General features: G+C 49.3%; 36 non-coding genes across 36 annotated transcripts; all 36 read right to left on the bottom strand.

Moving 5' to 3' along the window:
• Positions 1-1394: 1394 nt before the first annotated feature.
• Positions 1395-1466, bottom strand: trnam-cau (transfer RNA methionine (anticodon CAU)). Its single transcript has one exon. It is a non-coding gene; the product is annotated as a tRNA-Met (tRNA).
• Positions 1467-4118: 2652 nt separating this feature from the next.
• trnam-cau (transfer RNA methionine (anticodon CAU)) lies at positions 4119-4190 on the bottom strand. Its single transcript has one exon. It is a non-coding gene; the product is annotated as a tRNA-Met (tRNA).
• Positions 4191-6832: 2642 nt separating this feature from the next.
• On the bottom strand, positions 6833-6904 carry trnam-cau (transfer RNA methionine (anticodon CAU)). The gene has a single exon. It is a non-coding gene; the product is annotated as a tRNA-Met (tRNA).
• A 2664-nt stretch (positions 6905-9568) lies between these two features.
• On the bottom strand, positions 9569-9640 carry trnam-cau (transfer RNA methionine (anticodon CAU)). The gene has a single exon. It is a non-coding gene; the product is annotated as a tRNA-Met (tRNA).
• A 2654-nt stretch (positions 9641-12294) lies between these two features.
• Positions 12295-12366, bottom strand: trnam-cau (transfer RNA methionine (anticodon CAU)). Its single transcript has one exon. It is a non-coding gene; the product is annotated as a tRNA-Met (tRNA).
• Positions 12367-15026: 2660 nt separating this feature from the next.
• trnam-cau (transfer RNA methionine (anticodon CAU)) lies at positions 15027-15098 on the bottom strand. The gene has a single exon. It is a non-coding gene; the product is annotated as a tRNA-Met (tRNA).
• A 2654-nt stretch (positions 15099-17752) lies between these two features.
• Positions 17753-17824, bottom strand: trnam-cau (transfer RNA methionine (anticodon CAU)). Its single transcript has one exon. It is a non-coding gene; the product is annotated as a tRNA-Met (tRNA).
• Positions 17825-20476: 2652 nt separating this feature from the next.
• Positions 20477-20548, bottom strand: trnam-cau (transfer RNA methionine (anticodon CAU)). The gene has a single exon. It is a non-coding gene; the product is annotated as a tRNA-Met (tRNA).
• Positions 20549-28651: 8103 nt separating this feature from the next.
• Positions 28652-28723, bottom strand: trnam-cau (transfer RNA methionine (anticodon CAU)). The gene has a single exon. It is a non-coding gene; the product is annotated as a tRNA-Met (tRNA).
• Positions 28724-36820: 8097 nt separating this feature from the next.
• On the bottom strand, positions 36821-36892 carry trnam-cau (transfer RNA methionine (anticodon CAU)). The gene has a single exon. It is a non-coding gene; the product is annotated as a tRNA-Met (tRNA).
• A 2655-nt stretch (positions 36893-39547) lies between these two features.
• On the bottom strand, positions 39548-39619 carry trnam-cau (transfer RNA methionine (anticodon CAU)). Its single transcript has one exon. It is a non-coding gene; the product is annotated as a tRNA-Met (tRNA).
• Positions 39620-42268: 2649 nt separating this feature from the next.
• Positions 42269-42340, bottom strand: trnat-cgu (transfer RNA threonine (anticodon CGU)). The gene has a single exon. It is a non-coding gene; the product is annotated as a tRNA-Thr (tRNA).
• A 5365-nt stretch (positions 42341-47705) lies between these two features.
• On the bottom strand, positions 47706-47777 carry trnam-cau (transfer RNA methionine (anticodon CAU)). The gene has a single exon. It is a non-coding gene; the product is annotated as a tRNA-Met (tRNA).
• A 2636-nt stretch (positions 47778-50413) lies between these two features.
• Positions 50414-50485, bottom strand: trnam-cau (transfer RNA methionine (anticodon CAU)). Its single transcript has one exon. It is a non-coding gene; the product is annotated as a tRNA-Met (tRNA).
• A 2650-nt stretch (positions 50486-53135) lies between these two features.
• trnam-cau (transfer RNA methionine (anticodon CAU)) lies at positions 53136-53207 on the bottom strand. The gene has a single exon. It is a non-coding gene; the product is annotated as a tRNA-Met (tRNA).
• Positions 53208-55856: 2649 nt separating this feature from the next.
• Positions 55857-55928, bottom strand: trnam-cau (transfer RNA methionine (anticodon CAU)). The gene has a single exon. It is a non-coding gene; the product is annotated as a tRNA-Met (tRNA).
• Positions 55929-58578: 2650 nt separating this feature from the next.
• trnam-cau (transfer RNA methionine (anticodon CAU)) lies at positions 58579-58650 on the bottom strand. Its single transcript has one exon. It is a non-coding gene; the product is annotated as a tRNA-Met (tRNA).
• A 2649-nt stretch (positions 58651-61299) lies between these two features.
• trnam-cau (transfer RNA methionine (anticodon CAU)) lies at positions 61300-61371 on the bottom strand. The gene has a single exon. It is a non-coding gene; the product is annotated as a tRNA-Met (tRNA).
• A 2649-nt stretch (positions 61372-64020) lies between these two features.
• Positions 64021-64092, bottom strand: trnam-cau (transfer RNA methionine (anticodon CAU)). Its single transcript has one exon. It is a non-coding gene; the product is annotated as a tRNA-Met (tRNA).
• A 2649-nt stretch (positions 64093-66741) lies between these two features.
• Positions 66742-66813, bottom strand: trnam-cau (transfer RNA methionine (anticodon CAU)). Its single transcript has one exon. It is a non-coding gene; the product is annotated as a tRNA-Met (tRNA).
• Positions 66814-69462: 2649 nt separating this feature from the next.
• trnam-cau (transfer RNA methionine (anticodon CAU)) lies at positions 69463-69534 on the bottom strand. The gene has a single exon. It is a non-coding gene; the product is annotated as a tRNA-Met (tRNA).
• A 2649-nt stretch (positions 69535-72183) lies between these two features.
• On the bottom strand, positions 72184-72255 carry trnam-cau (transfer RNA methionine (anticodon CAU)). Its single transcript has one exon. It is a non-coding gene; the product is annotated as a tRNA-Met (tRNA).
• A 2649-nt stretch (positions 72256-74904) lies between these two features.
• On the bottom strand, positions 74905-74976 carry trnam-cau (transfer RNA methionine (anticodon CAU)). The gene has a single exon. It is a non-coding gene; the product is annotated as a tRNA-Met (tRNA).
• A 5370-nt stretch (positions 74977-80346) lies between these two features.
• Positions 80347-80418, bottom strand: trnam-cau (transfer RNA methionine (anticodon CAU)). The gene has a single exon. It is a non-coding gene; the product is annotated as a tRNA-Met (tRNA).
• A 2649-nt stretch (positions 80419-83067) lies between these two features.
• Positions 83068-83139, bottom strand: trnam-cau (transfer RNA methionine (anticodon CAU)). The gene has a single exon. It is a non-coding gene; the product is annotated as a tRNA-Met (tRNA).
• Positions 83140-85788: 2649 nt separating this feature from the next.
• trnam-cau (transfer RNA methionine (anticodon CAU)) lies at positions 85789-85860 on the bottom strand. The gene has a single exon. It is a non-coding gene; the product is annotated as a tRNA-Met (tRNA).
• Positions 85861-88509: 2649 nt separating this feature from the next.
• trnam-cau (transfer RNA methionine (anticodon CAU)) lies at positions 88510-88581 on the bottom strand. Its single transcript has one exon. It is a non-coding gene; the product is annotated as a tRNA-Met (tRNA).
• Positions 88582-91230: 2649 nt separating this feature from the next.
• On the bottom strand, positions 91231-91302 carry trnam-cau (transfer RNA methionine (anticodon CAU)). Its single transcript has one exon. It is a non-coding gene; the product is annotated as a tRNA-Met (tRNA).
• Positions 91303-93951: 2649 nt separating this feature from the next.
• On the bottom strand, positions 93952-94023 carry trnam-cau (transfer RNA methionine (anticodon CAU)). Its single transcript has one exon. It is a non-coding gene; the product is annotated as a tRNA-Met (tRNA).
• Positions 94024-99393: 5370 nt separating this feature from the next.
• trnam-cau (transfer RNA methionine (anticodon CAU)) lies at positions 99394-99465 on the bottom strand. Its single transcript has one exon. It is a non-coding gene; the product is annotated as a tRNA-Met (tRNA).
• A 5371-nt stretch (positions 99466-104836) lies between these two features.
• On the bottom strand, positions 104837-104908 carry trnam-cau (transfer RNA methionine (anticodon CAU)). The gene has a single exon. It is a non-coding gene; the product is annotated as a tRNA-Met (tRNA).
• A 2633-nt stretch (positions 104909-107541) lies between these two features.
• On the bottom strand, positions 107542-107613 carry trnam-cau (transfer RNA methionine (anticodon CAU)). Its single transcript has one exon. It is a non-coding gene; the product is annotated as a tRNA-Met (tRNA).
• Positions 107614-110246: 2633 nt separating this feature from the next.
• trnam-cau (transfer RNA methionine (anticodon CAU)) lies at positions 110247-110318 on the bottom strand. Its single transcript has one exon. It is a non-coding gene; the product is annotated as a tRNA-Met (tRNA).
• A 2649-nt stretch (positions 110319-112967) lies between these two features.
• On the bottom strand, positions 112968-113039 carry trnam-cau (transfer RNA methionine (anticodon CAU)). The gene has a single exon. It is a non-coding gene; the product is annotated as a tRNA-Met (tRNA).
• A 2648-nt stretch (positions 113040-115687) lies between these two features.
• trnam-cau (transfer RNA methionine (anticodon CAU)) lies at positions 115688-115759 on the bottom strand. Its single transcript has one exon. It is a non-coding gene; the product is annotated as a tRNA-Met (tRNA).
• A 10773-nt stretch (positions 115760-126532) lies between these two features.
• Positions 126533-126604, bottom strand: trnam-cau (transfer RNA methionine (anticodon CAU)). The gene has a single exon. It is a non-coding gene; the product is annotated as a tRNA-Met (tRNA).
• Between the last annotated feature and the right edge of the window lie 3279 nt (positions 126605-129883).

Consider the following 129883-nt stretch of genomic DNA (forward strand, 5'->3'; position numbering starts at 1 on the left):
CCTGTTCCCTGGCCAACATCCCTGTCTCAGGCTTGCAGCAGTGTTCTCGCTCCAGATGAAGGAACAACATCTCATTTTCCACTTGGAGCCCTTCCAGCCCTCCGGTCTTCAATATCGAGTTCTATAACTATAGGGCCTGAACCCCCCCCATGTCCTTGACCCCTACCACACGAAAGACTCCTGTTTATCACCTCGTCTGCTATGACACACGACGTATTGTTAGCCACTAACAGTCTCCATTAACAGTTATTCGCCCTCTCACGAGGATCGTTATTCACTCCTGCGTCCTGCCTATTGTTCTTTCTCTGAGCTGGCGGTAAACACAGCAATGAACATTGGAGACTCTGAGCCAGCTGAAACTTGCTCAGTGTGAAGTAGATTCCACATTGCTGCAAGAATTGCAAGCAGCAAAGCCTTTCCAGAACATCTGCTTGTCATTCTGTCCCCGGGGGGCTGATGTTTGTCTCTTCCCCAGGAACAGGAGTATCTCCACTGGCGGATAATTAAACCATTTTATTTCTACTTGCACGTTGTTCTGGGGGGTGGGGGGGGGGGGGTGGGGGAATGTAGGTTTGGGGGAGTGTAAGAGTCCATTCGCTCTTCTGCTCTCTCTCCCTCTTTCTCTCTCTCTCTCTCTCTCTGAAACTCTTGGGGTGAGAGGTGTCAGTTACATTAATGCGGGGAACATGAACAACTTTGATTGTGAACTTTCTCCAAAGGTCTGTTATCGGAGAGACAGAAAGATGCTGTGCTGGCAGGACAGAGAGAAATGAACACCGAGGACTCTTCGCCCAGGTAAATTCACATTGTTGTGCAGCCTGCTTGGTGTTCAGAAATCGTCTTCACGCAGCAATCTTACGGAAAGTCTATTGCAAAGTGGGCATCGCTTTCTTTGCTGCGACCGCGCAGCAGTTAACATCTGAGCCCCAAGTGTCCCAGATGAAGAGAATCCGCGTGAAACCTTCACTCACTGAGAGTCATCCCCACGGCCCTGAGCTGAGGGACTGCAGGCAGTCCAACACGGAAGGGACGGTTAAAAATGAACCATTTTTGCTCCCTGAGCAACACGTAGCATCATTGTCGCGCAGACAGAAGCCATTCAGCCCATGGATTCCACGGCGACTGTCTGTCACTTGTCTCTCTCTGAGGTTATTCACAATCGGTGGTATCCGTCCTAATAGTGGGGGACGATGTCTGAGTTTCAACTTTACCAGCTCATTAGCATCGAAGAGAACCGGTTTTGCGATTCAGTTCAGAGGAAACCGACCAAGAACAGAATATCACTGAGACCTCTAAAACCAATGCCGTTTGAATGGAGTGGATCGATATGAACATCGGCAAGTAGATGCAAAGGCAGCTTGCTGAAGAAAGCAGATCAAGGTGACAGTGAACGATAGCAGAGGATGGTTTCGATCCATCGACCTCTGGGTTATGGGCCCAGCACGCTCCCGCTGCGCCACTCTGCTGCCGCTTGGAGACGCTCGTTGCGCAGAACACTTCAGGTTTTTGTCTGGCACGCGGCAGGCACCTTCGAGCCTGATGTCAAAGACCTCCACTGCTGTCGTGTGATATGCTGTTTCGCAGACGTATGGAGGCTGTGTAAATATAAACTTTTTTCTAAATTCCCACATTCTGTCGGTCGAACTGTGATTTCACACTGAATCACAACATGTGTCACAGCGCAGACGGAGGCTCTGCGGCCCACCTTCGCTCTGCTGGTTCTACGCTTAAGTAAACGTGTGACTCTAGTCGTTTCATTTCATTCTCTCGCCTTCTCAGCGGAAATCTGCACATCTGAACGTGACCACCGAATTCCCTTTTGGGTCCATTGAATCTTCCTCTTTGTCAATGTCAGACAGGGACTTACTGACCCTCACCACTCCCTGTACGAAAACGTTCTTCCTAATGTCACTTTTACTTCTTTTGCTCGTGACTCTAAAATTCTGCCGAATCGTTATGGATCCTTTCAGGCGTGGGAGCATTTTCACAACATTATTTCCTGTTTCTAGGTCCCTCATGACTTGGAAAAGTTCGGTTCTCCGAGGAGAGCTGTCCCAATTTTCCAATCTACCTTGATTGCTGACATTCCTCAAACACCGCACCACTCACGTCAACCTGTTGAGCACTATGGTAAAAACAATGACTGCAGATGCTGGAAACCAGATTCTGGATTAGTGGTGCTGGAAGAGCACAGCAGTTCAGGCAGCATCCAAGTAGCTTGTTGAACACGATCTCCAATCATTTCATTTCTCTGTTTTCTGCCTCATTCGTACTCCAAGCAGCCCACGCTGGTTTCACGAAGGTGCTTTTTGAGAAAGTCAATCAGGCAGTTTTGCACAAGTCAAGTTAAAAAAAAACACGGGCTCGTCCGGGATTTGAACCCGGGATCTCTCGCAAATCAGCGCAGTAACAGACCCTAAGCGAGAATCATACGCCTAGACCAACGAGCCAGAAAGCACGCACGCAGGTAATGCCCCAGACCTCTTGAGCGACCTGAGACATGCTCAGTATGAAATACATTTGAGCAAGCGGCAAAGACTTTCCCGAACAGCTGCTTCTCATCCAGTCTCCCTGCTGCTATTTCATTCCACCGCATTCTCTGCTCACAGTGTCGTTTCCCCAACGTAGCATGAAGCATAAACTGGGTGACTGCTTCGCAGAACATCCCGCTTCTGCCCGCAGAAACTAAAGGCCCTGACCTTGCGGTTGCCTGCCACTTTAACACATCACCCTGTTCCCTGGCCAACATCCCTGTCTCAGGCTTGCAGCAGTGTTCTCGCTCCAGATGAAGGAACAACATCTCATTTTCCACTTGGAGCCCTTCCAGCCCTCCGGTCTTCAATATCGAGTTCTATAACTATAGGGCCTGAACCCCCCCATGTCCTTGACCCCTACCACACGAAAGACTCCTGTTTATCACCTCGTCTGCTATGACACACGACGTATTGTTAGCCACTAACAGTCTCCATTAACAGTTATTCGCCCTCTCACGAGGATCGTTATTCACTCCTGCGTCCTGCCTATTGTTCTTTCTCTGAGCTGGCGGTAAACACAGCAATGAACATTGGAGACTCTGAGCCAGCTGAAACTTGCTCAGTGTGAAGTAGATTCCACATTGCTGCAAGAATTGCAAGCAGCAAAGCCTTTCCAGAACATCTGCTTGTCATTCTGTCCCCGGGGGGCTGATGTTTGTCTCTTCCCCAGGAACAGGAGTATCTCCACTGGCGGATAATTAAACCATTTTATTTCTACTTGCACGTTGTTCTGGGGGGAGGGGGGGGTGGGGGAATGTAGGTTTGGGGGAGTGTAAGAGTCCATTCGCTCTTCTGCTCTCTCTCCCTCTTTCTCTCTCTCTCTCTCTCTCTGAAACTCTTGGGGTGAGAGGTGTCAGTTACATTAATGCGGGGAACATGAACAACTTTGATTGTGAACTTTCTCCAAAGGTCTGTTATCGGAGAGACAGAAAGATGCTGTGCTGGCAGGACAGAGAGAAATGAACACCGAGGACTCTTCGCCCAGGTAAATTCACATTGTTGTGCAGCCTGCTTGGTGTTCAGAAATCGTCTTCACGCAGCAATCTTACGGAAAGTCTATTGCAAAGTGGGCATCGCTTTCTTTGCTGCGACCGCGCAGCAGTTAACATCTGAGCCCCAAGTGTCCCAGATGAAGAGAATCCGCGTGAAACCTTCACTCACTGAGAGTCATCCCCACGGCCCTGAGCTGAGGGACTGCAGGCAGTCCAACACGGAAGGGACGGTTAAAAATGAACCATTTTTGCTCCCTGAGCAACACGTAGCATCATTGTCGCGCAGACAGAAGCCATTCAGCCCATGGATTCCACGGCGACTGTCTGTCACTTGTCTCTCTCTGAGGTTATTCACAATCGGTGGTATCCGTCCTAATAGTGGGGGACGATGTCTGAGTTTCAACTTTACCAGCTCATTAGCATCGAAGAGAACCGGTTTTGCGATTCAGTTCAGAGGAAACCGACCAAGAACAGAATATCACTGAGACCTCTAAAACCAATGCCGTTTGAATGGAGTGGATCGATATGAACATCGGCAAGTAGATGCAAAGGCAGCTTGCTGAAGAAAGCAGATCAAGGTGACAGTGAACGATAGCAGAGGATGGTTTCGATCCATCGACCTCTGGGTTATGGGCCCAGCACGCTCCCGCTGCGCCACTCTGCTGCCGCTTGGAGACGCTCGTTGCGCAGAACACTTCAGGTTTTTGTCTGGCACGCGGCAGGCACCTTCGAGCCTGATGTCAAAGACCTCCACTGCTGTCGTGTGATATGCTGTTTCGCAGACGTATGGAGGCTGTGTAAATATAAACTTTTTTCTAAATTCCCACATTCTGTCGGTCGAACTGTGATTTCACACTGAATCACAACATGTGTCACAGCGCAGACGGAGGCTCTGCGGCCCACCTTCGCTCTGCTGGTTCTACGCTTAAGTAAACGTGTGACTCTAGTCGTTTCATTTCATTCTCTCGCCTTCTCAGCGGAAATCTGCACATCTGAACGTGACCACCGAATTCCCTTTTGGGTCCATTGAATCTTCCTCTTTGTCAATGTCAGACAGGGACTTACTGACCCTCACCACTCCCTGTACGAAAACGTTCTTCCTAATGTCACTTTTACTTCTTTTGCTCGTGACTCTAAAATTCTGCCGAATCGTTATGGATCCTTTCAGGCGTGGGAGCATTTTCACAACATTATTTCCTGTTTCTAGGTCCCTCATGACTTGGAAAAGTTCGGTTCTCCGAGGAGAGCTGTCCCAATTTTCCAATCTACCTTGATTGCTGACATTCCTCAAACACCGCACCACTCACGTCAACCTGTTGAGCACTATGGTAAAAACAATGACTGCAGATGCTGGAAACCAGATTCTGGATTAGTGGTGCTGGAAGAGCACAGCAGTTCAGGCAGCATCCAAGTAGCTTGTTGAACACGATCTCCAATCATTTCATTTCTCTGTTTTCTGCCTCATTCGTACTCCAAGCAGCCCACGCTGGTTTCACGAAGGTGCTTTTTGAGAAAGTCAATCAGGCAGTTTTGCACAAGTCAAGTTAAAAAAAAACACGGGCTCGTCCGGGATTTGAACCCGGGATCTCTCGCAAATCAGCGCAGTAACAGACCCTAAGCGAGAATCATACGCCTAGACCAACGAGCCAGAAAGCACGCACGCAGGCAATGCCCCAGACCTCTTGAGCGACCTGAGACATGCTCAGTATGAAATACATTTGAGCAAGCGGCAAAGACTTTCCCGAACAGCTGCTTCTCATCCAGTCTCCCTGCTGCTATTTCATTCCACCGCATTCTCTGCTCACAGTGTCGTTTCCCCAACGTAGCATGAAGCATAAACTGGGTGACTGCTTCGCAGAACATCCCGCTTCTGCCCGCAGAAACTAAAGGCCCTGACCTTGCGGTTGCCTGCCACTTTAACACATCACCCTGTTCCCTGGCCAACATCCCTGTCTCAGGCTTGCAGCAGTGTTCTCGCTCCAGATGAAGGAACAACATCTCATTTTCCACTTGGAGCCCTTCCAGCCCTCCGGTCTTCAATATCGAGTTCTATAACTATAGGGCCTGAACCCCCCCATGTCCTTGACCCCTACCACACGAAAGACTCCTGTTTATCACCTCGTCTGCTATGACACACGACGTATTGTTAGCCACTAACAGTCTCCATTAACAGTTATTCGCCCTCTCACGAGGATCGTTATTCACTCCTGCGTCCTGCCTATTGTTCTTTCTCTGAGCTGGCGGTAAACACAGCAATGAACATTGGAGACTCTGAGCCAGCTGAAACTTGCTCAGTGTGAAGTAGATTCCACATTGCTGCAAGAATTGCAAGCAGCAAAGCCTTTCCAGAACATCTGCTTGTCATTCTGTCCCCGGGGGGCTGATGTTTGTCTCTTCCCCAGGAACAGGAGTATCTCCACTGGCGGATAATTAAACCATTTTATTTCTACTTGCACGTTGTTCTGGGGGGAGGGGGGGGTGGGGGAATGTAGGTTTGGGGGAGTGTAAGAGTCCATTCGCTCTTCTGCTCTCTCTCCCTCTTTCTCTCTCTCTCTCTCTCTCTGAAACTCTTGGGGTGAGAGGTGTCAGTTACATTAATGCGGGGAACATGAACAACTTTGATTGTGAACTTTCTCCAAAGGTCTGTTATCGGAGAGACAGAAAGATGCTGTGCTGGCAGGACAGAGAGAAATGAACACCGAGGACTCTTCGCCCAGGTAAATTCACATTGTTGTGCAGCCTGCTTGGTGTTCAGAAATCGTATTCACGCAGCAATCTTACGGAAAGTCTATTGCAAAGTGGGCATCGCTTTCTTTGCTGCGACCGCGCAGCAGTTAACATCTGAGCCCCAAGTGTCCCAGATGAAGAGAATCCGCGTGAAACCTTCACTCACTGAGAGTCATCCCCACGGCCCTGAGCTGAGGGACTGCAGGCAGTCCAACACGGAAGGGACGGTTAAAAATGAACCATTTTTGCTCCCTGAGCAACACGTAGCATCATTGTCGCGCAGACAGAAGCCATTCAGCCCATGGATTCCACGGCGACTGTCTGTCACTTGTCTCTCTCTGAGGTTATTCACAATCGGTGGTATCCGTCCTAATAGTGGGGGACGATGTCTGAGTTTCAACTTTACCAGCTCATTAGCATCGGTTTTGCGATTCAGTTCAGAGGAAACCGACCAAGAACAGAATATCACTGAGACCTCTAAAACCCATGCCGTTTGAATGGAGTGGATCGATATGAACATCGGCAAGTAGATGCAAAGGCAGCTTGCTGAAGAAAGCAGATCAAGGTGACAGTGAACGATAGCAGAGGATGGTTTCGATCCATCGACCTCTGGGTTATGGGCCCAGCACGCTCCCGCTGCGCCACTCTGCTGCCGCTTGGAGACGCTCGTTGCGCAGAACACTTCAGGTTTTTGTCTGGCACGCGGCAGGCACCTTCGAGCCTGATGTCAAAGACCTCCACTGCTGTCGTGTGATATGCTGTTTCGCAGACGTATGGAGGCTGTGTAAATATAAACTTTTTTCTAAATTCCCACATTCTGTCGGTCGAACTGTGATTTCACACTGAATCACAACATGTGTCACAGCGCAGACGGAGGCTCTGCGGCCCACCTTCGCTCTGCTGGTTCTACGCTTAAGTAAACGTGTGACTCTAGTCGTTTCATTTCATTCTCTCGCCTTCTCAGCGGAAATCTGCACATCTGAACGTGACCACCGAATTCCCTTTTGGGTCCATTGAATCTTCCTCTTTGTCAATGTCAGACAGGGACTTACTGACCCTCACCACTCCCTGTACGAAAACGTTCTTCCTAATGTCACTTTTACTTCTTTTGCTCGTGACTCTAAAATTCTGCCGAATCGTTATGGATCCTTTCAGGCGTGGGAGCATTTTCACAACATTATTTCCTGTTTCTAGGTCCCTCATGACTTGGAAAAGTTCGGTTCTCCGAGGAGAGCTGTCCCAATTTTCCAATCTACCTTGATTGCTGACATTCCTCAAACACCGCACCACTCACGTCAACCTGTTGAGCACTATGGTAAAAACAATGACTGCAGATGCTGGAAACCAGATTCTGGATTAGTGGTGCTGGAAGAGCACAGCAGTTCAGGCAGCATCCAAGTAGCTTGTTGAACACGATCTCCAATCATTTCATTTCTCTGTTTTCTGCCTCATTCGTACTCCAAGCAGCCCACGCTGGTTTCACGAAGGTGCTTTTTGAGAAAGTCAATCAGGCAGTTTTGCACAAGTCAAGTTAAAAAAAAACACGGGCTCGTCCGGGATTTGAACCCGGGATCTCTCGCAAATCAGCGCAGTAACAGACCCTAAGCGAGAATCATACGCCTAGACCAACGAGCCAGAAAGCACGCACGCACGCAGGTAATGCCCCAGACCTCTTGAGCGACCTGAGACATGCTCAGTATGAAATACATTTGAGCAAGCGGCAAAGACTTTCCCGAACAGCTGCTTCTCATCCAGTCTCCCTGCTGCTATTTCATTCCACCGCATTCTCTGCTCACAGTGTCGTTTCCCCAACGTAGCATGAAGCATAAACTGGGTGACTGCTTCGCAGAACATCCCGCTTCTGCCCGCAGAAACTAAAGGCCCTGACCTTGCGGTTGCCTGCCACTTTAACACATCACCCTGTTCCCTGGCCATAATCCCTGTCTCAGGCTTGCAGCAGTGTTCTCGCTCCAGATGAAGGAACAACATCTCATTTTCCACTTGGAGCCCTTCCAGCCCTCCGGTCTTCAATATCGAGTTCTATAACTATAGGGCCTGAACCCCCCCCCATGTCCTTGACCCCTACCACACGAAAGACTCCTGTTTATCACCTCGTCTGCTATGACACACGACGTATTGTTAGCCACTAACAGTCTCCATTAACAGTTATTCGCCCTCTCACGAGGATCGTTATTCACTCCTGCGTCCTGCCTATTGTTCTTTCTCTGAGCTGGCGGTAAACACAGCAATGAACATTGGAGACTCTGAGCCAGCTGAAACTTGCTCAGTGTGAAGTAGATTCCACATTGCTGCAAGAATTGCAAGCAGCAAAGCCTTTCCAGAACATCTGCTTGTCATTCTGTCCCCGGGGGGCTGATGTTTGTCTCTTCCCCAGGAACAGGAGTATCTCCACTGGCGGATAATTAAACCATTTTATTTCTACTTGCACGTTGTTCTGGGGGGTGGGGGGGGGGGGGGTGGGGGAATGTAGGTTTGGGGGAGTGTAAGAGTCCATTCGCTCTTCTGCTCTCTCTCCCTCTTTCTCTCTCTCTCTCTCTCTCTGAAACTCTTGGGGTGAGAGGTGTCAGTTACATTAATGCGGGGAACATGAACAACTTTGATTGTGAACTTTCTCCAAAGGTCTGTTATCGGAGAGACAGAAAGATGCTGTGCTGGCAGGACAGAGAGAAATGAACACCGAGGACTCTTCGCCCAGGTAAATTCACATTGTTGTGCAGCCTGCTTGGTGTTCAGAAATCGTCTTCACGCAGCAATCTTACGGAAAGTCTATTGCAAAGTGGGCATCGCTTTCTTTGCTGCGACCGCGCAGCAGTTAACATCTGAGCCCCAAGTGTCCCAGATGAAGAGAATCCGCGTGAAACCTTCACTCACTGAGAGTCATCCCCACGGCCCTGAGCTGAGGGACTGCAGGCAGTCCAACACGGAAGGGACGGTTAAAAATGAACCATTTTTGCTCCCTGAGCAACACGTAGCATCATTGTCGCGCAGACAGAAGCCATTCAGCCCATGGATTCCACGGCGACTGTCTGTCACTTGTCTCTCTCTGAGGTTATTCACAATCGGTGGTATCCGTCCTAATAGTGGGGGACGATGTCTGAGTTTCAACTTTACCAGCTCATTAGCATCGAAGAGAACCGGTTTTGCGATTCAGTTCAGAGGAAACCGACCAAGAACAGAATATCACTGAGACCTCTAAAACCCATGCCGTTTGAATGGAGTGGATCGATATGAACATCGGCAAGTAGATGCAAAGGCAGCTTGCTGAAGAAAGCAGATCAAGGTGACAGTGAACGATAGCAGAGGATGGTTTCGATCCATCGACCTCTGGGTTATGGGCCCAGCACGCTCCCGCTGCGCCACTCTGCTGCCGCTTGGAGACGCTCGTTGCGCAGAACACTTCAGGTTTTTGTCTGGCACGCGGCAGGCACCTTCGAGCCTGATGTCAAAGACCTCCACTGCTGTCGTGTGATATGCTGTTTCGCAGACGTATGGAGGCTGTGTAAATATAAACTTTTTTCTAAATTCCCACATTCTGTCGGTCGAACTGTGATTTCACACTGAATCACAACATGTGTCACAGCGCAGACGGAGGCTCTGCGGCCCACCTTCGCTCTGCTGGTTCTACGCTTAAGTAAACGTGTGACTCTAGTCGTTTCATTTCATTCTCTCGCCTTCTCAGCGGAAATCTGCACATCTGAACGTGACCACCGAATTCCCTTTTGGGTCCATTGAATCTTCCTCTTTGTCAATGTCAGACAGGGACTTACTGACCCTCACCACTCCCTGTACGAAAACGTTCTTCCTAATGTCACTTTTACTTCTTTTCCTCGTGACTCTAAAATTCTGCCGAATCGTTATGGATCCTTTCAGGCGTGGGAGCATTTTCACAACATTATTTCCTGTTTCTAGGTCCCTCATGACTTGGAAAAGTTCGGTTCTCCGAGGAGAGCTGTCCCAATTTTCCAATCTACCTTGATTGCTGACATTCCTCAAACACCGCACCACTCACGTCAACCTGTTGAGCACTATGGTAAAAACAATGACTGCAGATGCTGGAAACCAGATTCTGGATTAGTGGTGCTGGAAGAGCACAGCAGTTCAGGCAGCATCCAAGTAGCTTGTTGAACACGATCTCCAATCATTTCATTTCTCTGTTTTCTGCCTCATTCGTACTCCAAGCAGCCCACGCTGGTTTCACGAAGGTGCTTTTTGAGAAAGTCAATCAGGCAGTTTTGCACAAGTCAAGTTAAAAAAAAACACGGGCTCGTCCGGGATTTGAACCCGGGACCTCTCGCAAATCAGCGCAGTAACAGACCCTAAGCGAGAATCATACGCCTAGACCAACGAGCCAGAAAGCACGCACGCAGGTAATGCCCCAGACCTCTTGAGCGACCTGAGACATGCTCAGTATGAAATACATTTGAGCAAGCGGCAAAGACTTTCCCGAACAGCTGCTTCTCATCCAGTCTCCCTGCTGCTATTTCATTCCACCGCATTCTCTGCTCACAGTGTCGTTTCCCCAACGTAGCATGAAGCATAAACTGGGTGACTGCTTCGCAGAACATCCCGCTTCTGCCCGCAGAAACTAAAGGCCCTGACCTTGCGGTTGCCTGCCACTTTAACACATCACCCTGTTCCCTGGCCAACATCCCTGTCTCAGGCTTGCAGCAGTGTTCTCGCTCCAGATGAAGGAACAACATCTCATTTTCCACTTGGAGCCCTTCCAGCCCTCCGGTCTTCAATATCGAGTTCTATAACTATAGGGCCTGAACCCCCCCCATGTCCTTGACCCCTACCACACGAAAGACTCCTGTTTATCACCTCGTCTGCTATGACACACGACGTATTGTTAGCCACTAACAGTCTCCATTAACAGTTATTCGCCCTCTCACGAGGATCGTTATTCACTCCTGCGTCCTGCCTATTGTTCTTTCTCTGAGCTGGCGGTAAACACAGCAATGAACATTGGAGACTCTGAGCCAGCTGAAACTTGCTCAGTGTGAAGTAGATTCCACATTGCTGCAAGAATTGCAAGCAGCAAAGCCTTTCCAGAACATCTGCTTGTCATTCTGTCCCCGGGGGGCTGATGTTTGTCTCTTCCCCAGGAACAGGAGTATCTCCACTGGCGGATAATTAAACCATTTTATTTCTACTTGCACGTTGTTCTGGGGGGTGGGGGGGGGTGGGGGAATGTAGGTTTGGGGGAGTGTAAGAGTCCATTCGCTCTTCTGCTCTCTCTCCCTCTTTCTCTCTCTCTCTCTCTCTCTGAAACTCTTGGGGTGAGAGGTGTCAGTTACATTAATGCGGGGAACATGAACAACTTTGATTGTGAACTTTCTCCAAAGGTCTGTTATCGGAGAGACAGAAAGATGCTGTGCTGGCAGGACAGAGAGAAATGAACACCGAGGACTCTTCGCCCAGGTAAATTCACATTGTTGTGCAGCCTGCTTGGTGTTCAGAAATCGTCTTCACGCAGCAATCTTACGGAAAGTCTATTGCAAAGTGGGCATCGCTTTCTTTGCTGCGACAGCGCAGCAGTTAACATCTGAGCCCCAAGTGTCCCAGATGAAGAGAATCCGCGTGAAACCTTCACTCACTGAGAGTCATCCCCACGGCCCTGAGCTGAGGGACTGCAGGCAGTCCAACACGGAAGGGACGGTTAAAAATGAACCATTTTTGCTCCCTGAGCAACACGTAGCATCATTGTCGCGCAGACAGAAGCCATTCAGCCCATGGATTCCACGGCGACTGTCTGTCACTTGTCTCTCTCTGAGGTTATTCACAATCGGTGGTATCCGTCCTAATAGTGGGGGACGATGTCTGAGTTTCAACTTTACCAGCTCATTAGCATCGAAGAGAACCGGTTTTGCGATTCAGTTCAGAGGAAACCGACCAAGAACAGAATATCACTGAGACCTCTAAAACCAATGCCGTTTGAATGGAGTGGATCGATATGAACATCGGCAAGTAGATGCAAAGGCAGCTTGTTGAAGAAAGCAGATCAAGGTGACAGTGAACGATAGCAGAGGATGGTTTCGATCCATCGACCTCTGGGTTATGGGCCCAGCACGCTCCCGCTGCGCCACTCTGCTGCCGCTTGGAGACGCTCGTTGCGCAGAACACTTCAGGTTTTTGTCTGGCACGCGGCAGGCACCTTCGAGCCTGATGTCAAAGACCTCCACTGCTGTCGTGTGATATGCTGTTTCGCAGACGTATGGAGGCTGTGTAAATATAAACTTTTTTCTAAATTCCCACATTCTGTCGGTCGAACTGTGATTTCACACTGAATCACAACATGTGTCACAGCGCAGACGGAGGCTCTGCGGCCCACCTTCGCTCTGCTGGTTCTACGCTTAAGTAAACGTGTGACTCTAGTCGTTTCATTTCATTCTCTCGCCTTCTCAGCGGAAATCTGCACATCTGAACGTGACCACCGAATTCCCTTTTGGGTCCATTGAATCTTCCTCTTTGTCAATGTCAGACAGGGACTTACTGACCCTCACCACTCCCTGTACGAAAACGTTCTTCCTAATGTCACTTTTACTTCTTTTGCTCGTGACTCTAAAATTCTGCCGAATCGTTATGGATCCTTTCAGGCGTGGGAGCATTTTCACAACATTATTTCCTGTTTCTAGGTCCCTCATGACTTGGAAAAGTTCGGTTCTCCGAGGAGAGCTGTCCCAATTTTCCAATCTACCTTGATTGCTGACATTCCTCAAACACCGCACCACTCACGTCAACCTGTTGAGCACTATGGTAAAAACAATGACTGCAGATGCTGGAAACCAGATTCTGGATTAGTGGTGCTGGAAGAGCACAGCAGTTCAGGCAGCATCCAAGTAGCTTGTTGAACACGATCTCCAATCATTTCATTTCTCTGTTTTCTGCCTCATTCGTACTCCAAGCAGCCCACGCTGGTTTCACGAAGGTGCTTTTTGAGAAAGTCAATCAGGCAGTTTTGCACAAGTCAAGTTAAAAAAAAACACGGGCTCGTCCGGGATTTGAACCCGGGATCTCTCGCAAATCAGCGCAGTAACAGACCCTAAGCGAGAATCATACGCCTAGACCAACGAGCCAGAAAGCACGCACGCAGGTAATGCCCCAGACCTCTTGAGCGACCTGAGACATGCTCAGTATGAAATACATTTGAGCAAGCGGCAAAGACTTTCCCGAACAGCTGCTTCTCATCCAGTCTCCCTGCTGCTATTTCATTCCACCGCATTCTCTGCTCACAGTGTCGTTTCCCCAACGTAGCATGAAGCATAAACTGGGTGACTGCTTCGCAGAACATCCCGCTTCTGCCCGCAGAAACTAAAGGCCCTGACCTTGCGGTTGCCTGCCACTTTAACACATCACCCTGTTCCCTGGCCATAATCCCTGTCTCAGGCTTGCAGCAGTGTTCTCGCTCCAGATGAAGGAACAACATCTCATTTTCCACTTGGAGCCCTTCCAGCCCTCCGGTCTTCAATATCGAGTTCTATAACTATAGGGCCTGAACCCCCCCCCCATGTCCTTGACCCCTACCACACGAAAGACTCCTGTTTATCACCTCGTCTGCTATGACACACGACGTATTGTTAGCCACTAACAGTCTCCATTAACAGTTATTCGCCCTCTCACGAGGATCGTTATTCACTCCTGCGTCCTGCCTATTGTTCTTTCTCTGAGCTGGCGGTAAACACAGCAATGAACATTGGAGACTCTGAGCCAGCTGAAACTTGCTCAGTGTGAAGTAGATTCCACATTGCTGCAAGAATTGCAAGCAGCAAAGCCTTTCCAGAACATCTGCTTGTCATTCTGTCCCCGGGGGGCTGATGTTTGTCTCTTCCCCAGGAACAGGAGTATCTCCACTGGCGGATAATTAAACCATTTTATTTCTACTTGCACGTTGTTCTGGGGGGTGGGGGGGGGGGGGTGGGGGAATGTAGGTTTGGGGGAGTGTAAGAGTCCATTCGCTCTTCTGCTCTCTCTCCCTCTTTCTCTCTCTCTCTCTCTCTCTGAAACTCTTGGGGTGAGAGGTGTCAGTTACATTAATGCGGGGAACATGAACAACTTTGATTGTGAACTTTCTCCAAAGGTCTGTTATCGGAGAGACAGAAAGATGCTGTGCTGGCAGGACAGAGAGAAATGAACACCGAGGACTCTTCGCCCAGGTAAATTCACATTGTTGTGCAGCCTGCTTGGTGTTCAGAAATCGTCTTCACGCAGCAATCTTACGGAAAGTCTATTGCAAAGTGGGCATCGCTTTCTTTGCTGCGACCGCGCAGCAGTTAACATCTGAGCCCCAAGTGTCCCAGATGAAGAGAATCCGCGTGAAACCTTCACTCACTGAGAGTCATCCCCACGGCCCTGAGCTGAGGGACTGCAGGCAGTCCAACACGGAAGGGACGGTTAAAAATGAACCATTTTTGCTCCCTGAGCAACACGTAGCATCATTGTCGCGCAGACAGAAGCCATTCAGCCCATGGATTCCACGGCGACTGTCTGTCACTTGTCTCTCTCTGAGGTTATTCACAATCGGTGGTATCCGTCCTAATAGTGGGGGACGATGTCTGAGTTTCAACTTTACCAGCTCATTAGCATCGAAGAGAACCGGTTTTGCGATTCAGTTCAGAGGAAACCGACCAAGAACAGAATATCACTGAGACCTCTAAAACCCATGCCGTTTGAATGGAGTGGATCGATATGAACATCGGCAAGTAGATGCAAAGGCAGCTTGCTGAAGAAAGCAGATCAAGGTGACAGTGAACGATAGCAGAGGATGGTTTCGATCCATCGACCTCTGGGTTATGGGCCCAGCACGCTCCCGCTGCGCCACTCTGCTGCCGCTTGGAGACGCTCGTTGCGCAGAACACTTCAGGTTTTTGTCTGGCACGCGGCAGGCACCTTCGAGCCTGATGTCAAAGACCTCCACTGCTGTCGTGTGATATGCTGTTTCGCAGACGTATGGAGGCTGTGTAAATATAAACTTTTTTCTAAATTCCCACATTCTGTCGGTCGAACTGTGATTTCACACTGAATCACAACATGTGTCACAGCGCAGACGGAGGCTCTGCGGCCCACCTTCGCTCTGCTGGTTCTACGCTTAAGTAAACGTGTGACTCTAGTCGTTTCATTTCATTCTCTCGCCTTCTCAGCGGAAATCTGCACATCTGAACGTGACCACCGAATTCCCTTTTGGGTCCATTGAATCTTCCTCTTTGTCAATGTCAGACAGGGACTTACTGACCCTCACCACTCCCTGTACGAAAACGTTCTTCCTAATGTCACTTTTACTTCTTTTCCTCGTGACTCTAAAATTCTGCCGAATCGTTATGGATCCTTTCAGGCGTGGGAGCATTTTCACAACATTATTTCCTGTTTCTAGGTCCCTCATGACTTGGAAAAGTTCGGTTCTCCGAGGAGAGCTGTCCCAATTTTCCAATCTACCTTGATTGCTGACATTCCTCAAACACCGCACCACTCACGTCAACCTGTTGAGCACTATGGTAAAAACAATGACTGCAGATGCTGGAAACCAGATTCTGGATTAGTGGTGCTGGAAGAGCACAGCAGTTCAGGCAGCATCCAAGTAGCTTGTTGAACACGATCTCCAATCATTTCATTTCTCTGTTTTCTGCCTCATTCGTACTCCAAGCAGCCCACGCTGGTTTCACGAAGGTGCTTTTTGAGAAAGTCAATCAGGCAGTTTTGCACAAGTCAAGTTAAAAAAAAACACGGGCTCGTCCGGGATTTGAACCCGGGACCTCTCGCAAATCAGCGCAGTAACAGACCCTAAGCGAGAATCATACGCCTAGACCAACGAGCCAGAAAGCACGCACGCAGGTAATGCCCCAGACCTCTTGAGCGACCTGAGACATGCTCAGTATGAAATACATTTGAGCAAGCGGCAAAGACTTTCCCGAACAGCTGCTTCTCATCCAGTCTCCCTGCTGCTATTTCATTCCACCGCATTCTCTGCTCACAGTGTCGTTTCCCCAACGTAGCATGAAGCATAAACTGGGTGACTGCTTCGCAGAACATCCCGCTTCTGCCCGCAGAAACTAAAGGCCCTGACCTTGCGGTTGCCTGCCACTTTAACACATCACCCTGTTCCCTGGCCAACATCCCTGTCTCAGGCTTGCAGCAGTGTTCTCGCTCCAGATGAAGGAACAACATCTCATTTTCCACTTGGAGCCCTTCCAGCCCTCCGGTCTTCAATATCGAGTTCTATAACTATAGGGCCTGAACCCCCCCCATGTCCTTGACCCCTACCACACGAAAGACTCCTGTTTATCACCTCGTCTGCTATGACACACGACGTATTGTTAGCCACTAACAGTCTCCATTAACAGTTATTCGCCCTCTCACGAGGATCGTTATTCACTCCTGCGTCCTGCCTATTGTTCTTTCTCTGAGCTGGCGGTAAACACAGCAATGAACATTGGAGACTCTGAGCCAGCTGAAACTTGCTCAGTGTGAAGTAGATTCCACATTGCTGCAAGAATTGCAAGCAGCAAAGCCTTTCCAGAACATCTGCTTGTCATTCTGTCCCCGGGGGGCTGATGTTTGTCTCTTCCCCAGGAACAGGAGTATCTCCACTGGCGGATAATTAAACCATTTTATTTCTACTTGCACGTTGTTCTGGGGGGAGGGGGGGGGTGGGGGAATGTAGGTTTGGGGGAGTGTAAGAGTCCATTCGCTCTTCTGCTCTCTCTCCCTCTTTCTCTCTCTCTCTCTCTCTCTGAAACTCTTGGGGTGAGAGGTGTCAGTTACATTAATGCGGGGAACATGAACAACTTTGATTGTGAACTTTCTCCAAAGGTCTGTTATCGGAGAGACAGAAAGATGCTGTGCTGGCAGGACAGAGAGAAATGAACACCGAGGACTCTTCGCCCAGGTAAATTCACATTGTTGTGCAGCCTGCTTGGTGTTCAGAAATCGTATTCACGCAGCAATCTTACGGAAAGTCTATTGCAAAGTGGGCATCGCTTTCTTTGCTGCGACCGCGCAGCAGTTAACATCTGAGCCCCAAGTGTCCCAGATGAAGAGAATCCGCGTGAAACCTTCACTCACTGAGAGTCATCCCCACGGCCCTGAGCTGAGGGACTGCAGGCAGTCCAACACGGAAGGGACGGTTAAAAATGAACCATTTTTGCTCCCTGAGCAACACGTAGCATCATTGTCGCGCAGACAGAAGCCATTCAGCCCATGGATTCCACGGCGACTGTCTGTCACTTGTCTCTCTCTGAGGTTATTCACAATCGGTGGTATCCGTCCTAATAGTGGGGGACGATGTCTGAGTTTCAACTTTACCAGCTCATTAGCATCGAAGAGAACCGGTTTTGCGATTCAGTTCAGAGGAAACCGACCAAGAACAGAATATCACTGAGACCTCTAAAACCAATGCCGTTTGAATGGAGTGGATCGATATGAACATCGGCAAGTAGATGCAAAGGCAGCTTGCTGAAGAAAGCAGATCAAGGTGACAGTGAACGATAGCAGAGGATGGTTTCGATCCATCGACCTCTGGGTTATGGGCCCAGCACGCTCCCGCTGCGCCACTCTGCTGCCGCTTGGAGACGCTCGTTGCGCAGAACACTTCAGGTTTTTGTCTGGCACGCGGCAGGCACCTTCGAGCCTGATGTCAAAGACCTCCACTGCTGTCGTGTGATATGCTGTTTCGCAGACGTATGGAGGCTGTGTAAATATAAACTTTTTTCTAAATTCCCACATTCTGTCGGTCGAACTGTGATTTCACACTGAATCACAACATGTGTCACAGCGCAGACGGAGGCTCTGCGGCCCACCTTCGCTCTGCTGGTTCTACGCTTAAGTAAACGTGTGACTCTAGTCGTTTCATTTCATTCTCTCGCCTTCTCAGCGGAAATCTGCACATCTGAACGTGACCACCGAATTCCCTTTTGGGTCCATTGAATCTTCCTCTTTGTCAATGTCAGACAGGGACTTACTGACCCTCACCACTCCCTGTACGAAAACGTTCTTCCTAATGTCACTTTTACTTCTTTTGCTCGTGACTCTAAAATTCTGCCGAATCGTTATGGATCCTTTCAGGCGTGGGAGCATTTTCACAACATTATTTCCTGTTTCTAGGTCCCTCATGACTTGGAAAAGTTCGGTTCTCCGAGGAGAGCTGTCCCAATTTTCCAATCTACCTTGATTGCTGACATTCCTCAAACACCGCACCACTCACGTCAACCTGTTGAGCACTATGGTAAAAACAATGACTGCAGATGCTGGAAACCAGATTCTGGATTAGTGGTGCTGGAAGAGCACAGCAGTTCAGGCAGCATCCAAGTAGCTTGTTGAACACGATCTCCAATCATTTCATTTCTCTGTTTTCTGCCTCATTCGTACTCCAAGCAGCCCACGCTGGTTTCACGAAGGTGCTTTTTGAGAAAGTCAATCAGGCAGTTTTGCACAAGTCAAGTTAAAAAAAAACACGGGCTCGTCCGGGATTTGAACCCGGGACCTCTCGCAAATCAGCGCAGTAACAGACCCTAAGCGAGAATCATATGCCCAGAACAACGAGCCAGAAAGCACGCACGCAGGTAATGCCCCAGACCTCTTGAGCGACCTGAGACATGCTCAGTATGAAATACATTTGAGCAAGCGGCAAAGACTTTCCCGAACAGCTGCTTCTCATCCAGTCTCCCTGCTGCTATTTCATTCCACCGCATTCTCTGCTCACAGTGTCGTTTCCCCAACGTAGCATGAAGCATAAACTGGGTGACTGCTTCGCAGAACATCCCGCTTCTGCCCGCAGAAACTAAAGGCCCTGACCTTGCGGTTGCCTGCCACTTTAACACATCACCCTGTTCCCTGGCCAACATCCCTGTCTCAGGCTTGCAGCAGTGTTCTCGCTCCAGATGAAGGAACAACATCTCATTTTCCACTTGGAGCCCTTCCAGCCCTCCGGTCTTCAATATCGAGTTCTATAACTATAGGGCCTGAACCCCCCCATGTCCTTGACCCCTACCACACGAAAGACTCCTGTTTATCACCTCGTCTGCTATGACACACGACGTATTGTTAGCCACTAACAGTCTCCATTAACAGTTATTCGCCCTCTCACGAGGATCGTTATTCACTCCTGCGTCCTGCCTATTGTTCTTTCTCTGAGCTGGCGGTAAACACAGCAATGAACATTGGAGACTCTGAGCCAGCTGAAACTTGCTCAGTGTGAAGTAGATTCCACATTGCTGCAAGAATTGCAAGCAGCAAAGCCTTTCCAGAACATCTGCTTGTCATTCTGTCCCCGGGGGGCTGATGTTTGTCTCTTCCCCAGGAACAGGAGTATCTCCACTGGCGGATAATTAAACCATTTTATTTCTACTTGCACGTTGTTCTGGGGGGAGGGGGGGGTGGGGGAATGTAGGTTTGGGGGAGTGTAAGAGTCCATTCGCTCTTCTGCTCTCTCTCCCTCTTTCTCTCTCTCTCTCTCTCTCTGAAACTCTTGGGGTGAGAGGTGTCAGTTACATTAATGCGGGGAACATGAACAACTTTGATTGTGAACTTTCTCCAAAGGTCTGTTATCGGAGAGACAGAAAGATGCTGTGCTGGCAGGACAGAGAGAAATGAACACCGAGGACTCTTCGCCCAGGTAAATTCACATTGTTGTGCAGCCTGCTTGGTGTTCAGAAATCGTATTCACGCAGCAATCTTACGGAAAGTCTATTGCAAAGTGGGCATCGCTTTCTTTGCTGCGACCGCGCAGCAGTTAACATCTGAGCCCCAAGTGTCCCAGATGAAGAGAATCCGCGTGAAACCTTCACTCACTGAGAGTCATCCCCACGGCCCTGAGCTGAGGGACTGCAGGCAGTCCAACACGGAAGGGACGGTTAAAAATGAACCATTTTTGCTCCCTGAGCAACACGTAGCATCATTGTCGCGCAGACAGAAGCCATTCAGCCCATGGATTCCACGGCGACTGTCTGTCACTTGTCTCTCTCTGAGGTTATTCACAATCGGTGGTATCCGTCCTAATAGTGGGGGACGATGTCTGAGTTTCAACTTTACCAGCTCATTAGCATCGAAGAGAACCGGTTTTGCGATTCAGTTCAGAGGAAACCGACCAAGAACAGAATATCACTGAGACCTCTAAAACCCATGCCGTTTGAATGGAGTGGATCGATATGAACATCGGCAAGTAGATGCAAAGGCAGCTTGCTGAAGAAAGCAGATCAAGGTGACAGTGAACGATAGCAGAGGATGGTTTCGATCCATCGACCTCTGGGTTATGGGCCCAGCACGCTCCCGCTGCGCCACTCTGCTGCCGCTTGGAGACGCTCGTTGCGCAGAACACTTCAGGTTTTTGTCTGGCACGCGGCAGGCACCTTCGAGCCTGATGTCAAAGACCTCCACTGCTGTCGTGTGATATGCTGTTTCGCAGACGTATGGAGGCTGTGTAAATATAAACTTTTTTCTAAATTCCCACATTCTGTCGGTCGAACTGTGATTTCACACTGAATCACAACATGTGTCACAGCGCAGACGGAGGCTCTGCGGCCCACCTTCGCTCTGCTGGTTCTACGCTTAAGTAAACGTGTGACTCTAGTCGTTTCATTTCATTCTCTCGCCTTCTCAGCGGAAATCTGCACATCTGAACGTGACCACCGAATTCCCTTTTGGGTCCATTGAATCTTCCTCTTTGTCAATGTCAGACAGGGACTTACTGACCCTCACCACTCCCTGTACGAAAACGTTCTTCCTAATGTCACTTTTACTTCTTTTGCTCGTGACTCTAAAATTCTGCCGAATCGTTATGGATCCTTTCAGGCGTGGGAGCATTTTCACAACATTATTTCCTGTTTCTAGGTCCCTCATGACTTGGAAAAGTTCGGTTCTCCGAGGAGAGCTGTCCCAATTTTCCAATCTACCTTGATTGCTGACATTCCTCAAACACCGCACCACTCACGTCAACCTGTTGAGCACTATGGTAAAAACAATGACTGCAGATGCTGGAAACCAGATTCTGGATTAGTGGTGCTGGAAGAGCACAGCAGTTCAGGCAGCATCCAAGTAGCTTGTTGAACACGATCTCCAATCATTTCATTTCTCTGTTTTCTGCCTCATTCGTACTCCAAGCAGCCCACGCTGGTTTCACGAAGGTGCTTTTTGAGAAAGTCAATCAGGCAGTTTTGCACAAGTCAAGTTAAAAAAAAACACGGGCTCGTCCGGGATTTGAACCCGGGATCTCTCGCAAATCAGCGCAGTAACAGACCCTAAGCGAGAATCATACGCCTAGACCAACGAGCCAGAAAGCACGCACGCAGGTAATGCCCCAGACCTCTTGAGCGACCTGAGACATGCTCAGTATGAAATACATTTGAGCAAGCGGCAAAGACTTTCCCGAACAGCTGCTTCTCATCCAGTCTCCCTGCTGCTATTTCATTCCACCGCATTCTCTGCTCACAGTGTCGTTTCCCCAACGTAGCATGAAGCATAAACTGGGTGACTGCTTCGCAGAACATCCCGCTTCTGCCCGCAGAAACTAAAGGCCCTGACCTTGCGGTTGCCTGCCACTTTAACACATCACCCTGTTCCCTGGCCAACATCCCTGTCTCAGGCTTGCAGCAGTGTTCTCGCTCCAGATGAAGGAACAACATCTCATTTTCCACTTGGAGCCCTTCCAGCCCTCCGGTCTTCAATATCGAGTTCTATAACTATAGGGCCTGAACCCCCCCCCCCCCATGTCCTTGACCCCTACCACACGAAAGACTCCTGTTTATCACCTCGTCTGCTATGACACACGACGTATTGTTAGCCACTAACAGTCTCCATTAACAGTTATTCGCCCTCTCACGAGGATCGTTATTCACTCCTGCGTCCTGCCTATTGTTCTTTCTCTGAGCTGGCGGTAAACACAGCAATGAACATTGGAGACTCTGAGCCAGCTGAAACTTGCTCAGTGTGAAGTAGATTCCACATTGCTGCAAGAATTGCAAGCAGCAAAGCCTTTCCAGAACATCTGCTTGTCATTCTGTCCCCGGGGGGCTGATGTTTGTCTCTTCCCCAGGAACAGGAGTATCTCCACTGGCGGATAATTAAACCATTTTATTTCTACTTGCACGTTGTTCTGGGGGGTGGGGGGGGGGGTGGGGGAATGTAGGTTTGGGGGAGTGTAAGAGTCCATTCGCTCTTCTGCTCTCTCTCCCTCTTTCTCTCTCTCTCTCTCTCTCTGAAACTCTTGGGGTGAGAGGTGTCAGTTACATTAATGCGGGGAACATGAACAACTTTGATTGTGAACTTTCTCCAAAGGTCTGTTATCGGAGAGACAGAAAGATGCTGTGCTGGCAGGACAGAGAGAAATGAACACCGAGGACTCTTCGCCCAGGTAAATTCACATTGTTGTGCAGCCTGCTTGGTGTTCAGAAATCGTCTTCACGCAGCAATCTTACGGAAAGTCTATTGCAAAGTGGGCATCGCTTTCTTTGCTGCGACCGCGCAGCAGTTAACATCTGAGCCCCAAGTGTCCCAGATGAAGAGAATCCGCGTGAAACCTTCACTCACTGAGAGTCATCCCCACGGCCCTGAGCTGAGGGACTGCAGGCAGTCCAACACGGAAGGGACGGTGAAAAATGAACCATTTTTGCTCCCTCAGCAACACGTAGCATCATTCTCGCGCAGACAGAAGCCATTCAGCCCATGGATTCCACGGCGACTGTCTGTCACTTGTCTCTCTCTGAGGTTATTCACAATCGGTGGTATCCGTCCTAATAGTGGGGGACGATGTCTGAGTTTCAACTTTACCAGCTCATTAGCATCGAAGAGAACCGGTTTTGCGATTCAGTTCAGAGGAAACCGACCAAGAACAGAATATCACTGAGACCTCTAAAACCCATGCCGTTTGAATGGAGTGGATCGATATGAACATCGGCAAGTAGATGCAAAGGCAGCTTGCTGAAGAAAGCAGATCAAGGTGACAGTGAACGACAGCAGAGGATGGTTTCGATCCATCGACCTCTGGGTTATGGGCCCAGCACGCTCCCGCTGCGCCACTCTGCTGCCGCTTGGAGACGCTCGTTGCGCAGAACACTTCAGGTTTTTGTCTGGCACGCGGCAGGCACCTTCGAGCCTGATGTCAAAGACCTCCACTGCTGTCGTGTGATATGCTGTTTCGCAGACGTATGGAGGCTGTGTAAATATAAACTTTTTTCTAAATTCCCACATTCTGTCGGTCGAACTGTGATTTCACACTGAATCACAACATGTGTCACAGCGCAGACGGAGGCTCTGCGGCCCACCTTCGCTCTGCTGGTTCTACGCTTAAGTAAACGTGTGACTCTAGTCGTTTCATTTCATTCTCTCGCCTTCTCAGCGGAAATCTGCACATCTGAACGTGACCACCGAATTCCCTTTTGGGTCCATTGAATCTTCCTCTTTGTCAATGTCAGACAGGGACTTACTGACCCTCACCACTCCCTGTACGAAAACGTTCTTCCTAATGTCACTTTTACTTCTTTTCCTCGTGACTCTAAAATTCTGCCGAATCGTTATGGATCCTTTCAGGCGTGGGAGCATTTTCACAACATTATTTCCTGTTTCTAGGTCCCTCATGACTTGGAAAAGTTCGGTTCTCCGAGGAGAGCTGTCCCAATTTTCCAATCTACCTTGATTGCTGACATTCCTCAAACACCGCACCACTCACGTCAACCTGTTGAGCACTATGGTAAAAACAATGACTGCAGATGCTGGAAACCAGATTCTGGATTAGTGGTGCTGGAAGAGCACAGCAGTTCAGGCAGCATCCAAGTAGCTTGTTGAACACGATCTCCAATCATTTCATTTCTCTGTTTTCTGCCTCATTCGTACTCCAAGCAGCCCACGCTGGTTTCACGAAGGTGCTTTTTGAGAAAGTCAATCAGGCAGTTTTGCACAAGTCAAGTTAAAAAAAAACACGGGCTCGTCCGGGATTTGAACCCGGGACCTCTCGCAAATCAGCGCAGTAACAGACCCTAAGCGAGAATCATACGCCTAGACCAACGAGCCAGAAAGCACGCACGCAGGTAATGCCCCAGACCTCTTGAGCGACCTGAGACATGCTCAGTATGAAATACATTTGAGCAAGCGGCAAAGACTTTCCCGAACAGCTGCTTCTCATCCAGTCTCCCTGCTGCTATTTCATTCCACCGCATTCTCTGCTCACAGTGTCGTTTCCCCAACGTAGCATGAAGCATAAACTGGGTGACTGCTTCGCAGAACATCCCGCTTCTGCCCGCAGAAACTAAAGGCCCTGACCTTGCGGTTGCCTGCCACTTTAACACATCACCCTGTTCCCTGGCCAACATCCCTGTCTCAGGCTTGCAGCAGTGTTCTCGCTCCAGATGAAGGAACAACATCTCATTTTCCACTTGGAGCCCTTCCAGCCCTCCGGTCTTCAATATCGAGTTCTATAACTATAGGGCCTGAACCCCCCCCATGTCCTTGACCCCTACCACACGAAAGACTCCTGTTTATCACCTCGTCTGCTATGACACACGACGTATTGTTAGCCACTAACAGTCTCCATTAACAGTTATTCGCCCTCTCACGAGGATCGTTATTCACTCCTGCGTCCTGCCTATTGTTCTTTCTCTGAGCTGGCGGTAAACACAGCAATGAACATTGGAGACTCTGAGCCAGCTGAAACTTGCTCAGTGTGAAGTAGATTCCACATTGCTGCAAGAATTGCAAGCAGCAAAGCCTTTCCAGAACATCTGCTTGTCATTCTGTCCCCGGGGGGCTGATGTTTGTCTCTTCCCCAGGAACAGGAGTATCTCCACTGGCGGATAATTAAACCATTTTATTTCTACTTGCACGTTGTTCTGGGGGGTGGGGGGGGTGGGGGAATGTAGGTTTGGGGGAGTGTAAGAGTCCATTCGCTCTTCTGCTCTCTCTCCCTCTTTGTCTCTCTCTCTCTCTCTCTGAAACTCTTGGGGTGAGAGGTGTCAGTTACATTAATGCGGGGAACATGAACAACTTTGATTGTGAACTTTCTCCAAAGGTCTGTTATCGGAGAGACAGAAAGATGCTGTGCTGGCAGGACAGAGAGAAATGAACACCGAGGACTCTTCGCCCAGGTAAATTCACATTGTTGTGCAGCCTGCTTGGTGTTCAGAAATCGTCTTCACGCAGCAATCTTACGGAAAGTCTATTGCAAAGTGGGCATCGCTTTCTTTGCTGCGACCGCGCAGCAGTTAACATCTGAGCCCCAAGTGTCCCAGATGAAGAGAATCCGCGTGAAACCTTCACTCACTGAGAGTCATCCCCACGGCCCTGAGCTGAGGGACTGCAGGCAGTCCAACACGGAAGGGACGGTTAAAAATGAACCATTTTTGCTCCCTGAGCAACACGTAGCATCATTGTCGCGCAGACAGAAGCCATTCAGCCCATGGATTCCACGGCAACTGTCTGTCACTTGTCTCTCTCTGAGGTTATTCACAATCGGTGGTATCCGTCCTAATAGTGGGGGACGATGTCTGAGTTTCAACTTTACCAGCTCATTAGCATCGGAGAGAACCGGTTTTGCGATTCAGTTCAGAGGAAACCGACCAAGAACAGAATATCACTGAGACCTCTAAAACCCATGCCGTTTGAATGGAGTGGATCGATATGAACATCGGCAAGTAGATGCAAAGGCAGCTTGCTGAAGAAAGCAGATCAAGGTGACAGTATTCTGCTTTCGATCCATCGACCTCTGGGTTATGGGCCCAGCATGCTCCCGCTGCGCCACTCTGCTGCCGCTTGGAGACGCTCGTTGCGCAGAACACTTCAGGTTTTTGTCTGGCACGCGGCAGGCACCTTCGAGCCTGATGTCAAAGACCTCCACTGCTGTCGTGTGATATGCTGTTTCGCAGACGTATGGAGGCTGTGTAAATATAAACTTTTTTCTAAATTCCCACATTCTGTCGGTCGAACTGTGATTTCACACTGAATCACAACATGTGTCACAGCGCAGACGGAGGCTCTGCGGCCCACCTTCCCTCTGCTGGTTCTACGCTTAAGTAAACGTGTGACTCTAGTCGTTTCATTTCATTCTCTCGCCTTCTCAGCGGAAATCTGCACATCTGAACGTGACCACCGAATTCCCTTTTGGGTCCATTGAATCTTCCTCTTTGTCAATGTCAGACAGGGACTTACTGACCCTCACCACTCCCTGTACGAAAACGTTCTTCCTAATGTCACTTTTACTTCTTTTGCTCGTGACTCTAAAATTCTGCCGAATCGTTATGGATCCTTTCAGGCGTGGGAGCATTTTCACAACATTATTTCCTGTTTCTAGGTCCCTCATGACTTGGAAAAGTTCGGTTCTCCGAGGAGAGCTGTCCCAATTTTCCAATCTACCTTGATTGCTGACATTCCTCAAACACCGCACCACTCACGTCAACCTGTTGAGCACTATGGTAAAAACAATGACTGCAGATGCTGGAAACCAGATTCTGGATTAGTGGTGCTGGAAGAGCACAGCAGTTCAGGCAGCATCCAAGTAGCTTGTTGAACACGATCTCCAATCATTTCATTTCTCTGTTTTCTGCCTCATTCGTACTCCAAGCAGCCCACGCTGGTTTCACGAAGGTGCTTTTTGAGAAAGTCAATCAGGCAGTTTTGCACAAGTCAAGTTAAAAAAAAAACACGGGCTCGTCCGGGATTTGAACCCGGGACCTCTCGCAAATCAGCGCAGTAACAGACCCTAAGCGAGAATCATACGCCTAGACCAACGAGCCAGAAAGCACGCACGCAGGTAATGCCCCAGACCTCTTGAGCGACCTGAGACATGCTCAGTATGAAATACATTTGAGCAAGCGGCAAAGACTTTCCCGAACAGCTGCTTCTCATCCAGTCTCCCTGCTGCTATTTCATTCCACCGCATTCTCTGCTCACAGTGTCGTTTCCCCAACGTAGCATGAAGCATAAACTGGGTGACTGCTTCGCAGAACATCCCGCTTCTGCCCGCAGAAACTAAAGGCCCTGACCTTGCGGTTGCCTGCCACTTTAACACATCACCCTGTTCCCTGGCCAACATCCCTGTCTCAGGCTTGCAGCAGTGTTCTCGCTCCAGATGAAGGAACAACATCTCATTTTCCACTTGGAGCCCTTCCAGCCCTCCGGTCTTCAATATCGAGTTCTATAACTATAGGGCCTGAACCCCCCCCCATGTCCTTGACCCCTACCACACGAAAGACTCCTGTTTATCACCTCGTCTGCTATGACACACGACGTATTGTTAGCCACTAACAGTCTCCATTAACAGTTATTCGCCCTCTCACGAGGATCGTTATTCACTCCTGCGTCCTGCCTATTGTTCTTTCTCTGAGCTGGCGGTAAACACAGCAATGAACATTGGAGACTCTGAGCCAGCTGAAACTTGCTCAGTGTGAAGTAGATTCCACATTGCTGCAAGAATTGCAAGCAGCAAAGCCTTTCCAGAACATCTGCTTGTCATTCTGTCCCCGGGGGGCTGATGTTTGTCTCTTCCCCAGGAACAGGAGTATCTCCACTGGCGGATAATTAAACCATTTTATTTCTACTTGCACGTTGTTCTGGGGGGTGGGGGGGGTGGGGGAATGTAGGTTTGGGGGAGTGTAAGAGTCCATTCGCTCTTCTGCTCTCTCTCCCTCTTTCTCTCTCTCTCTCTCTCTCTCTGAAACTCTTGGGGTGAGAGGTGTCAGTTACATTAATGCGGGGAACATGAACAACTTTGATTGTGAACTTTCTCCAAAGGTCTGTTATCGGAGAGACAGAAAGATGCTGTGCTGGCAGGACAGAGAGAAATGAACACCGAGGACTCTTCGCCCAGGTAAATTCACATTGTTGTGCAGCCTGCTTGGTGTTCAGAAATCGTCTTCACGCAGCAATCTTACGGAAAGTCTATTGCAAAGTGGGCATCGCTTTCTTTGCTGCGACAGCGCAGCAGTTAACATCTGAGCCCCAAGTGTCCCAGATGAAGAGAATCCGCGTGAAACCTTCACTCACTGAGAGTCATCCCCACGGCCCTGAGCTGAGGGACTGCAGGCAGTCCAACACGGAAGGGACGGTTAAAAATGAACCATTTTTGCTCCCTGAGCAACACGTAGCATCATTGTCGCGCAGACAGAAGCCATTCAGCCCATGGATTCCACGGCGACTGTCTGTCACTTGTCTCTCTCTGAGGTTATTCACAATCGGTGGTATCCGTCCTAATAGTGGGGGACGATGTCTGAGTTTCAACTTTACCAGCTCATTAGCATCGAAGAGAACCGGTTTTGCGATTCAGTTCAGAGGAAACCGACCAAGAACAGAATATCACTGAGACCTCTAAAACCCATGCTGTTTGAATGGAGTGGATCGATATGAACATCGGCAAGTAGATGCAAAGGCAGCTTGCTGAAGAAAGCAGATCAAGGTGACAGTGAACGATAGCAGAGGATGGTTTCGATCCATCGACCTCTGGGTTATGGGCCCAGCACGCTCCCGCTGCGCCACTCTGCTGCCGCTTGGAGACGCTCGTTGCGCAGAACACTTCAGGTTTTTGTCTGGCACGCGGCAGGCACCTTCGAGCCTGATGTCAAAGACCTCCACTGCTGTCGTGTGATATGCTGTTTCGCAGACGTATGGAGGCTGTGTAAATATAAACTTTTTTCTAAATTCCCACATTCTGTCGGTCGAACTGTGATTTCACACTGAATCACAACATGTGTCACAGCGCAGACGGAGGCTCTGCGGCCCACCTTCGCTCTGCTGGTTCTACGCTTAAGTAAACGTGTGACTCTAGTCGTTTCATTTCATTCTCTCGCCTTCTCAGCGGAAATCTGCACATCTGAACGTGACCACCGAATTCCCTTTTGGGTCCATTGAATCTTCCTCTTTGTCAATGTCAGACAGGGACTTACTGACCCTCACCACTCCCTGTACGAAAACGTTCTTCCTAATGTCACTTTTACTTCTTTTCCTCGTGACTCTAAAATTCTGCCGAATCGTTATGGATCCTTTCAGGCGTGGGAGCATTTTCACAACATTATTTCCTGTTTCTAGGTCCCTCATGACTTGGAAAAGTTCGGTTCTCCGAGGAGAGCTGTCCCAATTTTCCAATCTACCTTGATTGCTGACATTCCTCAAACACCGCACCACTCACGTCAACCTGTTGAGCACTATGGTAAAAACAATGACTGCAGATGCTGGAAACCAGATTCTGGATTAGTGGTGCTGGAAGAGCACAGCAGTTCAGGCAGCATCCAAGTAGCTTGTTGAACACGATCTCCAATCATTTCATTTCTCTGTTTTCTGCCTCATTCGTACTCCAAGCAGCCCACGCTGGTTTCACGAAGGTGCTTTTTGAGAAAGTCAATCAGGCAGTTTTGCACAAGTCAAGTTAAAAAAAAACACGGGCTCGTCCGGGATTTGAACCCGGGATCTCTCGCAAATCAGCGCAGTAACAGACCCTAAGCGAGAATCATACGCCTAGACCAACGAGCCAGAAAGCACGCACGCAGGTAATGCCCCAGACCTCTTGAGCGACCTGAGACATGCTCAGTATGAAATACATTTGAGCAAGCGGCAAAGACTTTCCCGAACAGCTGCTTCTCATCCAGTCTCCCTGCTGCTATTTCATTCCACCGCATTCTCTGCTCACAGTGTCGTTTCCCCAACGTAGCATGAAGCATAAACTGGGTGACTGCTTCGCAGAACATCCCGCTTCTGCCCGCAGAAACTAAAGGCCCTGACCTTGCGGTTGCCTGCCACTTTAACACATCACCCTGTTCCCTGGCCATAATCCCTGTCTCAGGCTTGCAGCAGTGTTCTCGCTCCAGATGAAGGAACAACATCTCATTTTCCACTTGGAGCCCTTCCAGCCCTCCGGTCTTCAATATCGAGTTCTATAACTATAGGGCCTGAACCCCCCCCATGTCCTTGACCCCTACCACACGAAAGACTCCTGTTTATCACCTCGTCTGCTATGACACACGACGTATTGTTAGCCACTAACAGTCTCCATTAACAGTTATTCGCCCTCTCACGAGGATCGTTATTCACTCCTGCGTCCTGCCTATTGTTCTTTCTCTGAGCTGGCGGTAAACACAGCAATGAACATTGGAGACTCTGAGCCAGCTGAAACTTGCTCAGTGTGAAGTAGATTCCACATTGCTGCAAGAATTGCAAGCAGCAAAGCCTTTCCAGAACATCTGCTTGTCATTCTGTCCCCGGGGGGCTGATGTTTGTCTCTTCCCCAGGAACAGGAGTATCTCCACTGGCGGATAATTAAACCATTTTATTTCTACTTGCACGTTGTTCTGGGGGGTGGGGGGGGTGGGGGAATGTAGGTTTGGGGGAGTGTAAGAGTCCATTCGCTCTTCTGCTCTCTCTCCCTCTTTCTCTCTCTCTCTCTCTCTCTCTGAAACTCTTGGGGTGAGAGGTGTCAGTTACATTAATGCGGGGAACATGAACAACTTTGATTGTGAACTTTCTCCAAAGGTCTGTTATCGGAGAGACAGAAAGATGCTGTGCTGGCAGGACAGAGAGAAATGAACACCGAGGACTCTTCGCCCAGGTAAATTCACATTGTTGTGCAGCCTGCTTGGTGTTCAGAAATCGTCTTCACGCAGCAATCTTACGGAAAGTCTATTGCAAAGTGGGCATCGCTTTCTTTGCTGCGACAGCGCAGCAGTTAACATCTGAGCCCCAAGTGTCCCAGATGAAGAGAATCCGCGTGAAACCTTCACTCACTGAGAGTCATCCCCACGGCCCTGAGCTGAGGGACTGCAGGCAGTCCAACACGGAAGGGACGGTTAAAAATGAACCATTTTTGCTCCCTCAGCAACACGTAGCATCATTGTCGCGCAGACAGAAGCCATTCAGCCCATGGATTCCACGGCGACTGTCTGTCACTTGTCTCTCTCTGAGGTTATTCACAATCGGTGGTATCCGTCCTAATAGTGGGGGACGATGTCTGAGTTTCAACTTTACCAGCTCATTAGCATCGAAGAGAACCGGTTTTGCGATTCAGTTCAGAGGAAACCGACCAAGAACAGAATATCACTGAGACCTCTAAAACCCATGCCGTTTGAATGGAGTGGATCGATATGAACATCGGCAAGTAGATGCAAAGGCAGCTTGCTGAAGAAAGCAGATCAAGGTGACAGTGAACGACAGCAGAGGATGGTTTCGATCCATCGACCTCTGGGTTATGGGCCCAGCACGCTCCCGCTGCGCCACTCTGCTGCCGCTTGGAGACGCTCGTTGCGCAGAACACTTCAGGTTTTTGTCTGGCACGCGGCAGGCACCTTCGAGCCTGATGTCAAAGACCTCCACTGCTGTCGTGTGATATGCTGTTTCGCAGACGTATGGAGGCTGTGTAAATATAAACTTTTTTCTAAATTCCCACATTCTGTCGGTCGAACTGTGATTTCACACTGAATCACAACATGTGTCACAGCGCAGACGGAGGCTCTGCGGCCCACCTTCGCTCTGCTGGTTCTACGCTTAAGTAAACGTGTGACTCTAGTCGTTTCATTTCATTCTCTCGCCTTCTCAGCGGAAATCTGCACATCTGAACGTGACCACCGAATTCCCTTTTGGGTCCATTGAATCTTCCTCTTTGTCAATGTCAGACAGGGACTTACTGACCCTCACCACTCCCTGTACGAAAACGTTCTTCCTAATGTCACTTTTACTTCTTTTCCTCGTGACTCTAAAATTCTGCCGAATCGTTATGGATCCTTTCAGGCGTGGGAGCATTTTCACAACATTATTTCCTGTTTCTAGGTCCCTCATGACTTGGAAAAGTTCGGTTCTCCGAGGAGAGCTGTCCCAATTTTCCAATCTACCTTGATTGCTGACATTCCTCAAACACCGCACCACTCACGTCAACCTGTTGAGCACTATGGTAAAAACAATGACTGCAGATGCTGGAAACCAGATTCTGGATTAGTGGTGCTGGAAGAGCACAGCAGTTCAGGCAGCATCCAAGTAGCTTGTTGAACACGATCTCCAATCATTTCATTTCTCTGTTTTCTGCCTCATTCGTACTCCAAGCAGCCCACGCTGGTTTCACGAAGGTGCTTTTTGAGAAAGTCAATCAGGCAGTTTTGCACAAGTCAAGTTAAAAAAAAACACGGGCTCGTCCGGGATTTGAACCCGGGACCTCTCGCAAATCAGCGCAGTAACAGACCCTAAGCGAGAATCATACGCCTAGACCAACGAGCCAGAAAGCACGCACGCAGGTAATGCCCCAGACCTCTTGAGCGACCTGAGACATGCTCAGTATGAAATACATTTGAGCAAGCGGCAAAGACTTTCCCGAACAGCTGCTTCTCATCCAGTCTCCCTGCTGCTATTTCATTCCACCGCATTCTCTGCTCACAGTGTCGTTTCCCCAACGTAGCATGAAGCATAAACTGGGTGACTGCTTCGCAGAACATCCCGCTTCTGCCCGCAGAAACTAAAGGCCCTGACCTTGCGGTTGCCTGCCACTTTAACACATCACCCTGTTCCCTGGCCAACATCCCTGTCTCAGGCTTGCAGCAGTGTTCTCGCTCCAGATGAAGGAACAACATCTCATTTTCCACTTGGAGCCCTTCCAGCCCTCCGGTCTTCAATATCGAGTTCTATAACTATAGGGCCTGAACCCCCCCCATGTCCTTGACCCCTACCACACGAAAGACTCCTGTTTATCACCTCGTCTGCTATGACACACGACGTATTGTTAGCCACTAACAGTCTCCATTAACAGTTATTCGCCCTCTCACGAGGATCGTTATTCACTCCTGCGTCCTGCCTATTGTTCTTTCTCTGAGCTGGCGGTAAACACAGCAATGAACATTGGAGACTCTGAGCCAGCTGAAACTTGCTCAGTGTGAAGTAGATTCCACATTGCTGCAAGAATTGCAAGCAGCAAAGCCTTTCCAGAACATCTGCTTGTCATTCTGTCCCCGGGGGGCTGATGTTTGTCTCTTCCCCAGGAACAGGAGTATCTCCACTGGCGGATAATTAAACCATTTTATTTCTACTTGCACGTTGTTCTGGGGGGTGGGGGGGGTGGGGGAATGTAGGTTTGGGGGAGTGTAAGAGTCCATTCGCTCTTCTGCTCTCTCTCCCTCTTTCTCTCTCTCTCTCTCTCTCTGAAACTCTTGGGGTGAGAGGTGTCAGTTACATTAATGCGGGGAACATGAACAACTTTGATTGTGAACTTTCTCCAAAGGTCTGTTATCGGAGAGACAGAAAGATGCTGTGCTGGCAGGACAGAGAGAAATGAACACCGAGGACTCTTCGCCCAGGTAAATTCACATTGTTGTGCAGCCTGCTTGGTGTTCAGAAATCGTCTTCACGCAGCAATCTTACGGAAAGTCTATTGCAAAGTGGGCATCGCTTTCTTTGCTGCGACCGCGCAGCAGTTAACATCTGAGCCCCAAGTGTCCCAGATGAAGAGAATCCGCGTGAAACCTTCACTCACTGAGAGTCATCCCCACGGCCCTGAGCTGAGGGACTGCAGGCAGTCCAACACGGAAGGGACGGTTAAAAATGAACCATTTTTGCTCCCTGAGCAACACGTAGCATCATTGTCGCGCAGACAGAAGCCATTCAGCCCATGGATTCCACGGCGACTGTCTGTCACTTGTCTCTCTCTGAGGTTATTCACAATCGGTGGTATCCGTCCTAATAGTGGGGGACGATGTCTGAGTTTCAACTTTACCAGCTCATTAGCATCGGAGAGAACCGGTTTTGCGATTCAGTTCAGAGGAAACCGACCAAGAACAGAATATCACTGAGACCTCTAAAACCCATGCCGTTTGAATGGAGTGGATCGATATGAACATCGGCAAGTAGATGCAAAGGCAGCTTGCTGAAGAAAGCAGATCAAGGTGACAGTATTCTGCTTTCGATCCATCGACCTCTGGGTTATGGGCCCAGCACGCTCCCGCTGCGCCACTCTGCTGCCGCTTGGAGACGCTCGTTGCGCAGAACACTTCAGGTTTTTGTCTGGCACGCGGCAGGCACCTTCGAGCCTGATGTCAAAGACCTCCACTGCTGTCGTGTGATATGCTGTTTCGCAGACGTATGGAGGCTGTGTAAATATAAACTTTTTTCTAAATTCCCACATTCTGTCGGTCGAACTGTGATTTCACACTGAATCACAACATGTGTCACAGCGCAGACGGAGGCTCTGCGGCCCACCTTCCCTCTGCTGGTTCTACGCTTAAGTAAACGTGTGACTCTAGTCGTTTCATTTCATTCTCTCGCCTTCTCAGCGGAAATCTGCACATCTGAACGTGACCACCGAATTCCCTTTTGGGTCCATTGAATCTTCCTCTTTGTCAATGTCAGACAGGGACTTACTGACCCTCACCACTCCCTGTACGAAAACGTTCTTCCTAATGTCACTTTTACTTCTTTTGCTCGTGACTCTAAAATTCTGCCGAATCGTTATGGATCCTTTCAGGCGTGGGAGCATTTTCACAACATTATTTCCTGTTTCTAGGTCCCTCATGACTTGGAAAAGTTCGGTTCTCCGAGGAGAGCTGTCCCAATTTTCCAATCTACCTTGATTGCTGACATTCCTCAAACACCGCACCACTCACGTCAACCTGTTGAGCACTATGGTAAAAACAATGACTGCAGATGCTGGAAACCAGATTCTGGATTAGTGGTGCTGGAAGAGCACAGCAGTTCAGGCAGCATCCAAGTAGCTTGTTGAACACGATCTCCAATCATTTCATTTCTCTGTTTTCTGCCTCATTCGTACTCCAAGCAGCCCACGCTGGTTTCACGAAGGTGCTTTTTGAGAAAGTCAATCAGGCAGTTTTGCACAAGTCAAGTTAAAAAAAAAACACGGGCTCGTCCGGGATTTGAACCCGGGACCTCTCGCAAATCAGCGCAGTAACAGACCCTAAGCGAGAATCATACGCCTAGACCAACGAGCCAGAAAGCACGCACGCAGGTAATGCCCCAGACCTCTTGAGCGACCTGAGACATGCTCAGTATGAAATACATTTGAGCAAGCGGCAAAGACTTTCCCGAACAGCTGCTTCTCATCCAGTCTCCCTGCTGCTATTTCATTCCACCGCATTCTCTGCTCACAGTGTCGTTTCCCCAACGTAGCATGAAGCATAAACTGGGTGACTGCTTCGCAGAACATCCCGCTTCTGCCCGCAGAAACTAAAGGCCCTGACCTTGCGGTTGCCTGCCACTTTAACACATCACCCTGTTCCCTGGCCAACATCCCTGTCTCAGGCTTGCAGCAGTGTTCTCGCTCCAGATGAAGGAACAACATCTCATTTTCCACTTGGAGCCCTTCCAGCCCTCCGGTCTTCAATATCGAGTTCTATAACTATAGGGCCTGAACCCCCCCCCATGTCCTTGACCCCTACCACACGAAAGACTCCTGTTTATCACCTCGTCTGCTATGACACACGACGTATTGTTAGCCACTAACAGTCTCCATTAACAGTTATTCGCCCTCTCACGAGGATCGTTATTCACTCCTGCGTCCTGCCTATTGTTCTTTCTCTGAGCTGGCGGTAAACACAGCAATGAACATTGGAGACTCTGAGCCAGCTGAAACTTGCTCAGTGTGAAGTAGATTCCACATTGCTGCAAGAATTGCAAGCAGCAAAGCCTTTCCAGAACATCTGCTTGTCATTCTGTCCCCGGGGGGCTGATGTTTGTCTCTTCCCCAGGAACAGGAGTATCTCCACTGGCGGATAATTAAACCATTTTATTTCTACTTGCACGTTGTTCTGGGGGGTGGGGGGGGTGGGGGAATGTAGGTTTGGGGGAGTGTAAGAGTCCATTCGCTCTTCTGCTCTCTCTCCCTCTTTCTCTCTCTCTCTCTCTCTCTCTGAAACTCTTGGGGTGAGAGGTGTCAGTTACATTAATGCGGGGAACATGAACAACTTTGATTGTGAACTTTCTCCAAAGGTCTGTTATCGGAGAGACAGAAAGATGCTGTGCTGGCAGGACAGAGAGAAATGAACACCGAGGACTCTTCGCCCAGGTAAATTCACATTGTTGTGCAGCCTGCTTGGTGTTCAGAAATCGTCTTCACGCAGCAATCTTACGGAAAGTCTATTGCAAAGTGGGCATCGCTTTCTTTGCTGCGACAGCGCAGCAGTTAACATCTGAGCCCCAAGTGTCCCAGATGAAGAGAATCCGCGTGAAACCTTCACTCACTGAGAGTCATCCCCACGGCCCTGAGCTGAGGGACTGCAGGCAGTCCAACACGGAAGGGACGGTTAAAAATGAACCATTTTTGCTCCCTGAGCAACACGTAGCATCATTGTCGCGCAGACAGAAGCCATTCAGCCCATGGATTCCACGGCGACTGTCTGTCACTTGTCTCTCTCTGAGGTTATTCACAATCGGTGGTATCCGTCCTAATAGTGGGGGACGATGTCTGAGTTTCAACTTTACCAGCTCATTAGCATCGAAGAGAACCGGTTTTGCGATTCAGTTCAGAGGAAACCGACCAAGAACAGAATATCACTGAGACCTCTAAAACCCATGCCGTTTGAATGGAGTGGATCGATATGAACATCGGCAAGTAGATGCAAAGGCAGCTTGCTGAAGAAAGCAGATCAAGGTGACAGTGAACGATAGCAGAGGATGGTTTCGATCCATCGACCTCTGGGTTATGGGCCCAGCACGCTCCCGCTGCGCCACTCTGCTGCCGCTTGGAGACGCTCGTTGCGCAGAACACTTCAGGTTTTTGTCTGGCACGCGGCAGGCACCTTCGAGCCTGATGTCAAAGACCTCCACTGCTGTCGTGTGATATGCTGTTTCGCAGACGTATGGAGGCTGTGTAAATATAAACTTTTTTCTAAATTCCCACATTCTGTCGGTCGAACTGTGATTTCACACTGAATCACAACATGTGTCACAGCGCAGACGGAGGCTCTGCGGCCCACCTTCGCTCTGCTGGTTCTACGCTTAAGTAAACGTGTGACTCTAGTCGTTTCATTTCATTCTCTCGCCTTCTCAGCGGAAATCTGCACATCTGAACGTGACCACCGAATTCCCTTTTGGGTCCATTGAATCTTCCTCTTTGTCAATGTCAGACAGGGACTTACTGACCCTCACCACTCCCTGTACGAAAACGTTCTTCCTAATGTCACTTTTACTTCTTTTGATCGTGACTCTAAAATTCTGCCGAATCGTTATGGATCCTTTCAGGCGTGGGAGCATTTTCACAACATTATTTCCTGTTTCTAGGTCCCTCATGACTTGGAAAAGTTCGGTTCTCCGAGGAGAGCTGTCCCAATTTTCCAATCTACCTTGATTGCTGACATTCCTCAAACACCGCACCACTCACGTCAACCTGTTGAGCACTATGGTAAAAACAATGACTGCAGATGCTGGAAACCAGATTCTGGATTAGTGGTGCTGGAAGAGCACAGCAGTTCAGGCAGCATCCAAGTAGCTTGTTGAACACGATCTCCAACCATTTCATTTCTCTGTTTTCTGCCTCATTCGTACTCCAGGCAGCCCACGCTGGTTTCACGAAGGTGCTTTTTGAGAAAGTCAATCAGGCAGTTTTGCACAAGTCAAGTTAAAAAAAAAACACGGGCTCGTCCGGGATTTGAACTCGGGACCTCTCGCAAATCAGCGCAGGAATAGACCCTAAGCGAGAATCATACGCCTAGACCAACGAGCCAGAAAGCACGCACGCAGGTAATGCCCCAGACCTCTTGAGCGACCTGAGACATGCTCAGTATGAAATACATTTGAGCAAGCGGCAAAGACTTTCCCGAACAGCTGCTTCTCATCCAGTCTCCCTGCTGCTATTTCATTCCACCGCATTCTCTGCTCACAGTGTCGTTTCCCCAACGTAGCATGAAGCATAAACTGGGTGACTGCTTCGCAGAACATCCCGCTTCTGCCCGCAGAAACTAAAGGCCCTGACCTTGCGGTTGCCTGCCACTTTAACACATCACCCTGTTCCCTGGCCAACATCCCTGTCTCAGGCTTGCAGCAGTGTTCTCGCTCCAGATGAAGGAACAACATCTCATTTTCCACTTGGAGCCCTTCCAGCCCTCCGGTCTTCAATATCGAGTTCTATAACTATAGGGCCTGAACCCCCCCCATGTCCTTGACCCCTACCACACGAAAGACTCCTGTTTATCACCTCGGCTGCTATGACACACGACGTATTGTTAGCCACTAACAGTCTCCATTAACAGTTATTCGCCCTCTCACGAGGATCGTTATTCACTCCTGCGTCCTGCCTATTGTTCTTTCTCTGAGCTGGCGGTAAACACAGCAATGAACATTGGAGACTCTGAGCCAGCTGAAACTTGCTCAGTGTGAAGTAGATTCCACATTGCTGCAAGAATTGCAAGCAGCAAAGCCTTTCCAGAACATCTGCTTGTCATTCTGTCCCCGGGGGGCTGATGTTTGTCTCTTCCCCAGGAACAGGAGTATCTCCACTGGCGGATAATTAAACCATTTTATTTCTACTTGCACGTTGTTCTGGGGGGTGGGGGGGGGTGGGGGAATGTAGGTTTGGGGGAGTGTAAGAGTCCATTCGCTCTTCTGCTCTCTCTCCCTCTTTCTCTCTCTCTCTCTCTCTCTAAAACTCTTGGGGTGAGAGGTGTCAGTTACATTAATGCGGGGAACATGAACAACTTTGATTGTGAACTTTCTCCAAAGGTCTGTTATCGGAGAGACAGAAAGATGCTGTGCTGGCAGGACAGAGAGAAATGAACACCGAGGACTCTTCGCCCAGGTAAATTCACATTGTTGTGCAGCCTGCTTGGTGTTCAGAAATCGTCTTCACACAGCAATCTTACGGAAAGTCTATTGCAAAGTGGGCATCGCTTTCTTTGCTGCGACCGCGCAGCAGTTAACATCTGAGCCCCAAGTGTCCCAGATGAAGAGAATCCGCGTGAAACCTTCACTCACTGAGAGTCATCCCCACGGCCCTGAGCTGAGGGACTGCAGGCAGTCCAACACGGAAGGGACGGTTAAAAATGAACCATTTTTGCTCCCTGAGCAACACGTAGCATCATTGTCGCGCAGACAGAAGCCATTCAGCCCATGGATTCCACGGCGACTGTCTGTCACTTGTCTCTCTCTGAGGTTATTCACAATCGGTGGTATCGGTCCTAATAGTGGGGGACGATGTCTGAGTTTCAACTTTCCCAGCTCATTAGCATCGAAGAGAACCGGTTTTGCGATTCAGTTCAGAGGAAACCGACCAAGAACAGAATATCACTGAGACCTCTAAAACCCATGCCGTTTGAATGGAGTGGATCGATATGAACATCGGCAAGTAGATGCAAAGGCAGCTTGCTGAAGAAAGCAGATCAAGGTGACAGTGAACGATAGCAGAGGATGGTTTCGATCCATCGACCTCTGGGTTATGGGCCCAGCACGCTCCCGCTGCGCCACTCTGCTGCCGCTTGGAGACGCTCGTTGCGCAGAACACTTCAGGTTTTTGTCTGGCACGCGGCAGGCACCTTCGAGCCTGATGTCAAAGACCTCCACTGCTGTCGTGTGATATGCTGTTTCGCAGACGTATGGAGGCTGTGTAAATATAAACTTTTTTCTAAATTCCCACATTCTGTCGGTCGAACTGTGATTTCACACTGAATCACAACATGTGTCACAGCGCAGACGGAGGCTCTGCGGCCCACCTTCGCTCTGCTGGTTCTACGCTTAAGTAAACGTGTGACTCTAGTCGTTTCATTTCATTCTCTCGCCTTCTCAGCGGAAATCTGCACATCTGAACGTGACCACCGAATTCCCTTTTGGGTCCATTGAATCTTCCTCTTTGTCAATGTCAGACAGGGACTTACTGACCCTCACCACTCCCTGTACGAAAACGTTCTTCCTAATGTCACTTTTACTTCTTTTGCTCGTGACTCTAAAATTCTGCCGAATCGTTATGGATCCTTTCAGGCGTGGGAGCATTTTCACAACATTATTTCCTGTTTCTAGGTCCCTCATGACTTGGAAAAGTTCGGTTCTCCGAGGAGAGCTGTCCCAATTTTCCAATCTACCTTGATTGCTGACATTCCTCAAACACCGCACCACTCACGTCAACCTGTTGAGCACTATGGTAAAAACAATGACTGCAGATGCTGGAAACCAGATTCTGGATTAGTGGTGCTGGAAGAGCACAGCAGTTCAGGCAGCATCCAAGTAGCTTGTTGAACACGATCTCCAACCATTTCATTTCTCTGTTTTCTGCCTCATTCGTACTCCAGGCAGCCCACGCTGGTTTCACGAAGGTGCTTTTTGAGAAAGTCAATCAGGCAGTTTTGCACAAGTCAAGTTAAAAAAAAACACGGGCTCGTCCGGGATTTGAACCCGGGACCTCTCGCAAATCAGCGCAGGAACAGACCCTAAGCGAGAATCATACGCCTAGACCAACGAGCCAGAAAGCACGCACGCAGGTAATGCCCCAGACCTCTTGAGCGACCTGAGACATGCTCAGTATGAAATACATTTGAGCAAGCGGCAAAGACTTTCCCGAACAGCTGCTTCTCATCCAGTCTCCCTGCTGCTATTTCATTCCACCGCATTCTCTGCTCACAGTGTCGTTTCCCCAACGTAGCATGAAGCATAAACTGGGTGACTGCTTCGCAGAACATCCCGCTTCTGCCCGCAGAAACTAAAGGCCCTGACCTTGCGGTTGCCTGCCACTTTAAGACATCACCCTGTTCCCTGGCCAACATCCCTGTCTCAGGCTTGCAGCAGTGTTCTCGCTCCAGATGAAGGAACAACATCTCATTTTCCACTTGGAGCCCTTCCAGCCCTCCGGTCTTCAATATCGAGTTCTATAACTATAGGGCCTGAACCCCCCCACGTCCTTGACCCCTACCACACGAAAGACTCCTGTTTATCACCTCGTCTGCTATGACACACGACGTATTGTTAGCCACTAACAGTCTCCATTAACAGTTATTCGCCCTCTCACGAGGATCGTTATTCACTCCTACGTCCTGCCTATTGTTCTTTCTCTGAGCTGGCGGCAAACACAGCAATGAACATTGGAGACTCTGAGCCAGCTGAAACTTGCTCAGTGTGAAGTACATTCCACATTGCTGCAAGAATTGCAAGCAGCAAAGCCTTTCCAGAACATCTGCTTGTCATTCTGTCCCCGGGGGGCTGATGTTTGTCTCTTCCCCAGGAACAGGAGTATCTCCACTGGCGGATAATTAAACCATTTTATTTCTACTTGCACGTTGTTCTGGGGGGAGGGGGGGTGGGGGAATGTAGGTTTGGGGGAGGGTAAGAGTCCATTCGCTCTTCTGCTCTCTCTCCCTCTTTGTCTCTCTCTCTCTCTCTGAAACTCTTGGGGTGAGAGGTGTCAGTTACATTAATGCGGGGAACATGAACAACTTTGATTGTGAACTTTCTCCAAAGGTCTGTTATCGGAGAGACAGAAAGATGCTGTGCTGGCAGGACAGAGAGAAATGAACACCGAGGACTCTTCGCCCAGGTAAATTCACATTGTTGTGCAGCCTGCTTGGTGTTCAGAAATCGTCTTCACGCAGCAATCTTACGGAAAGTCTATTGCAAAGTGGGCATCGCTTTCTTTGCTGCGACCGCGCAGCAGTTAACATCTGAGCCCCAAGTGTCCCAGATGAAGAGAATCCGCGTGAAACCTTCACTCACTGAGAGTCATCCCCACGGCCCTGAGCTGAGGGACTGCAGGCAGTCCAACACGGAAGGGACGGTTAAAAATGAACCATTTTTGCTCCCTGAGCAACACGTAGCATCATTGTCGCGCAGACAGAAGCCATTCAGCCCATGGATTCCACGGCGACTGTCTGTCACTTGTCTCTCTCTGAGGTTATTCACAATCGGTGGTATCCGTCCTAATAGTGGGGGACGATGTCTGAGTTTCAACTTTACCAGCTCATTAGCATCGAAGAGAACCGGTTTTGCGATTCAGTTCAGAGGAAACCGACCAAGAACAGAATATCACTGAGACCTCTAAAACCCATGCCATTTGAATGGAGTGGATCGATATGAACATCGGCAAGTAGATGCAAAGGCAGCTTGCTGAAGAAAGCAGATCAAGGTGACAGTGAACGATAGCAGAGGATGGTTTCGATCCATCGACCTCTGGGTTACGGGCCCAGCACGCTCCCGCTGCGCCACTCTGCTGCCGCTTGGAGACGCTCGTTGCGCAGAACACTTCAGGTTTTTGTCTGGCACGCGGCAGGCACCTTCGAGCCTGATGTCAAAGACCTCCACTGCTGTCGTGTGATATGCTGTTTCGCAGACGTATGGAGGCTGTGTAAATATAAACTTTTTTCTAAATTCCCACATTCTGTCGGTCGAACTGTGATTTCACACTGAATCACAACATGTGTCACAGCGCAGACGGAGGCTCTGCGGCCCACCTTCGCTCTGCTGGTTCTACGCTTAAGTAAACGTGTGACTCTAGTCGTTTCATTTCATTCTCTCGCCTTCTCAGCGGAAATCTGCACATCTGAACGTGACCACCGAATTCCCTTTTGGGTCCATTGAATCTTCCTCTTTGTCAATGTCAGACAGGGACTTACTGACCCTCACCACTCCCTGTACGAAAACGTTCTTCCTAATGTCACTTTTACTTCTTTTGCTCGTGACTCTAAAATTCTGCCGAATCGTTATGGATCCTTTCAGGCGTGGGAGCATTTTCACAACATTATTTCCTGTTTCTAGGTCCCTCATGACTTGGAAAAGTTCGGTTCTCCGAGGAGAGCTGTCCCAATTTTCCAATCTACCTTGATTGCTGACATTCCTCAAACACCGCACCACTCACGTCAACCTGTTGAGCACTATGGTAAAAACAATGACTGCAGATGCTGGAAACCAGATTCTGGATTAGTGGTGCTGGAAGAGCACAGCAGTTCAGGCAGCATCCAAGTAGCTTGTTGAACACGATCTCCAACCATTTCATTTCTCTGTTTTCTGCCTCATTCGTACTCCAGGCAGCCCACGCTGGTTTCACGAAGGTGCTTTTTGAGAAAGTCAATCAGGCAGTTTTGCACAAGTCAAGTTAAAAAAAAAACACGGGCTCGTCCGGGATTTGAACCCGGGACCTCTCGCAAATCAGCGCAGGAACAGACCCTAAGCGAGAATCATACGCCTAGACCAACGAGCCAGAAAGCACGCACGCAGGTAATGCCCCAGACCTCTTGAGCGACCTGAGACATGCTCAGTATGAAATACATTTGAGCAAGCGGCAAAGACTTTCCCGAACAGCTGCTTCTCATCCAGTCTCCCTGCTGCTATTTCATTCCACCGCATTCTCTGCTCACAGTGTCGTTTCCCCAACGTAGCATGAAGCATAAACTGGGTGACTGCTTCGCAGAACATCCCGCTTCTGCCCGCAGAAACTAAAGGCCCTGACCTTGCGGTTGCCTGCCACTTTAACACATCACCCTGTTCCCTGGCCAACATCCCTGTCTCAGGCTTGCAGCAGTGTTCTCGCTCCAGATGAAGGAACAACATCTCATTTTCCACTTGGAGCCCTTCCAGCCCTCCGGTCTTCAATATCGAGTTCTATAACTATAGGGCCTGAACCCCCCCCATGTCCTTGACCCCTACCACACGAAAGACTCCTGTTTATCACCTCGTCTGCTATGACACACGACGTATTGTTAGCCACTAACAGTCTCCATTAACAGTTATTCGCCCTCTCACGAGGATCGTTATTCACTCCTGCGTCCTGCCTATTGTTCTTTCTCTGAGCTGGCGGTAAACACAGCAATGAACATTGGAGACTCTGAGCCAGCTGAAACTTGCTCAGTGTGAAGTAGATTCCACATTGCTGCAAGAATTGCAAGCAGCAAAGCCTTTCCAGAACATCTGCTTGTCATTCTGTCCCCGGGGGGCTGATGTTTGTCTCTTCCCCAGGAACAGGAGTATCTCCACTGGCGGATAATTAAACCATTTTATTTCTACTTGCACGTTGTTCTGGGGGGTGGGGGGGGGGTGGGGGAATGTAGGTTTGGGGGAGTGTAAGAGTCCATTCGCTCTTCTGCTCTCTCTCCCTCTTTCTCTCTCTCTCTCTCTCTCTGAAACTCTTGGGGTGAGAGGTGTCAGTTACATTAATGCGGGGAACATGAACAACTTTGATTGTGAACTTTCTCCAAAGGTCTGTTATCGGAGAGACAGAAAGATGCTGTGCTGGCAGGACAGAGAGAAATGAACACCGAGGACTCTTCGCCCAGGTAAATTCACATTGTTGTGCAGCCTGCTTGGTGTTCAGAAATCGTCTTCACGCAGCAATCTTACGGAAAGTCTATTGCAAAGTGGGCATCGCTTTCTTTGCTGCGACCGCGCAGCAGTTAACATCTGAGCCCCAAGTGTCCCAGATGAAGAGAATCCGCGTGAAACCTTCACTCACTGAGAGTCATCCCCACGGCCCTGAGCTGAGGGACTGCAGGCAGTCCAACACGGAAGGGACGGTTAAAAATGAACCATTTTTGCTCCCTGAGCAACACGTAGCATCATTGTCGCGCAGACAGAAGCCATTCAGCCCATGGATTCCACGGCGACTGTCTGTCACTTGTCTCTCTCTGAGGTTATTCACAATCGGTGGTATCCGTCCTAATAGTGGGGGACGATGTCTGAGTTTCAACTTTACCAGCTCATTAGCATCGGAGAGAACCGGTTTTGCGATTCAGTTCAGAGGAAACCGACCAAGAACAGAATATCACTGAGACCTCTAAAACGCATGCCGTTTGAATGGAGTGGATCGATATGAACATCGGCAAGTAGATGCAAAGGCAGCTTGCTGAAGAAAGCAGATCAAGGTGACAGTGATCTGCTTTCGATCCATCGACCTCTGGGTTATGGGCCCAGCACGCTCCCGCTGCGCCACTCTGCTGCCGCTTGGAGACGCTCGTTGCGCAGAACACTTCAGGTTTTTGTCTGGCACGCGGCAGGCACCTTCGAGCCTGATGTCAAAGACCTCCACTGCTGTCGTGTGATATGCTGTTTCGCAGACGTATGGAGGCTGTGTAAATATAAACTTTTTTCTAAATTCCCACATTCTGTCGGTCGAACTGTGATTTCACACTGAATCACAACATGTGTCACAGCGCAGACGGAGGCTCTGCGGCCCACCTTCGCTCTGCTGGTTCTACGCTTAAGTAAACGTGTGACTCTAGTCGTTTCATTTCATTCTCTCGCCTTCTCAGCGGAAATCTGCACATCTGAACGTGACCACCGAATTCCCTTTTGGGTCCATTGAATCTTCCTCTTTGTCAATGTCAGACAGGGACTTACTGACCCTCACCACTCCCTGTACGAAAACGTTCTTCCTAATGTCACTTTTACTTCTTTTCCTCGTGACTCTAAAATTCTGCCGAATCGTTATGGATCCTTTCAGGCGTGGGAGCATTTTCACAACATTATTTCCTGTTTCTAGGTCCCTCATGACTTGGAAAAGTTCGGTTCTCCGAGGAGAGCTGTCCCAATTTTCCAATCTACCTTGATTGCTGACATTCCTCAAACACCGCACCACTCACGTCAACCTGTTGAGCACTATGGTAAAAACAATGACTGCAGATGCTGGAAACCAGATTCTGGATTAGTGGTGCTGGAAGAGCACAGCAGTTCAGGCAGCATCCAAGTAGCTTGTTGAACACGATCTCCAACCATTTCATTTCTCTGTTTTCTGCCTCATTCGTACTCCAGGCAGCCCACGCTGGTTTCACGAAGGTGCTTTTTGAGAAAGTCAATCAGGCAGTTTTGCACAAGTCAAGTTAAAAAAAAACACGGGCTCGTCCGGGATTTGAACCCGGGACCTCTCGCAAATCAGCGCAGGAACAGACCCTAAGCGAGAATCATACGCCTAGACCAACGAGCCAGAAAGCACGCACGCAGGTAATGCCCCAGACCTCTTGAGCGACCTGAGACATGCTCAGTATGAAATACATTTGAGCAAGCGGCAAAGACTTTCCCGAACAGCTGCTTCTCATCCAGTCTCCCTGCTGCTATTTCATTCCACCGCATTCTCTGCTCACAGTGTCGTTTCCCCAACGTAGCATGAAGCATAAACTGGGTGACTGCTTCGCAGAACATCCCGCTTCTGCCCGCAGAAACTAAAGGCCCTGACCTTGCGGTTGCCTGCCACTTTAAGACATCACCCTGTTCCCTGGCCAACATCCCTGTCTCAGGCTTGCAGCAGTGTTCTAGCTCCAGATGAAGGAACAACATCTCATTTTCCACTTGGAGCCCTTCCAGCCCTCCGGTCTTCAATATCGAGTTCTATAACTATAGGGCCTGAACCCCCCCACGTCCTTGACCCCTACCACACGAAAGACTCCTGTTTATCACCTCGTCTGCTATGACACACGACGTATTGTTAGCCACTAACAGTCTCCATTAACAGTTATTCGCCCTCTCACGAGGATCGTTATTCACTCCTACGTCCTGCCTATTGTTCTTTCTCTGAGCTGGCGGCAAACACAGCAATGAACATTGGAGACTCTGAGCCAGCTGAAACTTGCTCAGTGTGAAGTACATTCCACATTGCTGCAAGAATTGCAAGCAGCAAAGCCTTTCCAGAACATCTGCTTGTCATTCTGTCCCCGGGGGGCTGATGTTTGTCTCTTCCCCAGGAACAGGAGTATCTCCACTGGCGGATAATTAAACCATTTTATTTCTACTTGCACGTTGTTCTGGGGGGAGGGGGGGTGGGGGAATGTAGGTTTGGGGGAGGGTAAGAGTCCATTCGCTCTTCTGCTCTCTCTCCCTCTTTGTCTCTCTCTCTCTCTCTGAAACTCTTGGGGTGAGAGGTGTCAGTTACATTAATGCGGGGAACATGAACAACTTTGATTGTGAACTTTCTCCAAAGGTCTGTTATCGGAGAGACAGAAAGATGCTGTGCTGGCAGGACAGAGAGAAATGAACACCGAGGACTCTTCGCCCAGGTAAATTCACATTGTTGTGCAGCCTGCTTGGTGTTCAGAAATCGTCTTCACGCAGCAATCTTACGGAAAGTCTATTGCAAAGTGGGCATCGCTTTCTTTGCTGCGACCGCGCAGCAGTTAACATCTGAGCCCCAAGTGTCCCAGATGAAGAGAATCCGCGTGAAACCTTCACTCACTGAGAGTCATCCCCACGGCCCTGAGCTGAGGGACTGCAGGCAGTCCAACACGGAAGGGACGGTTAAAAATGAACCATTTTTGCTCCCTGAGCAACACGTAGCATCATTGTCGCGCAGACAGAAGCCATTCAGCCCATGGATTCCACGGCGACTGTCTGTCACTTGTCTCTCTCTGAGGTTATTCACAATCGGTGGTATCCGTCCTAATAGTGGGGGACGATGTCTGAGTTTCAACTTTACCAGCTCATTAGCATCGAAGAGAACCGGTTTTGCGATTCAGTTCAGAGGAAACCGACCAAGAACAGAATATCACTGAGACCTCTAAAACCCATGCCGTTTGAATGGAGTGGATCGATATGAACATCGGCAAGTAGATGCAAAGGCAGCTTGCTGAAGAAAGCAGATCAAGGTGACAGTGAACGATAGCAGAGGATGGTTTCGATCCATCGACCTCTGGGTTATGGGCCCAGCACGCTCCCGCTGCGCCACTCTGCTGCCGCTTGGAGACGCTCGTTGCGCAGAACACTTCAGGTTTTTGTCTGGCACGCGGCAGGCACCTTCGAGCCTGATGTCAAAGACCTCCACTGCTGTCGTGTGATATGCTGTTTCGCAGACGTATGGAGGCTGTGTAAATATAAACTTTTTTCTAAATTCCCACATTCTGTCGGTCGAACTGTGATTTCACACTGAATCACAACATGTGTCACAGCGCAGACGGAGGCTCTGCGGCCCACCTTCGCTCTGCTGGTTCTACGCTTAAGTAAACGTGTGACTCTAGTCGTTTCATTTCATTCTCTCGCCTTCTCAGCGGAAATCTGCACATCTGAACGTGACCACCGAATTCCCTTTTGGGTCCATTGAATCTTCCTCTTTGTCAATGTCAGACAGGGACTTACTGACCCTCACCACTCCCTGTACGAAAACGTTCTTCCTAATGTCACTTTTACTTCTTTTCCTCGTGACTCTAAAATTCTGCCGAATCGTTATGGATCCTTTCAGGCGTGGGAGCATTTTCACAACATTATTTCCTGTTTCTAGGTCCCTCATGACTTGGAAAAGTTCGGTTCTCCGAGGAGAGCTGTCCCAATTTTCCAATCTACCTTGATTGCTGACATTCCTCAAACACCGCACCACTCACGTCAACCTGTTGAGCACTATGGTAAAAACAATGACTGCAGATGCTGGAAACCAGATTCTGGATTAGTGGTGCTGGAAGAGCACAGCAGTTCAGGCAGCATCCAAGTAGCTTGTTGAACACGATCTCCAACCATTTCATTTCTCTGTTTTCTGCCTCATTCGTACTCCAGGCAGCCCACGCTGGTTTCACGAAGGTGCTTTTTGAGAAAGTCAATCAGGCAGTTTTGCACAAGTCAAGTTAAAAAAAAACACGGGCTCGTCCGGGATCTCTCGCAAATCAGCGCAGGAACAGACCCTAAGCGAGAATCATACGCCTAGACCAACGAGCCAGAAAGCACGCACGCAGGTAATGCCCCAGACCTCTTGAGCGACCTGAGACATGCTCAGTATGAAATACATTTGAGCAAGCGGCAAAGACTTTCCCGAACAGCTGCTTCTCATCCAGTCTCCCTGCTGCTATTTCATTCCACCGCATTCTCTGCTCACAGTGTCGTTTCCCCAACGTAGCATGAAGCATAAACTGGGTGACTGCTTCGCAGAACATCCCGCTTCTGCCCGCAGAAACTAAAGGCCCTGACCTTGCGGTTGCCTGCCACTTTAACACATCACCCTGTTCCCTGGCCAACATCCCTGTCTCAGGCTTGCAGCAGTGTTCTAGCTCCAGATGAAGGAACAACATCTCATTTTCCACTTGGAGCCCTTCCAGCCCTCCGGTCTTCAATATCGAGTTCTATAACTATAGGGCCTGAACCCCCCCATGTCCTTGACCCCTACCACACGAAAGACTCCTGTTTATCACCTCGTCTGCTATGACACACGACGTATTGTTAGCCACTAACAGTCTCCATTAACAGTTATTCGCCCTCTCACGAGGATCGTTATTCACTCCTACGTCCTGCCTATTGTTCTTTCTCTGAGCTGGCGGCAAACACAGCAATGAACATTGGAGACTCTGAGCCAGCTGAAACTTGCTCAGTGTGAAGTACATTCCACATTGCTGCAAGGATTGCAAGCAGCAAAGCCTTTCCAGAACATCTGCTTGTCATTCTGTCCCCGGGGGGCTGATGTTTGTCTCTTCCCCAGGAACAGGAGTATCTCCACTGGCGGATAATTAAACCATTTTATTTCTACTTGCACGTTGTTCTGGGGGGAGGGGGGGTGGGGGAATGTAGGTTTGGGGGAGGGTAAGAGTCCATTCGCTCTTCTGCTCTCCCTCCCTCTTTGTCTCTCTCTCTCTCTCTGAAACTCTTGGGGTGAGAGGTGTCAGTTACATTAATGCGGGGAACATGAACAACTTTGATTGTGAACTTTCTCCAAAGGTCTGTTATCGGAGAGACAGAAAGATGCTGTGCTGGCAGGACAGAGAGAAATGAACACCGAGGACTCTTCGCCCAGGTAAATTCACATTGTTGTGCAGCCTGCTTGGTGTTCAGAAATCGTCTTCACGCAGCAATCTTACGGAAAGTCTATTGCAAAGTGGGCATCGCTTTCTTTGCTGCGACCGCGCAGCAGTTAACATCTGAGCCCCAAGTGTCCCAGATGAAGAGAATCCGCGTGAAACCTTCACTCACTGAGAGTCATCCCCACGGCCCTGAGCTGAGGGACTGCAGGCAGTCCAACACGGAAGGGACGGTTAAAAATGAACCATTTTTGCTCCCTGAGCAACACGTAGCATCATTGTCGCGCAGACAGAAGCCATTCAGCCCATGGATTCCACGGCGACTGTCTGTCACTTGTCTCTCTCTGAGGTTATTCACAATCGGTGGTATCCGTCCTAATAGTGGGGGACGATGTCTGAGTTTCAACTTTACCAGCTCATTAGCATCGAAGAGAACCGGTTTTGCGATTCAGTTCAGAGGAAACCGACCAAGAACAGAATATCACTGAGACCTCTAAAACCCATGCCGTTTGAATGGAGTGGATCGATATGAACATCGGCAAGTAGATGCAAAGGCAGCTTGCTGAAGAAAGCAGATCAAGGTGACAGTGAACGATAGCAGAGGATGGTTTCGATCCATCGACCTCTGGGTTATGGGCCCAGCACGCTCCCGCTGCGCCACTCTGCTGCCGCTTGGAGACGCTCGTTGCGCAGAACACTTCAGGTTTTTGTCTGGCACGCGGCAGGCACCTTCGAGCCTGATGTCAAAGACCTCCACTGCTGTCGTGTGATATGCTGTTTCGCAGACGTATGGAGGCTGTGTAAATATAAACTTTTTTCTAAATTCCCACATTCTGTCGGTCGAACTGTGATTTCACACTGAATCACAACATGTGTCACAGCGCAGACGGAGGCTCTGCGGCCCACCTTCGCTCTGCTGGTTCTACGCTTAAGTAAACGTGTGACTCTAGTCGTTTCATTTCATTCTCTCGCCTTCTCAGCGGAAATCTGCACATCTGAACGTGACCACCGAATTCCCTTTTGGGTCCATTGAATCTTCCTCTTTGTCAATGTCAGACAGGGACTTACTGACCCTCACCACTCCCTGTACGAAAACGTTCTTCCTAATGTCACTTTTACTTCTTTTGCTCGTGACTCTAAAATTCTGCCGAATCGTTATGGATCCTTTCAGGCGTGGGAGCATTTTCACAACATTATTTCCTGTTTCTAGGTCCCTCATGACTTGGAAAAGTTCGGTTCTCCGAGGAGAGCTGTCCCAATTTTCCAATCTACCTTGATTGCTGACATTCCTCAAACACCGCACCACTCACGTCAACCTGTTGAGCACTATGGTAAAAACAATGACTGCAGATGCTGGAAACCAGATTCTGGATTAGTGGTGCTGGAAGAGCACAGCAGTTCAGGCAGCATCCAAGTAGCTTGTTGAACACGATCTCCAACCATTTCATTTCTCTGTTTTCTGCCTCATTCGTACTCCAGGCAGCCCACGCTGGTTTCACGAAGGTGCTTTTTGAGAAAGTCAATCAGGCAGTTTTGCACAAGTCAAGTTAAAAAAAAAACACGGGCTCGTCCGGGATTTGAACCCGGGACCTCTCGCAAATCAGCGCAGGAACAGACCCTAAGCGAGAATCATACGCCTAGACCAACGAGCCAGAAAGCACGCACGCAGGTAATGCCCCAGACCTCTTGAGCGACCTGAGACATGCTCAGTATGAAATACATTTGAGCAAGCGGCAAAGACTTTCCCGAACAGCTGCTTCTCATCCAGTCTCCCTGCTGCTATTTCATTCCACCGCATTCTCTGCTCACAGTGTCGTTTCCCCAACGTAGCATGAAGCATAAACTGGGTGACTGCTTCGCAGAACATCCCGCTTCTGCCCGCAGAAACTAAAGGCCCTGACCTTGCGGTTGCCTGCCACTTTAACACATCACCCTGTTCCCTGGCCAACATCCCTGTCTCAGGCTTGCAGCAGTGTTCTAGCTCCAGATGAAGGAACAACATCTCATTTTCCACTTGGAGCCCTTCCAGCCCTCCGGTCTTCAATATCGAGTTCTATAACTATAGGGCCTGAACCCCCCCATGTCCTTGACCCCTACCACACGAAAGACTCCTGTTTATCACCTCGTCTGCTATGACACACGACGTATTGTTAGCCACTAACAGTCTCCATTAACAGTTATTCGCCCTCTCACGAGGATCGTTATTCACTCCTACGTCCTGCCTATTGTTCTTTCTCTGAGCTGGCGGCAAACACAGCAATGAACATTGGAGACTCTGAGCCAGCTGAAACTTGCTCAGTGTGAAGTACATTCCACATTGCTGCAAGAATTGCAAGCAGCAAAGCCTTTCCAGAACATCTGCTTGTCATTCTGTCCCCGGGGGGCTGATGTTTGTCTCTTCCCCAGGAACAGGAGTATCTCCACTGGCGGATAATTAAACCATTTTATTTCTACTTGCACGTTGTTCTGGGGGGAGGGGGGGTGGGGGAATGTAGGTTTGGGGGAGGGTAAGAGTCCATTCGCTCTTCTGCTCTCTCTCCCTCTTTGTCTCTCTCTCTCTCTCTGAAACTCTTGGGGTGAGAGGTGTCAGTTACATTAATGCGGGGAACATGAACAACTTTGATTGTGAACTTTCTCCAAAGGTCTGTTATCGGAGAGACAGAAAGATGCTGTGCTGGCAGGACAGAGAGAAATGAACACCGAGGACTCTTCGCCCAGGTAAATTCACATTGTTGTGCAGCCTGCTTGGTGTTCAGAAATCGTCTTCACGCAGCAATCTTACGGAAAGTCTATTGCAAAGTGGGCATCGCTTTCTTTGCTGCGATCGCGCAGCAGTTAACATCTGAGCCCCAAGTGTCCCAGATGAAGAGAATCCGCGTGAAACCTTCACTCACTGAGAGTCATCCCCACGGCCCTGAGCTGAGGGACTGCAGGCAGTCCAACACGGAAGGGACGGTTAAAAATGAACCATTTTTGCTCCCTGAGCAACACGTAGCATCATTGTCGCGCAGACAGAAGCCATTCAGCCCATGGATTCCACGGCGACTGTCTGTCACTTGTCTCTCTCTGAGGTTATTCACAATCGGTGGTATCCGTCCTAATAGTGGGGGACGATGTCTGAGTTTCAACTTTACCAGCTCATTAGCATCGAAGAGAACCGGTTTTGCGATTCAGTTCAGAGGAAACCGACCAAGAACAGAATATCACTGAGACCTCTAAAACCCATGCCGTTTGAATGGAGTGGATCGATATGAACATCGGCAAGTAGATGCAAAGGCAGCTTGCTGAAGAAAGCAGGTCAAGGTGACAGTGAACGATAGCAGAGGATGGTTTCGATCCATCGACCTCTGGGTTATGGGCCCAGCACGCTCCCGCTGCGCCACTCTGCTGCCGCTTGGAGACGCTCGTTGCGCAGAACACTTCAGGTTTTTGTCTGGCACGCGGCAGGCACCTTCGAGCCTGATGTCAAAGACCTCCACTGCTGTCGTGTGATATGCTGTTTCGCAGACGTATGGAGGCTGTGTAAATATAAACTTTTTTCTAAATTCCCACATTCTGTCGGTCGAACTGTGATTTCACACTGAATCACAACATGTGTCACAGCGCAGACGGAGGCTCTGCGGCCCACCTTCGCTCTGCTGGTTCTACGCTTAAGTAAACGTGTGACTCTAGTCGTTTCATTTCATTCTCTCGCCTTCTCAGCGGAAATCTGCACATCTGAACGTGACCACCGAATTCCCTTTTGGGTCCATTGAATCTTCCTCTTTGTCAATGTCAGACAGGGACTTACTGACCCTCACCACTCCCTGTACGAAAACGTTCTTCCTAATGTCACTTTTACTTCTTTTCCTCGTGACTCTAAAATTCTGCCGAATCGTTATGGATCCTTTCAGGCGTGGGAGCATTTTCACAACATTATTTCCTGTTTCTAGGTCCCTCATGACTTGGAAAAGTTCGGTTCTCCGAGGAGAGCTGTCCCAATTTTCCAATCTACCTTGATTGCTGACATTCCTCAAACACCGCACCACTCACGTCAACCTGTTGAGCACTATGGTAAAAACAATGACTGCAGATGCTGGAAACCAGATTCTGGATTAGTGGTGCTGGAAGAGCACAGCAGTTCAGGCAGCATCCAAGTAGCTTGTTGAACACGATCTCCAACCATTTCATTTCTCTGTTTTCTGCCTCATTCGTACTCCAGGCAGCCCACGCTGGTTTCACGAAGGTGCTTTTTGAGAAAGTCAATCAGGCAGTTTTGCACAAGTCAAGTTAAAAAAAAACACGGGCTCGTCCGGGATTTGAACCCGGGACCTCTCGCAAATCAGCGCAGGAACAGACCCTAAGCGAGAATCATACGCCTAGACCAACGAGCCAGAAAGCACGCACGCAGGTAATGCCCCAGACCTCTTGAGCGACCTGAGACATGCTCAGTATGAAATACATTTGAGCAAGCGGCAAAGACTTTCCCGAACAGCTGCTTCTCATCCAGTCTCCCTGCTGCTATTTCATTCCACCGCATTCTCTGCTCACAGTGTCGTTTCCCCAACGTAGCATGAAGCATAAACTGGGTGACTGCTTCGCAGAACATCCCGCTTCTGCCCGCAGAAACTAAAGGCCCTGACCTTGCGGTTGCCTGCCACTTTAACACATCACCCTGTTCCCTGGCCAACATCCCTGTCTCAGGCTTGCAGCAGTGTTCTAGCTCCAGATGAAGGAACAACATCTCATTTTCCACTTGGAGCCCTTCCAGCCCTCCGGTCTTCAATATCGAGTTCTATAACTATAGGGCCTGAACCCCCCCATGTCCTTGACCCCTACCACACGAAAGACTCCTGTTTATCACCTCGTCTGCTATGACACACGACGTATTGTTAGCCACTAACAGTCTCCATTAACAGTTATTCGCCCTCTCACGAGGATCGTTATTCACTCCTACGTCCTGCCTATTGTTCTTTCTCTGAGCTGGCGGCAAACACAGCAATGAACATTGGAGACTCTGAGCCAGCTGAAACTTGCTCAGTGTGAAGTACATTCCACATTGCTGCAAGAATTGCAAGCAGCAAAGCCTTTCCAGAACATCTGCTTGTCATTCTGTCCCCGGGGGGCTGATGTTTGTCTCTTCCCCAGGAACAGGAGTATCTCCACTGGCGGATAATTAAACCATTTTATTTCTACTTGCACGTTGTTCTGGGGGGAGGGGGGGTGGGGGAATGTAGGTTTGGGGGAGGGTAAGAGTCCATTCGCTCTTCTGCTCTCTCTCCCTCTTTGTCTCTCTCTCTCTCTCTGAAACTCTTGGGGTGAGAGGTGTCAGTTACATTAATGCGGGGAACATGAACAACTTTGATTGTGAACTTTCTCCAAAGGTCTGTTATCGGAGAGACAGAAAGATGCTGTGCTGGCAGGACAGAGAGAAATGAACACCGAGGACTCTTCGCCCAGGTAAATTCACATTGTTGTGCAGCCTGCTTGGTGTTCAGAAATCGTCTTCACGCAGCAATCTTACGGAAAGTCTATTACAAAGTGGGCATCGCTTTCTTTGCTGCGACCGCGCAGCAGTTAACATCTGAGCCCCAAGTGTCCCAGATGAAGAGAATCCGCGTGAAACCTTCACTCACTGAGAGTCATCCCCACGGCCCTGAGCTGAGGGACTGCAGGCAGTCCAACACGGAAGGGACGGTTAAAAATGAACCATTTTTGCTCCCTGAGCAACACGTAGCATCATTGTCGCGCAGACAGAAGCCATTCAGCCCATGGATTCCACGGCGACTGTCTGTCACTTGTCTCTCTCTGAGGTTATTCACAATCGGTGGTATCCGTCCTAATAGTGGGGGACGATGTCTGAGTTTCAACTTTACCAGCTCATTAGCATCGAAGAGAACCGGTTTTGCGATTCAGTTCAGAGGAAACCGACCAAGAACAGAATATCACTGAGACCTCTAAAACCCATGCCGTTTGAATGGAGTGGATCGATATGAACATCGGCAAGTAGATGCAAAGGCAGCTTGCTGAAGAAAGCAGATCAAGGTGACAGTGAACGATAGCAGAGGATGGTTTCGATCCATCGACCTCTGGGTTATGGGCCCAGCACGCTCCCGCTGCGCCACTCTGCTGCCGCTTGGAGACGCTCGTTGCGCGGAACACTTCAGGTTTTTGTCTGGCACGCGGCAGGCACCTTCGAGCCTGATGTCAAAGACCTCCACTGCTGTCGTGTGATATGCTGTTTCGCAGACGTATGGAGGCTGTGTAAATATAAACTTTTTTCTAAATTCCCACATTCTGTCGGTCGAACTGTGATTTCACACTGAATCACAACATGTGTCACAGCGCAGACGGAGGCTCTGCGGCCCACCTTCGCTCTGCTGGTTCTACGCTTAAGTAAACGTGTGACTCTAGTCGTTTCATTTCATTCTCTCGCCTTCTCAGCGGAAATCTGCACATCTGAACGTGACCACCGAATTCCCTTTTGGGTCCATTGAATCTTCCTCTTTGTCAATGTCAGACAGGGACTTACTGACCCTCACCACTCCCTGTACGAAAACGTTCTTCCTAATGTCACTTTTACTTCTTTTCCTCGTGACTCTAAAATTCTGCCGAATCGTTATGGATCCTTTCAGGCGTGGGAGCATTTTCACAACATTATTTCCTGTTTCTAGGTCCCTCATGACTTGGAAAAGTTCGGTTCTCCGAGGAGAGCTGTCCCAATTTTCCAATCTACCTTGATTGCTGACATTCCTCAAACACCGCACCACTCACGTCAACCTGTTGAGCACTATGGTAAAAACAATGACTGCAGATGCTGGAAACCAGATTCTGGATTAGTGGTGCTGGAAGAGCACAGCAGTTCAGGCAGCATCCAAGTAGCTTGTTGAACACGATCTCCAACCATTTCATTTCTCTGTTTTCTGCCTCATTCGTACTCCAGGCAGCCCACGCTGGTTTCACGAAGGTGCTTTTTGAGAAAGTCAATCAGGCAGTTTTGCACAAGTCAAGTTAAAAAAAAAACACGGGCTCGTCCGGGATTTGAACCCGGGACCTCTCGCAAATCAGCGCAGGAACAGACCCTAAGCGAGAATCATACGCCTAGACCAACGAGCCAGAAAGCACGCACGCAGGTAATGCCCCAGACCTCTTGAGCGACCTGAGACATGCTCAGTATGAAATACATTTGAGCAAGCGGCAAAGACTTTCCCGAACAGCTGCTTCTCATCCAGTCTCCCTGCTGCTATTTCATTCCACCGCATTCTCTGCTCACAGTGTCGTTTCCCCAACGTAGCATGAAGCATAAACTGGGTGACTGCTTCGCAGAACATCCCGCTTCTGCCCGCAGAAACTAAAGGCCCTGACCTTGCGGTTGCCTGCCACTTTAACACATCACCCTGTTCCCTGGCCAACATCCCTGTCTCAGGCTTGCAGCAGTGTTCTAGCTCCAGATGAAGGAACAACATCTCATTTTCCACTTGGAGCCCTTCCAGCCCTCCGGTCTCCAATATCGAGTTCTATAACTATAGGGCCTGAACCCCCCCATGTCCTTGACCCCTACCACACGAAAGACTCCTGTTTATCACCTCGTCTGCTATGACACACGACGTATTGTTAGCCACTAACAGTCTCCATTAACAGTTATTCGCCCTCTCACGAGGATCGTTATTCACTCCTACGTCCTGCCTATTGTTCTTTCTCTGAGCTGGCGGCAAACACAGCAATGAACATTGGAGACTCTGAGCCAGCTGAAACTTGCTCAGTGTGAAGTACATTCCACATTGCTGCAAGAATTGCAAGCAGCAAAGCCTTTCCAGAACATCTGCTTGTCATTCTGTCCCCGGGGGGCTGATGTTTGTCTCTTCCCCAGGAACAGGAGTATCTCCACTGGCGGATAATTAAACCATTTTATTTCTACTTGCACGTTGTTCTGGGGGGAGGGGGGGTGGGGGAATGTAGGTTTGGGGGAGGGTAAGAGTCCATTCGCTCTTCTGCTCTCTCTCCCTCTTTGTCTCTCTCTCTCTCTCTGAAACTCTTGGGGTGAGAGGTGTCAGTTACATTAATGCGGGGAACATGAACAACTTTGATTGTGAACTTTCTCCAAAGGTCTGTTATCGGAGAGACAGAAAGATGCTGTGCTGGCAGGACAGAGAGAAATGAACACCGAGGACTCTTCGCCCAGGTAAATTCACATTGTTGTGCAGCCTGCTTGGTGTTCAGAAATCGTCTTCACGCAGCAATCTTACGGAAAGTCTATTGCAAAGTGGGCATCGCTTTCTTTGCTGCGACCGCGCAGCAGTTAACATCTGAGCCCCAAGTGTCCCAGATGAAGAGAATCCGCGTGAAACCTTCACTCACTGAGAGTCATCCCCACGGCCCTGAGCTGAGGGACTGCAGGCAGTCCAACACGGAAGGGACGGTTAAAAATGAACCATTTTTGCTCCCTGAGCAACACGTAGCATCATTGTCGCGCAGACAGAAGCCATTCAGCCCATGGATTCCACGGCGACTGTCTGTCACTTGTCTCTCTCTGAGGTTATTCACAATCGGTGGTATCCGTCCTAATAGTGGGGGACGATGTCTGAGTTTCAACTTTACCAGCTCATTAGCATCGAAGAGAACCGGTTTTGCGATTCAGTTCAGAGGAAACCGACCAAGAACAGAATATCACTGAGACCTCTAAAACCCATGCCGTTTGAATGGAGTGGATCGATATGAACATCGGCAAGTAGATGCAAAGGCAGCTTGCTGAAGAAAGCAGGTCAAGGTGACAGTGAACGATAGCAGAGGATGGTTTCGATCCATCGACCTCTGGGTTATGGGCCCAGCACGCTCCCGCTGCGCCACTCTGCTGCCGCTTGGAGACGCTCGTTGCGCAGAACACTTCAGGTTTTTGTCTGGCACGCGGCAGGCACCTTCGAGCCTGATGTCAAAGACCTCCACTGCTGTCGTGTGATATGCTGTTTCGCAGACGTATGGAGGCTGTGTAAATATAAACTTTTTTCTAAATTCCCACATTCTGTCGGTCGAACTGTGATTTCACACTGAATCACAACATGTGTCACAGCGCAGACGGAGGCTCTGCGGCCCACCTTCGCTCTGCTGGTTCTACGCTTAAGTAAACGTGTGACTCTAGTCGTTTCATTTCATTCTCTCGCCTTCTCAGCGGAAATCTGCACATCTGAACGTGACCACCGAATTCCCTTTTGGGTCCATTGAATCTTCCTCTTTGTCAATGTCAGACAGGGACTTACTGACCCTCACCACTCCCTGTACGAAAACGTTCTTCCTAATGTCACTTTTACTTCTTTTCCTCGTGACTCTAAAATTCTGCCGAATCGTTATGGATCCTTTCAGGCGTGGGAGCATTTTCACAACATTATTTCCTGTTTCTAGGTCCCTCATGACTTGGAAAAGTTCGGTTCTCCGAGGAGAGCTGTCCCAATTTTCCAATCTACCTTGATTGCTGACATTCCTCAAACACCGCACCACTCACGTCAACCTGTTGAGCACTATGGTAAAAACAATGACTGCAGATGCTGGAAACCAGATTCTGGATTAGTGGTGCTGGAAGAGCACAGCAGTTCAGGCAGCATCCAAGTAGCTTGTTGAACACGATCTCCAACCATTTCATTTCTCTGTTTTCTGCCTCATTCGTACTCCAAGCAGCCCACGCTGGTTTCACGAAGGTGCTTTTTGAGAAAGTCAATCAGGCAGTTTTGCACAAGTCAAGTTAAAAAAAAACACGGGCTCGTCCGGGATTTGAACCCGGGACCTCTCGCAAATCAGCGCAGTAACAGACCCTAAGCGAGAATCATACGCCTAGACCAACGAGCCAGAAAGCACGCACGCAGGTAATGCCCCAGACCTCTTGAGCGACCTGAGACATGCTCAGTATGAAATACATTTGAGCAAGCGGCAAAGACTTTCCCGAACAGCTGCTTCTCATCCAGTCTCCCTGCTGCTATTTCATTCCACCGCATTCTCTGCTCACAGTGTCGTTTCCCCAACGTAGCATGAAGCATAAACTGGGTGACTGCTTCGCAGAACATCCCGCTTCTGCCCGCAGAAACTAAAGGCCCTGACCTTGCGGTTGCCTGCCACTTTAACACATCACCCTGTTCCCTGGCCAACATCCCTGTCTCAGGCTTGCAGCAGTGTTCTAGCTCCAGATGAAGGAACAACATCTCATTTTCCACTTGGAGCCCTTCCAGCCCTCCGGTCTTCAATATCGAGTTCTATAACTATAGGGCCTGAACCCCCCCATGTCCTTGACCCCTACCACACGAAAGACTCCTGTTTATCACCTCGTCTGCTATGACACACGACGTATTGTTAGCCACTAACAGTCTCCATTAACAGTTATTCGCCCTCTCACGAGGATCGTTATTCACTCCTACGTCCTGCCTATTGTTCTTTCTCTGAGCTGGCGGCAAACACAGCAATGAACATTGGAGACTCTGAGCCAGCTGAAACTTGCTCAGTGTGAAGTACATTCCACATTGCTGCAAGAATTGCAAGCAGCAAAGCCTTTCCAGAACATCTGCTTGTCATTCTGTCCCCGGGGGGCTGATGTTTGTCTCTTCCCCAGGAACAGGAGTATCTCCACTGGCGGATAATTAAACCATTTTATTTCTACTTGCACGTTGTTCTGGGGGGAGGGGGGGTGGGGGAATGTAGGTTTGGGGGAGGGTAAGAGTCCATTCGCTCTTCTGCTCTCTCTCCCTCTTTGTCTCTCTCTCTCTCTCTGAAACTCTTGGGGTGAGAGGTGTCAGTTACATTAATGCGGGGAACATGAACAACTTTGATTGTGAACTTTCTCCAAAGGTCTGTTATCGGAGAGACAGAAAGATGCTGTGCTGGCAGGACAGAGAGAAATGAACACCGAGGACTCTTCGCCCAGGTAAATTCACATTGTTGTGCAGCCTGCTTGGTGTTCAGAAATCGTCTTCACGCAGCAATCTTACGGAAAGTCTATTACAAAGTGGGCATCGCTTTCTTTGCTGCGACCGCGCAGCAGTTAACATCTGAGCCCCAAGTGTCCCAGATGAAGAGAATCCGCGTGAAACCTTCACTCACTGAGAGTCATCCCCACGGCCCTGAGCTGAGGGACTGCAGGCAGTCCAACACGGAAGGGACGGTTAAAAATGAACCATTTTTGCTCCCTGAGCAACACGTAGCATCATTGTCGCGCAGACAGAAGCCATTCAGCCCATGGATTCCACGGCGACTGTCTGTCACTTGTCTCTCTCTGAGGTTATTCACAATCGGTGGTATCCGTCCTAATAGTGGGGGACGATGTCTGAGTTTCAACTTTACCAGCTCATTAGCATCGAAGAGAACCGGTTTTGCGATTCAGTTCAGAGGAAACCGACCAAGAACAGAATATCACTGAGACCTCTAAAACCCATGCCGTTTGAATGGAGTGGATCGATATGAGCATCGGCAAGTAGATGCAAAGGCAGCTTGCTGAAGAAAGCAGATCAAGGTGACAGTGAACGATAGCAGAGGATGGTTTCGATCCATCGACCTCTGGGTTATGGGCCCAGCACGCTCCCGCTGCGCCACTCTGCTGCCGCTTGGAGACGCTCGTTGCGCAGAACACTTCAGGTTTTTGTCTGGCACGCGGCAGGCACCTTCGAGCCTGATGTCAAAGACCTCCACTGCTGTCGTGTGATATGCTGTTTCGCAGACGTATGGAGGCTGTGTAAATATAAACTTTTTTCTAAATTCCCACATTCTGTCGGTCGAACTGTGATTTCACACTGAATCACAACATGTGTCACAGCGCAGACGGAGGCTCTGCGGCCCACCTTCGCTCTGCTGGTTCTACGCTTAAGTAAACGTGTGACTCTAGTCGTTTCATTTCATTCTCTCGCCTTCTCAGCGGAAATCTGCACATCTGAACGTGACCACCGAATTCCCTTTTGGGTCCATTGAATCTTCCTCTTTGTCAATGTCAGACAGGGACTTACTGACCCTCACCACTCCCTGTACGAAAACGTTCTTCCTAATGTCACTTTTACTTCTTTTCCTCGTGACTCTAAAATTCTGCCGAATCGTTATGGATCCTTTCAGGCGTGGGAGCATTTTCACAACATTATTTCCTGTTTCTAGGTCCCTCATGACTTGGAAAAGTTCGGTTCTCCGAGGAGAGCTGTCCCAATTTTCCAATCTACCTTGATTGCTGACATTCCTCAAACACCGCACCACTCACGTCAACCTGTTGAGCACTATGGTAAAAACAATGACTGCAGATGCTGGAAACCAGATTCTGGATTAGTGGTGCTGGAAGAGCACAGCAGTTCAGGCAGCATCCAAGTAGCTTGTTGAACACGATCTCCAACCATTTCATTTCTCTGTTTTCTGCCTCATTCGTACTCCAGGCAGCCCACGCTGGTTTCACGAAGGTGCTTTTTGAGAAAGTCAATCAGGCAGTTTTGCACAAGTCAAGTTAAAAAAAAACACGGGCTCGTCCGGGATTTGAACCCGGGACCTCTCGCAAATCAGCGCAGGAACAGACCCTAAGCGAGAATCATACGCCTAGACCAACGAGCCAGAAAGCACGCACGCAGGTAATGCCCCAGACCTCTTGAGCGACCTGAGACATGCTCAGTATGAAATACATTTGAGCAAGCGGCAAAGACTTTCCCGAACAGCTGCTTCTCATCCAGTCTCCCTGCTGCTATTTCATTCCACCGCATTCTCTGCTCACAGTGTCGTTTCCCCAACGTAGCATGAAGCATAAACTGGGTGACTGCTTCGCAGAACATCCCGCTTCTGCCCGCAGAAACTAAAGGCCCTGACCTTGCGGTTGCCTGCCACTTTAACACATCACCCTGTTCCCTGGCCAACATCCCTGTCTCAGGCTTGCAGCAGTGTTCTAGCTCCAGATGAAGGAACAACATCTCATTTTCCACTTGGAGCCCTTCCAGCCCTCCGGTCTTCAATATCGAGTTCTATAACTATAGGGCCTGAACCCCCCCATGTCCTTGACCCCTACCACACAAAAGACTCCTGTTTATCACCTCGTCTGCTATGACACACGACGTATTGTTAGCCACTAACAGTCTCCATTAACAGTTATTCGCCCTCTCACGAGGATCGTTATTCACTCCTACGTCCTGCCTATTGTTCTTTCTCTGAGCTGGCGGCAAACACAGCAATGAACATTGGAGACTCTGAGCCAGCTGAAACTTGCTCAGTGTGAAGTACATTCCACATTGCTGCAAGAATTGCAAGCAGCAAAGCCTTTCCAGAACATCTGCTTGTCATTCTGTCCCCGGGGGGCTGATGTTTGTCTCTTCCCCAGGAACAGGAGTATCTCCACTGGCGGATAATTAAACCATTTTATTTCTACTTGCACGTTGTTCTGGGGGGAGGGGGGGTGGGGGAATGTCGGTTTGGGGGAGGGTAAGAGTCCATTCGCTCTTCTGCTCTCTCTCCCTCTTTCTCTCTCTCTCTCTCTCTGAAACTCTTGGGGTGAGAGGTGTCAGTTACATTAATGCGGGGAACATGAACAACTTTGATTGTGAACTTTCTCCAAAGGTCTGTTATCGGAGAGACAGAAAGATGCTGTGCTGGCAGGACAGAGAGAAATGAACACCGAGGACTCTTCGCCCAGGTAAATTCACATTGTTGTGCAGCCTGCTTGGTGTTCAGAAATCGTCTTCACGCAGCAATCTTACGGAAAGTCTATTGCAAAGTGGGCATCGCTTTCTTTGCTGCGACCGCGCAGCAGTTAACATCTGAGCCCCAAGTGTCCCAGATGAAGAGAATCCGCGTGAAACCTTCACTCACTGAGAGTCATCCCCACGGCCCTGAGCTGAGGGACTGCAGGCAGTCCAACACGGAAGGGACGGTTAAAAATGAACCATTTTTGCTCCCTGAGCAACACGTAGCATCATTGTCGCGCAGACAGAAGCCATTCAGCCCATGGATTCCACGGCGACTGTCTGTCACTTGTCTCTCTCTGAGGTTATTCACAATCGGTGGTATCCGTCCTAATAGTGGGGGACGATGTCTGAGTTTCAACTTTACCAGCTCATTAGCATCGAAGAGAACCGGTTTGGGGATTCAGTTCAGAGGAAACCGACCAAGAACAGAATATCACTGAGACCTCTAAAACCCATGCCGTTTGAATGGAGTGGATCGATATGAACATCGGCAAGTAGATGCAAAGGCAGCTTGCTGAAGAAAGCAGATCAAGGTGACAGTGAACGATAGCAGAGGATGGTTTCGATCCATCGACCTCTGGGTTATGGGCCCAGCACGCTCCCGCTGCGCCACTCTGCTGCCGCTTGGAGACGCTCGTTGCGCAGAACACTTCAGGTTTTTGTCTGGCACGCGGCAGGCACCTTCGAGCCTGATGTCAAAGACCTCCACTGCTGTCGTGTGATATGCTGTTTCGCAGACGTATGGAGGCTGTGTAAATATAAACTTTTTTCTAAATTCCCACATTCTGTCGGTCGAACTGTGATTTCACACTGAATCACAACATGTGTCACAGCGCAGACGGAGGCTCTGCGGCCCACCTTCGCTCTGCTGGTTCTACGCTTAAGTAAACGTGTGACTCTAGTCGTTTCATTTCATTCTCTCGCCTTCTCAGCGGAAATCTGCACATCTGAACGTGACCACCGAATTCCCTTTTGGGTCCATTGAATCTTCCTCTTTGTCAATGTCAGACAGGGACTTACTGACCCTCACCACTCCCTGTACGAAAACGTTCTTCCTAATGTCACTTTTACTTCTTTTGCTCGTGACTCTAAAATTCTGCCGAATCGTTATGGATCCTTTCAGGCGTGGGAGCATTTTCACAACATTATTTCCTGTTTCTAGGTCCCTCATGACTTGGAAAAGTTCGGTTCTCCGAGGAGAGCTGTCCCAATTTTCCAATCTACCTTGATTGCTGACATTCCTCAAACACCGCACCACTCACGTCAACCTGTTGAGCACTATGGTAAAAACAATGACTGCAGATGCTGGAAACCAGATTCTGGATTAGTGGTGCTGGAAGAGCACAGCAGTTCAGGCAGCATCCAAGTAGCTTGTTGAACACGATCTCCAACCATTTCATTTCACTGTTTTCTGCCTCATTCGTACTCCAGGCAGCCCACGCTGGTTTCACGAAGGTGCTTTTTGAGAAAGTCAATCAGGCAGTTTTGCACAAGTCAAGTTAAAAAAAAACACGGGCTCGTCCGGGATTTGAACCCGGGACCTCTCGCAAATCAGCGCAGTAACAGACCCTAAGCGAGAATCATACGCCTAGACCAACGAGCCAGAAAGCACGCACGCAGGTAATGCCCCAGACCTCTTGAGCGACCTGAGACATGCTCAGTATGAAATACATTTGAGCAAGCGGCAAAGACTTTCCCGAACAGCTGCTTCTCATCCAGTCTCCCTGCTGCTATTTCATTCCACCGCATTCTCTGCTCACAGTGTCGTTTCCCCAACGTAGCATGAAGCATAAACTGGGTGACTGCTTCGCAGAACATCCCGCTTCTGCCCGCAGAAACTAAAGGCCCTGACCTTGCGGTTGCCTGCCACTTTAACACATCACCCTGTTCCCTGGCCAACATCCCTGTCTCAGGCTTGCAGCAGTGTTCTAGCTCCAGATGAAGGAACAACATCTCATTTTCCACTTGGAGCCCTTCCAGCCCTCCGGTCTTCAATATCGAGTTCTATAACTATAGGGCCTGAACCCCCCCATGTCCTTGACCCCTACCACACGAAAGACTCCTGTTTATCACCTCGTCTGCTATGACACAAGACGTATTGTTAGCCACTAACAGTCTCCATTAACAGTTATTCGCCCTCTCACGAGGATCGTTATTCACTCCTACGTCCTGCCTATTGTTCTTTCTCTGAGCTGGCGGCAAACACAGCAATGAACATTGGAGACTCTGAGCCAGCTGAAACTTGCTCAGTGTGAAGTACATTCCACATTGCTGCAAGAATTGCAAGCAGCAAAGCCTTTCCAGAACATCTGCTTGTCATTCTGTCCCCGGGGGGCTGATGTTTGTCTCTTCCCCAGGAACAGGAGTATCTCCACTGGCGGATAATTAAACCATTTTATTTCTACTTGCACGTTGTTCTGGGGGGAGGGGGGGTGGGGGAATGTAGGTTTGGGGGAGGGTAAGAGTCCATTCGCTCTTCTGCTCTCTCTCCCTCTTTCTCTCTCTCTCTCTCTCTGAAACTCTTGGGGTGAGAGGTGTCAGTTACATTAATGCGGGGAACATGAACAACTTTGATTGTGAACTTTCTCCAAAGGTCTGTTATCGGAGAGACAGAAAGATGCTGTGCTGGCAGGACAGAGAGAAATGAACACCGAGGACTCTTCGCCCAGGTAAATTCACATTGTTGTGCAGCCTGCTTGGTGTTCAGAAATCGTCTTCACGCAGCAATCTTACGGAAAGTCTATTGCAAAGTGGGCATCGCTTTCTTTGCTGCGACCGCGCAGCAGTTAACATCTGAGCCCCAAGTGTCCCAGATGAAGAGAATCCGCGTGAAACCTTCACTCACTGAGAGTCATCCCCACGGCCCTGAGCTGAGGGACTGCAGGCAGTCCAACACGGAAGGGACGGTTAAAAATGAACCATTTTTGCTCCCTGAGCAACACGTAGCATCATTGTCGCGCAGACAGAAGCCATTCAGCCCATGGATTCCACGGCGACTGTCTGTCACTTGTCTCTCTCTGAGGTTATTCACAATCGGTGGTATCCGTCCTAATAGTGGGGGACGATGTCTGAGTTTCAACTTTACCAGCTCATTAGCATCGAAGAGAACCGGTTTTGCGATTCAGTTCAGAGGAAACCGACCAAGAACAGAATATCACTGAGACCTCTAAAACCCATGCCGTTTGAATGGAGTGGATCGATATGAACATCGGCAAGTAGATGCAAAGGCAGCTTGCTGAAGAAAGCAGATCAAGGTGACAGTGAACGATAGCAGAGGATGGTTTCGATCCATCGACCTCTGGGTTATGGGCCCAGCACGCTCCCGCTGCGCCACTCTGCTGCCGCTTGGAGACGCTCGTTGCGCAGAACACTTCAGGTTTTTGTCTGGCACGCGGCAGGCACCTTCGAGCCTGATGTCAAAGACCTCCACTGCTGTCGTGTGATATGCTGTTTCGCAGACGTATGGAGGCTGTGTAAATATAAACTTTTTTCTAAATTCCCACATTCTGTCGGTCGAACTGTGATTTCACACTGAATCACAACATGTGTCACAGCGCAGACGGAGGCTCTGCGGCCCACCTTCGCTCTGCTGGTTCTACGCTTAAGTAAACGTGTGACTCTAGTCGTTTCATTTCATTCTCTCGCCTTCTCAGCGGAAATCTGCACATCTGAACGTGACCACCGAATTCCCTTTTGGGTCCATTGAATCTTCCTCTTTGTCAATGTCAGACAGGGACTTACTGACCCTCACCACTCCCTGTACGAAAACGTTCTTCCTAATGTCACTTTTACTTCTTTTCCTCGTGACTCTAAAATTCTGCCGAATCGTTATGGATCCTTTCAGGCGTGGGAGCATTTTCACAACATTATTTCCTGTTTCTAGGTCCCTCATGACTTGGAAAAGTTCGGTTCTCCGAGGAGAGCTGTCCCAATTTTCCAATCTACCTTGATTGCTGACATTCCTCAAACACCGCACCACTCACGTCAACCTGTTGAGCACTATGGTAAAAACAATGACTGCAGATGCTGGAAACCAGATTCTGGATTAGTGGTGCTGGAAGAGCACAGCAGTTCAGGCAGCATCCAAGTAGCTTGTTGAACACGATCTCCAACCATTTCATTTCTCTGTTTTCTGCCTCATTCGTACTCCAAGCAGCCCACGCTGGTTTCACGAAGGTGCTTTTTGAGAAAGTCAATCAGGCAGTTTTGCACAAGTCAAGTTAAAAAAAAACACGGGCTCGTCCGGGATTTGAACCCGGGACCTCTCGCAAATCAGCGCAGTAACAGACCCTAAGCGAGAATCATACGCCTAGACCAACGAGCCAGAAAGCACGCACGCAGGTAATGCCCCAGACCTCTTGAGCGACCTGAGACATGCTCAGTATGAAATACATTTGAGCAAGCGGCAAAGACTTTCCCGAACAGCTGCTTCTCATCCAGTCTCCCTGCTGCTATTTCATTCCACCGCATTCTCTGCTCACAGTGTCGTTTCCCCAACGTAGCATGAAGCATAAACTGGGTGACTGCTTCGCAGAACATCCCGCTTCTGCCCGCAGAAACTAAAGGCCCTGACCTTGCGGTTGCCTGCCACTTTAACACATCACCCTGTTCCCTGGCCAACATCCCTGTCTCAGGCTTGCAGCAGTGTTCTAGCTCCAGATGAAGGAACAACATCTCATTTTCCACTTGGAGCCCTTCCAGCCCTCCGGTCTTCAATATCGAGTTCTATAACTATAGGGCCTGAACCCCCCCATGTCCTTGACCCCTACCACACAAAAGACTCCTGTTTATCACCTCGTCTGCTATGACACACGACGTATTGTTAGCCACTAACAGTCTCCATTAACAGTTATTCGCCCTCTCACGAGGATCGTTATTCACTCCTACGTCCTGCCTATTGTTCTTTCTCTGAGCTGGCGGCAAACACAGCAATGAACATTGGAGACTCTGAGCCAGCTGAAACTTGCTCAGTGTGAAGTACATTCCACATTGCTGCAAGAATTGCAAGCAGCAAAGCCTTTCCAGAACATCTGCTTGTCATTCTGTCCCCGGGGGGCTGATGTTTGTCTCTTCCCCAGGAACAGGAGTATCTCCACTGGCGGATAATTAAACCATTTTATTTCTACTTGCACGTTGTTCTGGGGGGAGGGGGGGTGGGGGAATGTAGGTTTGGGGGAGGGTAAGAGTCCATTCGCTCTTCTGCTCTCTCTCCCTCTTTGTCTCTCTCTCTCTCTCTGAAACTCTTGGGGTGAGAGGTGTCAGTTACATTAATGCGGGGAACATGAACAACTTTGATTGTGAACTTTCTCCAAAGGTCTGTTATCGGAGAGACAGAAAGATGCTGTGCTGGCAGGACAGAGAGAAATGAACACCGAGGACTCTTCGCCCAGGTAAATTCACATTGTTGTGCAGCCTGCTTGGTGTTCAGAAATCGTCTTCACGCAGCAATCTTACGGAAAGTCTATTGCAAAGTGGGCATCGCTTTCTTTGCTGCGACCGCGCAGCAGTTAACATCTGAGCCCCAAGTGTCCCAGATGAAGAGAATCCGCGTGAAACCTTCACTCACTGAGAGTCATCCCCACGGCCCTGAGCTGAGGGACTGCAGGCAGTCCAACACGGAAGGGGCGGTTAAAAATGAACCATTTTTGCTCCCTGAGCAACACGTAGCATCATTGTCGCGCAGACAGAAGCCATTCAGCCCATGGATTCCACGGCGACTGTCTGTCACTTGTCTCTCTCTGAGGTTATTCACAATCGGTGGTATCCGTCCTAATAGTGGGGGACGATGTCTGAGTTTCAACTTTACCAGCTCATTAGCATCGAAGAGAACCGGTTTTGCGATTCAGTTCAGAGGAAACCGACCAAGAACAGAATATCACTGAGACCTCTAAAAGCCATGCCGTTTGAATGGAGTGGATCGATATGAACATCGACAAGTAGATGCAAAGGCAGCTTGCTAAAGAAAGCAGGTCAAGGTGACAGTGAACGATAGCAGAGGATGGTTTCGATCCATCGACCTCTGGGTTATGGGCCCAGCACGCTCCCGCTGCGCCACTCTGCTGCCGCTTGGAGACGCTCGTTGCGCAGAACACTTCAGGTTTTTGTCTGGCACGCGGCAGGCACCTTCGAGCCTGATGTCAAAGACCTCCACTGCTGTCGTGTGATATGCTGTTTCGCAGACGTATGGAGGCTGTGTAAATATAAACTTTTTTCTAAATTCCCACATTCTGTCGGTCGAACTGTGATTTCACACTGAATCACAACATGTGTCACAGCGCAGACGGAGGCTCTGCGGCCCACCTTCGCTCTGCTGGTTCTACGCTTAAGTAAACGTGTGACTCTAGTCGTTTCATTTCATTCTCTCGCCTTCTCAGCGGAAATCTGCACATCTGAACGTGACCACCGAATTCCCTTTTGGGTCCATTGAATCTTCCTCTTTGTCAATGTCAGACAGGGACTTACTGACCCTCACCACTCCCTGTACGAAAACGTTCTTCCTAATGTCACTTTTACTTCTTTTCCTCGTGACTCTAAAATTCTGCCGAATCGTTATGGATCCTTTCAGGCGTGGGAGCATTTTCACAACATTATTTCCTGTTTCTAGGTCCCTCATGACTTGGAAAAGTTCGGTTCTCCGAGGAGAGCTGTCCCAATTTTCCAATCTACCTTGATTGCTGACATTCCTCAAACACCGCACCACTCACGTCAACCTGTTGAGCACTATGGTAAAAACAATGACTGCAGATGCTGGAAACCAGATTCTGGATTAGTGGTGCTGGAAGAGCACAGCAGTTCAGGCAGCATCCAAGTAGCTTGTTGAACACGATCTCCAACCATTTCATTTCTCTGTTTTCTGCCTCATTCGTACTCCAGGCAGCCCACGCTGGTTTCACGAAGGTGCTTTTTGAGAAAGTCAATCAGGCAGTTTTGCACAAGTCAAGTTAAAAAAAAACACGGGCTCGTCCGGGATTTGAACCCGGGACCTCTCGCAAATCAGCGCAGGAACAGACCCTAAGCGAGAATCATACGCCTAGACCAACGAGCCAGAAAGCACGCACGCAGGTAATGCCCCAGACCTCTTGAGCGACCTGAGACATGCTCAGTATGAAATACATTTGAGCAAGCGGCAAAGACTTTCCCGAACAGCTGCTTCTCATCCAGTCTCCCTGCTGCTATTTCATTCCACCGCATTCTCTGCTCACAGTGTCGTTTCCCCAACGTAGCATGAAGCATAAACTGGGTGACTGCTTCGCAGAACATCCCGCTTCTGCCCGCAGAAACTAAAGGCCCTGACCTTGCGGTTGCCTGCCACTTTAACACATCACCCTGTTCCCTGGCCAACATCCCTGTCTCAGGCTTGCAGTAGTGTTCCAGCTCCAGATGAAGGAACAACATCTCATTTTCCACTTGGAGCCCTTCCAGCCCTCCGGTCTTCAATATCGAGTTCTATAACTATAGGGCCTGAACCCCCCCATGTCCTTGACCCCTACCACACGAAAGACTCCTGTTTATCACCTCGTCTGCTATGACACACGACGTATTGTTAGCCACTAACAGTCTCCATTAACAGTTATTCGCCCTCTCACGAGGATCGTTATTCACTCCTACGTCCTGCCTATTGTTCTTTCTCTGAGCTGGCGGCAAACACAGCAATGAACATTGGAGACTCTGAGCCAGCTGAAACTTGCTCAGTGTGAAGTACATTCCACATTGCTGCAAGAATTGCAAGCAGCAAAGCCTTTCCAGAACATCTGCTTGTCATTCTGTCCCCGGGGGGCTGATGTTTGTCTCTTCCCCAGGAACAGGAGTATCTCCACTGGCGGATAATTAAACCATTTTATTTCTACTTGCACGTTGTTCTGGGGGGAGGGGGGGTGGGGGAATGTAGGTTTGGGGGAGGGTAAGAGTCCATTCGCTCTTCTGCTCTCTCTCCCTCTTTCTCTCTCTCTCTCTCTCTGAAACTCTTGGGGTGAGAGGTGTCAGTTACATTAATGCGGGGAACATGAACAACTTTGATTGTGAACTTTCTCCAAAGGTCTGTTATCGGAGAGACAGAAAGATGCTGTGCTGGCAGGACAGAGAGAAATGAACACCGAGGACTCTTCGCCCAGGTAAATTCACATTGTTGTGCAGCCTGCTTGGTGTTCAGAAATCGTCTTCACGCAGCAATCTTACGGAAAGTCTATTGCAAAGTGGGCATCGCTTTCTTTGCTGCGACCGCGCAGCAGTTAACATCTGAGCCCCAAGTGTCCCAGATGAAGAGAATCCGCGTGAAACCTTCACTCACTGAGAGTCATCCCCACGGCCCTGAGCTGAGGGACTGCAGGCAGTCCAACACGGAAGGGACGGTTAAAAATGAACCATTTTTGCTCCCTGAGCAACACGTAGCATCATTGTCGCGCAGACAGAAGCCATTCAGCCCATGGATTCCACGGCGACTGTCTGTCACTTGTCTCTCTCTGAGGTTATTCACAATCGGTGGTATCCGTCCTAATAGTGGGGGACGATGTCTGAGTTTCAACTTTACCAGCTCATTAGCATCGAAGAGAACCGGTTTGGGGATTCAGTTCAGAGGAAACCGACCAAGAACAGAATATCACTGAGACCTCTAAAACCCATGCCGTTTGAATGGAGTGGATCGATATGAACATCGGCAAGTAGATGCAAAGGCAGCTTGCTGAAGAAAGCAGATCAAGGTGACAGTGAACGATAGCAGAGGATGGTTTCGATCCATCGACCTCTGGGTTATGGGCCCAGCACGCTCCCGCTGCGCCACTCTGCTGCCGCTTGGAGACGCTCGTTGCGCAGAACACTTCAGGTTTTTGTCTGGCACGCGGCAGGCACCTTCGAGCCTGATGTCAAAGACCTCCACTGCTGTCGTGTGATATGCTGTTTCGCAGACGTATGGAGGCTGTGTAAATATAAACTTTTTTCTAAATTCCCACATTCTGTCGGTCGAACTGTGATTTCACACTGAATCACAACATGTGTCACAGCGCAGACGGAGGCTCTGCGGCCCACCTTCGCTCTGCTGGTTCTACGCTTAAGTAAACGTGTGACTCTAGTCGTTTCATTTCATTCTCTCGCCTTCTCAGCGGAAATCTGCACATCTGAACGTGACCACCGAATTCCCTTTTGGGTCCATTGAATCTTCCTCTTTGTCAATGTCAGACAGGGACTTACTGACCCTCACCACTCCCTGTACGAAAACGTTCTTCCTAATGTCACTTTTACTTCTTTTGCTCGTGACTCTAAAATTCTGCCGAATCGTTATGGATCCTTTCAGGCGTGGGAGCATTTTCACAACATTATTTCCTGTTTCTAGGTCCCTCATGACTTGGAAAAGTTCGGTTCTCCGAGGAGAGCTGTCCCAATTTTCCAATCTACCTTGATTGCTGACATTCCTCAAACACCGCACCACTCACGTCAACCTGTTGAGCACTATGGTAAAAACAATGACTGCAGATGCTGGAAACCAGATTCTGGATTAGTGGTGCTGGAAGAGCACAGCAGTTCAGGCAGCATCCAAGTAGCTTGTTGAACACGATCTCCAACCATTTCATTTCTCTGTTTTCTGCCTCATTCGTACTCCAGGCAGCCCACGCTGGTTTCACGAAGGTGCTTTTTGAGAAAGTCAATCAGGCAGTTTTGCACAAGTCAAGTTAAAAAAAAACACGGGCTCGTCCGGGATTTGAACCCGGGACCTCTCGCAAATCAGCGCAGTAACAGACCCTAAGCGAGAATCATACGCCTAGACCAACGAGCCAGAAAGCACGCACGCAGGTAATGCCCCAGACCTCTTGAGCGACCTGAGACATGCTCAGTATGAAATACATTTGAGCAAGCGGCAAAGACTTTCCCGAACAGCTGCTTCTCATCCAGTCTCCCTGCTGCTATTTCATTCCACCGCATTCTCTGCTCACAGTGTCGTTTCCCCAACGTAGCATGAAGCATAAACTGGGTGACTGCTTCGCAGAACATCCCGCTTCTGCCCGCAGAAACTAAAGGCCCTGACCTTGCGGTTGCCTGCCACTTTAACACATCACCCTGTTCCCTGGCCAACATCCCTGTCTCAGGCTTGCAGCAGTGTTCTAGCTCCAGATGAAGGAACAACATCTCATTTTCCACTTGGAGCCCTTCCAGCCCTCCGGTCTTCAATATCGAGTTCTATAACTATAGGGCCTGAACCCCCCCATGTCCTTGACCCCTACCACACGAAAGACTCCTGTTTATCACCTCGTCTGCTATGACACAAGACGTATTGTTAGCCACTAACAGTCTCCATTAACAGTTATTCGCCCTCTCACGAGGATCGTTATTCACTCCTACGTCCTGCCTATTGTTCTTTCTCTGAGCTGGCGGCAAACACAGCAATGAACATTGGAGACTCTGAGCCAGCTGAAACTTGCTCAGTGTGAAGTACATTCCACATTGCTGCAAGAATTGCAAGCAGCAAAGCCTTTCCAGAACATCTGCTTGTCATTCTGTCCCCGGGGGGCTGATGTTTGTCTCTTCCCCAGGAACAGGAGTATCTCCACTGGCGGATAATTAAACCATTTTATTTCTACTTGCACGTTGTTCTGGGGGGAGGGGGGGTGGGGGAATGTAGGTTTGGGGGAGGGTAAGAGTCCATTCGCTCTTCTGCTCTCTCTCCCTCTTTCTCTCTCTCTCTCTCTCTGAAACTCTTGGGGTGAGAGGTGTCAGTTACATTAATGCGGGGAACATGAACAACTTTGATTGTGAACTTTCTCCAAAGGTCTGTTATCGGAGAGACAGAAAGATGCTGTGCTGGCAGGACAGAGAGAAATGAACACCGAGGACTCTTCGCCCAGGTAAATTCACATTGTTGTGCAGCCTGCTTGGTGTTCAGAAATCGTCTTCACGCAGCAATCTTACGGAAAGTCTATTGCAAAGTGGGCATCGCTTTCTTTGCTGCGACCGCGCAGCAGTTAACATCTGAGCCCCAAGTGTCCCAGATGAAGAGAATCCGCGTGAAACCTTCACTCACTGAGAGTCATCCCCACGGCCCTGAGCTGAGGGACTGCAGGCAGTCCAACACGGAAGGGACGGTTAAAAATGAACCATTTTTGCTCCCTGAGCAACACGTAGCATCATTGTCGCGCAGACAGAAGCCATTCAGCCCATGGATTCCACGGCGACTGTCTGTCACTTGTCTCTCTCTGAGGTTATTCACAATCGGTGGTATCCGTCCTAATAGTGGGGGACGATGTCTGAGTTTCAACTTTACCAGCTCATTAGCATCGAAGAGAACCGGTTTTGCGATTCAGTTCAGAGGAAACCGACCAAGAACAGAATATCACTGAGACCTCTAAAACCCATGCCGTTTGAATGGAGTGGATCGATATGAACATCGGCAAGTAGATGCAAAGGCAGCTTGCTGAAGAAAGCAGATCAAGGTGACAGTGAACGATAGCAGAGGATGGTTTCGATCCATCGACCTCTGGGTTATGGGCCCAGCACGCTCCCGCTGCGCCACTCTGCTGCCGCTTGGAGACGCTCGTTGCGCAGAACACTTCAGGTTTTTGTCTGGCACGCGGCAGGCACCTTCGAGCCTGATGTCAAAGACCTCCACTGCTGTCGTGTGATATGCTGTTTCGCAGACGTATGGAGGCTGTGTAAATATAAACTTTTTTCTAAATTCCCACATTCTGTCGGTCGAACTGTGATTTCACACTGAATCACAACATGTGTCACAGCGCAGACGGAGGCTCTGCGGCCCACCTTCGCTCTGCTGGTTCTACGCTTAAGTAAACGTGTGACTCTAGTCGTTTCATTTCATTCTCTCGCCTTCTCAGCGGAAATCTGCACATCTGAACGTGACCACCGAATTCCCTTTTGGGTCCATTGAATCTTCCTCTTTGTCAATGTCAGACAGGGACTTACTGACCCTCACCACTCCCTGTACGAAAACGTTCTTCCTAATGTCACTTTTACTTCTTTTCCTCGTGACTCTAAAATTCTGCCGAATCGTTATGGATCCTTTCAGGCGTGGGAGCATTTTCACAACATTATTTCCTGTTTCTAGGTCCCTCATGACTTGGAAAAGTTCGGTTCTCCGAGGAGAGCTGTCCCAATTTTCCAATCTACCTTGATTGCTGACATTCCTCAAACACCGCACCACTCACGTCAACCTGTTGAGCACTATGGTAAAAACAATGACTGCAGATGCTGGAAACCAGATTCTGGATTAGTGGTGCTGGAAGAGCACAGCAGTTCAGGCAGCATCCAAGTAGCTTGTTGAACACGATCTCCAACCATTTCATTTCTCTGTTTTCTGCCTCATTCGTACTCCAAGCAGCCCACGCTGGTTTCACGAAGGTGCTTTTTGAGAAAGTCAATCAGGCAGTTTTGCACAAGTCAAGTTAAAAAAAAACACGGGCTCGTCCGGGATTTGAACCCGGGACCTCTCGCAAATCAGCGCAGTAACAGACCCTAAGCGAGAATCATACGCCTAGACCAACGAGCCAGAAAGCACGCACGCAGGTAATGCCCCAGACCTCTTGAGCGACCTGAGACATGCTCAGTATGAAATACATTTGAGCAAGCGGCAAAGACTTTCCCGAACAGCTGCTTCTCATCCAGTCTCCCTGCTGCTATTTCATTCCACCGCATTCTCTGCTCACAGTGTCGTTTCCCCAACGTAGCATGAAGCATAAACTGGGTGACTGCTTCGCAGAACATCCCGCTTCTGCCCGCAGAAACTAAAGGCCCTGACCTTGCGGTTGCCTGCCACTTTAACACATCACCCTGTTCCCTGGCCAACATCCCTGTCTCAGGCTTGCAGCAGTGTTCTAGCTCCAGATGAAGGAACAACATCTCATTTTCCACTTGGAGCCCTTCCAGCCCTCCGGTCTTCAATATCGAGTTCTATAACTATAGGGCCTGAACCCCCCCATGTCCTTGACCCCTACCACACAAAAGACTCCTGTTTATCACCTCGTCTGCTATGACACACGACGTATTGTTAGCCACTAACAGTCTCCATTAACAGTTATTCGCCCTCTCACGAGGATCGTTATTCACTCCTACGTCCTGCCTATTGTTCTTTCTCTGAGCTGGCGGCAAACACAGCAATGAACATTGGAGACTCTGAGCCAGCTGAAACTTGCTCAGTGTGAAGTACATTCCACATTGCTGCAAGAATTGCAAGCAGCAAAGCCTTTCCAGAACATCTGCTTGTCATTCTGTCCCCGGGGGGCTGATGTTTGTCTCTTCCCCAGGAACAGGAGTATCTCCACTGGCGGATAATTAAACCATTTTATTTCTACTTGCACGTTGTTCTGGGGGGAGGGGGGGTGGGGGAATGTCGGTTTGGGGGAGGGTAAGAGTCCATTCGCTCTTCTGCTCTCTCTCCCTCTTTGTCTCTCTCTCTCTCTCTGAAACTCTTGGGGTGAGAGGTGTCAGTTACATTAATGCGGGGAACATGAACAACTTTGATTGTGAACTTTCTCCAAAGGTCTGTTATCGGAGAGACAGAAAGATGCTGTGCTGGCAGGACAGAGAGAAATGAACACCGAGGACTCTTCGCCCAGGTAAATTCACATTGTTGTGCAGCCTGCTTGGTGTTCAGAAATCGTCTTCACGCAGCAATCTTACGGAAAGTCTATTGCAAAGTGGGCATCGCTTTCTTTGCTGCGACCGCGCAGCAGTTAACATCTGAGCCCCAAGTGTCCCAGATGAAGAGAATCCGCGTGAAACCTTCACTCACTGAGAGTCATCCCCACGGCCCTGAGCTGAGGGACTGCAGGCAGTCCAACACGGAAGGGACGGTTAAAAATGAACCATTTTTGCTCCCTGAGCAACACGTAGCATCATTGTCGCGCAGACAGAAGCCATTCAGCCCATGGATTCCACGGCGACTGTCTGTCACTTGTCTCTCTCTGAGGTTATTCACAATCGGTGGTATCCGTCCTAATAGTGGGGGACGATGTCTGAGTTTCAACTTTACCAGCTCATTAGCATCGAAGAGAACCGGTTTTGCGATTCAGTTCAGAGGAAACCGACCAAGAACAGAATATCACTGAGACCTCTAAAACCCATGCCGTTTGAATGGAGTGGATCGATATGAACATCGGCAAGTAGATGCAAAGGCAGCTTGCTGAAGAAAGCAGATCAAGGTGACAGTGAACGACAGCAGAGGATGGTTTCGATCCATCGACCTCTGGGTTATGGGCCCAGCACGCTCCCGCTGCGCCACTCTGCTGCCGCTTGGAGACGCTCGTTGCGCAGAACACTTCAGGTTTTTGTCTGGCACGCGGCAGGCACCTTCGAGCCTGATGTCAAAGACCTCCACTGCTGTCGTGTGATATGCTGTTTCGCAGACGTATGGAGGCTGTGTAAATATAAACTTTTTTCTAAATTCCCACATTCTGTCGGTCGAACTGTGATTTCACACTGAATCACAACATGTGTCACAGCGCAGACGGAGGCTCTGCGGCCCACCTTCGCTCTGCTGGTTCTACGCTTAAGTAAACGTGTGACTCTAGTCGTTTCATTTCATTCTCTCGCCTTCTCAGCGGAAATCTGCACATCTGAACGTGACCACCGAATTCCCTTTTGGGTCCATTGAATCTTCCTCTTTGTCAATGTCAGACAGGGACTTACTGACCCTCACCACTCCCTGTACGAAAACGTTCTTCCTAATGTCACTTTTACTTCTTTTCCTCGTGACTCTAAAATTCTGCCGAATCGTTATGGATCCTTTCAGGCGTGGGAGCATTTTCACAACATTATTTCCTGTTTCTAGGTCCCTCATGACTTGGAAAAGTTCGGTTCTCCGAGGAGAGCTGTCCCAATTTTCCAATCTACCTTGATTGCTGACATTCCTCAAACACCGCACCACTCACGTCAACCTGTTGAGCACTATGGTAAAAACAATGACTGCAGATGCTGGAAACCAGATTCTGGATTAGTGGTGCTGGAAGAGCACAGCAGTTCAGGCAGCATCCAAGTAGCTTGTTGAACACGATCTCCAACCATTTCATTTCTCTGTTTTCTGCCTCATTCGTACTCCAAGCAGCCCACGCTGGTTTCACGAAGGTGCTTTTTGAGAAAGTCAATCAGGCAGTTTTGCACAAGTCAAGTTAAAAAAAAACACGGGCTCGTCCGGGATTTGAACCCGGGACCTCTCGCAAATCAGCGCAGGAACAGACCCTAAGCGAGAATCATACGCCTAGACCAACGAGCCAGAAAGCACGCGCGCAGGTAATGCCCCAGACCTCTTGAGCGACCTGAGACATGCTCAGTATGAAATACATTTGAGCAAGCGGCAAAGACTTTCCCGAACAGCTGCTTCTCATCCAGTCTCCCTGCTGCTATTTCATTCCACCGCATTCTCTGCTCACAGTGTCGTTTCCCCAACGTAGCATGAAGCATAAACTGGGTGACTGCTTCGCAGAACATCCCGCTTCTGCCCGCAGAAACTAAAGGCCCTGACCTTGCGGTTGCCTGCCACTTTAACACATCACCCTGTTCCCTGGCCAACATCCCTGTCTCAGGCTTGCAGCAGTGTTCTAGCTCCAGATGAAGGAACAACATCTCATTTTCCACTTGGAGCCCTTCCAGCCCTCCGGTCTTCAATATCGAGTTCTATAACTATAGGGCCTGAACCCCCCCATGTCCTTGACCCCTACCACACGAAAGACTCCTGTTTATCACCTCGTCTGCTATGACACACGACGTATTGTTAGCCACTAACAGTCTCCATTAACAGTTATTCGCCCTCTCACGAGGATCGTTATTCACTCCTACGTCCTGCCTATTGTTCTTTCTCTGAGCTGGCGGCAAACACAGCAATGAACATTGGAGACTCTGAGACAGCTGAAACTTGCTCAGTGTGAAGTACATTCCACATTGCTGCAAGGATTGCAAGCAGCAAAGCCTTTCCAGAACATCTGCTTGTCATTCTGTCCCTGGGGGGCTGATGTTTGTCTCTTCCCCAGGAACAGGAGTATCTCCACTGGCGGATAATTAAACCATTTTATTTCTACTTGCACGTTGTTCTGGGGGGAGGGGGGGTGGGGGAATGTAGGTTTGGGGGAGGGTAAGAGTCCATTCGCTCTTCTGCTCTCTCTCCCTCTTTGTCTCTCTCTCTCTCTCTGAAACTCTTGGGGTGAGAGGTGTCAGTTACATTAATGCGGGGAACATGAACAACTTTGATTGTGAACTTTCTCCAAAGGTCTGTTATCGGAGAGACAGAAAGATGCTGTGCTGGCAGGACAGAGAGAAATGAACACCGAGGACTCTTCGCCCAGGTAAATTCACATTGTTGTGCAGCCTGCTTGGTGTTCAGAAATCGTCTTCACGCAGCAATCTTACGGAAAGTCTATTGCAAAGTGGGCATCGCTTTCTTTGCTGCGACCGCGCAGCAGTTAACATCTGAGCCCCAAGTGTCCCAGATGAAGAGAATCCGCGTGAAACCTTCACTCACTGAGAGTCATCCCCACGGCCCTGAGCTGAGGGACTGCAGGCAGTCCAACACGGAAGGGGCGGTTAAAAATGAACCATTTTTGCTCCCTGAGCAACACGTAGCATCATTGTCGCGCAGACAGAAGCCATTCAGCCCATGGATTCCACGGCGACTGTCTGTCACTTGTCTCTCTCTGAGGTTATTCACAATCGGTGGTATCCGTCCTAATAGTGGGGGACGATGTCTGAGTTTCAACTTTACCAGCTCATTAGCATCGAAGAGAACCGGTTTTGCGATTCAGTTCAGAGGAAACCGACCAAGAACAGAATATCACTGAGACCTCTAAAACCCATGCCGTTTGAATGGAGTGGATCGATATGAACATCGGCAAGTAGATGCAAAGGCAGCTTGTTGAAGAAAGCAGGTCAAGGTGACAGTGAACGATAGCAGAGGATGGTTTCGATCCATCGACCTCTGGGTTATGGGCCCAGCACGCTCCCGCTGCGCCACTCTGCTGCCGCTTGGAGATGCTCGTTGCGCAGAACACTTCAGGTTTTTGTCTGGCACGCGGCAGGCACCTTCGAGCCTGATGTCAAAGACCTCCACTGCTGTCGTGTGATATGCTGTTTCGCAGACGTATGGAGGCTGTGTAAATATAAACTTTTTTCTAAATTCCCACATTCTGTCGGTCGAACTGTGATTTCACACTGAATCACAACATGTGTCACAGCGCAGACGGAGGCTCTGCGGCCCACCTTCGCTCTGCTGGTTCTACGCTTAAGTAAACGTGTGACTCTAGTCGTTTCATTTCATTCTCTCGCCTTCTCAGCGGAAATCTGCACATCTGAACGTGACCACCGAATTCCCTTTTGGGTCCATTGAATCTTCCTCTTTGTCAATGTCAGACAGGGACTTACTGACCCTCACCACTCCCTGTACGAAAACGTTCTTCCTAATGTCACTTTTACTTCTTTTCCTCGTGACTCTAAAATTCTGCCGAATCGTTATGGATCCTTTCAGGCGTGGGAGCATTTTCACAACATTATTTCCTGTTTCTAGGTCCCTCATGACTTGGAAAAGTTCGGTTCTCCGAGGAGAGCTGTCCCAATTTTCCAATCTACCTTGATTGCTGACATTCCTCAAACACCGCACCACTCACGTCAACCTGTTGAGCACTATGGTAAAAACAATGACTGCAGATGCTGGAAACCAGATTCTGGATTAGTGGTGCTGGAAGAGCACAGCAGTTCAGGCAGCATCCAAGTAGCTTGTTGAACACGATCTCCAACCATTTCATTTCTCTGTTTTCTGCCTCATTCGTACTCCAGGCAGCCCACGCTGGTTTCACGAAGGTGCTTTTTGAGAAAGTCAATCAGGCAGTTTTGCACAAGACAAGTTAAAAAAAAACACGGGCTCGTCCGGGATTTGAACCCGGGACCTCTCGCAAATCAGCGCAGGAACAGACCCTAAGCGAGAATCATACGCCTAGACCAACGAGCCAGAAAGCACGCACGCAGGTAATGCCCCAGACCTCTTGAGCGACCTGAGACATGCTCAGTATGAAATACATTTGAGCAAGCGGCAAAGACTTTCCCGAACAGCTGCTTCTCATCCAGTCTCCCTGCTGCTATTTCATTCCACCGCATTCTCTGCTCACAGTGTCGTTTCCCCAACGTAGCATGAAGCATAAACTGGGTGACTGCTTCGCAGAACATCCCGCTTCTGCCCGCAGAAACTAAAGGCCCTGACCTTGCGGTTGCCTGCCACTTTAACACATCACCCTGTTCCCTGGCCAACATCCCTGTCTCAGGCTTGCAGCAGTGTTCTAGCTCCAGATGAAGGAACAACATCTCATTTTCCACTTGGAGCCCTTCCAGCCCTCCGGTCTTCAATATCGAGTTCTATAACTATAGGGCCTGAACCCCCCCATGTCCTTGACCCCTACCACACGAAAGACTCCTGTTTATCACCTCGTCTGCTATGACACACGACGTATTGTTAGCCACTAACAGTCTCCATTAACAGTTATTCGCCCTCTCACGAGGATCGTTATTCACTCCTACGTCCTGCCTATTGTTCTTTCTCTGAGCTGGCGGCAAACACAGCAATGAACATTGGAGACTCTGAGCCAGCTGAAACTTGCTCAGTGTGAAGTACATTCCACATTGCTGCAAGAATTGCAAGCAGCAAAGCCTTTCCAGAACATCTGCTTGTCATTCTGTCCCCGGGGGGCTGATGTTTGTCTCTTCCCCAGGAACAGGAGTATCTCCACTGGCGGATAATTAAACCATTTTATTTCTACTTGCACGTTGTTCTGGGGGGAGGGGGGGTGGGGGAATGTAGGTTTGGGGGAGGGTAAGAGTCCATTCGCTCTTCTGCTCTCTCTCCCTCTTTGTCTCTCTCTCTCTCTCTGAAACTCTTGGGGTGAGAGGTGTCAGTTACATTAATGCGGGGAACATGAACAACTTTGATTGTGAACTTTCTCCAAAGGTCTGTTATCGGAGAGACAGAAAGATGCTGTGCTGGCAGGACAGAGAGAAATGAACACCGAGGACTCTTCGCCCAGGTAAATTCACATTGTTGTGCAGCCTGCTTGGTGTTCAGAAATCGTCTTCACGCAGCAATCTTACGGAAAGTCTATTGCAAAGTGGGCATCGCTTTCTTTGCTGCGACCGCGCAGCAGTTAACATCTGAGCCCCAAGTGTCCCAGATGAAGAGAATCCGCGTGAAACCTTCACTCACTGAGAGTCATCCCCACGGCCCTGAGCTGAGGGACTGCAGGCAGTCCAACACGGAAGGGGCGGTTAAAAATGAACCATTTTTGCTCCCTGAGCAACACGTAGCATCATTGTCGCGCAGACAGAAGCCATTCAGCCCATGGATTCCACGGCGACTGTCTGTCACTTGTCTCTCTCTGAGGTTATTCACAATCGGTGGTATCCGTCCTAATAGTGGGGGACGATGTCTGAGTTTCAACTTTACCAGCTCATTAGCATCGAAGAGAACCGGTTTTGCGATTCAGTTCAGAGGAAACCGACCAAGAACAGAATATCACTGAGACCTCTAAAACCCATGCCGTTTGAATGGAGTGGATCGATATGAACATCGGCAAGTAGATGCAAAGGCAGCTTGCTGAAGAAAGCAGGTCAAGGTGACAGTGAACGATAGCAGAGGATGGTTTCGATCCATCGACCTCTGGGTTATGGGCCCAGCACGCTCCCGCTGCGCCACTCTGCTGCCGCGTGGAGACGCTCGTTGCGCAGAACACTTCAGGTTTTTGTCTGGCACACGGCAGGCACCTTCGAGCCTGATGTCAAAGACCTCCACTGCTGTCGTGTGATATGCTGTTTCGCAGACGTATGGAGGCTGTGTAAATATAAACTTTTTTCTAAATTCCCACATTCTGTCGGTCGAACTGTGATTTCACACTGAATCACAACATGTGTCACAGCGCAGACGGAGGCTCTGCGGCCCACCTTCGCTCTGCTGGTTCTACGCTTAAGTAAACGTGTGACTCTCGTCGTTTCATTTCATTCTCTCGCCTTCTCAGCGGAAATCTGCACATCTGAACGTGACCACCGAATTCCCTTTTGGGTCCATTGAATCTTCCTCTTTGTCAATGTCAGACAGGGACTTACTGACCCTCACCACTCCCTGTACGAAAACGTTCTTCCTAATGTCACTTTTACTTCTTTTCCTCGTGACTCTAAAATTCTGCCGAATCGTTATGGATCCTTTCAGGCGTGGGAGCATTTTCACAACATTATTTCCTGTTTCTAGGTCCCTCATGACTTGGAAAAGTTCGGTTCTCCGAGGAGAGCTGTCCCAATTTTCCAATCTACCTTGATTGCTGACATTCCTCAAACACCGCACCACTCACGTCAACCTGTTGAGCACTATGGTAAAAACAATGACTGCAGATGCTGGAAACCAGATTCTGGATTAGTGGTGCTGGAAGAGCACAGCAGTTCAGGCAGCATCCAAGTAGCTTGTTGAACACGATCTCCAACCATTTCATTTCTCTGTTTTCTGCCTCATTCGTACTCCAGGCAGCCCACGCTGGTTTCACGAAGGTGCTTTTTGAGAAAGTCAATCAGGCAGTTTTGCACAAGTCAAGTTAAAAAAAAACACGGGCTCGTCCGGGATTTGAACCCGGGACCTCTCGCAAATCAGCGCAGGAACAGACCCTAAGCGAGAATCATACGCCTAGACCAACGAGCCAGAAAGCACGCACGCAGGTAATGCCCCAGACCTCTTGAGCGACCTGAGACATGCTCAGTATGAAATACATTTGAGCAAGCGGCAAAGACTTTCCCGAACAGCTGCTTCTCATCCAGTCTCCCTGCTGCTATTTCATTCCACCGCATTCTCTGCTCACAGTGTCGTTTCCCCAACGTAGCATGAAGCATAAACTGGGTGACTGCTTCGCAGAACATCCCGCTTCTGCCCACAGAAACTAAAGGCCCTGACCTTGCGGTTGCCTGCCACTTTAACACATCACCCTGTTCCCTGGCCAACATCCCTGTCTCAGGCTTGCAGCAGTGTTCTAGCTCCAGATGAAGGAACAACATCTCATTTTCCACTTGGAGCCCTTCCAGCCCTCCGGTCTTCAATATCGAGTTCTATAACTATAGGGCCTGAACCCCCCCATGTCCTTGACCCCTACCACACGAAAGACTCCTGTTTATCACCTCGTCTGCTATGACACACGACGTATTGTTAGCCACTAACAGTCTCCATTAACAGTTATTCGCCCTCTCACGAGGATCGTTATTCACTCCTACGTCCTGCCTATTGTTCTTTCTCTGAGCTGGCGGCAAACACAGCAATGAACATTGGAGACTCTGAGCCAGCTGAAACTTGCTCAGTGTGAAGTACATTCCACATTGCTGCAAGAATTGCAAGCAGCAAAGCCTTTCCAGAACATCTGCTTGTCATTCTGTCCCCGGGGGGCTGATGTTTGTCTCTTCCCCAGGAACAGGAGTATCTCCACTGGCGGATAATTAAACCATTTTATTTCTACTTGCACGTTGTTCTGGGGGGAGGGGGGGTGGGGGAATGTAGGTTTGGGGGAGGGTAAGAGTCCATTCGCTCTTCTGCTCTCTCTCCCTCTTTGTCTCTCTCTCTCTCTCTGAAACTCTTGGGGTGAGAGGTGTCAGTTACATTAATGCGGGGAACATGAACAACTTTGATTGTGAACTTTCTCCAAAGGTCTGTTATCGGAGAGACAGAAAGATGCTGTGCTGGCAGGACAGAGAGAAATGAACACCGAGGACTCTTCGCCCAGGTAAATTCACATTGTTGTGCAGCCTGCTTGGTGTTCAGAAATCGTCTTCACGCAGCAATCTTACGGAAAGTCTATTACAAAGTGGGCATCGCTTTCTTTGCTGCGACCGCGCAGCAGTTAACATCTGAGCCCCAAGTGTCCCAGATGAAGAGAATCCGCGTGAAACCTTCACTCACTGAGAGTCATCCCCACGGCCCTGAGCTGAGGGACTGCAGGCAGTCCAACACGGAAGGGACGGTTAAAAATGAACCATTTTTGCTCCCTGAGCAACACGTAGCATCATTGTCGCGCAGACAGAAGCCATTCAGCCCATGGATTCCACGGCGACTGTCTGTCACTTGTCTCTCTCTGAGGTTATTCACAATCGGTGGTATCCGTCCTAATAGTGGGGGACGATGTCTGAGTTTCAACTTTACCAGCTCATTAGCATCGAAGAGAACCGGTTTTGCGATTCAGTTCAGAGGAAACCGACCAAGAACAGAATATCACTGAGACCTCTAAAACCCATGCCGTTTGAATGGAGTGGATCGATATGAACATCGGCAAGTAGATGCAAAGGCAGCTTGCTGAAGAAAGCAGATCAAGGTGACAGTGAACGATAGCAGAGGATGGTTTCGATCCATCGACCTCTGGGTTATGGGCCCAGCACGCTCCCGCTGCGCCACTCTGCTGCCGCTTGGAGACGCTCGTTGCGCAGAACACTTCAGGTTTTTGTCTGGCACGCGGCAGGCACCTTCGAGCCTGATGTCAAAGACCTCCACTGCTGTCGTGTGATATGCTGTTTCGCAGACGTATGGAGGCTGTGTAAATATAAACTTTTTTCTAAATTCCCACATTCTGTCGGTCGAACTGTGATTTCACACTGAATCACAACATGTGTCACAGCGCAGACGGAGGCTCTGCGGCCCACATTCGCTCTGCTGGTTCTACGCTTAAGTAAACGTGTGACTCTAGTCGTTTCATTTCATTCTCTCGCCTTCTCAGCGGAAATCTGCACATCTGAACGTGACCACCGAATTCCCTTTTGGGTCCATTGAATCTTCCTCTTTGTCAATGTCAGACAGGGACTTACTGACCCTCACCACTCCCTGTACGAAAACGTTCTTCCTAATGTCACTTTTACTTCTTTTCCTCGTGACTCTAAAATTCTGCCGAATCGTTATGGATCCTTTCAGGCGTGGGAGCATTTTCACAACATTATTTCCTGTTTCTAGGTCCCTCATGACTTGGAAAAGTTCGGTTCTCCGAGGAGAGCTGTCCCAATTTTCCAATCTACCTTGATTGCTGACATTCCTCAAACACCGCACCACTCACGTCAACCTGTTGAGCACTATGGTAAAAACAATGACTGCAGATGCTGGAAACCAGATTCTGGATTAGTGGTGCTGGAAGAGCACAGCAGTTCAGGCAGCATCCAAGTAGCTTGTTGAACACGATCTCCAACCATTTCATTTCTCTGTTTTCTGCCTCATTCGTACTCCAGGCAGCCCACGCTGGTTTCACGAAGGTGCTTTTTGAGAAAGTCAATCAGGCAGTTTTGCACAAGTCAAGTTAAAAAAAAACACGGGCTCGTCCGGGATTTGAACCCGGGACCTCTCGCAAAGCAGCGCAGGAACAGACCCTAAGCGAGAATCATACGCCTAGACCAACGAGCCAGAAAGCACGCACGCAGGTAATGCCCCAGACCTCTTGAGCGACCTGAGACATGCTCAGTATGAAATACATTTGAGCAAGCGGCAAAGACTTTCCCGAACAGCTGCTTCTCATCCAGTCTCCCTGCTGCTATTTCATTCCACCGCATTCTCTGCTCACAGTGTCGTTTCCCCAACGTAGCATGAAGCATAAACTGGGTGACTGCTTCGCAGAACATCCCGCTTCTGCCCGCAGAAACTAAAGGCCCTGACCTTGCGGTTGCCTGCCACTTTAACACATCACCCTGTTCCCTGGCCAACATCCCTGTCTCAGGCTTGCAGCAGTGTTCTAGCTCCAGATGAAGGAACAACATCTCATTTTCCACTTGGAGCCCTTCCAGCCCTCCGGTCTTCAATATCGAGTTCTATAACTATAGGGCCTGAACCCCCCCATGTCCTTGACCCCTACCACACGAAAGACTCCTGTTTATCACCTCGTCTGCTATGACACACGACGTATTGTTAGCCACTAACAGTCTCCATTAACAGTTATTCGCCCTCTCACGAGGATCGTTATTCACTCCTACGTCCTGCCTATTGTTCTTTCTCTGAGCTGGCGGCAAACACAGCAATGAACATTGGAGACTCTGAGCCAGCTGAAACTTGCTCAGTGTGAAGTACATTCCACATTGCTGCAAGAATTGCAAGCAGCAAAGCCTTTCCAGAACATCTGCTTGTCATTCTGTCCCCGGGGGGCTGATGTTTGTCTCTTCCCCAGGAACAGGAGTATCTCCACTGGCGGATAATTAAACCATTTTATTTCTACTTGCACGTTGTTCTGGGGGGAGGGGGGGTGGGGGAATGTAGGTTTGGGGGAGGGTAAGAGTCCATTCGCTCTTCTGCTCTCTCTCCCTCTTTGTCTCTCTCTCTCTCTCTGAAACTCTTGGGGTGAGAGGTGTCAGTTACATTAATGCGGGGAACATGAACAACTTTGATTGTGAACTTTCTCCAAAGGTCTGTTATCGGAGAGACAGAAAGATGCTGTGCTGGCAGGACAGAGAGAAATGAACACCGAGGACTCTTCGCCCAGGTAAATTCACATTGTTGTGCAGCCTGCTTGGTGTTCAGAAATCGTCTTCACGCAGCAATCTTACGGAAAGTCTATTACAAAGTGGGCATCGCTTTCTTTGCTGCGACCGCGCAGCAGTTAACATCTGAGCCCCAAGTGTCCCAGATGAAGAGAATCCGCGTGAAACCTTCACTCACTGAGAGTCATCCCCACGGCCCTGAGCTGAGGGACTGCAGGCAGTCCAACACGGAAGGGACGGTTAAAAATGAACCATTTTTGCTCCCTGAGCAACACGTAGCATCATTGTCGCGCAGACAGAAGCCATTCAGCCCATGGATTCCACGGCGACTGTCTGTCACTTGTCTCTCTCTGAGGTTATTCACAATCGGTGGTATCCGTCCTAATAGTGGGGGACGATGTCTGAGTTTCAACTTTACCAGCTCATTAGCATCGAAGAGAACCGGTTTTGCGATTCAGTTCAGAGGAAACCGACCAAGAACAGAATATCACTGAGACCTCTAAAACCCATGCCGTTTGAATGGAGTGGATCGATATGAACATCGGCAAGTAGATGCAAAGGCAGCTTGCTGAAGAAAGCAGATCAAGGTGACAGTGAACGATAGCAGAGGATGGTTTCGATCCATCGACCTCTGGGTTATGGGCCCAGCACGCTCCCGCTGCGCCACTCTGCTGCCGCTTGGAGACGCTCGTTGCGCAGAACACTTCAGGTTTTTGTCTGGCACGCGGCAGGCACCTTCGAGCCTGATGTCAAAGACCTCCACTGCTGTCGTGTGATATGCTGTTTCGCAGACGTATGGAGGCTGTGTAAATATAAACTTTTTTCTAAATTCCCACATTCTGTCGGTCGAACTGTGATTTCACACTGAATCACAACATGTGTCACAGCGCAGACGGAGGCTCTGCGGCCCACCTTCGCTCTGCTGGTTCTACGCTTAAGTAAACGTGTGACTCTAGTCGTTTCATTTCATTCTCTCGCCTTCTCAGCGGAAATCTGCACATCTGAACGTGACCACCGAATTCCCTTTTGGGTCCATTGAATCTTCCTCTTTGTCAATGTCAGACAGGGACTTACTGACCCTCACCACTCCCTGTACGAAAACGTTCTTCCTAATGTCACTTTTACTTCTTTTCCTCGTGACTCTAAAATTCTGCCGAATCGTTATGGATCCTTTCAGGCGTGGGAGCATTTTCACAACATTATTTCCTGTTTCTAGGTCCCTCATGACTTGGAAAAGTTCGGTTCTCCGAGGAGAGCTGTCCCAATTTTCCAATCTACCTTGATTGCTGACATTCCTCAAACACCGCACCACTCACGTCAACCTGTTGAGCACTATGGTAAAAACAATGACTGCAGATGCTGGAAACCAGATTCTGGATTAGTGGTGCTGGAAGAGCACAGCAGTTCAGGCAGCATCCAAGTAGCTTGTTGAACACGATCTCCAACCATTTCATTTCTCTGTTTTCTGCCTCATTCGTACTCCAGGCAGCCCACGCTGGTTTCACGAAGGTGCTTTTTGAGAAAGTCAATCAGGCAGTTTTGCACAAGTCAAGTTAAAAAAAAACACGGGCTCGTCCGGGATTTGAACCCGGGACCTCTCGCAAATCAGCGCAGGAACAGACCCTAAGCGAGAATCATACGCCTAGACCAACGAGCCAGAAAGCACGCACGCAGGTAATGCCCCAGACCTCTTGAGCGACCTGAGACATGCTCAGTATGAAATACATTTGAGCAAGCGGCAAAGACTTTCCCGAACAGCTGCTTCTCATCCAGTCTCCCTGCTGCTATTTCATTCCACCGCATTCTCTGCTCACAGTGTCGTTTCCCCAACGTAGCATGAAGCATAAACTGGGTGACTGCTTCGCAGAACATCCCGCTTCTGCCCGCAGAAACTAAAGGCCCTGACCTTGCGGTTGCCTGCCACTTTAACACATCACCCTGTTCCCTGGCCAACATCCCTGTCTCAGGCTTGCAGCAGTGTTCTAGCTCCAGATGAAGGAACAACATCTCATTTTCCACTTGGAGCCCTTCCAGCCCTCCGGTCTTCAATATCGAGTTCTATAACTATAGGGCCTGAACCCCCCCATGTCCTTGACCCCTACCACACGAAAGACTCCTGTTTATCACCTCGTCTGCTATGACACACGACGTATTGTTAGCCACTAACAGTCTCCATTAACAGTTATTCGCCCTCTCACGAGGATCGTTATTCACTCCTACGTCCTGCCTATTGTTCTTTCTCTGAGCTGGCGGCAAACACAGCAATGAACATTGGAGACTCTGAGCCAGCTGAAACTTGCTCAGTGTGAAGTACATTCCACATTGCTGCAAGAATTGCAAGCAGCAAAGCCTTTCCAGAACATCTGCTTGTCATTCTGTCCCCGGGGGGCTGATGTTTGTCTCTTCCCCAGGAACAGGAGTATCTCCACTGGCGGATAATTAAACCATTTTATTTCTACTTGCACGTTGTTCTGGGGGGAGGGGGGGTGGGGGAATGTAGGTTTGGGGGAGGGTAAGAGTCCATTCGCTCTTCTGCTCTCTCTCCCTCTTTGTCTCTCTCTCTCTCTCTGAAACTCTTGGGGTGAGAGGTGTCAGTTACATTAATGCGGGGAACATGAACAACTTTGATTGTGAACTTTCTCCAAAGGTCTGTTATCGGAGAGACAGAAAGATGCTGTGCTGGCAGGACAGAGAGAAATGAACACCGAGGACTCTTCGCCCAGGTAAATTCACATTGTTGTGCAGCCTGCTTGGTGTTCAGAAATCGTCTTCACGCAGCAATCTTACGGAAAGTCTATTACAAAGTGGGCATCGCTTTCTTTGCTGCGACCGCGCAGCAGTTAACATCTGAGCCCCAAGTGTCCCAGATGAAGAGAATCCGCGTGAAACCTTCACTCACTGAGAGTCATCCCCACGGCCCTGAGCTGAGGGACTGCAGGCAGTCCAACACGGAAGGGACGGTTAAAAATGAACCATTTTTGCTCCCTGAGCAACACGTAGCATCATTGTCGCGCAGACAGAAGCCATTCAGCCCATGGATTCCACGGCGACTGTCTGTCACTTGTCTCTCTCTGAGGTTATTCACAATCGGTGGTATCCGTCCTAATAGTGGGGGACGATGTCTGAGTTTCAACTTTACCAGCTCATTAGCATCGAAGAGAACCGGTTTTGCGATTCAGTTCAGAGGAAACCGACCAAGAACAGAATATCACTGAGACCTCTAAAACCCATGTCGTTTGAATGGAGTGGATCGATATGAACATCGGCAAGTAGATGCAAAGGCAGCTTGCTGAAGAAAGCAGATCAAGGTGACAGTGAACGATAGCAGAGGATGGTTTCGATCCATCGACCTCTGGGTTATGGGCCCAGCACGCTCCCGCTGCGCCACTCTGCTGCCGCTTGGAGACGCTCGTTGCGCAGAACACTTCAGGTTTTTGTCTGGCACGCGGCAGGCACCTTCGAGCCTGATGTCAAAGACCTCCACTGCTGTCGTGTGATATGCTGTTTCGCAGACGTATGGAGGCTGTGTAAATATAAACTTTTTTCTAAATTCCCACATTCTGTCGGTCGAACTGTGATTTCACACTGAATCACAACATGTGTCACAGCGCAGACGGAGGCTCTGCGGCCCACCTTCGCTCTGCTGGTTCTACGCTTAAGTAAACGTGTGACTCTAGTCGTTTCATTTCATTCTCTCGCCTTCTCAGCGGAAATCTGCACATCTGAACGTGACCACCGAATTCCCTTTTGGGTCCATTGAATCTTCCTCTTTGTCAATGTCAGACAGGGACTTACTGACCCTCACCACTCCCTGTACGAAAACGTTCTTCCTAATGTCACTTTTACTTCTTTTCCTCGTGACTCTAAAATTCTGCCGAATCGTTATGGATCCTTTCAGGCGTGGGAGCATTTTCACAACATTATTTCCTGTTTCTAGGTCCCTCATGACTTGGAAAAGTTCGGTTCTCCGAGGAGAGCTGTCCCAATTTTCCAATCTACCTTGATTGCTGACATTCCTCAAACACCGCACCACTCACGTCAACCTGTTGAGCACTATGGTAAAAACAATGACTGCAGATGCTGGAAACCAGATTCTGGATTAGTGGTGCTGGAAGAGCACAGCAGTTCAGGCAGCATCCAAGTAGCTTGTTGAACACGATCTCCAACCATTTCATTTCTCTGTTTTCTGCCTCATTCGTACTCCAGGCAGCCCACGCTGGTTTCACGAAGGTGCTTTTTGAGAAAGTCAATCAGGCAGTTTTGCACAAGTCAAGTTAAAAAAAAACACGGGCTCGTCCGGGATTTGAACCCGGGACCTCTCGCAAATCAGCGCAGGAACAGACCCTAAGCGAGAATCATACGCCTAGACCAACGAGCCAGAAAGCACGCACGCAGGTAATGCCCCAGACCTCTTGAGCGACCTGAGACATGCTCAGTATGAAATACATTTGAGCAAGCGGCAAAGACTTTCCCGAACAGCTGCTTCTCATCCAGTCTCCCTGCTGCTATTTCATTCCACCGCATTCTCTGCTCACAGTGTCGTTTCCCCAACGTAGCATGAAGCATAAACTGGGTGACTGCTTCGCAGAACATCCCGCTTCTGCCCGCAGAAACTAAAGGCCCTGACCTTGCGGTTGCCTGCCACTTTAACACATCACCCTGTTCCCTGGCCAACATCCCTGTCTCAGGCTTGCAGCAGTGTTCTAGCTCCAGATGAAGGAACAACATCTCATTTTCCACTTGGAGCCCTTCCAGCCCTCCGGTCTTCAATATCGAGTTCTATAACTATAGGGCCTGAACCCCCCCATGTCCTTGACCCCTACCACACAAAAGACTCCTGTTTATCACCTCGTCTGCTATGACACACGACGTATTGTTAGCCACTAACAGTCTCCATTAACAGTTATTCGCCCTCTCACGAGGATCGTTATTCACTCCTACGTCCTGCCTATTGTTCTTTCTCTGAGCTGGCGGCAAACACAGCAATGAACATTGGAGACTCTGAGCCAGCTGAAACTTGCTCAGTGTGAAGTACATTCCACATTGCTGCAAGAATTGCAAGCAGCAAAGCCTTTCCAGAACATCTGCTTGTCATTCTGTCCCCGGGGGGCTGATGTTTGTCTCTTCCCCAGGAACAGGAGTATCTCCACTGGCGGATAATTAAACCATTTTATTTCTACTTGCACGTTGTTCTGGGGGGAGGGGGGGTGGGGGAATGTAGGTTTGGGGGAGGGTAAGAGTCCATTCGCTCTTCTGCTCTCTCTCCCTCTTTGTCTCTCTCTCTCTCTCTGAAACTCTTGGGGTGAGAGGTGTCAGTTACATTAATGCGGGGAACATGAACATCTTTGATTGTGAACTTTCTCCAAAGGTCTGTTATCGGAGAGACAGAAAGATGCTGTGCTGGCAGGACAGAGAGAAATGAACACCGAGGACTCTTCGCCCAGGTAAATTCACATTGTTGTGCAGCCTGCTTGGTGTTCAGAAATCGTCTTCACGCAGCAATCTTACGGAAAGTCTATTGCAAAGTGGGCATCGCTTTCTTTGCTGCGACCGCGCAGCAGTTAACATCTGAGCCCCAAGTGTCCCAGATGAAGAGAATCCGCGTGAAACCTTCACTCACTGAGAGTCATCCCCACGGCCCTGAGCTGAGGGACTGCAGGCAGTCCAACACGGAAGGGACGGTTAAAAATGAACCATTTTTGCTCCCTGAGCGACACGTAGCATCATTGTCGCGCAGACAGAAGCCATTCAGCCCATGGATTCCACGGCGACTGTCTGTCACTTGTCTCTCTCTGAGGTTATTCACAATCGGTGGTATCCGTCCTAATAGTGGGGGACGATGTCTGAGTTTCAACTTTACCAGCTCATTAGCATCGAAGAGAACCGGTTTTGCGATTCAGTTCAGAGGAAACCGACCAAGAACAGAATATCACTGAGACCTCTAAAACCCATGCCGTTTGAATGGAGTGGATCGATATGAACATCGGCAAGTAGATGCAAAGGCAGCTTGCTGAAGAAAGCAGATCAAGGTGACAGTGAACGATAGCAGAGGATGGTTTCGATCCATCGACCTCTGGGTTATGGGCCCAGCACGCTCCCGCTGCGCCACTCTGCTGCCGCTTGGAGACGCTCGTTGCGCAGAACACTTCAGGTTTTTGTCTGGCACGCGGCAGGCACCTTCGAGCCTGATGTCAAAGACCTCCACTGCTGTCGTGTGATATGCTGTTTCGCAGACGTATGGAGGCTGTGTAAATATAAACTTTTTTCTAAATTCCCACATTCTGTCGGTCGAACTGTGATTTCACACTGAATCACAACATGTGTCACAGCGCAGACGGAGGCTCTGCGGCCCACCTTCGCTCTGCTGGTTCTACGCTTAAGTAAACGTGTGACTCTAGTCGTTTCATTTCATTCTCTCGCCTTCTCAGCGGAAATCTGCACATCTGAACGTGACCACCGAATTCCCTTTTGGGTCCATTGAATCTTCCTCTTTGTCAATGTCAGACAGGGACTTACTGACCCTCACCACTCCCTGTACGAAAACGTTCTTCCTAATGTCACTTTTACTTCTTTTCCTCGTGACTCTAAAATTCTGCCGAATCGTTATGGATCCTTTCAGGCGTGGGAGCATTTTCACAACATTATTTCCTGTTTCTAGGTCCCTCATGACTTGGAAAAGTTCGGTTCTCCGAGGAGAGCTGTCCCAATTTTCCAATCTACCTTGATTGCTGACATTCCTCAAACACCGCACCACTCACGTCAACCTGTTGAGCACTATGGTAAAAACAATGACTGCAGATGCTGGAAACCAGATTCTGGATTAGTGGTGCTGGAAGAGCACAGCAGTTCAGGCAGCATCCAAGTAGCTTGTTGAACACGATCTCCAACCATTTCATTTCTCTGTTTTCTGCCTCATTCGTACTCCAGGCAGCCCACGCTGGTTTCACGAAGGTGCTTTTTGAGAAAGTCAATCAGGCAGTTTTGCACAAGTCAAGTTAAAAAAAAATACGGGCTCGTCCGGGATTTGAACCCGGGACCTCTCGCAAATCAGCGCAGGAACAGACCCTAAGCGAGAATCATACGCCTAGACCAACGAGCCAGAAAGCACGCACGCAGGTAATGCCCCAGACCTCTTGAGCGACCTGAGACATGCTCAGTATGAAATACATTTGAGCAAGCGGCAAAGACTTTCCCGAACAGCTGCTTCTCATCCAGTCTCCCTGCTGCTATTTCATTCCACCGCATTCTCTGCTCACAGTGTCGTTTCCCCAACGTAGCATGAAGCATAAACTGGGTGACTGCTTCGCAGAACATCCCGCTTCTGCCCGCAGAAACTAAATGCCCTGACCTTGCGGTTGCCTGCCACTTTAACACATCACCCTGTTCCCTGGCCAACATCCCTGTCTCAGGCTTGCAGTAGTGTTCTAGCTCCAGATGAAGGAACAACATCTCATTTTCCACTTGGAGCCCTTCCAGCCCTCCGGTCTTCAATATCGAGTTCTATAACTATAGGGCCTGAACCCCCCCATGTCCTTGACCCCTACCACACAAAAGACTCCTGTTTATCACCTCGTCTGCTATGACACACGACGTATTGTTAGCCACTAACAGTCTCCATTAACAGTTATTCGCCCTCTCACGAGGATCGTTATTCACTCCTACGTCCTGCCTATTGTTCTTTCTCTGAGCTGGCGGCAAACACAGCAATGAACATTGGAGACTCTGAGCCAGCTGAAACTTGCTCAGTGTGAAGTACATTCCACATTGCTGCAAGAATTGCAAGCAGCAAAGCCTTTCCAGAACATCTGCTTGTCATTCTGTCCCCGGGGGGCTGATGTTTGTCTCTTCCCCAGGAACAGGAGTATCTCCACTGGCGGATAATTAAACCATTTTATTTCTACTTGCACGTTGTTCTGGGGGGAGGGGGGGTGGGGGAATGTAGGTTTGGGGGAGGGTAAGAGTCCATTCGCTCTTCTGCTCTCTCTCCCTCTTTCTCTCTCTCTCTCTCTCTGAAACTCTTGGGGTGAGAGGTGTCAGTTACATTAATGCGGGGAACATGAACAACTTTGATTGTGAACTTTCTCCAAAGGTCTGTTATCGGAGAGACAGAAAGATGCTGTGCTGGCAGGACAGAGAGAAATGAACACCGAGGACTCTTCGCCCAGGTAAATTCACATTGTTGTGCAGCCTGCTTGGTGTTCAGAAATCGTCTTCACGCAGCAATCTTACGGAAAGTCTATTGCAAAGTGGGCATCGCTTTCTTTGCTGCGACCGCGCAGCAGTTAACATCTGAGCCCCAAGTGTCCCAGATGAAGAGAATCCGCGTGAAACCTTCACTCACTGAGAGTCATCCCCACGGCCCTGAGCTGAGGGACTGCAGGCAGTCCAACACGGAAGGGACGGTTAAAAATGAACCATTTTTGCTCCCTGAGCAACACGTAGCATCATTGTCGCGCAGACAGAAGCCATTCAGCCCATGGATTCCACGGCGACTGTCTGTCACTTGTCTCTCTCTGAGGTTATTCACAATCGGTGGTATCCGTCCTAATAGTGGGGGACGATGTCTGAGTTTCAACTTTACCAGCTCATTAGCATCGAAGAGAACCGTTTTGGGGATTCAGTTCAGAGGAAACCGACCAAGAACAGAATATCACTGAGACCTCTAAAACCCATGCCGTTTGAATGGAGTGGATCGATATGAACATCGGCAAGTAGATGCAAAGGCAGCTTGCTGAAGAAAGCAGATCAAGGTGACAGTGAACGATAGCAGAGGATGGTTTCGATCCATCGACCTCTGGGTTATGGGCCCAGCACGCTCCCGCTGCGCCACTCGGCTGCCGCTTGGAGACGCTCGTTGCGCAGAACACTTCAGGTTTTTGTCTGGCACGCGGCAGGCACCTTCGAGCCTGATGTCAAAGACCTCCACTGCTGTCGTGTGATATGCTGTTTCGCAGACGAATGGAGGCTGTGTAAATATAAACTTTTTTCTAAATTCCCACATTCTGTCGGTCGAACTGTGATTTCACACTGAATCACAACATGTGTCACAGCGCAGACGGAGGCTCTGCGGCCCACCTTCGCTCTGCTGGTTCTACGCTTAAGTAAACGTGTGACTCTAGTCGTTTCATTTCATTCTCTCGCCTTCTCAGCGGAAATCTGCACATCTGAACGTGACCACCGAATTCCCTTTTGGGTCCATTGAATCTTCCTCTTTGTCAATGTCAGACAGGGACTTACTGACCCTCACCACTCCCTGTACGAAAACGTTCTTCCTAATGTCACTTTTACTTCTTTTGCTCGTGACTCTAAAATTCTGCCGAATCGTTATGGATCCTTTCAGGCGTGGGAGCATTTTCACAACATTATTTCCTGTTTCTAGGTCCCTCATGACTTCGAAAAGTTCGGTTCTCCGAGGAGAGCTGTCCCAATTTTCCAATCTACCTTGATTGCTGACATTCCTCAAACACCGCACCACTCACGTCAACCTGTTGAGCACTATGGTAAAAACAATGACTGCAGATGCTGGAAACCAGATTCTGGATTAGTGGTGCTGGAAGAGCACAGCAGTTCAGGCAGCATCCAAGTAGCTTGTTGAACACGATCTCCAACCATTTCATTTCTCTGTTTTCTGCCTCATTCGTACTCCAGGCAGCCCACGCTGGTTTCACGAAGGTGCTTTTTGAGAAAGTCAATCAGGCAGTTTTGCACAAGTCAAGTTAAAAAAAAACACGGGCTCGTCCGGGATTTGAACCCGGAACCTCTCGCAAATCAGCGCAGTAACAGACCCTAAGCGAGAATCATACGCCTAGACCAACGAGCCAGAAAGCACGCACGCAGGTAATGCCCCAGACCTCTTGAGCGACCTGAGACATGCTCAGTATGAAATACATTTGAGCAAGCGGCAAAGACTTTCCCGAACAGCTGCTTCTCATCCAGTCTCCCTGCTGCTATTTCATTCCACCGCATTCTCTGCTCACAGTGTCGTTTCCCCAACGTAGCATGAAGCATAAACTGGGTGACTGCTTCGCAGAACATCCCGCTTCTGCCCGCAGAAACTAAAGGCCCTGACCTTGCGGTTGCCTGCCACTTTAACACATCACCCTGTTCCCTGGCCAACATCCCTGTCTCAGGCTTGCAGTAGTGTTCTAGCTCCAGATGAAGGAACAACATCTCATTTTCCACTTGGAGCCCTTCCAGCCCTCCGGTCTTCAATATCGAGTTCTATAACAATAGGGCCTGAACCCCCCCATGTCCTTGACCCCTACCACACGAAAGACTCCTGTTTATCACCTCGTCTGCTATGACACACGACGTATTGTTAGCCACTAACAGTCTCCATTAACAGTTATTCGCCCTCTCACGAGGATCGTTATTCACTCCTACGTCCTGCCTATTGTTCTTTCTCTGAGCTGGCGGCAAACACAGCAATGAACATTGGAGACTCTGAGCCAGCTGAAACTTGCTCAGTGTGAAGTACATTCCACATTGCTGCAAGAATTGCAAGCAGCAAAGCCTTTCCAGAACATCTGCTTGTCATTCTGTCCCCGGGGGGCTGATGTTTGTCTCTTCCCCAGGAACAGGAGTATCTCCACTGGCGGATAATTAAACCATTTTATTTCTACTTGCACGTTGTTCTGGGGGGAGGGGGGGTGGGGGAATGTAGGTTTGGGGGAGGGTAAGAGTCCATTCGCTCTTCTGCTCTCTCTCCCTCTTTGTCTCTCTCTCTCTCTCTGAAACTCTTGGGGTGAGAGGTGTCAGTTACATTAATGCGGGGAACATGAACAACTTTGATTGTGAACTTTCTCCAAAGGTCTGTTATCGGAGAGACAGAAAGATGCTGTGCTGGCAGGACAGAGAGAAATGAACACCGAGGACTCTTCGCCCAGGTAAATTCACATTGTTGTGCAGCCTGCTTGGTGTTCAGAAATCGTATTCACGCAGCAATCTTACGGAAAGTCTATTGCAAAGTGGGCATCGCTTTCTTTGCTGCGACCGCGCAGCAGTTAACATCTGAGCCCCAAGTGTCCCAGATGAAGAGAATCCGCGTGAAACCTTCACTCACTGAGAGTCATCCCCACGGCCCTGAGCTGAGGGACTGCAGGCAGTCCAACACGGAAGGGACGGTTAAAAATGAACCATTTTTGCTCCCTGAGCAACACGTAGCATCATTGTCGCGCAGACAGAAGCCATTCAGCCCATGGATTCCACGGCGACTGTCTGTCACTTGTCTCTCTCTGAGGTTATTCACAATCGGTGGTATCCGTCCTAATAGTGGGGGACGATGTCTGAGTTTCAACTTTACCAGCTCATTAGCATCGAAGAGAACCGGTTTGGGGATTCAGTTCAGAGGAAACCGACCAAGAACAGAATATCACTGAGACCTCTAAAACCCATGCCGTTTGAATGGAGTGGATCGATATGAACATCGGCAAGTAGATGCAAAGGCAGCTTGCTGAAGAAAGCAGATCAAGGTGACAGTGAACGATAGCAGAGGATGGTTTCGATCCATCGACCTCTGGGTTATGGGCCCAGCACGCTCCCGCTGCGCCACTCTGCTGCCGCTTGGAGACGCTCGTTGCGCAGAACACTTCAGGTTTTTGTCTGGCACGCGGCAGGCACCTTCGAGCCTGATGTCAAAGACCTCCACTGCTGTCGTGTGATATGCTGTTTCGCAGACGTATGGAGGCTGTGTAAATATAAACTTTTTTCTAAATTCCCACATTCTGTCGGTCGAACTGTGATTTCACACTGAATCACAACATGTGTCACAGCGCAGACGGAGGCTCTGCGGCCCACCTTCGCTCTGCTGGTTCTACGCTTAAGTAAACGTGTGACTCTAGTCGTTTCATTTCATTCTCTCGCCTTCTCAGCGGAAATCTGCACATCTGAACGTGACCACCGAATTCCCTTTTGGGTCCATTGAATCTTCCTCTTTGTCAATGTCAGACAGGGACTTACTGACCCTCACCACTCCCTGTACGAAAACGTTCTTCCTAATGTCACTTTTACTTCTTTTGCTCGTGACTCTAAAATTCTGCCGAATCGTTATGGATCCTTTCAGGCGTGGGAGCATTTTCACAACATTATTTCCTGTTTCTAGGTCCCTCATGACTTGGAAAAGTTCGGTTCTCCGAGGAGAGCTGTCCCAATTTTCCAATCTACCTTGATTGCTGACATTCCTCAAACACCGCACCACTCACGTCAACCTGTTGAGCACTATGGTAAAAACAATGACTGCAGATGCTGGAAACCAGATTCTGGATTAGTGGTGCTGGAAGAGCACAGCAGTTCAGGCAGCATCCAAGTAGCTTGTTGAACACGATCTCCAACCATTTCATTTCTCTGTTTTCTGCCTCATTCGTACTCCAGGCAGCCCACGCTGGTTTCACGAAGGTGCTTTTTGAGAAAGTCAATCAGGCAGTTTTGCACAAGTCAAGTTAAAAAAAAACACGGGCTCGTCCGGGATTTGAACCCGGAACCTCTCGCAAATCAGCGCAGTAACAGACCCTACGCGAGAATCATACGCCTAGACCAACGAGCCAGAAAGCACGCACGCAGGTAATGCCCCAGACCTCTTGAGCGACCTGAGACATGCTCAGTATGAAATACATTTGAGCAAGCGGCAAAGACTTTCCCGAACAGCTGCTTCTCATCCAGTCTCCCTGCTGCTATTTCATTCCACCGCATTCTCTGCTCACAGTGTCGTTTCCCCAACGTAGCATGAAGCATAAACTGGGTGACTGCTTCGCAGAACATCCCGCTTCTGCCCGCAGAAACTAAAGGCCCTGACCTTGCGGTTGCCTGCCACTTTAACACATCACCCTGTTCCCTGGCCAACATCCCTGTCTCAGGCTTGCAGCAGTGTTCTAGCTCCAGATGAAGGAACAACATCTCATTTTCCACTTGGAGCCCTTCCAGCCCTCCGGTCTTCAATATCGAGTTCTATAACTATAGGGCCTGAACCCCCCCATGTCCTTGACCCCTACCACACGAAAGACTCCTGTTTATCACCTCGTCTGCTATGACACAAGACGTATTGTTAGCCACTAACAGTCTCCATTAACAGTTATTCACCCTCTCACGAGGATCGTTATTCACTCCTACGTCCTGCCTATTGTTCTTTCTCTGAGCTGGCGGCAAACACAGCAATGAACATTGGAGACTCTGAGCCAGCTGAAACTTGCTCAGTGTGAAGTACATTCCACATTGCTGCAAGAATTGCAAGCAGCAAAGCCTTTCCAGAACATCTGCTTGTCATTCTGTCCCCGGGGGGCTGATGTTTGTCTCTTCCCCAGGAACAGGAGTATCTCCACTGGCGGATAATTAAACCATTTTATTTCTACTTGCACGTTGTTCTGGGGGGAGGGGGGGTGGGGGAATGTAGGTTTGGGGGAGGGTAAGAGTCCATTCGCTCTTCTGCTCTCTCTCCCTCTTTGTCTCTCTCTCTCTCTCTGAAACTCTTGGGGTGAGAGGTGTCAGTTACATTAATGCGGGGAACATGAACAACTTTGATTGTGAACTTTCTCCAAAGGTCTGTTATCGGAGAGACAGAAAGATGCTGTGCTGGCAGGACAGAGAGAAATGAACACCGAGGACTCTTCGCCCAGGTAAATTCACATTGTTGTGCAGCCTGCTTGGTGTTCAGAAATCGTCTTCACGCAGCAATCTTACGGAAAGTCTATTGCAAAGTGGGCATCGCTTTCTTTGCTGCGACCGCGCAGCAGTTAACATCTGAGCCCCAAGTGTCCCAGATGAAGAGAATCCGCGTGAAACCTTCACTCACTGAGAGTCATCCCCACGGCCCTGAGCTGAGGGACTGCAGGCAGTCCAACACGGAAGGGACGGTTAAAAATGAACCATTTTTGCTCCCTCAGCAACACGTAGCATCATTGTCGCGCAGACAGAAGCCATTCAGCCCATGGATTCCACGGCGACTGTCTGTCACTTGTCTCTCTCTGAGGTTATTCACAATCGGTGGTATCCGTCCTAATAGTGGGGGACGATGTCTGAGTTTCAACTTTACCAGCTCATTAGCATCGAAGAGAACCGGTTTTGCGATTCAGTTCAGAGGAAACCGACCAAGAACAGAATATCACTGAGACCTCTAAAACCCACGCCGTTTGAATGGAGTGGATCGATATGAACATCGGCAAGTAGATGCAAAGGCAGCTTGCTGAAGAAAGCAGATCAAGGTGACAGTGAACGATAGCAGAGGATGGTTTCGATCCATCGACCTCGGGGTTATGGGCCCAGCACGCTCCCGCTGCGCCACTCTGCTGCCGCTTGGAGACGCTCGTTGCGCAGAACACTTCAGGTTTTTGTCTGGCACGCGGCAGGCACCTTCGAGCCTGATGTCAAAGACCTCCACTGCTGTCGTGTGATATGCTGTTTCGCAGACGTATGGAGGCTGTGTAAATATAAACTTTTTTCTAAATTCCCACATTCTGTCGGTCGAACTGTGATTTCACACTGAATCACAACATGTGTCACAGCGCAGACGGAGGCTCTGCGGCCCACCTTCGCTCTGCTGGTTCTACGCTTAAGTAAACGTGTGACTCTAGTCGTTTCATTTCATTCTCTCGCCTTCTCAGCGGAAATCTGCACATCTGAACGTGACCACCGAATTCCCTTTTGGGTCCATTGAATCTTCCTCTTTGTCAATGTCAGACAGGGACTTACTGACCCTCACCACTCCCTGTACGAAAACGTTCTTCCTAATGTCACTTTTACTTCTTTTCCTCGTGACTCTAAAATTCTGCCGAATCGTTATGGATCCTTTCAGGCGTGGGAGCATTTTCACAACATTATTTCCTGTTTCTAGGTCCCTCATGACTTGGAAAAGTTCGGTTCTCCGAGGAGAGCTGTCCCAATTTTCCAATCTACCTTGATTGCTGACATTCCTCAAACACCGCACCACTCACGTCAACCTGTTGAGCACTATGGTAAAAACAATGACTGCAGATGCTGGAAACCAGATTCTGGATTAGTGGTGCTGGAAGAGCACAGCAGTTCAGGCAGCATCCAAGTAGCTTGTTGAACACGATCTCCAACCATTTCATTTCTCTGTTTTCTGCCTCATTCGTACTCCAAGCAGCCCACGCTGGTTTCACGAAGGTGCTTTTTGAGAAAGTCAATCAGGCAGTTTTGCACAAGTCAAGTTAAAAAAAAAACACGGGCTCGTCCGGGATTTGAACCCGGGACCTCTCGCAAATCAGCGCAGGAACAGACCCTAAGCGAGAATCATACGCCTAGACCAACGAGCCAGAAAGCACGCACGCAGGTAATGCCCCAGACCTCTTGAGCGACCTGAGACATGCTCAGTATGAAATACATTTGAGCAAGCGGCAAAGACTTTCCCGAACAGCTGCTTCTCATCCAGTCTCCCTGCTGCTATTTCATTCCACCGCATTCTCTGCTCACAGTGTCGTTTCCCCAACGTAGCATGAAGCATAAACTGGGTGACTGCTTCGCAGAACATCCCGCTTCTGCCCGCAGAAACTAAAGGCCCTGACCTTGCGGTTGCCTGCCACTTTAACACATCACCCTGTTCCCTGGCCAACATCCCTGTCTCAGGCTTGCAGCAGTGTTCTAGCTCCAGATGAAGGAACAACATCTCATTTTCCACTTGGAGCCCTTCCAGCCCTCCGGTCTTCAATATCGAGTTCTATAACTATAGGGCCTGAACCCCCCCATGTCCTTGACCCCTACCACACGAAAGACTCCTGTTTATCACCTCGTCTGCTATGACACACGACGTATTGTTAGCCACTAACAGTCTCCATTAACAGTTATTCGCCCTCTCACGAGGATCGTTATTCACTCCTACGTCCTGCCTATTGTTCTTTCTCTGAGCTGGCGGCAAACACAGCAATGAACATTGGAGACTCTGAGCCAGCTGAAACTTGCTCAGTGTGAAGTACATTCCACATTGCTGCAAGAATTGCAAGCAGCAAAGCCTTTCCAGAACATCTGCTTGTCATTCTGTCCCCGGGGGGCTGATGTTTGTCTCTTCCCCAGGAACAGGAGTATCTCCACTGGCGGATAATTAAACCATTTTATTTCTACTTGCACGTTGTTCTGGGGGGAGGGGGGGTGGGGGAATGTCGGTTTGGGGGAGGGTAAGAGTCCATTCGCTCTTCTGCTCTCTCTCCCTCTTTCTCTCTCTCTCTCTCTCTGAAACTCTTGGGGTGAGAGGTGTCAGTTACATTAATGCGGGGAACATGAACAACTTTGATTGTGAACTTTCTCCAAAGGTCTGTTATCGGAGAGACAGAAAGATGCTGTGCTGGCAGGACAGAGAGAAATGAACACCGAGGACTCTTCGCCCAGGTAAATTCACATTGTTGTGCAGCCTGCTTGGTGTTCAGAAATCGTCTTCACGCAGCAATCTTACGGAAAGTCTATTGCAAAGTGGGCATCGCTTTCTTTGCTGCGACCGCGCAGCAGTTAACATCTGAGCCCCAAGTGTCCCAGATGAAGAGAATCCGCGTGAAACCTTCACTCACTGAGAGTCATCCCCACGGCCCTGAGCTGAGGGACTGCAGGCAGTCCAACACGGAAGGGACGGTTAAAAATGAACCATTTTTGCTCCCTGAGCAACACGTAGCATCATTGTCGCGCAGACAGAAGCCATTCAGTCCATGGATTCCACGGCGACTGTCTGTCACTTGTCTCTCTCTGAGGTTATTCACAATCGGTGGTATCCGTCCTAATAGTGGGGGACGATGTCTGAGTTTCAACTTTACCAGCTCATTAGCATCGAAGAGAACCGGTTTTGCGATTCAGTTCAGAGGAAACCGACCAAGAACAGAATATCACTGAGACCTCTAAAAACCATGCCGTTTGAATGGAGTGGATCGATATGAACATCGGCAAGTAGATGCAAAGGCAGCTTGCTGAAGAAAGCAGATCAAGGTGACAGTGAACGATAGCAGAGGATGGTTTCGATCCATCGACCTCTGGGTTATGGGCCCAGCACGCTCCCGCTGCGCCACTCTGCTACCGCTTGGAGACGCTCGTTGCGCAGAACACTTCAGGTTTTTGTCTGGCACGCGGCAGGCACCTTCGAGCCTGATGTCAAAGACCTCCACTGCTGTGTGATATGCTGTTTCGCAGACGTATGGAGGCTGTGTAAATATAAACTTTTTTCTAAATTCCCACATTCTGTCGGTCGAACTGTGATTTCACACTGAATCACAACATGTGTCACAGCGCAGACGGAGGCTCTGCGGCCCACCTTCGCTCTGCTGGTTCTACGCTTAAGTAAACGTGTGACTCTAGTCGTTTCATTTCATTCTCTCGCCTTCTCAGCGGAAATCTGCACATCTGAACGTGACCACCGAATTCCCTTTTGGGTCCATTGAATCTTCCTCTTTGTCAATGTCAGACAGGGACTTACTGACCCTCACCACTCCCTGTACGAAAACGTTCTTCCTAATGTCACTTTTACTTCTTTTCCTCGTGACTCTAAAATTCTGCCGAATCGTTATGGATCCTTTCAGGCGTGGGAGCATTTTCACAACATTATTTCCTGTTTCTAGGTCCCTCATGACTTGGAAAAGTTCGGTTCTCCGAGGAGAGCTGTCCCAATTTTCCAATCTACCTTGATTGCTGACATTCCTCAAACACCGCACCACTCACGTCAACCTGTTGAGCACTATGGTAAAAACAATGACTGCAGATGCTGGAAACCAGATTCAGGATTAGTGGTGCTGGAAGAGCACAGCAGTTCAGGCAGCTACCAAGTAGCTTGTTGAACACGATCTCCAACCATTTCATTTCTCTGTTTTCTGCCTCATTCGTACTCCAAGCAGCCCACGCTGGTTTCACGAAGGTGCTTTTTGAGAAAGTCAATCAGGCAGTTTTGCACAAGTCAAGTTAAAAAAAAACACGGGCTCGTCCGGGATCTCTCGCAAATCAGCGCAGTAACAGACCCTAAGCGAGAATCATACGCCTAGACCAACGAGCCAGAAAGCACGCACGCAGGTAATGCCCCAGACCTCTTGAGCGACCTGAGACATGCTCAGTATGAAATACATTTGAGCAAGCGGCAAAGACTTTCCCGAACAGCTGCTTCTCATCCAGTCTCCCTGCTGCTATTTCATTCCACCGCATTCTCTGCTCACAGTGTCGTTTCCCCAACGTAGCATGAAGCATAAACTGGGTGACTGCTTCGCAGAACATCCCGCTTCTGCCCGCAGAAACTAAAGGCCCTGACCTTGCGGTTGCCTGCCACTTTAACACATCACCCTGTTCCCTGGCCAACATCCCTGTCTCAGGCTTGCAGCAGTGTTCTAGCTCCAGATGAAGGAACAACATCTCATTTTCCACTTGGAGCCCTTCCAGCCCTCCGGTCTTCAATATCGAGTTCTATAACTATAGGGCCTGAACCCCCCCATGTCCTTGACCCCTACCACACGAAAGACTCCTGTTTATCACCTCGTCTGCTATGACACACGACGTATTGTTAGCCACTAACAGTCTCCATTAACAGTTATTCGCCCTCTCACGAGGATCGTTATTCACTCCTACGTCCTGCCTATTGTTCTTTCTCTGAGCTGGCGGCAAACACAGCAATGAACATTGGAGACTCTGAGCCAGCTGAAACTTGCTCAGTGTGAAGTACATTCCACATTGCTGCAAGAATTGCAAGCAGCAAAGCCTTTCCAGAACATCTGCTTGTCATTCTGTCCCCGGGGGGCTGATGTTTGTCTCTTCCCCAGGAACAGGAGTATCTCCACTGGCGGATAATTAAACCATTTTATTTCTACTTGCACGTTGTTCTGGGGGGAGGGGGGGTGGGGGAATGTCGGTTTGGGGGAGGGTAAGAGTCCATTCGCTCTTCTGCTCTCTCTCCCTCTTTCTCTCTCTCTCTCTCTCTGAAACTCTTGGGGTGAGAGGTGTCAGTTACATTAATGCGGGGAACATGAACAACTTTGATTGTGAACTTTCTCCAAAGGTCTGTTATCGGAGAGACAGAAAGATGCTGTGCTGGCAGGACAGAGAGAAATGAACACCGAGGACTCTTCGCCCAGGTAAATTCACATTGTTGTGCAGCCTGCTTGGTGTTCAGAAATCGTCTTCACGCAGCAATCTTACGGAAAGTCTATTGCAAAGTGGGCATCGCTTTCTTTGCTGCGACTGCGCAGCAGTTAACATCTGAGCCCCAAGTGTCCCAGATGAAGAGAATCCGCGTGAAACCTTCACTCACTGAGAGTCATCCCCACGGCCCTGAGCTGAGGGACTGCAGGCAGTCCAACACGGAAGGGACGGTTAAAAATGAACCATTTTTGCTCCCTGAGCAACACGTAGCATCATTGTCGCGCAGACAGAAGCCATTCAGCCCATGGATTCCACGGCGACTGTCTGTCACTTGTCTCTCTCTGAGGTTATTCACAATCGGTGGTATCCGTCCTAATAGTGGGGGACGATGTCTGAGTTTCAACTTTACCAGCTCATTAGCATCGAAGAGAACCGGTTTTGCGATTCAGTTCAGAGGAAACCGACCAAGAACAGAATATCACTGAGACCTCTAAAAACCATGCCGTTTGAATGGAGTGGATCGATATGAACATCGGCAAGTAGATGCAAAGGCAGCTTGCTGAAGAAAGCAGATCAAGGTGACAGTGAACGATAGCAGAGGATGGTTTCGATCCATCGACCTCTGGGTTATGGGCCCAGCACGCTCCCGCTGCGCCACTCTGCTACCGCTTGGAGACGCTCGTTGCGCAGAACACTTCAGGTTTTTGTCTGGCACGCGGCAGGCACCTTCGAGCCTGATGTCAAAGACCTCCACTGCTGTGTGATATGCTGTTTCGCAGACGTATGGAGGCTGTGTAAATATAAACTTTTTTCTAAATTCCCACATTCTGTCGGTCGAACTGTGATTTCACACTGAATCACAACATGTGTCACAGCGCAGACGGAGGCTCTGCGGCCCACCTTCGCTCTGCTGGTTCTACGCTTAAGTAAACGTGTGACTCTAGTCGTTTCATTTCATTCTCTCGCCTTCTCAGCGGAAATCTGCACATCTGAACGTGACCACCGAATTCCCTTTTGGGTCCATTGAATCTTCCTCTTTGTCAATGTCAGACAGGGACTTACTGACCCTCACCACTCCCTGTACGAAAACGTTCTTCCTAATGTCACTTTTACTTCTTTTCCTCGTGACTCTAAAATTCTGCCGAATCGTTATGGATCCTTTCAGGCGTGGGAGCATTTTCACAACATTATTTCCTGTTTCTAGGTCCCTCATGACTTGGAAAAGTTCGGTTCTCCGAGGAGAGCTGTCCCAATTTTCCAATCTACCTTGATTGCTGACATTCCTCAAACACCGCACCACTCACGTCAACCTGTTGAGCACTATGGTAAAAACAATGACTGCAGATGCTGGAAACCAGATTCAGGATTAGTGGTGCTGGAAGAGCACAGCAGTTCAGGCAGCTACCAAGTAGCTTGTTGAACACGATCTCCAACCATTTCATTTCTCTGTTTTCTGCCTCATTCGTACTCCAAGCAGCCCACGCTGGTTTCACGAAGGTGCTTTTTGAGAAAGTCAATCAGGCAGTTTTGCACAAGTCAAGTTAAAAAAAAACACGGGCTCGTCCGGGATCTCTCGCAAATCAGCGCAGTAACAGACCCTAAGCGAGAATCATACGCCTAGACCAACGAGCCAGAAAGCACGCACGCAGGTAATGCCCCAGACCTCTTGAGCGACCTGAGACATGCTCAGTATGAAATACATTTGAGCAAGCGGCAAAGACTTTCCCGAACAGCTGCTTCTCATCCAGTCTCCCTGCTGCTATTTCATTCCACCGCATTCTCTGCTCACAGTGTCGTTTCCCCAACGTAGCATGAAGCATAAACTGGGTGACTGCTTCGCAGAACATCCCGCTTCTGCCCGCAGAAACTAAAGGCCCTGACCTTGCGGTTGCCTGCCACTTTAACACATCACCCTGTTCCCTGGCCAACATCCCTGTCTCAGGCTTGCAGCAGTGTTCTAGCTCCAGATGAAGGAACAACATCTCATTTTCCACTTGGAGCCCTTCCAGCCCTCCGGTCTTCAATATCGAGTTCTATAACTATAGGGCCTGAACCCCCCCATGTCCTTGACCCCTACCACACGAAAGACTCCTGTTTATCACCTCGTCTGCTATGACACACGACGTATTGTTAGCCACTAACAGTCTCCATTAACAGTTATTCGCCCTCTCACGAGGATCGTTATTCACTCCTACGTCCTGCCTATTGTTCTTTCTCTGAGCTGGCGGCAAACACAGCAATGAACATTGGAGACTCTGAGCCAGCTGAAACTTGCTCAGTGTGAAGTACATTCCACATTGCTGCAAGAATTGCAAGCAGCAAAGCCTTTCCAGAACATCTGCTTGTCATTCTGTCCCCGGGGGGCTGATGTTTGTCTCTTCCCCAGGAACAGGAGTATCTCCACTGGCGGATAATTAAACCATTTTATTTCTACTTGCACGTTGTTCTGGGGGGAGGGGGGGTGGGGGAATGTCGGTTTGGGGGAGGGTAAGAGTCCATTCGCTCTTCTGCTCTCTCTCCCTCTTTCTCTCTCTCTCTCTCTCTGAAACTCTTGGGGTGAGAGGTGTCAGTTACATTAATGCGGGGAACATGAACAACTTTGATTGTGAACTTTCTCCAAAGGTCTGTTATCGGAGAGACAGAAAGATGCTGTGCTGGCAGGACAGAGAGAAATGAACACCGAGGACTCTTCGCCCAGGTAAATTCACATTGTTGTGCAGCCTGCTTGGTGTTCAGAAATCGTCTTCACGCAGCAATCTTACGGAAAGTCTATTGCAAAGTGGGCATCGCTTTCTTTGCTGCGACCGCGCAGCAGTTAACATCTGAGCCCCAAGTGTCCCAGATGAAGAGAATCCGCGTGAAACCTTCACTCACTGAGAGTCATCCCCACGGCCCTGAGCTGAGGGACTGCAGGCAGTCCAACACGGAAGGGACGGTTAAAAATGAACCATTTTTGCTCCCTGAGCAACACGTAGCATCATTGTCGCGCAGACAGAAGCCATTCAGCCCATGGATTCCACGGCGACTGTCTGTCACTTGTCTCTCTCTGAGGTTATTCACAATCGGTGGTATCCGTCCTAATAGTGGGGGACGATGTCTGAGTTTCAACTTTACCAGCTCATTAGCATCGAAGAGAACCGGTTTTGCGATTCAGTTCAGAGGAAACCGACCAAGAACAGAATATCACTGAGACCTCTAAAACCCATGCCGTTTGAATGGAGTGGATCGATATGAACATCGGCAAGTAGATGCAAAGGCAGCTTGCTGAAGAAAGCAGATCAAGGTGACAGTGAACGATAGCAGAGGATGGTTTCGATCCATCGACCTCTGGGTTATGGGCCCAGCACGCTCCCGCTGCGCCACTCTGCTGCCGCTGGGAGACGCTCGTTGCGCAGAACACTTCAGGTTTTTGTCTGGCACGCGGCAGGCACCTTCGAGCCTGATGTCAAAGACCTCCACTGCTGTCGTGTGATATGCTGTTTCGCAGACGTATGGAGGCTGTGTAAATATAAACTTTTTTCTAAATTCCCACATTCTGTCGGTCGAACTGTGATTTCACACTGAATCACAACATGTGTCACAGCGCAGACGGAGGCTCTGCGGCCCACCTTCGCTCTGCTGGTTCTACGCTTAAGTAAACGTGTGACTCTAGTCGTTTCATTTCATTCTCTCGCCTTCTCAGCGGAAATCTGCACATCTGAACGTGACCACCGAATTCCCTTTTGGGTCCATTGAATCTTCCTCTTTGTCAATGTCAGACAGGGACTTACTGACCCTCACCACTCCCTGTACGAAAACGTTCTTCCTAATGTCACTTTTACTTCTTTTGCTCGTGACTCTAAAATTCTGCCGAATCGTTATGGATCCTTTCAGGCGTGGGAGCATTTTCACAACATTATTTCCTGTTTCTAGGTCCCTCATGACTTGGAAAAGTTCGGTTCTCCGAGGAGAGCTGTCCCAATTTTCCAATCTACCTTGATTGCTGACATTCCTCAAACACCGCACCACTCACGTCAACCTGTTGAGCACTATGGTAAAAACAATGACTGCAGATGCTGGAAACCAGATTCTGGATTAGTGGTGCTGGAAGAGCACAGCAGTTCAGGCAGCATCCAAGTAGCTTGTTGAACACGATCTCCAACCATTTCATTTCTCTGTTTTCTGCCTCATTCGTACTCCAGGCAGCCCACGCTGGTTTCACGAAGGTGCTTTTTGAGAAAGTCAATCAGGCAGTTTTGCACAAGTCAAGTTAAAAAAAAACACGGGCTCGTCCGGGATTTGAACCCGGGACCTCTCGCAAATCAGCGCAGGAACAGACCCTAAGCGAGAATCATACGCCTAGACCAACGAGCCAGAAAGCACGCACGCAGGTAATGCCCCAGACCTCTTGAGCGACCTGAGACATGCTCAGTATGAAATACATTTGAGCAAGCGGCAAAGACTTTCCCGAACAGCTGCTTCTCATCCAGTCTCCCTGCTGCTATTTCATTCCACCGCATTCTCTGCTCACAGTGTCGTTTCCCCAACGTAGCATGAAGCATAAACTGGGTGACTGCTTCGCAGAACATCCCGCTTCTGCCCGCAGAAACTAAAGGCCCTGACCTTGCGGTTGCCTGCCACTTTAACACATCACCCTGTTCCCTGGCCAACATCCCTGTCTCAGGCTTGCAGCAGTGTTCTAGCTCCAGATGAAGGAACAACATCTCATTTTCCACTTGGAGCCCTTCCAGCCCTCCGGTCTTCAATATCGAGTTCTATAACTATAGGGCCTGAACCCCCCCATGTCCTTGACCCCTACCACACGAAAGACTCCTGTTTATCACCTCGTCTGCTATGACACACGACGTATTGTTAGCCACTAACAGTCTCCATTAACAGTTATTCGCCCTCTCACGAGGATCGTTATTCACTCCTACGTCCTGCCTATTGTTCTTTCTCTGAGCTGGCGGCAAACACAGCAATGAACATTGGAGACTCTGAGCCAGCTGAAACTTGCTCAGTGTGAAGTACATTCCACATTGCTGCAAGGATTGCAAGCAGCAAAGCCTTTCCAGAACATCTGCTTGTCATTCTGTCCCCGGGGGGCTGATGTTTGTCTCTTCCCCAGGAACAGGAGTATCTCCACTGGCGGATAATTAAACCATTTTATTTCTACTTGCACGTTGTTCTGGGGGGAGGGGGGGTGGGGGAATGTAGGTTTGGGGGAGGGTAAGAGTCCATTCGCTCTTCTGCTCTCTCTCCCTCTTTGTCTCTCTCTCTCTCTCTGAAACTCTTGGGGTGAGAGGTGTCAGTTACATTAATGCGGGGAACATGAACAACTTTGATTGTGAACTTTCTCCAAAGGTCTGTTATCGGAGAGACAGAAAGATGCTGTGCTGGCAGGACAGAGAGAAATGAACACCGAGGACTCTTCGCCCAGGTAAATTCACATTGTTGTGCAGCCTGCTTGGTGTTCAGAAATCGTCTTCACGCAGCAATCTTACGGAAAGTCTATTGCAAAGTGGGCATCGCTTTCTTTGCTGCGACCGCGCAGCAGTTAACATCTGAGCCCCAAGTGTCCCAGATGAAGAGAATCCGCGTGAAACCTTCACTCACTGAGAGTCATCCCCACGGCCCTGAGCTGAGGGACTGCAGGCAGTCCAACACGGAAGGGACGGTTAAAAATGAACCATTTTTGCTCCCTGAGCAACACGTAGCATCATTGTCGCGCAGACAGAAGCCATTCAGCCCATGGATTCCACGGCGACTGTCTGTCACTTGTCTCTCTCTGAGGTTATTCACAATCGGTGGTATCCGTCCTAATAGTGGGGGACGATGTCTGAGTTTCAACTTTACCAGCTCATTAGCATCGAAGAGAACCGGTTTTGCGATTCAGTTCAGAGGAAACCGACCAAGAACAGAATATCACTGAGACCTCTAAAACCCATGCCGTTTGAATGGAGTGGATCGATATGAACATCGGCAAGTAGATGCAAAGGCAGCTTGCTGAAGAAAGCAGATCAAGGTGACAGTGAACGATAGCAGAGGATGGTTTCGATCCATCGACCTCTGGGTTATGGGCCCAGCACGCTCCCGCTGCGCCACTCTGCTGCCGCTTGGAGACGCTCGTTGCGCAGAACACTTCAGGTTTTTGTCTGGCACGCGGCAGGCACCTTCGAGCCTGATGTCAAAGACCTCCACTGCTGTCGTGTGATATGCTGTTTCGCAGACGTATGGAGGCTGTGTAAATATAAACTTTTTTCTAAATTCCCACATTCTGTCGGTCGAACTGTGATTTCACACTGAATCACAACATGTGTCACAGCGCAGACGGAGGCTCTGCGGCCCACCTTCGCTCTGCTGGTTCTACGCTTAAGTAAACGTGTGACTCTAGTCGTTTCATTTCATTCTCTCGCCTTCTCAGCGGAAATCTGCACATCTGAACGTGACCACCGAATTCCCTTTTGGGTCCATTGAATCTTCCTCTTTGTCAATGTCAGACAGGGACTTACTGACCCTCACCACTCCCTGTACGAAAACGTTCTTCCTAATGTCACTTTTACTTCTTTTCCTCGTGACTCTAAAATTCTGCCGAATCGTTATGGATCCTTTCAGGCGTGGGAGCATTTTCACAACATTATTTCCTGTTTCTAGGTCCCTCATGACTTGGAAAAGTTCGGTTCTCCGAGGAGAGCTGTCCCAATTTTCCAATCTACCTTGATTGCTGACATTCCTCAAACACCGCACCACTCACGTCAACCTGTTGAGCACTATGGTAAAAACAATGACTGCAGATGCTGGAAACCAGATTCTGGATTAGTGGTGCTGGAAGAGCACAGCAGTTCAGGCAGCATCCAAGTAGCTTGTTGAACACGATCTCCAACCATTTCATTTCTCTGTTTTCTGCCTCATTCGTACTCCAGGCAGCCCACGCTGGTTTCACGAAGGTGCTTTTTGAGAAAGTCAATCAGGCAGTTTTGCACAAGTCAAGTTAAAAAAAAACACGGGCTCGTCCGGGATTTGAACCCGGGACCTCTCGCAAATCAGCGCAGGAACAGACCCTAAGCGAGAATCATACGCCTAGACCAACGAGCCAGAAAGCACGCACGCAGGTAATGCCCCAGACCTCTTGAGCGAACTGAGACATGCTCAGTATGAAATACATTTGAGCAAGCGGCAAAGACTTTCCCGAACAGCTGCTTCTCATCCAGTCTCCCTGCTGCTATTTCATTCCACCGCATTCTCTGCTCACAGTGTCGTTTCCCCAACGTAGCATGAAGCATAAACTGGGTGACTGCTTCGCAGAACATCCCGCTTCTGCCCGCAGAAACTAAAGGCCCTGACCTTGCGGTTGCCTGCCACTTTAACACATCACCCTGTTCCCTGGCCAACATCCCTGTCTCAGGCTTGCAGCAGTGTTCTAGCTCCAATGAAGGAACAACATCTCATTTTCCACTTGGAGCCCTTCCAGCCCTCCGGTCTTCAATATCGAGTTCTATAACTATAGGGCCTGAACCCCCCCATGTCCTTGACCCCTACCACACGAAAGACTCCTGTTTATCACCTCGTCTGCTATGACACACGACGTATTGTTAGCCACTAACAGTCTCCATTAACAGTTATTCGCCCTCTCACGAGGATCGTTATTCACTCCTACGTCCTGCCTATTGTTCTTTCTCTGAGCTGGCGGCAAACACAGCAATGAACATTGGAGACTCTGAGCCAGCTGAAACTTGCTCAGTGTGAAGTACATTCCACATTGCTGCAAGAATTGCAAGCAGCAAAGCCTTTCCAGAACATCTGCTTGTCATTCTGTCCCCGGGGGGCTGATGTTTGTCTCTTCCCCAGGAACAGGAGTATCTCCACTGGCGGATAATTAAACCATTTTATTTCTACTTGCACGTTGTTCTGGGGGGAGGGGGGGTGGGGGAATGTAGGTTTGGGGGAGGGTAAGAGTCCATTCGCTCTTCTGCTCTCTCTCCCTCTTTCTCTCTCTCTCTCTCTCTGAAACTCTTGGGGTGAGAGGTGTCAGTTACATTAATGCGGGGAACATGAACAACTTTGATTGTGAACTTTCTCCAAAGGTCTGTTATCGGAGAGACAGAAAGATGCTGTGCTGGCAGGACAGAGAGAAATGAACACCGAGGACTCTTCGCCCAGGTAAATTCACATTGTTGTGCAGCCTGCTTGGTGTTCAGAAATCGTCTTCACGCAGCAATCTTACGGAAAGTCTATTGCAAAGTGGGCATCGCTTTCTTTGCTGCGACCGCGCAGCAGTTAACATCTGAGCCCCAAGTGTCCCAGATGAAGAGAATCCGCGTGAAACCTTCACTCACTGAGAGTCATCCCCACGGCCCTGAGCTGAGGGACTGCAGGCAGTCCAACACGGAAGGGACGGTTAAAAATGAACCATTTTTGCTCCCTGAGCAACACGTAGCATCATTGTCGCGCAGACAGAAGCCATTCAGCCCATGGGTTCCACGACGACTGTCTGTCACTTGTCTCTCTCTGAGGTTATTCACAATCGGTGGTATCCGTCCTAATAGTGGGGGACGATGTCTGAGTTTCAACTTTACCAGCTCATTAGCATCGAAGAGAACCGGTTTTGCGATTCAGTTCAGAGGAAACCGACCAAGAACAGAATATCACTGAGACCTCTAAAACCCATGCCGTTTGAATGGAGTGGATCGATATGAACATCGGCAAGTAGATGCAAAGGCAGCTTGCTGAAGAAAGCAGATCAAGGTGACAGTGAACGATAGCAGAGGATGGTTTCGATCCATCGACCTCTGGGTTATGGGCCCAGCACGCTCCCGCTGCGCCACTCTGCTGCCGCTTGGAGACGCTCGTTGCGCAGAACACTTCAGGTTTTTGTCTGGCACGCGGCAGGCACCTTCGAGCCTGATGTCAAAGACCTCCACTGCTGTCGTGTGATATGCTGTTTCGCAGACGTATGGAGGCTGTGTAAATATAAACTTTTTTCTAAATTCCCACATTCTGTCGGTCGAACTGTGATTTCACACTGAATCACAACATGTGTCACAGCGCAGACGGAGGCTCTGCGGCCCACCTTCGCTCTGCTGGTTCTACGCTTAAGTAAACGTGTGACTCTAGTCGTTTCATTTCATTCTCTCGCCTTCTCAGCGGAAATCTGCACATCTGAACGTGACCACCGAATTCCCTTTTGGGTCCATTGAATCTTCCTCTTTGTCAATGTCAGACAGGGACTTACTGACCCTCACCACTCCCTGTACGAAAACGTTCTTCCTAATGTCACTTTTACTTCTTTTCCTCGTGACTCTAAAATTCTGCCGAATCGTTATGGATCCTTTCAGGCGTGGGAGCATTTTCACAACATTATTTCCTGTTTCTAGGTCCCTCATGACTTGGAAAAGTTCGGTTCTCCGAGGAGAGCTGTCCCAATTTTCCAATCTACCTTGATTGCTGACATTCCTCAAACACCGCACCACTCACGTCAACCTGTTGAGCACTATGGTAAAAACAATGACTGCAGATGCTGGAAACCAGATTCTGGATTAGTGGTGCTGGAAGAGCACAGCAGTTCAGGCAGCATCCAAGTAGCTTGTTGAACACGATCTCCAACCATTTCATTTCTCTGTTTTCTGCCTCATTCGTACTCCAAGCAGCCCACGCTGGTTTCACGAAGGTGCTTTTTGAGAAAGTCAATCAGGCAGTTTTGCACAAGTCAAGTTAAAAAAAAAAACACGGGCTCGTCCGGGATTTGAACCCGGGACCTCTCGCAAATCAGCGCAGTAACAGACCCTAAGCGAGAATCATACGCCTAGACCAACGAGCCAGAAAGCACGCACGCAGGTAATGCCCCAGACCTCTTGAGCGACCTGAGACATGCTCAGTATGAAATACATTTGAGCAAGCGGCAAAGACTTTCCCGAACAGCTGCTTCTCATCCAGTCTCCCTGCTGCTATTTCATTCCACCGCATTCTCTGCTCACAGTGTCGTTTCCCCAACGTAGCATGAAGCATAAACTGGGTGACTGCTTCGCAGAACATCCCGCTTCTGCCCGCAGAAACTAAAGGCCCTGACCTTGCGGTTGCCTGCCACTTTAACACATCACCCTGTTCCCTGGCCAACATCCCTGTCTCAGGCTTGCAGCAGTGTTCTAGCTCCAGATGAAGGAACAACATCTCATTTTCCACTTGGAGCCCTTCCAGCCCTCCGGTCTTCAATATCGAGTTCTATAACTATAGGGCCTGAACCCCCCCATGTCCTTGACCCCTACCACACGAAAGACTCCTGTTTATCACCTCGTCTGCTATGACACACGACGTATTGTTAGCCACTAACAGTCTCCATTAACAGTTATTCGCCCTCTCACGAGGATCGTTATTCACTCCTACGTCCTGCCTATTGTTCTTTCTCTGAGCTGGCGGCAAACACAGCAATGAACATTGGAGACTCTGAGCCAGCTGAAACTTGCTCAGTGTGAAGTAGATTCCACATTGCTGCAAGAATTGCAAGCAGCAAAGCCTTTCCAGAACATCTGCTTGTCATTCTGTCCCCGGGGGGCTGATGTTTGTCTCTTCCCCAGGAACAGGAGTATCTCCACTGGCGGATAATTTAACCATTTTATTTCTACTTGCACGTTGTTCTGGGGGGAGGGGGGGTGGGGGAATGTCGGTTTGGGGGAGGGTAAGAGTCCATTCGCTCTTCTGCTCTCTCTCCCTCTTTCTCTCTCTCTCTCTCTCTGAAACTCTTGGGGTGAGAGGTGTCAGTTACATTAATGCGGGGAACATGAACAACTTTGATTGTGAACTTTCTCCAAAGGTCTGTTATCGGAGAGACAGAAAGATGCTGTGCTGGCAGGACAGAGAGAAATGAACACCGAGGACTCTTCGCCCAGGTAAATTCACATTGTTGTGCAGCCTGCTTGGTGTTCAGAAATCGTCTTCACGCAGCAATCTTACGGAAAGTCTATTGCAAAGTGGGCATCGCTTTCTTTGCTGCGACCGCGCAGCAGTTAACATCTGAGCCCCAAGTGTCCCAGATGAAGAGAATCCGCGTGAAACCTTCACTCACTGAGAGTCATCCCCACGGCCCTGAGCTGAGGGACTGCAGGCAGTCCAACACGGAAGGGACGGTTAAAAATGAACCATTTTTGCTCCCTGAGCAACACGTAGCATCATTGTCGCGCAGACAGAAGCCATTCAGCCCATGGATTCCACGGCGACTGTCTGTCACTTGTCTCTCTCTGAGGTTATTCACAATCGGTGGTATCCGTCCTAATAGTGGGGGACGATGTCTGAGTTTCAACTTTACCAGCTCATTAGCATCGAAGAGAACCGGTTTTGCGATTCAGTTCAGAGGAAACCGACCAAGAACAGAATATCACTGAGACCTCTAAAACCCATGCCGTTTGAATGGAGTGGATCGATATGAACATCGGCAAGTAGATGCAAAGGCAGCTTGCTGAAGAAAGCAGATCAAGGTGACAGTGAACGATAGCAGAGGATGGTTTAGATCCATCGACCTCTGGGTTATGGGCCCAGCACGCTCCTGCTGCGCCACCCTGCTACCGCTTGGAGACGCTCGTTGCGCAGAACACTTCAGGTTTTTGTCTGGCACGCGGCAGGCACCTTCGAGCCTGATGTCAAAGACCTCCACTGCTGTGTGATATGCTGTTTCGCAGACGTATGGAGGCTGTGTAAATATAAACTTTTTTCTAAATTCCCACATTCTGTCGGTCGAACTGTGATTTCACACTGAATCACAACATGTGTCACAGCGCAGACGGAGGCCATGCGGCCCACCTTCGCTCTGCTGGTTCTACGCTTAAGTAAACGTGTGACTCTAGTCGTTTCATTTCATTCTCTCGCCTTCTCAGCGGAAATCTGCACATCTGAACGTGACCACCGAATTCCCTTTTGGGTCCATTGAATCTTCCTCTTTGTCAATGTCAGACAGGGACTTACTGACCCTCACCACTCCCTGTACGAAAACGTTCTTCCTAATGTCACTTTTACTTCTTTTCCTCGTGACTCTAAAATTCTGCCGAATCGTTATGGATCCTTTCAGGCGTGGGAGCATTTTCACAACATTATTTCCTGTTTCTAGGTCCCTCATGACTTGGAAAAGTTCGGTTCTCCGAGGAGAGCTGTCCCAATTTTCCAATCTACCTTGATTGCTGACATTCCTCAAACACCGCACCACTCACGTCAACCTGTTGAGCACTATGGTAAAAACAATGACTGCAGATGCTGGAAACCAGATTCTGGATTAGTGGTGCTGGAAGAGCACAGCAGTTCAGGCAGCATCCAAGTAGCTTGTTGAACACGATCTCCAACCATTTCATTTCTCTGTTTTCTGCCTCATTCGTACTCCAGGCAGCCCACGCTGGTTTCACGAAGGTGCTTTTTGAGAAAGTCAATCAGGCAGTTTTGCACAAGTCAAGTTAAAAAAAAAACACGGGCTCGTCCGGGATCTCTCGCAAATCAGCGCAGGAACAGACCCTAAGCGAGAATCATACGCCTAGACCAACGAGCCAGAAAGCACGCACGCAGGTAATGCCCCAGACCTCTTGAGCGACCTGAGACATGCTCAGTATGAAATACATTTGAGCAAGCGGCAAAGACCTTCCCGAACAGCTGCTTCTCATCCAGTCTCCCTGCTGCTATTTCATTCCACCGCATTCTCTGCTGACAGTGTCGTTTCCCCAACGTAGCATGAAGCATAAACTGGGTGACTGCTTCGCAGAACATCCCGCTTCTGCCCGCAGAAACTAAAGGCCCTGACCTTGCGGTTGCCTGCCACTTTAACACATCACCCTGTTCCCTGGCCAACATCCCTGTCTCAGGCTTGCAGCAGTGTTCTAGCTCCAGATGAAGGAACAACATCTCATTTTCCACTTGGAGCCCTTCCAGCCCTCCGGTCTTCAATATCGAGTTCTATAACTATAGGGCCTGAACCCCCCCATGTCCTTGACCCCTACCACACGAAAGACTCCTGTTTATCACCTCGTCTGCTATGACACACGACGTATTGTTAGCCACTAACAGTCTCCATTAACAGTTATTCGCCCTCTCACGAGGATCGTTATTCACTCCTACGTCCTGCCTATTGTTCTTTCTCTGAGCTGGCGGCAAACACAGCAATGAACATTGGAGACTCTGAGCCAGCTGAAACTTGCTCAGTGTGAAGTACATTCCACATTGCTGCAAGAATTGCAAGCAGCAAAGCCTTTCCAGAACATCTGCTTGTCATTCTGTCCCCGGGGGGCTGATGTTTGTCTCTTCCCCAGGAACAGGAGTATCTCCACTGGCGGATAATTAAACCATTTTATTTCTACTTGCACGTTGTTCTGGGGGGAGGGGGGGTGGGGGAATGTCGGTTTGGGGGAGGGTAAGAGTCCATTCGCTCTTCTGCTCTCTCTCCCTCTTTCTCTCTCTCTCTCTCTCTGAAACTCTTGGGGTGAGAGGTGTCAGTTACATTAATGCGGGGAACATGAACAACTTTGATTGTGAACTTTCTCCAAAGGTCTGTTATCGGAGAGACAGAAAGATGCTGTGCTGGCAGGACAGAGAGAAATGAACACCGAGGACTCTTCGCCCAGGTAAATTCACATTGTTGTGCAGCCTGCTTGGTGTTCAGAAATCGTCTTCACGCAGCAATCTTACGGAAAGTCTATTGCAAAGTGGGCATCGCTTTCTTTGCTGCGACCGCGCAGCAGTTAACATCTGAGCCCCAAGTGTCCCAGATGAAGAGAATCCGCGTGAAACCTTCACTCACTGAGAGTCATCCCCACGGCCCTGAGCTGAGGGACTGCAGGCAGTCCAACACGGAAGGGACGGTTAAAAATGAACCATTTTTGCTCCCTGAGCAACACGTAGCATCATTGTCGCGCAGACAGAAGCCATTCAGCCCATGGATTCCACGGCGACTGTCTGTCACTTGTCTCTCTCTGAGGTTATTCACAATCGGTGGTATCCGTCCTAATAGTGGGGGACGATGTCTGAGTTTCAACTTTACCAGCTCATTAGCATCGAAGAGAACCGGTTTTGCGATTCAGTTCAGAGGAAACCGACCAAGAACAGAATATCACTGAGACCTCTAAAACCCATGCCGTTTGAATGGAGTGGATCGATATGAACATCGGCAAGTAGATGCAAAGGCAGCTTGCTGAAGAAAGCAGATCAAGGTGACAGTGAACGATAGCAGAGGATGGTTTCGATCCATCGACCTCTGGGTGATGGGCCCAGCACGCTCCCGCTGCGCCACTCTGCTACCGCTTGGAGACGCTCGTTGCGCAGAACACTTCAGGTTTTTGTCTGGCACGCGGCAGGCACCTTCGAGCCTGATGTCAAAGACCTCCACTGCTGTCGTGTGATATGCTGTTTCGCAGACGTATGGAGGCTGTGTAAATATAAACTTTTTTCTAAATTCCCACATTCTGTCGGTCGAACTGTGATTTCACACTGAATCACAACATGTGTCACAGCGCAGACGGAGGCTCTGCGGCCCACCTTCGCTCTGCTGGTTCTACGCTTAAGTAAACGTGTGACTCTAGTCGTTTCATTTCATTCTCTCGCCTTCTCAGCGGAAATCTGCACATCTGAACGTGACCACCGAATTCCCTTTTGGGTCCATTGAATCTTCCTCTTTGTCAATGTCAGACAGGGACTTACTGACCCTCACCACTCCCTGTACGAAAACGTTCTTCCTAATGTCACTTTTACTTCTTTTGCTCGTGACTCTAAAATTCTGCCGAATCGTTATGGATCCTTTCAGGCGTGGGAGCATTTTCACAACATTATTTCCTGTTTCTAGGTCCCTCATGACTTGGAAAAGTTCGGTTCTCCGAGGAGAGCTGTCCCAATTTTCCAATCTACCTTGATTGCTGACATTCCTCAAACACCGCACCACTCACGTCAACCTGTTGAGCACTATGGTAAAAACAATGACTGCAGATGCTGGAAACCAGATTCTGGATTAGTGGTGCTGGAAGAGCACAGCAGTTCAGGCAGCATCCAAGTAGCTTGTTGAACACGATCTCCAACCATTTCATTTCTCTGTTTTCTGCCTCATTCGTACTCCAAGCAGCCCACGCTGGTTTCACGAAGGTGCTTTTTGAGAAAGTCAATCAGGCAGTTTTGCACAAGTCAAGTTAAAAAAAAACACGGGCTCGTCCGGGATCTCTCGCAAATCAGCGCAGTAACAGACCCTAAGCGAGAATCATACGCCTAGACCAACGAGCCAGAAAGCACGCACGCAGGTAATGCCCCAGACCTCTTGAGCGACCTGAGACATGCTCAGTATGAAATACATTTGAGCAAGCGGCAAAGACTTTCCCGAACAGCTGCTTCTCATCCAGTCTCCCTGCTGCTATTTCATTCCACCGCATTCTCTGCTGACAGTGTCGTTTCCCCAACGTAGCATGAAGCATAAACTGGGTGACTGCTTCGCAGAACATCCCGCTTCTGCCCGCAGAAACTAAAGGCCCTGACCTTGCGGTTGCCTGCCACTTTAACACATCACCCTGTTCCCTGGCCAACATCCCTGTCTCAGGCTTGCAGCAGTGTTCTCGCTCCAGATGAAGGAACAACATCTCATTTTCCACTTGGAGCCCTTCCAGCCCTCCGGTCTTCAATATCGAGTTCTATAACTATAGGGCCTGAACCCCCCCATGTCCTTGACCCCTACCACACGAAAGACTCCTGTTTATCACCTCGTCTGCTATGACACACGACGTATTGTTAGCCACTAACAGTCTCCATTAACAGTTATTCGCCCTCTCACGAGGATCGTTATTCACTCCTACGTCCTGCCTATTGTTCTTTCTCTGAGCTGGCGGCAAACACAGCAATGAACATTGGAGACTCTGAGCCAGCTGAAACTTGCTCAGTGTGAAGTACATTCCACATTGCTGCAAGAATTGCAAGCAGCAAAGCCTTTCCAGAACATCTGCTTGTCATTCTGTCCCCGGGGGGCTGATGTTTGTCTCTTCCCCAGGAACAGGAGTATCTCCACTGGCGGATAATTAAACCATTTTATTTCTACTTGCACGTTGTTCTGGGGGGAGGGGGGGTGGGGGAATGTCGGTTTGGGGGAGGGTAAGAGTCCATTCGCTCTTCTGCTCTCTCTCCCTCTTTCTCTCTCTCTCTCTCTCTGAAACTCTTGGGGTGAGAGGTGTCAGTTACATTAATGCGGGGAACATGAACAACTTTGATTGTGAACTTTCTCCAAAGGTCTGTTATCGGAGAGACAGAAAGATGCTGTGCTGGCAGGACAGAGAGAAATGAACACCGAGGACTCTTCGCCCAGGTAAATTCACATTGTTGTGCAGCCTGCTTGGTGTTCAGAAATCGTCTTCACGCAGCAATCTTACGGAAAGTCTATTGCAAAGTGGGCATCGCTTTCTTTGCTGCGACCGCGCAGCAGTTAACATCTGAGCCCCAAGTGTCCCAGATGAAGAGAATCCGCGTGAAACCTTCACTCACTGAGAGTCATCCCCACGGCCCTGAGCTGAGGGACTGCAGGCAGTCCAACACGGAAGGGACGGTTAAAAATGAACCATTTTTGCTCCCTGAGCAACACGTAGCATCATTGTCGCGCAGACAGAAGCCATTCAGCCCATGGATTCCACGGCGACTGTCTGTCACTTGTCTCTCTCTGAGGTTATTCACAATCGGTGGTATCCGTCCTAATAGTGGGGGACGATGTCTGAGTTTCAACTTTACCAGCTCATTAGCATCGAAGAGAACCGGTTTTGCGATTCAGTTCAGAGGAAACCGACCAAGAACAGAATATCACTGAGACCTCTAAAACCCATGCCGTTTGAATGGAGTGGATCGATATGAACATCGGCAAGTAGATGCAAAGGCAGCTTGCTGAAGAAAGCAGATCAAGGTGACAGTGAACGATAGCAGAGGATGGTTTCGATCCACCGACCTCTGGGTTATGGGCCCAGCACGCTCCCACTGCGCCACTCTGCTACCGCTTGGAGACGCTCGTTGCGCAGAACACTTCAGGTTTTTGTCTGGCACGCGGCAGGCACCTTCGAGCCTGATGTCAAAGACCTCCACTGCTGTCGTGTGATATGCTGTTTCGCAGACGTATGGAGGCTGTGTAAATATAAACTTTTTTCTAAATTCCCACATTCTGTCGGTCGAACTGTGATTTCACACTGAATCACAACATGTGTCACAGCGCAGACGGAGGCTCTGCGGCCCACCTTCGCTCTGCTGGTTCTACGCTTAAGTAAACGTGTGACTCTAGTCGTTTCATTTCATTCTCTCGCCTTCTCAGCGGAAATCTGCACATCTGAACGTGACCACCGAATTCCCTTTTGGGTCCATTGAATCTTCCTCTTTGTCAATGTCAGACAGGGACTTACTGACCCTCACCACTCCCTGTACGAAAACGTTCTTCCTAATGTCACTTTTACTTCTTTTGCTCGTGACTCTAAAATTCTGCCGAATCGTTATGGATCCTTTCAGGCGTGGGAGCATTTTCACAACATTATTTCCTGTTTCTAGGTCCCTCATGACTTGGAAAAGTTCGGTTCTCCGAGGAGAGCTGTCCCAATTTTCCAATCTACCTTGATTGCTGACATTCCTCAAACACCGCACCACTCACGTCAACCTGTTGAGCACTATGGTAAAAACAATGACTGCAGATGCTGGAAACCAGATTCTGGATTAGTGGTGCTGGAAGAGCACAGCAGTTCAGGCAGCATCCAAGTAGCTTGTTGAACACGATCTCCAACCATTTCATTTCTCTGTTTTCTGCCTCATTCGTACTCCAAGCAGCCCACGCTGGTTTCACGAAGGTGCTTTTTGAGAAAGTCAATCAGGCAGTTTTGCACAAGTCAAGTTAAAAAAAAACACGGGCTCGTCCGGGATCTCTCGCAAATCAGCGCAGTAACAGACCCTAAGCGAGAATCATACGCCTAGACCAACGAGCCAGAAAGCACGCACGCAGGTAATGCCCCAGACCTCTTGAGCGACCTGAGACATGCTCAGTATGAAATACATTTGAGCAAGCGGCAAAGACTTTCCCGAACAGCTGCTTCTCATCCAGTCTCCCTGCTGCTATTTCATTCCACCGCATTCTCTGCTGACAGTGTCGTTTCCCCAACGTAGCATGAAGCATAAACTGGGTGACTGCTTCGCAGAACATCCCGCTTCTGCCCGCAGAAACTAAAGGCCCTGACCTTGCGGTTGCCTGCCACTTTAACACATCACCCTGTTCCCTGGCCAACATCCCTGTCTCAGGCTTGCAGCAGTGTTCTCGCTCCAGATGAAGGAACAACATCTCATTTTCCACTTGGAGCCCTTCCAGCCCTCCGGTCTTCAATATCGAGTTCTATAACTATAGGTCCTGAACCCCCCCATGTCCTTGACCCCTACCACACGAAAGACTCCTGTTTATCACCTCGTCTGCTATGACACACGACGTATTGTTAGCCACTAACAGTCTCCATTAACAGTTATTCGCCCTCTCACGAGGATCGTTATTCACTCCTACGTCCTGCCTATTGTTCTTTCTCTGAGCTGGCGGCAAACACAGCAATGAACATTGGAGACTCTGAGCCAGCTGAAACTTGCTCAGTGTGAAGTACATTCCACATTGCTGCAAGAATTGCAAGCAGCAAAGCCTTTCCAGAACATCTGCTTGTCATTCTGTCCCCGGGGGGCTGATGTTTGTCTCTTCCCCAGGAACAGGAGTATCTCCACTGGCGGATAATTAAACCATTTTATTTCTACTTGCACGTTGTTCTGGGGGGAGGGGGGGTGGGGGAATGTAGGTTTGGGGGAGGGTAAGAGTCCATTCGCTCTTCTGCTCTCTCTCCCTCTTTGTCTCTCTCTCTCTCTCTGAAACTCTTGGGGTGAGAGGTGTCAGTTACATTAATGCGGGGAACATGAACAACTTTGATTGTGAACTTTCTCCAAAGGTCTGTTATCGGAGAGACAGAAAGATGCTGTGCTGGCAGGACAGAGAGAAATGAACACCGAGGACTCTTCGCCCAGGTAAATTCACATTGTTGTGCAGCCTGCTTGGTGTTCAGAAATCGTCTTCACGCAGCAATCTTACGGAAAGTCTATTGCAAAGTGGGCATCGCTTTCTTTGCTGCGACCGCGCAGCAGTTAACATCTGAGCCCCAAGTGTCCCAGATGAAGAGAATCCGCGTGAAACCTTCACTCACTGAGAGTCATCCCCACGGCCCTGAGCTGAGGGACTGCAGGCAGTCCAACACGGAAGGGACGGTTAAAAATGAACCATTTTTGCTCCCTGAGCAACACGTAGCATCATTGTCGCGCAGACAGAAGCCATTCAGCCCATGGATTCCACGGCGACTGTCTGTCACTTGTCTCTCTCTGAGGTTATTCACAATCGGTGGTATCCGTCCTAATAGTGGGGGACGATGTCTGAGTTTCAACTTTACCAGCTCATTAGCATCGAAGAGAACCGGTTTTGCGATTCAGTTCAGAGGAAACCGACCAAGAACAGAATATCACTGAGACCTCTAAAACCCATGCCGTTTGAATGGAGTGGATCGATATGAACATCGGCAAGTAGATGCAAAGGCAGCTTGCTGAAGAAAGCAGATCAAGGTGACAGTGAACGATAGCAGAGGATGGTTTCGATCCATCGACCTCTGGGTTATGGGCCCAGCACGCTCCCGCTGCGCCACTCTGCTACCGCTTGGAGACGCTCGTTGCGCAGAACACTTCAGGTTTTTGTCTGGCACGCGGCAGGCACCTTCGAGCCTGATGTCAAAGACCTCCACTGCTGTCGTGTGATATGCTGTTTCGCAGACGTATGGAGGCTGTGTAAATATAAACTTTTTTCTAAATTCCCACATTCTGTCGGTCGAACTGTGATTTCACACTGAATCACAACATGTGTCACAGCGCAGACGGAGGCTCTGCGGCCCACCTTCGCTCTGCTGGTTCTACGCTTAAGTAAACGTGTGACTCTAGTCGTTTCATTTCATTCTCTCGCCTTCTCAGCGGAAATCTGCACATCTGAACGTGACCACCGAATTCCCTTTTGGGTCCATTGAATCTTCCTCTTTGTCAATGTCAGACAGGGACTTACTGACCCTCACCACTCCCTGTACGAAAACGTTCTTCCTAATGTCACTTTTACTTCTTTTGCTCGTGACTCTAAAATTCTGCCGAATCGTTATGGATCCTTTCAGGCGTGGGAGCATTTTCACAACATTATTTCCTGTTTCTAGGTCCCTCATGACTTGGAAAAGTTCGGTTCTCCGAGGAGAGCTGTCCCAATTTTCCAATCTACCTTGATTGCTGACATTCCTCAAACACCGCACCACTCACGTCAACCTGTTGAGCACTATGGTAAAAACAATGACTGCAGATGCTGGAAACCAGATTCTGGATTAGTGGTGCTGGAAGAGCACAGCAGTTCAGGCAGCATCCAAGTAGCTTGTTGAACACGATCTCCAACCATTTCATTTCTCTGTTTTCTGCCTCATTCGTACTCCAAGCAGCCCACGCTGGTTTCACGAAGGTGCTTTTTGAGAAAGTCAATCAGGCAGTTTTGCACAAGTCAAGTTAAAAAAAAACACGGGCTCGTCCGGGATTTGAACCCGGGATCTCTCGCAAATCAGCGCAGTAACAGACCCTAAGCGAGAATCATACGCCTAGACCAACGAGCCAGAAAGCACGCACGCAGGTAATGCCCCAGACCTCTTGAGCGACCTGAGACATGCTCAGTATGAAATACATTTGAGCAAGCGGCAAAGACCTTCCCGAACAGCTGCTTCTCATCCAGTCTCCCTGCTGCTATTTCATTCCACCGCATTCTCTGCTGACAGTGTCGTTTCCCCAACGTAGCATGAAGCATAAACTGGGTGACTGCTTCGCAGAACATCCCGCTTCTGCCCGCAGAAACTAAAGGCCCTGACCTTGCGGTTGCCTGCCACTTTAACACATCACCCTGTTCCCTGGCCAACATCCCTGTCTCAGGCTTGCAGCAGTGTTCTAGCTCCAGATGAAGGAACAACATCTCATTTTCCACTTGGAGCCCTTCCAGCCCTCCGGTCTTCAATATCGAGTTCTATAACTATAGGGCCTGAACCCCCCCATGTCCTTGACCCCTACCACACGAAAGACTCCTGTTTATCACCTCGTCTGCTATGACACACGACGTATTGTTAGCCACTAACAGTCTCCATTAACAGTTATTCGCCCTCTCACGAGGATCGTTATTCACTCCTACGTCCTGCCTATTGTTCTTTCTCTGAGCTGGCGGCAAACACAGCAATGAACATTGGAGACTCTGAGCCAGCTGAAACTTGCTCAGTGTGAAGTAGATTCCACATTGCTGCAAGAATTGCAAGCAGCAAAGCCTTTCCAGAACATCTGCTTGTCATTCTGTCCCCGGGGGGCTGATGTTTGTCTCTTCCCCAGGAACAGGAGTATCTCCACTGGCGGATAATTAAACCATTTTATTTCTACTTGCACGTTGTTCTGGGGGGAGGGGGGGTGGGGGAATGTCGGTTTGGGGGAGGGTAGGAGTCCATTCGCTCTTCTGCTCTCTCTCCCTCTTTCTCTCTCTCTCTCTCTCTGAAACTCTTGGGGTGAGAGGTGTCAGTTACATTAATGCGGGGAACATGAACAACTTTGATTGTGAACTTTCTCCAAAGGTCTGTTATCGGAGAGACAGAAAGATGCTGTGCTGGCAGGACAGAGAGAAATGAACACCGAGGACTCTTCGCCCAGGTAAATTCACATTGTTGTGCAGCCTGCTTGGTGTTCAGAAATCGTCTTCACGCAGCAATCTTACGGAAAGTCTATTGCAAAGTGGGCATCGCTTTCTTTGCTGCGACCGCGCAGCAGTTAACATCTGAGCCCCAAGTGTCCCAGATGAAGAGAATCCGCGTGAAACCTTCACTCACTGAGAGTCATCCCCACGGCCCTGAGCTGAGGGACTGCAGGCAGTCCAACACGGAAGGGACGGTTAAAAATGAACCATTTTTGCTCCCTGAGCAACACGTAGCATCATTGTCGCGCAGACAGAAGCCATTCAGCCCATGGATTCCACGGCGACTGTCTGTCACTTGTCTCTCTCTGAGGTTATTCACAATCGGTGGTATCCGTCCTAATAGTGGGGGACGATGTCTGAGTTTCAACTTTACCAGCTCATTAGCATCGAAGAGAACCGGTTTTGCGATTCAGTTCAGAGGAAACTGACCAAGAACAGAATATCACTGAGACCTCTAAAACCCATGCCGTTTGAATGGAGTGGATCGATATGAACATCGGCAAGTAGATGCAAAGGCAGCTTGCTGAAGAAAGCAGATCAAGGTGACAGTGAACGATAGCAGAGGATGGTTTCGATCCATCGACCTCTGGGTTATGGGCCCAGCACGCTCCCGCTGTGCCACTCTGCTGCCGCTGGGAGACGCTCGTTGCGCAGAACACTTCAGGTTTTTGTCTGGCACGCGGCAGGCACCTTCGAGCCTGATGTCAAAGACCTCCACTGCTGTCGTGTGATATGCTGTTTCGCAGACGTATGGAGGCTGTGTAAATATAAACTTTTTTCTAAATTCCCACATTCTGTCGGTCGAACTGTGATTTCACACTGAATCACAACATGTGTCACAGCGCAGACGGAGGCTCTGCGGCCCACCTTCTCTCTGCTGGTTCTACGCTTAAGTAAACGTGTGACTCTAGTCGTTTCATTTCATTCTCTCGCCTTCTCAGCGGAAATCTGCACATCTGAACGTGACCACCGAATTCCCTTTTGGGTCCATTGAATCTTCCTCTTTGTCAATGTCAGACAGGGACTTACTGACCCTCACCACTCCCTGTACGAAAACGTTCTTCCTAATGTCACTTTTACTTCTTTTCCTCGTGACTCTAAAATTCTGCCGAATCGTTATGGATCCTTTCAGGCGTGGGAGCATTTTCACAACATTATTTCCTGTTTCTAGGTCCCTCATGACTTG

Source organism: Chiloscyllium punctatum, chromosome 36, assembly GCF_047496795.1.
Source record: "Chiloscyllium punctatum isolate Juve2018m chromosome 36, sChiPun1.3, whole genome shotgun sequence".
Classification (NCBI taxonomy): Eukaryota; Metazoa; Chordata; class Chondrichthyes; order Orectolobiformes; family Hemiscylliidae; genus Chiloscyllium; species Chiloscyllium punctatum.